At 35.6% G+C, this 144,179-nt stretch overlaps 1 protein-coding gene across 5 annotated transcripts; it reads left to right on the plus strand.

Annotated features, from left to right (window-relative positions):
• Nucleotides 1–26,538: 26,538 nt before the first annotated feature.
• Nucleotides 26,539–108,751, plus strand: RTKN2 (rhotekin 2). 5 transcript variants are annotated; one of them, XM_057737459.1, is made up of 12 exons: nt 26,539–26,782; nt 33,224–33,420; nt 47,836–47,894; nt 57,243–57,296; nt 58,547–58,664; nt 61,326–61,520; nt 70,184–70,278; nt 83,616–83,722; nt 84,671–84,802; nt 98,874–99,039; nt 103,100–103,207; nt 104,471–108,751. In XM_057737459.1, the coding sequence occupies exons 1-12, from the start codon at nt 26,723–26,725 to the stop codon at nt 105,004–105,006; spliced, it is 1,827 nt and encodes a 608-aa protein (XP_057593442.1). In that variant the 5' UTR covers nt 26,539–26,722; the 3' UTR covers nt 105,007–108,751. The 5 variants fall into 5 exon arrangements, with proteins under 5 accessions (XP_057593442.1, XP_057593443.1, XP_057593444.1 ...); XM_057737460.1 differs by having other exon boundaries at nt 26,612–26,782; nt 61,326–61,508; XM_057737461.1 differs by having other exon boundaries at nt 26,666–26,782; nt 33,232–33,420.
• Nucleotides 108,752–144,179: the final 35,428 nt, after the last annotated feature.

Here is a 144,179-nt window from a genome sequence, read left to right on the forward strand (position 1 = left end):
AAACATATGCTTAATATAAAATTCAGACAAATAATATACAAAATATAAATCTCCCCCAAACCTAGCCCCATTTCAAAGAAAACCTCTTTTCAGTTCCTTGTAAGTCCTTTCAGAAAAGCTTTATTCATTTACTCCTGTATGTGAGTACATGCATGTGTGTGTATGATGTTACAATTTATTATCCAAACCAAGACACTTTTGAGGATGAAAGTGTATTAATAATTACGCAGACAGCAAGCATAAGCTGGGAATGTCCTTAGCAAACCTTAATATGTGGTCACCCAACCTTGAAGTGTTACCCAAACCCCAGCATAGCTCCTTCTCAAGGCCTCTGTCCTTGCAGCATCCTCTGCCTTCAGATGCCAGTACGACTTACTCTCTTCTCATTTAGGCCATCTCTAATCATCCTCTGTAAACTAACAACCATCCCCCACCTCAACCCATCACTCCCTATTTCATCTTAGTTTTTCTCTCTAGCCACCACCTGCCATGTTCATTTATGAATTTAGTTATTGTCTCCTCCCACTAGAAAATAAGCTCCTTGGGGGCAGGAACTTTTTCTGTTTCTTCACTGCTGTATCCCTAATGCTTAGAACTCTGGCTGGCTCACGGTAAGTGCTCAATTAACAATGAATGAATGAATGAATGACCACACGGGTCTAGAGTCTCATGATTCACCCTTAAGCCCGAAGTAGAAACCTATCTTTCCTAAGATCAAGGGATCTCCCCTCTTTAACTGAGCAAGTCTGTCCCCTACCAAGGTGGAAAGGCTGCTGAGTGGGTAACAGAGTGCCTGCCACAATGTTCTGACATAGGAAATTGAAAAACTTCTGTTGGTTCCACTCAGTTAAAAACAAAATTGTAGTATCTAGAACCTTTCCTTGCCACCAATATTATTACATCTCTACCTTTTCATTTTTGCCCCATCCCTTCAGCAGGGCTAATGACTTCAGTCTTCTCCCCTTCTGAGTTGGACATCCCTTCCGGCTGCACCATCACTTCCTAGCTGTCCATCTTCTCTGCATTGACGCCTGAAAGCTTCCACTTCCCAGGGCTGCCCTATGGGCAGCTCCTTTTTCACACTCCAGTCCCCCTCTACTGTAGAGAATAGGACCCAAACAAATCAAACACTCTTCTATGTGTCTTAAAGGGTAAATTCCTAAGCAGAAAATCATCAGTAAATCCTAATGACTACGTCAGTCAAAACTGAAACAAAATATATTAGGTCCATTAAACAAAGTATAATAGAAAGCACATGCATTAAACATTTAATAGTGAAATAATTTCAAAATTATTTAAGTAGAATTCCTAAAAGATAAACTCTCACTGTACTGACTTGAATCAAGATTTTAGTCCTTGGTCAGCAATCAGCATTGCAAATGTAATTATATTTAAAATAACACATTCTATATTGGTCTTTTAACTCTTGCAAATTGTTTTCTGCCTCTAAGCTTTACCCCTCAGCCTCTACTTCTCCCTGGTTGTTCCAACCTTGTATCAGGAGCTCACCTCTATTATTAGCCTAAAATTGTTTTTTAGCAAAATGATGATCAAATGTCAGGAAACTGGTAGCATGCTGCCTGATTCTGTGTTGCACGGTTTGGAGAGTGGATGTGCCCACAATGTGGAGAACAGTCAGTGGGGTTGTGGGAGGGAGACAAGAGAAAGGAGGACAGAATTCCCCTGTCCCTGTCATGCACGGAACATCTGTTCCTGTATATTAAATGGAAAATCAGACTCACCACAGCACTATAAACGAACTTCTGAGGCATAATTGGGTAGTTAACGTTCAAAAGAAATAGTATGCTCTGTAAAAACAAACAATTTTCTCTTGGCAAGTGGGAAATTACTATTGAAATTTTGTATAAGATTAAATAATCTCTTGTCACCATTTCAACAGTGGATTTCAAAACAAACCTAAAAGTGTTCTGTCATTTCATTTGGTCTTACAATGATAAACAGATTGATGGTCGTCTCCTCTGCACCTCCCTGCATGTATAGATGTGTGGTGGACATACATTTATTAAACAGATAGAAGTTGACCATCTGTTATGGGCTGGACACTGTAAGTAGAGAGGATAATGTTCAAGATCAACAAAATGCTTGCTTTCAGGAGGTTACATTCTGGTGGGATGTGATTATAAATAACCATCATACGATAAATGAATAAGCTATATATATACACACAGCATTCACATATATATGGATGCTATGTACTGTATTATATATGAAAATACATGATGGATGAAATGAAAAATATGTACATATTACTATATATATTATATATAATTAAAGCAGATTTGAGAGCTACTTTAGATCGGTGGTAAGAAGCCATCTCTAAAGAGGTATCTTTTTTTTTTTAATAATTTTATTTATTTATTGGCTGTGTTGGGTCTTCATTGCTGCACACGGGCTTTCTCTGGTTGCTGTGAGTGGGGGCTACTCTTCATTGTTGTGCGCGGGCTCCTCATTGTAGTGGCTTCTCTTATTGTGGAGCACAAGCTCTATGCGCGTGGGCTTCAATAGCTGTAGCACATGGGCTCAATAGTTGTGGCTCACTGGCTCTAGAGCACAGGCTCAGTAGTTGTGGCGCACAGGCTTAGTTGCTCCGTGGCATGTGGAATCTTCCCAGAGCAGGGCTCGAACCCGTGTCCCCTACATTGGCAGGCAGATTCTTAACCACTGGGCCACCTAGGAAGTCCTAAAGAGAAATCATTTAAGATGAAATCTAAGAAGCAGCCAGCCACAGGAGATCTTCATTCCAGGAAGAGGGAACACCTAGGTCAAAGGCTCTAAGGGAGAATAAGTGACACACTTGAAGAACAGGAAGGTCAATGGCTAAAGCAAAAAGGAAGAGAGGGATGATGTTGGTGAGGTGGGCAGGACCAGGACTTTGTAAGCTGAGGTAAGGAATCTGAACTTTACTCTACTCCTTGCTCCATTTAATTGTTGATAGGCATTGACTTGTTTCCAATGCTATAATAAAGGATCTTATAATGAAAGGGTATATCTGCACCTTCCTATCTCCTTTGGAAACACATACGCCTCTAACACCTAACACATGCTTTGTTTAGATAAAAAGAAAATATATCTAGGGCTTGATAGCATGTTTATACATTTTAAAAGTAATATATGTTCTTTCTTGAAATCTAGAGGAAAAAACTATAAAAAAGAAAATCATCATCACTAGTATCTGTCACCCAGATGTGCTAGATACCCTCCCTTTGTCTCTGAAAATCCACTCTCCACCCTACTTTGAGCTCTGGAAGCCTGATCTGTATGGGCTGCATTAACCAGCCCCCTTGCCTTCTGGATGCCTATTAGATTTGGCTCATGGGAATTACCAGCTAGAGACTGGAAGGATGGAGGAGAGAGAAATTGGGATATTTATTCTCCTCGTTCACATCCTGCTAGATCTCCGTGGATTGGCTGTGTCTCTCTATAACAGGCCTCAGCTCCTGTTTAGACGGCCCTCTCCACATAGCCACTCTCTGGGTTCTAACAACTGTTCTCTTTAAATCCTTCCTAAAAACCTTGTAAATAATCCCTTTATTAAATTCTCCTCAAAATACCTCATCTGAGTATGCCAGTCTGATAGATCAGAGATAATATTTTCTATATTTATTTCCAGTATATTTCCGATAATTAACACATAGTTTGGATCATGCTTTTGTCACTTAATATTTTCCCATATTATTAACTATTATTTGAAAATATTACTTGCATGGTAATATTTTTCCGTTCATGATTCAAGCATTCAGTAATTTTTGAACACTTAAATTATCTCCAATTTCTTGATGTCATGAAATGATGAATAATATCTGTATTCCTACTTTTCTGATTAAAAAGCTCTTTCCCTACTCTGAGGTTATTAAAATATTCTCCTATATTATCATCTAAAGCTTTATTGTTTTGCCTTCATATTTATATCTACAATATAACTATAATGGAATTTTCTTTCACATGGACACCCAAGCTGTCCCAACACCACTGAATCAAGTGACCATCCTTTCTCCCTTAGATCTGCAGGGCCACTTTTTCCATAAGTTATATGTCCATATATACATAGGTGTATTTCCGAGCTTTCGTCTGTTCCATTGGTTTATTTATTCTTGTGTCAATACTATATTGTTTGAATTAACATAATTTCATAATGTCTTGATATCTAGTACAGTAAGTCCTTCTACCTAGTTCTTCTCTTTCCAAATTGTCTTGGCTATTCTTTTATTTTTTTTAGGAAGATGAGTGGTTCTGAAGGGTTTCCTGTTTTAATTTTATTTTTTAAATGAACATACAATAACATTGAATTTTTTGAGGGGTATAGTTTTATGAATGTTAACAGAACTATAGATTCATGTTATTACCACCCAAGTCCAGATATAAATGGTTTCATGACCCCAGAGCTCTCTCACCCTTTTCTTTTGCAGCCACCTTCTTTTCCACCCCAGCCCCTGGCAATCTATTCTTTATTGGTAGAGTTTTTCTTTTTTGAGAAAGTCATCTACATGAAATCATATGGTATCTAACCTTTTGAAACTGCCTTCTTTTACTCAGGGCAATGTCTTTGATATTCATCCAAGTTGTTGCATGTTCCTTTTTATTGCTGAGCAGTATTCCATTATTTGGATGCACCAAAGTTTGCTTAAATTTCACCCTTCAGAGGATATTTGCGTTGTTTCCAGTTTTTACTGATTATGAAGAAAGCTACTATAAACATTTGTGTATGGGTTTTTGTGTGAACATAGATGTTCATTTCATCAGGGTAAATACCTAGGAGTGGGATTGAGGGATAATAACTGTATGTTAAACTTTGTAAAAGACTGCCAAACTGTTTTCCAGAGTGCCTGTACCATTTTCTATTCCCATTAGCAATGTTTGATAGTTCCACTAGCAGAGCGCTTGACATTGTCTTTTTTTTTTAAAGCCATTCTAATAGTTTGAAGTAATATGTCATTGTGGTTTTAATTGGCATTTCCCAGGTGACTAATGATGTTGAATATCTTTTTATGTATATATTTGCCTTCTTCTCTTTGGAAAAGTGTCTATTCAAGTCTTATGCTTTAATTTTTTTTGATACAGAGTTTATTTTCTTATTTTGAGTTTAACAACTTCTCTCTATATATTGGATACAAGTCTTTTTTGTAGGGTATGTGATTTGAAAGTATGTTATGCTCATGTGTAACTTGTCTTTTCATCCTCTTACCCTTCACAGAGCAAAATTTTTTCATTTGAGAGAGAATTTTGATGCTGATGGTGCTGAAGCAATAGTTATGGTAAAATTCCTTGATAGCCTCAGGGCAATATGCTGCCAGGGGTGTCTGTGATACTGATTGTAAGGGTCAGAAAAGGAAGGCCTCTGTGACCTTCAGTGGTCACTGTCAAGGTCCTGCCCTCCAAGTGTAGACCATGCATGTGAATAGCAAGTAGCAGCAGTCAAGGTGGTGAGAGAAGAACAGATTAGAGCAGTACTGTCTGGGGTTTCCAGAGTGACATCTTAACAGGCTTCCCTTAACGGCATGGAATTCAGAAGGGCGGGTCCCTTTTGTGCTGAGTGGTAAATTAAGATGAGTTCTTTGATCCCAACACATACTAAATTGTAGTAATTTCTCTTTTTCCTGTGCTGGGTGTTCCACTTTACCACTGCAGCAAGTTGACTATCCTGTTAGCTTAGTACAACCTAAGAACACTGTCTTCCAAAATAATTACCTTGGGTTCATCTAACAAAAGGTTGAAACTTTCCAATGCAAGGAAGTACAAAGACGTGCTTTAAATAAGCTATGTGTGCCCTCTCGTAGATTCAGATTGCCAGAGAAAGTCCATTCTTCCTCCAAATGAGTTTTTTGATCACTTAAATAGAGCATTCCGTTCCTCTCATTATTTGTCATAGTGAATATTTTCAGACTAATGTATCACACAGTTAATATGTATGGCATTGTTGTTTTCTTATAAATTTCTTATAAATTCTTAAGGCATTGTTTGCTATCAACCTTCGAAATAAACAGGCCAGTGGCAGCAGAATACACCTATACAGTTTCAAATGTTTTCAAAGCTTATTTCTGTTCCTACCACTCTAATTTCTGAAAGAATAACAGAAGCATAATAAATTCTTCCTTTCTTGAACATAATTTTTTGAAGCTAATGAGAAATATAAGACAGTGAAATTACTAAGCCTCAACAATGAAATCTTTCAATGTTTGTCCAACAAACATTAACTTTTGTCCCACGCAATAGGCAGTGGGATTTTCCATTGCTGTTGACGTTTTAGAGTAGTGAAAAGAAGGTGGGAAAGAGATGAGAATCTTCTTTATTTCTATAGGGAAAGATGTTTTCTATGATGAAATTTAAAATGTATGTAAATATAGGTCTATTCCAAGTTAATATGAACATTAGGACACATTTTAGAATAATATAAGTTTAAAAGGGGGCCTTGGGACTTCCCTGGCGATCGGTCCAGTGGTTAAGATTGCACTTCCACTGCAGGGGGCACGGGTTCGAAGATCCCACATGTGGTGTGGTGTGGCCAAAAAACGGTGGGGCGGGGGGAGGGGTGTTATTTTGAAAAAGTCCTTTGATAACATGCCCAAAGTCAATAGTCAAGATGAAGAATAAATCAGTATTTCTTAAACAAAATGTGTTAGGAGGACTTCCCTGGTGCACAGTGGTTAAGAATCCGCCTGCCAATGCAGGGGACACGGGTTCGATTCTTGGGCCGGGAAGATCCCTCATGCAGCGGAGCAACTAAGCTTGTGCTCCACAACTCTAGAGCCTGCGTGCTGCAACTACTGAAGCCCACACACCTAGAGCCCGTGCTCTGCAACAAGAGAAGCCACTGCAATGAGAAGCCCTCACACTGCAAAACGATGAGTAGCCTGCTCGCCACGACCAGAGAAAGTCCGCACAGCAACAAAAACCCAAAGCAGCCAATAAATAAATAAATAAATTTACTTTTTAAAAAAAGGTATTAAGAGATAAAGTGATCTCTCTCTCTCTTTTCTCTCTTTCTTTTTAAAGACTAAATAAGTGCCAAGTTCAGGATGATCAGTAATCTGACTGAGGTGTTCTTAACCAGTCACCATGCAACCTGTCCTGGAAGAACTTTTCTTTCCTCAACTTTAACCTCCTTACATCATTTTGGTTCCCTTACTTTCTCCTCTTCACTTTCTGAACTTTACTGTACTATGTAGTGGGGGTGCAACAGGGGCTTAGTAATTCAGATTTCCACAGTAAGTATAGTAAACCTGTTCCATCATGTAGGTAAATGAGTGTGAATGGGTCCTTGAAGCCTAAAAGGAAGGCCAGGAGAATTTTAGCTTTAAAAAGGTGTATTATCAAAACAAAACAACTCAGGAAAACACCAAATGAACTTTAAAAAAAAAATTTATTTATTGTTTTTATTTATTGGCTGCATTGGGTCTTTGCTGCTGCGTACAGGCTTTCTCTAGTTGCGGCGAGTGGGGGATACTCTTCATTGCAGTGCGCGGGCTTCTCATTGTGGTGGCTTCTCTTGTTGCAGAGTACGGGCTCCAGGCACATGGGCTTCAGTAGTTATGGCATGTGGGCTCAATGGTTGTGGCTCATGGGCTCTAGAGCACAGGCTCAGTAGTTGTGGGGCACGGGCTTAGTTGCTCCACAGCATGTGGGATCTTCCTGGACCAGGGCTTGAACCCATGTCCCCTGACATTGGCAGGTGGATTCTTAACCACTGCGCCACCAGGGAAGTCCCTGAACTTTGACTTTAATAACATAGCTTCTTGGTGAACTCACTTGAGAGAAAAACACTAAAATGTATCCCTAGGAAATTAGTTGTTAATTATAAGGGAGTTAATTTTAGGGGAACATTTTCCAAATATGATAATTTTAATTATGTTAGTCAGCGTTTAAGTCTTTTTTTCTGGCAATAATTAGAAAACTGGGCAGTTGTCAATTCATTTCATAATTGATCAAAATTAGTAATTCTTTGTTTTTAGGTGTTTGTCCTATCAATTGGAGACATTTGTAACAAGAAGTTATAATAGAATAATCAGATTCTAAATCTGTAAAGAACCTTGGAAAAGTCCTACCCACCCTTTCCCTACTTCCCAGCCCACCCCCTGTTAACTTCCTGATGTGAATACAGAGAGGCTAGAACACTTGTCCAAGGCTACTGGCAGAGTTGGAAGTAGCCTAGAATTAGCCAAATGCATCAAGAGTTCACCTGCCCCTCTGACTTAGCCCATGGTGTTCTTATCTTCTCAACTTTTAAAAACTTGGTTTTCACCTCACCCACTCTTGGAAAGTTTTTTGGTAGAAACTGACATTCCCTTCTAAAACCGTGACAGGCAGTGCACATGGCATTTATCTGCTATGTTGTGATCATGGATTTCCCTCTATCTCCCTCATTAGCCTGGGAGGGCAGGTACTGTGTTCTGAAATTCTGTATCCTCAGCACCTATGTAATATCCCATATTGTTCCAGGAGAGGATACAGAATCCCAGTCAGATTCATCTGACTAAATCCTACGATTGCTCTCAGCACGCTTTTGAAGGAAGTTATCCTTAGGCTGAAACCATAGTAGTAAATATGATATTAGTTTGAACCTGCCTGGGGCCACAGCCTGGAGCCTGATAATGAAGCCAACACTGAGGAAAACAGAGTTATGAGAAAAACAGGTCAATATTTGTTAATATCCCTCAAGCTTCTGAACATAGTGATGCTTGAAATCAGCAGTATCAATGAGTATGCTTTGTTGTTATAAGTAATAAAGCATTCCATTAAAACAAACATTTGTTTTCCTCAAATAACAAAGAGTTCAGGGGTAGGTTGTTCTAGCAATGACTCAGTAGGTCAAATGAGGGCTCTTGGCCCACATATCTTGTCCAATCACGGCAGTGTCACATCCTCACACAACCACGTCCAAAGACAAGAAGGAAAAGTGGATTTTCCTCAAGGACTTTCTCTTTTTATAAGGAAGGAAAGTTTTTTTAAGGATCCCAAGTTGACTTCTCCTGCTTATATCTCACTGGCTAGGATTGGGTCACATGCTTATATCTAAGTCAAGGGAGGCTGAGTAGGTGCAGATGTGTCATTTTTTTTCACCTCCAAAGTGAAAAACAGGCTCTTGCAGCAAGCAAAAAAAAAAAAAAAAAAAAAAAAAGGTAGTAGGGGGAGGTAGACCACCAGCTAGCAGGGTGCACAACACTGATTTTCCATGGGTTTTTCGGGTACATGAGGAAAAACAGTTAATTTATTTAAGACTCTTTGAGTCAGTTTCTGTCCCTTACAACAAATCATGTATAAGAAAATATTTCATTTTACACATTTATCTTTTTATTATAAATTTTTTAATATTTAAGAGAAATTCTTATAAATTATATACCATTTCCAAAGAAACAAAAATTATAAAGATTATAAAGGCTATTCTTTTTATGCTGTCCATATTTTCAGATTGACCCAAACATTCCTGTATGTTAAATAGAGCATTCATGCACTTACTGAGAAGATAATTGAGCTATTAGCTCACAAATAGGGCTTTGGTACAATTTCAACATAAAATCAGTTAATATTTTATAGGGTTTTCCATTATCTTGTTTTCAATCTTTGAGATAAAAATATTTTTTAGAGTTTAAGATTAGTGTGCTCTTTTATCTACCACACATTCTGCGAATGCATGCCATTCCATTGCTCACTGTTTAAAAAAAATTCACAGAAGAACATAGAGTATAAAAACATAAAAACTGTACTCAGTTGACTGGCAGAATTGGGACTCAGAAGTTTTCTTTATTTCACAAGAAAAAAAAACTTGGCTACTTCCAGTAAAAAATGTATTTCTTTAATGCATTTTTCAGTGACTAACTTTTAAAGACTTGAACCATTTGTAAATTAGATATTCTTTCCAATTTTTTTCTTAATGATGTTGCTTTATTTTTTTTCAAAAGCCAGGACAGATGGCTTCTTTATTTTCAAATTTAATTATAGCTGTACATATGAGAAGCAAACTTGTCACTGCCTTTTGCATTAATTTTCTCAAAATTTTGCAGACCATTTTATAAATACTAAATTTTCTCAGGTTTCATAATGGGTTCAGAACATAGATGTCAGCAGGGCAGCTGGACTAATTTGGAATGAGTAGTATAAAATGTGCCTTATACCCCACTCACAATTATATCGAGATATCAAATTCTTGTGAGTATAATTATATTTTAGTGAATAAAAATATAATCTGATCAGGGAACCAAGGTGAATGCTAGTCCTAATTGCAGTTTTGAACTCTCTCTATAGTCATTCAAACATTTTTTTAAATCTATGGTATATCTCAAATCATATGTTAAAAATCATTAAAATTGATGTAAATAATGCCAACAATTACTGCCTAAAATGTGAAGATGATTAAACTATTTAGACAAACTGGAAAAGCTGGGGCAAAAATCAAGCTTGAACTTGACCATGCTGCTAGAGTTTCTCAACCTTGGCGCTACTGACACTTTGAGCCAGGTAATTCTTGTTGGGGCAGGGGCCCTTTCCCATGTATTGTAGGATAGTTAGCAGTATCCTAGGTCTCTTCCCACTAGATGCCAATAGCACTCTCCTCCACTGTGACAACCAAAAATACCTCCAGGCATTGACAAAACTACCCCCCCCCCCCCCCCACTGAGAACCAGTACTCTGGATCCAACTACCAGTTTACAAGAAATTCAGAGGACAGAGGAACAGGAGATGCAATCAACAAAATCTACTCTGTGGGAAATTCTACAGATCAAATGACCTTGTTTCTTCTACAAATAAATTGCAAGAAAGAAAAAAAAGGGATTAAAAGAGACTTAAGAGGCATCAACCAATTGCAATGTATAGAATATATTTTCACCCTGATTCGTACCAAGTATAAAAATATTATGCAACAGTAAGTGAACTATGAACACACTGAATCAATATTTGATAATAGTATGGAATCATTAGAATTACGAGATTGTAGCTATGTCCCTAAAAAAAGATTTTATCTTTTAGAGAGCCTACTGAAATATTTTCAGAAGATGTGATATAGAATTTGGGATTTGCTTCAAGGTTGATTCAGGAGGGCTGGGGCTGGGAGGAGGGGGCAACTTAATTAAAACAAGACTGGTTATGAGTTGATAGTATTGAAGTCAGGTGATGGTTCATGAGAATTCACTAAATTATTTTCTTTACTTCGGATTATGTTTAATATTTGCCATCATAAATAATTTAAAAATATTTAGACGTCTTTTCTAATTGTTTTAACCTCATACACTATCCCTATAGTAACAGCTTAATTTTTGTACTGTGTGATTTGTTATTAATTAATAAGTTAATTGCCCAGAGAAAAACACAGTGCATTTGCTTTAATCTAAATTGGTTGCTTCTATTAATCAATGTAAAACTATTACTAAATCACTATCTTATATTAAGTAGACAAAACAAAATCTGACACAATGCTCAGTATAGTAGTTTTCAGGTAGTACTCCCCCCACCCCTACCCCCACCCAACCCTGGGGTCCCACAGAAGTACTTTCAGAAATATTTGATTCAAATTTCACTTTTTAAACACTTTTTCCAATTAGTTTTTAAAACCGTCATTTAGAAAACCCAACTTGGAGATTTACCTACTTGTTAGTGTATAAGTAAAGTTAACTTGATTTTCCTAACACTAAGGAGTGAAGTTACTTCTGCCATCACTGTTTATTTGAATATAGAACATACTGCAATTGCAAGGTGAGTGGCTGAAAAGTATGTACAATTTCCATTGCTACTCATAGTTTGTGTGAATTCAAAATTTCTCAATGTTTTGTAACCCTCCCCAAATGTAAATATTTAAAGTACCTTATGACTGCAACTTGCAATCCTAATATCCAAATATTAATTTTTTGTTATCCTTGATCATTGTATAATACTCTGGAAATGTTTTCAATTATACTATAATTGTGTGCCAGTCAAATGCTATATCATTTACCTTATACATTTGAAAAAATAGTTGTGCTAGAGCAAGAAGTTTGAATATCAGTGTCCATGTGGAAAGAAAATCAGGAGACTTAGTGAGGCCTGTGCATCAGGTTTGAGCAAACATATTAGGTGCATCTGAGGCAGAACAACATTTCAGGAAATGAGGCCTTACATGTTAGAAATTTCATTCCAGTTAGAAGCCCCATAAGGTCAGGAATCACATCTGGGTTATTCACAACTGTATTCCCAAACCATTACCAAGGAGTGGCTTGTGAGAACTTTATTTCCCACCTGAATCTCCATTTGTTCCACCAAGACACTCTAAATTCCAAATTAAATAATTCCAAATTAATTAATTACTATCTGCAAAGTTTCTAATTCATACTTTATATAAGGTTCCTAAAATGATTGTTATTATCTAAGCAAACAGACTCCAATTCCATTTTTAAATATCATAAATATTTAGAAAGTGTAGAAAACACTTAGAAAAATGGCATGCTTTCCTAAGCATACCATTTATTCAGCATACTAAGGTCCATAGATACAATTTAAGAGTAGAAAAATATGCCATGAAATCAAAGCCATTAGGAAAATATGTACTACTTTTAAGTAATATAGGTGAGAAAGGAAATGACCCCAATTAAGTTAAATGATAAACTTAACATTAAGAATAACTGGCTAGTAGAATTTTCAAAAAAGAATTGTGTTTTCAGGATAATGATTCTGCTTATCTTTATTCTGCAGTCATTTTCATAATTTTTTCCATTTTATTATTCATCTGTAACTTAGCAATTGCTAAATGAAGTGGTAAATTCTATAAGTACATAAAGGGAATGAGCTTTCTCAAATATAGAAACTATAGAAGAGCTTAACCCTCTGTCAAAAGCCCAGCATCTCTTCAACGTGCCTAAGATTCAAAGATTTAATTCTTATTCGATATTTCAGATCTGTATTATTTACTATAGCTTGTTAGATAACATGACTCTTGCTAGTATTATATCCTCTACTAAAAGAAAATTCAAAGAGTTTGATTCATAATCTCTTGGACTCTAGCCTAAATTAATGACAGATTTGTGTGCCAAACATGGAGTCACAAAAATGCAAACCAGAGTACAAAATAATTTAAAAATTAAGGATGTTAATGTCCCCTTTTATAGCTTTAGCTAAACATCTTGAAACTAAGTTTCCCTAAATCAATAGTGTAATACTGAGAATGATGTTTGTACTACGAAATCAAATATGATTAATTTTAGAGTAAATCAATTTTACAAAATTTATTAGAAGTAGAACTAATAAAATTACTGTGGTATTATCATATTAGTATATGATAATTAAAGAGAAAATGAGCATATCAAATTTAAAGGCTGAAAACATGATTTATAATATCCATAAGGATTAATAACTTACAAGAGAATCACTCATTTCTTTAAACAGTTTTGGTTTATTAAAAACTAGAAGTGTGAAATGACTAGCACTCGTTTCGTATTGACCTATTTTAGAAAAAAAGCAAGTTGATTATCAGGAAAGCAAATGAGAGCCAAGAGAAATAATCTATCCTAATTGATCATTAATTAATTTTGACTGGTTATTCTTACTAGACATTTGTGTGAGATTATTAACATTGAAACTACTTCAATAATTAGCCAAGTATTTGACATAAGTTATTTTAATGATACATGAAAGACATCTTGTTAACATTCTGGAATGAATAACTTTATTCATACAATCATAAATATGATGATCATAATAATAGATTCAGGTTTGTAGTCTCATTTTTTTTAATTGATTACCATGGCATCAGACTGACATTTTATCCAGTTTTGTATAACCTTTTGATATTAACCTTGTGAATTTGAGACTTGTAGCCACAGAAATAAATAATAATGATCCTGAGGAATTATTTAATTCACCATACAGAATTTTACAATTTATATGGGAGAATTGAGGCTGAGGGTGATGGTGGCAAGGCTTTTTGTTGTATATTTCACCTGAAAAATTAAATACATAAAATTAAGCAGATAAAATCCTATGTTGGTTATACTTCTAACGGTAACCTTTCTCTAATAAAACCTGAAAATGAATTCAATAACACTCAGGCTGACTCGACTTTAGAGAGAGAGATGTGACTATTGGTCAAGAGCTGTATCTTAAAAACTAGATTTTGCTTTATTTTTGAAAAGAAAAATTGGTGCTACTGCTAGGAAGAAAAAAATTACTTTCTCAGTGGACGAATGAATATATTTGTTCTTTGGCGAGTGCAGCTGTACCATAGTGCAGTCAAGGAAGCATTGTATTCTAAAGACATTGCAACTGTCACGACCCCTGAGCTCCTGGTTGATTAATGAATCTTATACAAACTATGACAATTGGATATGGAAGGCAGCAAAACAAGTGGCACAGCAGGATCTTCAATACTAGGCATCTTTTCCTTTCCACTCTTTGCTTTCCATTTAACTGTCTACATGTCCAACAAGACTTACAACTTTTAGGCTCACAGCTGGAAAAAGAAACCATAGCAAGAGCCTTTCATAAATTTCTGTTGAAGTTGATGAACATGAGGAGATGGCCACTGGGGAAATCATGAATTGCTACCTGGGTGAAACCTTTGCCAATACTGTAAGCAGTCATTTTAAAATAATGGAAAAATATTGTGGTAGCCAACCATTAACAACCAATTCACCTCCCTCAGTAAATGTGTTCATCAGAAAGGCCACATCAGAAAACCACTTTGTGAAATGTTCTTTTATCAGATATAGGAATTGCACCTTAAGATGCCTTATAGTATATATCAATGTTTATACAAAGACATAATAAATGAAAGCTAGCAATTTATCATATTACTAAAGATCTTTAGGAAGAGATTGCCAGTATGCCTCAGTAGCATGTTAAAGGTATTTAATAAGGAGTAAATTCTTTCGTTATTTTTATAATGTTTTACATTCATTACATTGCTTCTATGCTCTTCTATAAAATTGTGGAATAGAACTAGATAGATAATCTCTAAGGCTTGTTCTAATTTTTAAAATTCTGTGATTAAATCTTCTTTGCCCTCAAAGTCCTATAATACATTTTAGCAATAGTCACAAAAATTCTGACCTGATAAGACATAAAGAATTGATATCAACCTAGATCTTTTTTTGCTGAGATTGTTACACAATAGATTTTATCCTGTACCTTAGAAAAACGTAGTATAGCATCTATCTTGTACATTTGGTGATAATTACTGAACCATTCTCATATTGAAAATATATATTATAAGAGCTTCTATTTATGTAACAAATCTAATCTGTCATTCTATTAAAATGAATTTTCTGGGACAACCTACATTTTTTCAGGGGGAAATATTTTGTTTGAATAATAAAAGGTGATTAACATGATCAGTTTGAATAAAAAAGGTGATTAACATGCGTAATCAGCAATTAGTTTGTTTCCTCTATTAATGAATTAAGACAGAAAAATAGTAAGATACACTAAAGGCTTTAAAGAATTTTGAAAATTCTTCCTACAGACATTTTCAACTTATAAAACTTATTTTTGTTAAAACTGCAGCATGTTAAAAAGTGACTTATAGTAATCCTGATTTTGTTAACCATTATTTTTTAAACATTAAAAAAAATATTTATTTATATTTGGCTGCTTTGGGTCTTCATTGCTGCACATGGGCTTTTCTCTAGTTGCACCAAATGGGGGCTACTCTTTGTTGTGGTGCACGGGCTTCTCATTGCAGTGGCGTCTCTTGTTGCGGAGCACAGGCTCTAGGCGCGCGGGCTTCAGTAGTTGTGGCACGCAGGCTCAATAGTTGTGGTTCTTGGGCTCTAGAGCACAGGCTCAGAAGTTGTGGCACACAGGCTTAGTTGCTCCACGGCATGTGGGATCTTCCAGGACCAGGGCTCGAACCCGTGTTCCCTGCATTGGCAGGTGGGTTCTTAACCACTGTGTCACCAGGGAAGTCCCTTAACCATTATTTTTATTTTTTTAATTTTATGAATTCGAAACAGTGAATAGAGGCAAATTTAGTTTCAGTAAATAAATATAATGTTCAAAAGTGGAAACTAATTTCACATTAGGTAATAAAATACATATCATTTTGTATGTAATTTCTATAATTAACTTGAATATAAGAAACTATTAAGCAAAGATGCAAAGTAGAATTCAATTAAATAAAAATTATGCATAAAAATAAGATATTAGGCATTGGGAAGAAAATTCTTTCACCAGGGAAATTACCTCATCTTTTCTATTTAATATAAATATTCTCTCTCACCACAGCAACATTTAAAATAATATTTTGGTTAGATATTTTTCGAGTATGAATCAGGTGTATGATTAGTACATAGAATTCTTCAAAGTATTTAGAGCTACATATTAAGGAAGCTACACATTAAACCTACAGGTAAAAATCTCAGGTTTTATTTATACTATGCTAGGGAGAAAGAGTGACATTGTTATACTAACATCTACAAAGCAATGAAATGAAACTCCAAAAGATGAAGATATTGTTAGGACATAAAAAATGCAATGTACATCTAATGACTACATTCTCTAGCATGCAGAGATGTCTTTTCCAGAACTCAGAGCCACATTATTTGTATTATAAGTGACAAGTTTCTTGTTGATACTATATACTATTTTATACTTTACATATTTCAACTAAAGAGTTTAGTGCATGTTTTACAAATGAATATTTTTCTGTAAGTAACAGAGAAACGATCTGAGAAAGTAACAGTGTTTCGTGCATAATTATTCATCACACATCATCATCACTACTGTGATATCACCAGTCAACACAGCACTTTATAGAATTAGCATGGAGACCCGCCCTACCTGCCTGGCCGTTTGTAACACAGCAAAGGGCAAGGCAAAAGCAACAGTCCCATAAGACCCAGAATTCTCTCTCACGGACAGCTCTAGTGACCAGTTTATGGTTGTCATTAACCAGTGCAGAACTGCTCAACAGGCTCACACACTCTGCAAAGTGGTCACGGGATTCTCCTGCCTTTAGGTTTTCAGAAAATAATAGGAAGGGCATTTTTACAGGACTCTATGATTCATTCTTTCTAATGTGAGGATCTCAGTGGAAGACAGGGGTCAAGCCCTTGGAACTCTGAATATGGGGGTGAGGGAAAAGCAGATGGAGTTTGAAAACAAAGCAGTTAAATAAGCTTGACTCTGAAATTTGTGGTCAATGCTCACCTTGATATAACACAAAACAAAAATGTAACATTTTCTAAGGCCAAAATAAACTTTTTCTTCTAAAATTACCTTTGGTTTTACTTTTGTTAGTCACAATTCTTTAACTTACAATAAAATTTCAAAAGCATTAAAGACTTTAGAGACGTTTATGGTGATAAAAGAAGGTGTGCATAGTTATTTAGCTACTTTAGATGGAAACATTACTACTTCATGCTGAAATTATCAAGTCATTCATTCCACTGTTATCTGATTTAAGTCTTGAGTTTTCATAACTTCCCTAATGTTTTCTTCTTGGGATTAGCATTACATAGGGGAGAATAAACCAATTCAGTGTTGTTAATGATATAACTGGCATATATTTGCACATGCTTTACATTTTTCAAACCCTTTCACAAATACTGGATACCAAAAAAAAAAAAAAAAAAAAAATCCAGTAACAAGGGAAGAATGATTAATTCTATATCACAAATGAGGAAACATATATACAGACATCAAATGACTTGGCACACAGATGTCAGGTGGCAGGGTTAACACTATAGTTTAAATACCGTCTCTGGGCTTCCCTGGTGGTGCAGTGGTCAAGAATCCGCCTGCCAGTGCAGGGGACACGGGTTCAAGCCCTGGGCCAGAAAGATCCCACATGCCACAGAGCAAATAAGCCTGTGAGCCACAACTACTGAGCCTGCGCTCTAGAGCCTGTGAGCCACAACTACTGAAGCCCACATGCCTAGAGCCCATGCTCCACAACAAGAGAAGCCACCGCAACGAGAAAACTGCACACCGCAACAAAGAGTAGCCCCTGCTCGCCACAACTAGAGAAGGCCTCTGTGCAGCAATGAAGACCCAACACAGCCAAAAATAAAATAAATTAAAAAATAATAAAATAAATCTTAAAAATAAATAAATAAATAAATAAATGCTGTTTCTTAGTTTGGTACTTGTATCAATCAGGATGGGCTAGGTAAGGCTGTAGTGACAATCCCCACATCCAGAGGCTCAAAACAACACAGGTATATTTCTTGCTCCTAATACATGTCCATCACTAGATGTCTGCGGGTTCTCCAGTTCTCTCACTCTGAAACCCAGGATATTGTACCACCCACTGTCTGTAAGGTTGCCTGCACTGAGACAGAGGGAAAGCAAATTATAGCAAATCACACACTTGCTCTTAAAGCTGCTGCACAGGCACTTCTGCTCATGGTTCATCAGCCAAAGCATGGCTCATGGGCACGGTTAACTGCAAACGGGTACACCTATGAGCAAGGGAACCAAACCAGAAATATTTTGCGAATGTCACTGACTACAACAGTCAGTCCTATTAGGCACTAAATATTCAATTCACTGTCCTTCCTATAGGCAATATGTAGTCACCTGTCCCTGAAGGAGGAAACCCAGAAGTGCCTTTCAATGAAAACATCAAGTTCAAAGAGCAGGATCTAGGGTGACACATTGTAGTCCCGACATCAGTCCCTACATGTGCTTCATGTCTGGGCGTGGCTCCGCTTGATCCAGAAAACCCATAAACTATAAAAAGGCAAGCCATCTGTTCCCCGAACATCCTGTATACACTGGTAAAATGTGTTCAGGGTAACCTCAATAACTATTCCCTGGAGAAAAATTGGAGACACAGCAGTTGCTGATGTGTAGCGGGTATGAAATTCCAGTAGGCAGATATTGTAAGGATCCTTTATCCCAAGAGGAGAGAAATGTTCCTTGATTAGACCCGGCAGAGGCGTTCCAGTCCATTTATTCTTCATGGCTCTCTGGTCTAACCTTTGAAAAATTCTGTCTTTTCCATTTTCCTTTTTGGGCACATTCAAAGTGAGCATCAGGGAATATGACCTTATGAGGACACTGAGCAGCTTTTTTAGGTGGCTCCATGTGCAGAAGGAGAAAAACAAAGCTTTTATATGGTGAGTTTTCCTTAAAATCCAATATGTGCAATTTAAGACTGCTTTTTATTCTGTAATTACTTAGTTCTTTTGGTGTTCAAATTCCCTTTCTTGTGGACTTCTACATCAGCAGCATGCTGGACCTCATGAATAACAGTTCCTCTCACTATTGGAGATGGTTGCATGGAACATACATTTTGCATAAAATATAACTTTTGTAGCATTTCTGAGATCTCCAGAAAGAATACAAATCTCTAAGGGAGTAAAATTAGAATAACAACAAAAATAACCAACCAAACAAAGAAACCTTGAGTTGAAACCAGAGCTGTAAGGTACACCTCCACACACATATGCACACACACACACAAAGGGCTTTGCTCTGTCAGTGGCAAGTGCAAGGACTGTACCTGAGATCCTTATACTAAACCTAAAAGTCTGGCCTAACTGGCTTTAGGTACCTAGAGCTTTTGGCTCCCTGCAGAAGCAGAAGCAAATCCTCTGTGGAAGTATGTTGAGGTTAGCTTAATTTGAACACTATAAATAAGACAATAGAATAAGATTTAACCTATGTCTAACTGTAGTCCCTGAATAACAGAATAGAGAGAACAGAGGAGAGGCAATTTTTGAAGAGTTAATGCTCAAGAGTGGAGAAAACAGATCCAAAGTATACAACAATGTATACTTACTGAGATAAAGAAATAGTTAAACGTGAGAAACAATTCCTTTAAAATCAGGAAGAAGACAAATATGCCCACTGTCACCACTTCCATTTAAAACTATAATGGCTGTCTGCTCCAGCCACTGAAGTCAGGTAAAAAGAAAAACGAGAATTAGAAAAGAAAGAAACAAAGATGTTATTATTCACACTTAGTCATTTACATAGAATACTCCCCCAACAACAACAAAAAAAACCTACAGATAATTTGTTGGAAATAATAAGAGAATTTAGCAAGGTATCTGGATATAAAATCAATTGATGAAAATCAGTTTCATTTCTATATACTAACCGCAAATAGAAGACATATTTTTAAAGCATTATTTCCAATAGCAAGAAGAGATACATGGAATCCAAAAATGGAGCAAAAGATATGCAAGGCCTGTGTGGAAAAAAAAGTAAAACTTTAGTGAAAGACAGTAAAGAATCTAAATTTGCAACATATGTGATGTCCATGCACAGGAATGCCCAATATCCTAAATATATCATTTCCTTCTAAATTCAATGCAATTCTAATAAAAATTCCAGCAGGCTGCTTTTTTATGTCTTTGGAACCTGAAAAGCTAATTCAAAATGTTATGTGAGAGAGCACAGGCCTAGTTTCTTGGCTGGATACTCTTGAGAAGGAGAAGATCCATAAACAGAACCTTTAAAGAACCAAAGCAGGAAAAGAAGGGTTTGTCTTTAGCCTAACTGATGGCATTAATGCACCTCAAGGAAAACGTTACCTAGAGAAGGAGCTGAGTTTGTCCTGGAAACTAGAGGTGCATATGAGAGACCTTGAGGTGGGGTGGGGAGTGGAAGGAGCAGAATCAGAAAAATTTGAGGAGGTGAGTCCACAGGTGTGCCTTCTGTTAAAACATAGATGTGTCTGACTATTGCAGTGTGATGCTATTAGATATGTAAAACAGTTTTCAAACATTTTTGTGCAAAACACCTAAAAGAATTTTTAAAAACTTTTTACCCCTTACATACTTTTTAAGGTGGCATCTGTCATGTTTTAGCACACATCTAAATAGTTACAAAGGATGTAATTGCTAATGTATTGAAAAAAATAATTTAAAATTTCAAACATTATATTTATTTAGTGTATCCAATGGAATCCAAAATGTCAAAGACCCAGCCACCATTTAAATATATGAACAACTTCATCTATAAGTTGGAAATTTTAGTGTTCCTTTTCCTACTTGAAATTGTATTTTTATTCCACTTCCTCCATAGTATTTTATGCTCGTATAAATTTTTTTTATGCTTCAGAGGTCTTTTTTGCTCATCCTATCATATTTCTCTGCAACAAACATATGAATGTTAACTGGAATTTCACACATTTTTACATGTAAAAATAAGATTTAATTGTCAAGAGTTTTCTTTTGGGTAGCATTATTAAAATTATTAGTAGGACACAATTGATAAAAACAAAATAAGTATATTACAAATTATAACGGATCAATATTAAACATCAAAATTAAAATTTTCCTGGAACTGAATCTCATAATGAGATGGATGAGTCTTTTCTTCCTTCCAATTAGTTTATGTATCCATGGGTGAAGATTAAATAATGCTAGAATGAGCCAGCTTTCAACATCAAGTCCACATCTGGTCTTCATTTTTTATAAAGGTAAGCCCTAGGCCTGTGGTTCATTGCTTATGGCAACATCAACACCAATAAATTTAATTGTCCCTTTGGCTCCCAGATGGTTTTTATATCCTGGGGCATGCAGTAGGAATGGGTAAAAGTGATGCCTTTCTTTTGTCAAGTGGGAAAAGGAGGCTGTGAAAAGGGGACCTATGTGAAGCTTAGAGAGCAGGCGTGTTGTTAGGATAGGGAACAGAAGTTGGAGACCATGGTGATGATTCCTTTAAAACTGCCCAAGCCTATATAAACCTTGAAAAGTCTTTGTGTGCTATAGTTTGAGGATCATTGATTCAAGTCCGAAAACTCATTCCTCTGGCTGATTTGCTTGCTCACTCTGGAGCCCTCTGATTTTAATGCCATTCACATGTCCTTAGGCCTGTGTATGATATGCAGGTCACTTAACAGTAACAACTCAAATTGCACTTAATTTCATCCCCAACTGCTGACCAAACCTCTCATCCTTTTCAAATTCCACCCACCCCACCCCTAACACAAGCTCCTAAGCAGTGGCTCTTAAGTGTTCACAGATAAATCCACATGGCCAGTTCTTGTCTCTCACTGGGCATGGGCACCAATGCATTACAGCTGTACTTATAACTTTCACATAGTATAAAAGGTATTGGAAATGAATTAAATGTAAATCAAGTTTTGTAAGCCAAAAAAAAAATATTATTATTTTGTCAAGTATCTTTTAAAATCCCATCCATTTATCACCATTGTTTAACTTGTACAAGAACATTTAAAATATTTTAGAAATATTTCTTACTATGAAATGTTTGAGACACACAAAAGAATATATGTAATATTTCGGTAAGTTACCAGGTAAACATTAGAATGGATACATATGAACCCATCACCCAACTTAAGAACCATTACTAAAGCATGCTCTGTTTCCATCCCACCCCCCTTTCTCCCAGAGATAATCTTTACCCTGAGTTTTGTTTTTAGCACTCTCTTCCTTTTTAAATATAAACTTCTACCATATGTATGTATTCCTAAACAATGTATTGTTTAGATTCTCTCATTCAGCTTTATAAAAATTATATATCTTATGTACTCCTCTTCAATTTGTTTTCTTCATTCAGTATTTCTAAGATTCAGCCATGATGTTACATGTATCTATGGTTTATTCATTTTTATTCATTTTTATTGATATATAATATTCCATTGGGTAAATCACCATGAATTTTTTATGCATTTTCCTGAAATGAGCATTTGGATTGTTTTAATATTTTTGCTATTACAAGCAATGTTGCTGGTACACATTTACAAGAATTTATCTAAGGATATATAGACCTAAGAGTGGAATTGCTGGGTATTCACATTTTCAACTTTACAAGATAGTTCTGAATTTCTTACCAAAGTGATTGAACAAGCTTACATCCCCTTTACCAGTGTATAATATCTTTTTGGTTTGCATCTTTACCAATCCTTAGTATCATTAAACTTAATATTTACCAATCTAGTGACTATAAAATATTATCTCAATTTACAGACTAAAACTAATGATAGAGTTGACTAATTTTTCACATTTTATTTGCCATTTGGATTTACTGTCCTATAATATATGCCTACCATAACTTTTGATCATTTTCCAGTAGGCCTTTCTTGATTTGTAGGAATCCTCTCTATATAATCTAGGTATTAATTATTTTTCAGTGCTGGGTAATATGTCTTGAATATATCCAACCCTGCTCACATAAGCTTTTCTCATTCAGTTCTCAGTGTTCCTGGGGTCTGTACATTTGCTCATAGATAGTGATGTTGTCTTCACAGTAGCAATGCCTCATGTTTGTGTGGGATAACCAGCTTACAAAGCCCTCTCACAAATCTTATCTCATTTGAGTCTCTCAACAACTTTTAAAAGACAAGCTGGGTATTATTATACTTGTTTTATAGATAAGGACACTGAGTGGCTTGCCCAAGGTCATAGCGCTAATAAGTCCTCAGACTCTGTATTCCACATCCTTCTTATGATTATATGATGCTTCAGCTGTTTACAGATTATGGCTTACTCATTTAAGCAAATGCCCCACCTCTGCTTAGCATCTTTACTTCAGTTCCTTCTTTTTATTTTTATAATTCAAGATACAGCTCTAGTCTGTGAAGTTCATTCTAAAGTCATTACCTACAAAATAACAGATGAGTAAAAGAATCACCAAGACAATTTTTAATGGGATTTTTAAAAAAAGAATGTCCAGGAGGATGTTAGAAACCATAACAGTTACCTGTTCTGGGGCAAATCATATTTTTGAAAGTAATGCGTCTATTATGTAAGAGAGCTGATTTCAAATTCAGTATTTTTCTTTCTTTGGCCTTTTAGAGAGTTAAAAAGAGGAATACAGAAAAATATACTTTAATATTTATTAGTATTATCTAAATTGGCTGTCCTATTTATGTCAAATACTGATTTTCTATTTATTATTAATTATTATTTGTTGTATTAGCTATAACATACTTATAATTAGTATTAAATGTTGAGCTTATAATGGGAAGTGATGTTTATAGGACAGTAATTCCATCACTCAACCTCTGGCTGAAGTTCCTACACCTGGGCAGCTGGGTGAGACTCCACCTACTGTGGGAGCCCAAGGAGGGTGGAATGTTAGCTCTTAAAAGAGATATGCCCAAGTGTTACTTCTCAAACATTTGAGATGGTGAAATGTAGTACTTCTCACTTTCTGGGAGTTGTCAAATTCGTTCATTCATTTAGGCTGATCAAACTACTGCATGTGAAATCTTTAACATCTTGGTAGTTTTCATATTATTCAATTTTTATGTATGTCACATACACCAGGGAAAACCATGTTTGATGAAATTAGCAGTAATAAGAAAGGACTAGAGTATAACTAAGGAGATAGCATTCCTACTCTGAGGTATTTTAATCACTGTATAATAGTTGTATCTTAAGCAATTCCTGGGCACATCCCTTGATGAATAATAAAGAGATAGGACCTCATTGTATCTTTTCCAAAGAGAAAGGTTTTAATAGCGACTGTCTGTTCTACAGATAATTACTAAATGTGTCCTTTCCTAGGTCTCTTTTTTCTAGTATAAATGCATCTCCAATTATACACCTAGTATTTACTCATCAAATATTCCTACATCAGTGTCCAATTTAAGATTGGTTGGCTTGCTATTTTATTTTTGATCAGTGGCATTTTGGCCACTTTAATTAGGGTATTGAATATCACTGTCAGTACTAGGGTTTTTGTTTTTCTTGGGTCTTTCTTTTTTGCATATGTGAATTTTGTTTTGTATAAAACGAAATGAGTTTCTCTTGGTCTCTGATGATGGGCTTAAAATTAAAGGAGCGTCTGGTTTTGGTGTGGGGATGATCCAGGATTACATTGTGACTGATGTATATTAGTCGCTTGTACTTTTTTTTCTTTATTTTTGCAAGGGGAAAACTACAAGTAATGAGTTTTTGTTACAGGTTTTCCATTTTTGTTACAGGTTTTCCACATTCAGGATAAACAATTTTTTAACCTTGGATGAAAACACTTGCAACAGTTTAAGGTGACTGTGTTTTACCTTAGGACACGTGTTGCACGCCAACGTGTGTGTGTGTGTGTGTGTGTGTGTGTGTGTGTAAACACCTCAAAATTGAGTTAAAAGATGTAAATTTAAAATTGGTTGTGTATCTAATCTGCCCCAGGTTCAGTAAATAAACAATTCTTAAAAAAAAAAATTGGTTGGCTTGGTCCTGTTTCCATGAAATGATGTGTTTTGATCTGAGTCTGGGAGCTGTGTATGATATGTGAGAAATAATACATGGCTGGTAATGAGTGCCCTGTGTGCATTTCTGAGTCAGGTACTATACTACACTCATAAGGCTCACCCTGAGTAGGGGATAATTATACCACAAAGTGGTAAGCATAAGGGGAGGTGTGTAAAGGGAGAAGGGTACCTAATGACTCTGGAATTCAGATCTGTGTTTGGAGAGAATGAGTTGAACTCTGTACTGGTAGTTTTGAGCTGTACGAATTTTATAGTTGTGTGTAAGGATACAGCTCATCCCTAATGACCCATACATCCCTAATGTAAGGGGAAGGCCATTCCTAGGTTGGCAGCTTCTAGTATCACCTGGTTCAGGGCCTCAAAGAGGCAAATTACCCTTTTGAGAGAAAGGGCGTTCTTTATATTTTCACAAGTTCATCTTCAAACTAATTGGTTTAAAAAAGCCTTGCGGATATAATGTGACCACATAATTTAATATCCACTTTGCTTAGGACAAGATCTGTGGGATGCTGGGACAACAGACCCAAACAAGGACTCAGACAAATAAAAAACAGTCACTTTAAATATGGAATGAAATAGTCCCCTTGGCCTTTATGAGGTGAGGGGGGAGGGTTGATTTGATAGATTCCTCCATCAGGAGAAAAAAAATGTCAGAAGCCAGAGAGGCTTCTGTTGCCTTTTCAAGGGAAGGACTATAGATTTGTAAAGAGCTTACAAGGGCCTGAAATCTTTGGCACTTCAATTTTGATTTTTAAAGATTCCATACTTTGCTATTATAATTAACTCCCAATAATTAATTTCCCAATATAATTAAAAGAGTCTTTATATTGATTGGTCTTTAGGGACAGCAAGAAATGGGACTCTGGGGAAAGAATACCTCATTCTGCTGTCACTTTGGATGTTGGTGGGGAAAGAGTAATGAAAAGTTTTTTGCAAGAAAGGCTGCTTGGCTGGGGGTAGGGACATCTGGAATTACAAAGAAACACTGGGGACAAAAGAAAAGGGCTTGTGACATGCCTGACACCGTGTCTCACCAGCCTGAGTAATAAGGTCGTGGTCTCTAAGTGACCCCGGGGTGACCGTCTGCGCTGTGTGAGGGAGTCATCGTGGAGGCCGGTGTCCCTTGGTTCTCTGCGAGTGAGACCGCGGGTTGTCCGCGGGAGTCCAGGGACTGCAGCCTTGGGTCAGCGAGCGCTTTGGAGGGCCTTCAGCGGCACGCAGGCCGGAGGCTCCCCGCGCAAAGGGCTTGCCTCGAAAACCACCAGCGCAAAGGTGCACAGGTGCGCTCGGCGACAAAAACGCAGTCCCCACGACCCCGCCCACTCCTGTCCCAGGCCCGCCCACCCCGCAACCGCTGCCTTAAGTCGGCCGGCCGCTCCCTAACCCTCCAGCCCCGCACTGAGAACGGCCTCTGCAAACGCGAGGCCCGGCCGGCGCGGAGCGCGCCCACTGCGCGTGCGCGCGGCGGCTCGCAGGCCCCCTCCCCCCGCCCCTGCCGCGGGACGTGGTACGGCCGGGGCGGCGGTTGGCGTCCTCCGCGGTTCCCAGCCGGGGGCGGGCTTTTCAAATCCTACCTTTGCAGGAGTGGCGGCGGCCCCCGGCTCGGCGCTGGAGATGGAGGGGCAGACCCTAAGGGGACGCGAGCTCCGCCCGGCGGGGCTCCCCGCCCAGCCGGTGAGTGAGGAAGGGGCCCGGCCTTCGCTCCTCAAGCGGTCGTTTTGTCCGGACGCCGGGGAAGCCCCCACTGCGCGGCTCGTATTCCTCCGGGTCCAGAAACAAAGGGAAGCACTAGGCGACTGCGCTTCGGAGGCCCCGGTGGAGCTTGGAAATGTCCCCATTCCCACCTCCCCGCCCCGCCCCCAGTTTTCTTAGGGAGGAAGCAGGCCTGGAACGGGGGGGGGCGACGCCCGAGTCTCGCGGCGCGGTTTTGGGCGCACCTGTCCGCCGCCCCTCCTCCCGGGACTGGGTCTGTTTTGCGAGTGTGGGGAGTGGGAGCCCCGGGGTCTCCCGGAAGCCCACCCGAGGCCGGTGGAGGACAGTTGGCTTAGTACTAGATTTGACGGAAAGCACAATTACTGTAGGAGCTGTGTCGACACACAGTATAAGCTTGGAGCGGGGTGGAGACGCAAACTGCTGCCTCTGACCTTGAGAAAAGGTTGGTTTGATAGTGGATTCTTTTTGAATTGGATGAGACGGAAGTTTGGTGTTTTGCTACTTAGCCATGTAAACTGTGTGTTAGGAACCTTTTTACTTAATATAGTCCAACATTATTTCTTGGCAGCTATTAAAAGGTTATACTTTCCACTCTTAACCTTTAAAGAAAACTTAAAAGAGGGACTTAAAAGAAAACTCTGATGTCTTTGAGCTGGATTTCCACCGCCAGTTTAATCTCCATCTTCTTTTACCTATTTCCGAAGTAGGTTCAACAATATGAAATTCCCAGTTTGTAGGTCAAAATTGGTAGAATAGGAGCAGTTTCTTATGGTCCAACTTATTATCTTTGCCTGGCAACCTGTTTTCTTTTCTGGAAACCTTAGAACCCACAGCAGATAGAAAATTGTTAGAAGGTCTTCATAATGCTGTGAAAAATAAAGCAAGACATTGAATCGTTATGCAAAGAGTGCGGTAACTTTATCAGTAATTTATGCTGTTTTATGCCAGCATTTTAAAAAATTTCAGATATTTTAATGCAAAGTGTTTCTTTTCTGTCCTATTCTGTTATGTACTGTTATGTACTTTTGTTACCGAAGATGGGGTCTGGCAGCTCTCTGCTCAAAGCCAATAAAGAAGCAAGATTGGTGGAAAGGAAAGTTTGCTTTATTTTGGATGCCAGCAAAGTGGGGGGAGGGTGTTGGACTCCTATGCAAAGGAGGACTCCCCTCCCCCCCCACTGACGGGGTCGCGCAGAGCTTTTATAGGCAGAGGGAGGGGGCTATATGTAGAAATAGCACAGCCAGCTCTGACCGTCATCTTGAAATTGGTCATGCAGTGATCAGCATCGTCGTGATTATTTTAAGTACAGTTAATCTTCAGTTCCAGGGTGTTTTGTTCCCATTTCTTTGAGGCCAGTTCTCAGATTGTGGCAGTTTATGTCATAGCTACAGTCTGGTCATCATGTAGTTAACGTCTTCCACCTGGTGGGGGTTTCAGTATCTATAAGACAGCTCAGGAGATATGGTTTTGAATATTATCTACAGTTCTTGAGAAGGAACTAAAGGTCCTCGACTTTGCTTACTGGCTAAATTATTATTATTTTGTCCTGTTTGACTGCTTTTCTTTGCTTCTGCATTTTCTCACTTCTCTGACTAAACTTATTGTTTGGCTAAGGTTTTTCCACAGGCAAAAAGGGAGGCTGAGGACATGGGGGGGCAAGAACCACAGGGTCCTACTCCGTTTCACTTTGATGGTACTAACTATTTTGTTAAATTTGGTTTCTAGTGAATTGGCTATTTCTTGAGGTTCTTGCACTTATTGTATAGGTGTTGGTGAGGCTGATCAAGTATATTTATTAAGCTGTGTGCAGCAGTAAATATTTTGGTATGGTACAAAAGAGACAAGAGAATAAGGTCCTAAAAGAAGTTTAGCTATGTGGAATGAAAATAAATATTTAAATATACATAACAGTTGGATTATTTATATGTGGGAAAGAACAATACTTAATGATTTCTTAGGCGGCAACAAATTAAAATAAATGAGTTGTGGAATTCCTTCTGTTTGGATCTTGCAGAAAAATTGCAAAGTAATAATAGGTTTTAACCTAACTGGAATATTGAGGGTCAGTAGGAGAATTTTATACTTGACTAACACGGATTTTTATTTGTATTTCCTTTGATATTAATGAACCTGCCAGAAGATAGGGATGGGATCAGTAATTTTGAGATGGTCACTCACTAGTGTAACACCTCTGCTCAAACCTTAGAGTTATCTGTGACTACTCACAGCGTAGAATATTGGCTTTGGAGATAGACTGAAGTAAAATCCAACTCTGCTTGTTGTGCAACCTTGAATAAGTTACCCGTCTTTCTAAGTTGCAGTTTCTGCAGTTGTAGAATGGTAAGTTGCTTATCCCAGAAAGTTGTTGGAATTTGAGAACCTCTTAAAGGAATTACTGCAGAACCCAGCACTCATACATGCTTGAGAGATGACTATTTTTGTTGTTATCTTTTGTCCCATTCATCCAAATAGTTGGGGCAGCCACCTGCCTTTTCTTACAAGTGTTTACGCTTTTGAAATCTTTATGAAAATAAAATTCACGAAATAATACTTTCTCATTGCAGAAAAGTAAACGTACAGAAACGTGAATTTAAGAATTGTTTCCAATTCCATTCCCCAGAATGAGCACTGTTAACAATTTCCAGACTTCTCTCTGTACGTAAACAATTCTTAAAATACACACAATTTCTTTTGGAAAAAAATGTATACTGTATATACTCTTCTGCAATCTTTTTCACCTTGGTCTCTTAGCTAACGTGGTTTAACTGTATCCATTAGGTGGGTGATAGTTTCTATCTGGATTACTACAGTTTTCTTACCAGTAGCCCAGCAGCCCAACTGCATTTTTTTTTTTAAGCCTGTGCTTAATTCCAACACTAAGGCCATTTTCTTTGTACTTCCTTTGTGCCATTCTAGCTCTTAAAATCTGGTATATTTCTGTTTTCTACATTATCTACATTTTCACATATAAGTCATGTCTCTGTTTCATTCTTAGCTTTGCCCTATCCATTTATTTTTACCAGCCTGACTTTAAATACCTATGAGATAAGGCTTCTGTTTGACCTGATAGCAAGCCCTTATTTAGAAAACTGAAGAAGAAATATGAAAGGATGGCTGTCTCCCCAGTCTCTGCTCTTCCGGGAGGCTTGAATTCACACATTTCTAAGAGGGATGGATACAGGGAGACATGCTTTTGTCATGGGCCCTAGTCAGTCTTGACTTTGCCATTATGGTTGAGGCAGTGATGATCTTAGCTCCCTACTCTTCCTGTTTGAGGTCAGTAAGCATCACCATTGGATCCTCACCCTCATTACATGATCATTGTTCTCACTGTGATTAGCACTAGATATCACTCCTAGCCTAGCAGCACTTTGTACCCCTTTTTAACTAAAAACAAGTCCTTTGACTCCATGAAGCTTTTCTTGGCTAGGGTAGTTTGCTTGACCAGAGATGTTTTCATGTAAAGTGTAGATTTGTACTATATATTATAGTATACCCTGTACTGAAAGAACTTGCATGGAGAACACAAAACTGGCTAACACAATGGTCCTTTTTTTCTACCCTGAACATGTTAAAAAAAGAAACTAACACAGCATTTTAAATCAACCATACTCCAATTAAAAAAAAAAAAACACACCAATACATACATTAAATGTATCCCACTTGTGTCCGCCCTCCCAAAGCCACATCCATTCCCCACAGAGCAGGGGAGGCAAGGTCATAGTTTACTATGTATGTTTAATTTGGCTGGCTTAGGGATCAGCAAACCACTTCTGTAAAAGGACAAATAGTAAATATTTTCAGCTTTGTGAGTCACACAGTCTCTTTTGAAATTATTCACTCTGCCTTTGTAGCTTGAAAGTAGCCATAGACAATACAAATGGGTGTGGCTGTGCTCCAGTATAAGTTTATTTACAAAAACAGGCACTGGCCAGGCTATAGTTTGCTGCCCCCTGCTCTAACGGATAGAATTCTAATGTAATGTCTGCTAGCTGTATCTCATTTCCTTAATGAATATTTAATCTTACAAATACTGTATTTTTTTTTCAACCCTGACGTTTTACATTTCCTTTCTCCACTATATCCCAAGCCTCTCTAATTTTATGATGTCTTTATCAATAAGTGATAAAGAGAGACAATCTTCACTTACAAGATGGAAACCTTAGAAGTCCAAACTGATTCCTTAGTGTGTCTGTGGCCACCTACTGGCTCTTTAGGGTTGTTGCAACTTTCCAGGTTGCTGGGGAATTTCAAGCAGCCCAGCCCTGGTTTTCTACCTGGGCTGTGCGCTGAAATCACCAGAGGAACTTTAAGAAAAAGCGCAGTTTCCACCTGCAGAGATCCTAGTCGTTTTGGGGTACGTCATAAGCTTACTTTTGTAAGGCCCTTCCTCTCTGCCCGTGGTGATTCTGATGTGCAGCCAGCTTTAAGAAGGACTGTGCTAGTTCAACTGGCTGCCTCACTGTAGTGTTTAAAAAGCAAACTTGAATTTAATGACACCAGATGGTATTTGTTTATATTTGAGTTGTGGGGTAAAGTTATTCATCCCAGTTTTCAGCTCCCTAAGTGCACTGTCCAATACTAACCCGCCTGTCAGAGTTTATTTCTGTAGATATATGGGTCACATAGATAATTCTTATAATTGATTACTAATTACATTAAAGAAGAATTTACTTTGGGACTGATGAGTCATAAAAGGATGAGATGGAGTTGTTTAAATTCAGTCATGTGTAAAGAAGGAAAAGCAGCAAATGACTACATTTATATAGTACATCAGTTTTGAGTTATACTACAAAAGGTTTTTATGTGGTGATTACGTGATGTAATTACAGAAGGTAATTAAACAGATCTGTTTTCTGCATGTGAATAGTACATTTGATTGATTTAGATAGTCAAGTTAAATCATCTGCAGTTTTTCTTTTTTGGGTAATCTTCACAGTCTATTGCTCTAACTTTTCAGCTTTTCTTTTTGAAAAGATTGTCTTTTCAATATCTGGAGCTTTTGTTATGAGGTTTATTCAGATTTTTGATAGAGATTTTATTTCAATTGAAAGGTAAATTGTAACTTTTTTTTTTTTAGCCACAGAAGCCAGGATTATCTCTCTATTTTTGGAAATAGACATACTGAAGCATTATTACATGTTTGTAGTATATTAAAGAGTATCTAGTGATTTATAATTTTTAAAAAGTTTTCACTGAATTAAATCAGAACAGTACATTTCAGTTTATAGCATTTTGATGTTACGTATGAAACTTGTTTATAGAACTAGGCCATTATAAGATCATTATACAGAACAAAAGACTTTCAGAACTAAAATGACTTAGTAGTTTCATGGTGACTCTTAAAACTAAAATAAATATAATTAAAACTGTGTTCTAAATCTCTGTTCCAGGTAGCTAAAAGCTCCTGACATTTTCCTAGCATAGTGCTTTCACTCTCTTGCTCCTGAGATTTTATTTATATCGCTTACCCAGCAGATAGCTGGTTAGCCCCCTGCTGTTACACCTTAGTTCCTCTATTCAACATCTGTTCTTTTTGAAAGTTTTTCCGCTGAATAATTCAGTGTCATCAGTTACCTCTTGCCATCTCACAATGTAACTTATATAGTACATGTGTGTGCTGTATTGTTCACATTGGTTATTGTATTATTGTATTAATTTTCTGAGGCTGCATTATTGTGTTAGTTTACTGAGGCTGCTGTAACAAATTACCGAAACTGAGTGGCTTAAAACAACAGAAGTTTATTCTTTCATAGTTCTGGAGCCCAGAAGCCTGAAATCACAGTATATGCAGGGCCATGTTCCAGCTGAAGGGACTAGAGGAGAATCTGACCTTGCCTTTTCCAGCTTCTGGTGGTTGCTGGCAATACTTGGTGTTCCTTGGTTTGTAAACTCATTATTCCAATCTCTGTCTCCATCTTCACATGGAGTTTTCTTTGTGTCCCCCTGTGTCTTCACGTGGCTTTCCTATGAGGCCAACAGTCATTGGATTTAGAGCCCACACTAATCCAGTATGACCTCATCTTAACTAATTACATCAGCAAAACTACGTCCAAATAAGGTCACATTCTGAGGTTCTGGGAGGACAGGAATATTTGGGGGACACTAATCAACCTTGTACATTTACAGTAAGAATATATAGTATTTCTTACCTTTGTTTCTGTTCTATTTCTCTAGTAGATTATAAAGACTTCCTAATAAAGCAAGAAATTAAGATTTTGCAAAGAGCATTTAAAAATTTTTATACTATCTTACATTAAAACTTTGTTACTTTCCCAATATGTTGTAAAATTATAATACTAGATAGTACATTTTCCATTTATTAGGGATGAAAAGAAATGTTATAATTTTGGGTTTTGCTACCTTTTAAAAATGCTTTTTTTTTTCTCTCTCTCTCTCAAGGACTGCAGCATTCAAGAAAAAATAGATTTAGAAATTCGAATACGAGAAGGGATATGGAAGCTCCTTTCTCTGAGCACTCAGAAAGACCAGATTTTGCATGCACTTAAGAATCTCATGGTGTGCAATGCTCGAATAATGGCTTACACATTGGAGCTGCAGAAATTAGAAGAGCAGATTGCAAATCAAACCGGAAGATGGTTAGTGGCATTGTTTACCTATGGCTTTTAATGTACTTAAATATTTGCATTAAAAACACCATATAATTTAACCTTAAATTTAACCTCAAATGTCAAATCAGCAAAGCTTTTAAAAAATACATTGAAGTAGCCTTTGATATCATAAACATTTTGACAGTAGGGCTCAGAGTAAACTTACTATTAAGGCAGCAAAACTGCAAAACTATGTCCTATGGGCAGTTTTGTGTTCAGTACTTCCAGATTGTCAAATGATGTGGTTAAGAAGCAAGGAGTGAGGAAATATTTTAAGAAGGGCCAAGAATGATATTTGAGTGTATAGAAATGTAAATTTACAAAGACTAATTACTTAAAAAATAAACTTATAAAAAGGTACTAGCTGAGAGTAATGAAAACTTAGGTATAGAAATTGAAATGAGTGGGCAACAAAATTAAAGATATAAGTGGAATTAAAAATATGAATAGGATTCAAAGTATGAATGGAATTAGAGATATGAATGGAAGAGAATTTAAAAATCTTCCAGCACATTCCTTTCATATGGTGAGTGTAAGTTCTAGACAGGCAAGTGGCTTACTCTAGGACACGTTCTAACTAGTGACAGAAGCTAATGAGAGGTTACTTAAGATTTGCTAGATAACTTCTGGTCCTTGTTCTATCTGTCACCCCATGCTGCCCTTTTGGATCAGGCCTAGATTTTGTGTATGAGATTTACATCCTGTCCTATTTACAATGCCGTGTCTTATTTGGACCTTAGAATTGACTCAATTTAGTGGCTAAATTTTGGTTTCCTTTTTAATATAAATGGTTTTACATTATCCATTGTTGATCAGTCTTAAAGCTGTAACACTAGTTAAAAATTTCTTTTTAGACATTAGTGGCCATTGATTGGGTTTTTCACAGTATACCTCCATGAAATTCTTGAAAAGTAAGGTAAAAACAAAGATCAGAGAAAGATTTCTGTAAAAGTAGAATATTGGTGAAATCATGTAATAAATACTCGTGTATGAACTGGCTAATATTTATTAGCTTTACTCTCTTGGGATCACTATTTAATCTCTTTGTGCCTTATTTCCTTCATTATAGTTGACATAATAGTATTTACATTTTGAAAATTAAGATGGTATATATTAAAAACCTAATAATACTTTTTATGTAATTAGTACCCAACATATGTCAAACAATTTTCACTATTATTTATCCTGAGCATTATAAAATGAAATTATTCCAGTTACATAATCTAGTAAAAATATTTTTCAGGTACACATACACTGGATTAAGTCAGTGCTTCCCAAACTGGGTCAAATTACTTAGAGTACAAGATTATGTGTCACAAGATATGCAAAGCCAAGGAGTAAATATGGCATATCTTTTCATAGTATGAATTTTTAAGATAAAGCATAGAAATTTAGAATTGTGACATAGTTTTGGATTATGCTATTCATGGGGATACGTGTTCCTTCTCCCCGTCCTGTACAATGATATTTTGTCAAGGGGGACTGTTTAAGTGGAAGAGTTTGAGAAGCACTTGTTCAAGTACAGTGTGGGACTAAACACTCAATATTATATCATCTCTCACAGTTATATGGAATGTTCCTCTGGGAATCATGTTTGCCCTTCATATTTACATTTTTTAAATATTTATAATGAATTGCAAATTGGCCATTTTCTTAATTTTACAGTAGAACTGAAGTTGCTGGATTTGGAAAAATGTTAAATAAGCTTAATCCCTGTTGGATTTATATAACAAAGATAAGAAAAAATGTCTTTTTTTCTTATCTGAAAAAAAGATAAGACTCTCAACTGAAAATGTGTACAATTAAATAGCTTTGATGCTATATTTGTTTTATATTTGAACATTTATATTTGTTTATCACTCATAGAAATGTTGCCTCCGTTAATTATTGAATTATTTCTTTAAAAAATCTGAATATTCTGTATGAATGATTTGTTTACAACTTCATTTTGTTATGTGTAGATATAACCAGAGGTCACTGATCAAATGTAGCTGGAAGTTATAGCGCTTTCCTTCTTACTACATAAAAATGATCTAAAGATAAAAGAGAATCCCATGATAGTATTTTCAGTTCCTTGAAGAAAGTTATGTAAATTTTACCATTTGACTAGTAAATCCAATATTTATCAAATATCTACAACTTGTAGATACACTTAAGTATTGTGCTAGTGTATCCAAATTCAAAGAACAGAATTTGTCAGAATGTGAGCATATTTTTATATTCAGCAAATATACCTTTAGAGACTCAGCAGTCTGTTCCTTAGCTCAGTTTTGATGGTCTTTAAGATAGAAAAGTGCTCCATTTTTACTTTAATACCAGAATTAAAATAGCATTTTAATGAGTCTACTGCCTACCACTAGTCTACCCTCTCTAAAATTTTGTGATAAAATGTCAAAAAATTAATACAGATAATATATCTAGACTTTTTCAAAGGAGAATAAAATCAATATGAAATGGTAGAATTGAGGAAGGTCTAATGGAAGAATTGGCTCTGAATCTTCTAGATCATAAAGGATGGATAGAGCTTGGTTTGTTGAGTAGGAGGAAAGCAGTATTACAAGAAAGGAAAAATAGCAAAATAAAGCTTAAGGTGAAAGATGAGCGTGAATTATTCAAGAGCAGTGGAGAGATGTGTTTGGTTGACACTGAAGATAAAGCCAGAGTTGAGAAGGAAATGGGAAAGTTTACAGTGATAGATTAACTGACAGCCTTCCAGGTGCCAGATACTGTGCTAGGGTTTCACAAATATCACATCACAGACTGAGAGAGGTATAAATTTCTTTATTAAAGATCTGGGAACAGGGGCTAAGAAATATGAGATAACTGTTTCAAAGGGCACACAGTGACTCTGTCGCTGGCACGTGAACCCAAATGACTTAAAAGCCTTAGAACACTCAGCCCTCCCCAAAGAAGCCCACGTACTTTGTACAACCCCAGGCTGCCCTGGTAAGTTATTATAGGGCTTTACATTTATTTCGTTGTTTTTAATCTTTTATCATTTTATTTTCAGCAAGAAAGTGGCATGATAAAATAGGTGTTTAGGAAGGTTATCTGGCTGTAGAGTATTGAAAAGGGCGGTGAGACAAAATAATTGAAATAATCCATTTTTAGGGAAAATATTTAAGAACAGGCAGATAGAGAAGTGATCATCAAATAAGTAACTTTTGATGAGATAAATGAGTTAAAAACTAGTGCATGAGTTTTGGGTTTTTCTAATAGATATTTACTCAAAGTCCTCTTGGTACAGAAACAACCATTCTGCCAACAGTTTCAGTTATTTCTCAATTTATTATGAATTTATTAAAGTAAGCAAATAGTCTTCATTTTATAACCTGTTTAAACTCGGGTTTCAGGAAAGAGTTAAGTCCTAATGCCCCAAGACATGCATTGTATACAAGGACTTAACTTCTGTGTATCTAGAATAGTGCTAATTTGGTACCATTCTTGGTACCAAAGAAAATTGAGAAAATTTTGAGAAAATATTGAGAAAATAGTCACTCTCTCTGGTTTAGTTGAGAAACTCCACTTGAGCAATCAGTGATACAGTCATATCATTTATTCTTTTTTTTAACCACCTATCTGAGAATATTGGTAACTGGTTAAATGTCCCATTACCATAAAGTCCTAATAACGGAACAGAAGCTTTGTTCTCCTTAATTGTATATAATTATGAAACACCTTCTGGTATACTATCTATTTTTTACATATAAATATGCAAAAGATACTCAGGTTTGTGTAAAATTCGTATTAGAGTTAGGATGACTCAAAAAAAAAAAAAAAGTGGAATATAGAAAGCTTTCTAGGTTGAGTAGACAGTAGCTAGTGAGGATGAGGAGTGGAGCCCGGACAGCTTACTGCCTTAGTTCAGAGGATCAGATTGCTTGGTTACAGCAGTCTGTCAATATGCTAGTCTTTTAACTGGTAAACAAGACTATCTCCCTACCATTTTCCTGCACGTTATAGCCATATGTATCTACTTAAAAGGCTTGCTTATATTGGTCCACTTGTTAAAAAACAGCTAATGGTCTCCATTTACTAAAATTCCTTAGGTAGGCATAGCATTTCAGGATCTTTGTGGTCTGATCTCAAACTACTTTCATACTAGTTTACAAATTAGTTTGTAACTTTCTATTTTACAAATGTATTTCATCCAAATGCTTGATCTGTGTTCCCAAAATGTTTCTTGAATTTTTCTGTGTTCAATGCTTTTGCTTATGCTGAAGTGCCCTCTTCCATTTCCATTTCAAAAGACCTCTATTGTTCTGCAGTACTCTACTTGCACCATCAAAGTTTCCTTTGTAATTGTATTCAGAAAAAGATCACTTCTTCCATTATGCTCATAGTAAGGACCCAAAAAATGATTATTTGCCTCCTCTTAGTTCTAGTTGCATCTGAACCATGAATATCTTGCTGTAATATGCTATATTCTAGTATTCTATATTCCATTTATGAACATGTATTTTCAATTAAATTATAAACTTTTGGGGGCAGGGACAACGTCTGGTTCTTACTTATTAGTGAAATAGAGATGAGGTCACCACTCATTTCATAGGGTTATTTTGAGGATTTAGTACCTGGAGCTTGGAGGCAACTCAACTAATGTTGATTCTTTTCTCTTTCTCCTTTGTATCCCCCAGAACACCTAACAGTGCTGTATCACTATTTAAGAATAATTAACTCGTGCTTCGTAATATTTTGCCTCATCCTCCCTTCTATGTGTATAATGAACAAATATGGCTCATAATTTAATAATAGTTAATTATATGGCAGTTACTCCTTTTTCTTCTTGTTACTTTCTTCCATGTGCCTGGTTTTAATTGTTTTTGTTGGCCTCTGTGCTTGCCATGTTCCAGATTGTCAATTATTATTCTCTACTTCGCTCACTTTTTTAAAACCAACTTTTTATTACGAAATTTCACATGTAAAAAGTTGTAAGAATAGTATGATACACATCATGTATATTCTCCACCTGGAAGGACCAGTCAATAGTTTGTCATATATATTTATCCACTCTCCTTCTCTATCTTTGTACTTCTACACACACAGACACATGCACACATGCGTGTTTTTCTTTTTCTGTATTGAACCGTTTGAAAATAAATTGCAAACAACATGGCGTGTATATCTCAATAGGTCAGTATCTTCTAAAAACAAGAACATTCTCCTACATAACTAAAATATGATTATCGTATGTAAAATATTGACAGTAATTCCATGATAATCAACTAATATTCAGTCCATAGTTGTCAAAAGAAAATTCTTTATAGTTGCTTTTCCAAAAGCAGAATTCAACCAGGATTCATTTGGTTATGTTTCTTTAGTTTCTTTAATCATTTTACCTTTTTCTAAAAACTCCTTGCCATTGATGCTTTGAGGAGTCTAGACTTTAAAAAATATCCTTTAAAAATATTCTGTGTTTTATATTTGTCATTTAGAGGAGGGGAAAATTTCCCCTCTATCCCTCTTGCTCCTTTTGACTGGTCTAATAATTAAATAGATACAAGACAGATTAATAGGAGAAAAACGATTTTAATTTTGTATGTGTGGTGATCCAACAGGTATAGATTCAAGTGACCAAAGCAGGTTGTTTGTATACCTTTTTAGACAAAGAATAAATTATTTGTGAAGATTTGACCAAAAAAAGGGGGTTTGGGCTTGGAACAGCAAATTAATGAAGAAGTAATGAAGTTCGGGGCAGAGGAAGCTGTGTAAACAAACTCCTTATCTCTGGTGATAAGGATGACCTCCATCCTCCAATATAGGGAGGACATCTTCCCATGGGAGCTTTGTTTCCTGCTTTCATGGGAACAAAGGAGGGTTAGGGTGTTGTTCTTGCATGGGCTGTTTCTCAAGTAACTTTAATTCAAAATAGTAAATATGCCACTTTGGCACATTTTGGGGTGGCCTTCCTGAAGCCCCATCATCTAATTGGTTCTTTATGGTACTAGTGAACCTTTCCTCATATTCCCTGTTTTTGCTGTAACTGGAAATTGGATCTCAAGACTTAATCAGACTTAGGTTAAACATTTTTTGCAAGAAGTTTTCTAAGTGAGGTTGGGTATTGTATATGCTGCCAATGTGATACAATATGATATTTGTTTTTACCACTCTAAATGATGCTGAGTTTGATCCCTTAGTTTAGATTGCAGTTGCCACATTTCTCCTCTGTGGTATAATGGTTTTCCCTTTGCTTTTCATAAGTAATCTTTTGGGCTATTACATTGGGGCTGGGAGAATATTCTGTTATCCACCAAGCTTTCACTTAATGATTGTATCCATTTACGATCCTTGCCAAAATTATTAGGGCTTTACAAGACAGTGATTATCTAATCCTATTATTTTTTCTATACTTTTCAGCTAATATTCTTCTGTAAGGAAGGGCATTCCTCTTCCTCTCTGCGTAGATTTGTGGATTTTTGTTTATTCAATATGTTATTAGCATTTATAGTCATTAATCTTTTTGATAGATTAAACTGTCCCAATTTTGTTCATTGAAAGTTCCTTCAAACTGGCTTCTTTGTTCTTTTGACTTGCCTCTCTATTAGTCTTCAAGAACTTTCTAACTTTCTGGCACAAAAGGCTTGCCTTGTATTTTCTGTGGCTTTGACCTAGAATCAGCCATTAATGAGTCCTGATTCCCTTTAATGGTGAATGGTATTTTGAATCCAAGATGTGGGCACTAGGTGTGCCATTGTTATTGAGGGTCACTACTTTTAGGCCTTGTAAAGGACATAGCTATGGGAAAGACTTTTTTAAAATTCATGAGTTTGTATTGATATTTATAGGTTTTGTTTTCTTGAATTACTTTATTTTATATTTGTATCTCTTTTTTTATTCTGAAAATCTTAATTCCTAACCAACAGTAATATATTTCCTAATTTGTTTTTACTATGATTATATAAAATAGTTTCATAATTACGATACCAATATGATTGCTAACATAAACCCACCTGGGCAAGTTCAAGATGTCCTTACAGTTCTTTTCCAACATACAGAAATTATGAAAACTTTCCAATGTACAGAAAAGTTAAAAAAATTGTACAGTGAAGACTGATATATCTACCACCTAGAGTCTACAGTTATTATTTTACTGTATTTACTTTATTCTACATCTGTCCTTCTATTCATCTCTCAATTCATCTTATTTTTTATGATGCAGTTCAGAGAAAGTTCTTTTGTGTGTGTGTATGTGTGTATACATACAAATATACATACATTCTTGTGGATAAAGGAATAGGAGACTATGTTTAAAAGTTACTTAAAATGATCTTTTTCTCTCTGTGTGGTTATGTCAGTTTCATAAACAGTCATTCATTACTTGTGTCAGTTCGGGGTCACCTTTTTTCCCTCTTTGAATAAATCATGCTTTCTGGATATGTCATGTTTCTTTTTCCCCAGTGCTGTATTAGTGGTAACTGCCTCTATCCTCTCTTCAAGAAACAACCACTGTTCTGTTCTGTTTTGTTTTGTTCTGTTTTTTTCCCACCGTAGGTTTTACATGTCCTAGAACTTCATATAAATGGAATTGTCCAGTATGCACCCTATTCTTTTCATCAGCATAATTAATACTTTTGAGATTCTTAAAGTAGCTAGCATATGTCAGTGATTTGTTCCTCTTTATTGATAAGCAGTATTTCACTGTATGAATATACCATGGTGCCACTTCCTTCCTCTGGGGTTGACTTTTCTCCAGTTTCTTCCTAGTTTTGGTTGCTTGCCAGTCCTTTCAAGTAGTTGTTTTTTAAATAGTTTTTCCATATTTTATATTGTTTTCTGTGGGAGAATTTCTCTGATATGAGCTACTCTTACTCTAACATTACCAAAAGAGAAATTCATTGTGTTGTATTGAACAAATAAATTTTTTTTTTTTTTACTTTATGAAATATTTTAAAATTTTCTTTTTGACGTATATGGTCAATTTTCATGACTGTCTTATAGGCTTTTGAAGTTATATTTCTTTTTATCAGAGGACAAATTTGATACATATGTGTTTATATATATGCAAAAGATCTATGTTATTATGTTTTTATTTTTTGACCACTTAAACTATCTTGGACTGAAAGATATAGGTTAAGATTTTTATTATTAAGGTTTTGCTGTCTTACCTTTGTATATTCTGTGCTTTCTGTTTTATGAAACATTTGGTACTTTTGTACTTGTTATATATTCATTGCCAATTGCAGCCTTTAGCATTATAAAGTGTCCTTTTGTTGTTGCTGTCCTAAAATACTTTTGGATCTGAGTTCTACAGTTTCCTGATAACAAGATCATATACCCTAATTTCTTATTGTTTGCATTTGTTTGGTGTATCCTTGTCCATCTCTTTATTAGTCTTTATGAATTGTTTTGTTGAAGGTGTTTCTTGTATTCATCCAGAGTTGGGTTTTACATTATGAGCCTATCTGAAAATTGTTTTTCTAGAGGGGTTAAGCATATTTACATATATATTATTGATATATTTGTTTCAGCTTTGTCATATTCTTTTATGTTAATTTATGTGTATTATAATTTTAGCTTGTATTTTACTGTGTGGTCTGTTTTTTTTAATTTAAGAACAGTTGTATTGGTCATAGTAGTTACTAGAACTTTATGTTTAAAAACTATATATTGATAACTTTATAATGACCTTAGTTCTTTTTTTCTTACTTAGGCGTCTCCTATTTTGTTTTTCTGCTCTAAATGATATCATTTTGTTTCCACTTACTATTTACTGTGTGGAAATCAATGAACTTATTCTATTTTCCCATTTCCTTCTTGTCTACTTTTCTATCTTCCTTTTTTTAGAGTTATATTTCTCCTTTGGTAAGTAGATAGTGTTTACATACTAATCCTGTACTTGTAGCTTCACCTTTGTTTTAGTCTTTGATCTGCAATTAAATATATATAATGTTCACCACCAGTCCTTCTGTTGTACTTTCCAAAATCATCTCTTGTTTAGAGGAAGCTCATGAGCTAGTAAATTCCTCAACATGAGTAGTTTTCTTCACATTCTTGCATGTTTTAAGTACTTTTCTTTAGTGTTGGTGCCTTAAGTGCAGTTTGGTTGGATACAAAATCCTCAGCCAACACTTTTCTTTCCTTGAGTTCCTTGAATACTGTGCTCCATTGTTGTCTTGTTACCAGCAAAATCTAATATCTAATTTTTTTTCCCCTTTGTGGGCTGATTTTCTTCCTTTGTAAATGACTTTATCTTTTATTATGGAAGCTGGAAGTTGTTTTCTTTATTGTAAAGGCCGGTAATTTTACTGGCGTATGACTAAGGCTGAGCATTTTGGCTCATTTAGTGCCCTTTAAATATATATATATTCAATTCTTTTATTTTCAGAAAGTTTCCCTGGAGTTAAAGCCTCCAGAAAAAAAGCATTAATTCTATACTATCTCATTATTTTATTTTTCTTATTTAAGGACTCCAGTTGCACACAAGTTGGATCCTCTTTGCCTGTCTTCTATGTCTATCACTTTCTCTTTGATGTTTTTAAACTCTTTATTTTGGTTCTTTTGGTTCTCATCCCCTGTGTCCCTTAGTATACTTTCAGTTTTATATTTTTGTCCTTGGGCACCTTGTATTTTGCCCTTCATTTTAGAAATGAGTTTATTTTTTTCCAATTTCTTTCCTTGTTCTCTCATTTTTGTTTCCTTTTTGCATTGTTTACGTGCTATTTATTCTTTACTAGTGTGAGGTGTTAGATTTCAGATGCCTGGTTTCTCTCATATTTGCAATAGCTTATTTAGCTACACTTAATTCATTTGGGAGTATTGTGTTACTTTTTTTGTTATTCTATATTTTTTGGAAAGTGGTTGGTGGGGTATTTTTTATCAACTGAAACATTATGATTCTTTCCACTTTCATTTTATAGTAGCTTTCTATGGGTGTTTGGATTCGTTTTTTGATCCCTAATGAAATATGTAGGATGTAGGATTTTCCTGGGCCAAGTGATGCTGGTGGGGAGGGAGGTGGGTAAAAGGGCTTACTTGGTTTCTTAGTTCAAGAGTGCTTTCTATTATTGGAACTATGAAAAGTAGTTTCTTTAATAAATGGTTCTTTTTGGGATATTGGTTGGTTGGTTTTCTGATACTTTGATACTGTTTTGTTTCTTAGGGTTTTTAACTTCAGTTGCTTTCTCCTTTGCTCCTCCTCCTCTCCCTCCCCCTTCTCCTTCCTTTATCCTCCTCCTCCTCTCCTTTTTTTTTTTTTTTCATGGCCAAGCCCTCAAAGGGTACCTCCCCTATTGTGTGTCTCTCTTCTCCACAAGACTAACAACTTCTGAACCAGAATTACTTTGCAGCCCCTACCAGTGCTGTGGCAACCATCAGGTTTTATATCCATTCTCTTTTCTTATGATCTTCTAGAGGAGATCATAAGTTGATCTTGTTTGTGTTTTGCAATACATGACTCTTTACTTGAGTAAGGCCTCCAGGAGCTGGCTTTGATGTTTTCAGTTGTTAATTTCCTCTCTTACATGTAAATCTAAGTTTGTAATAGTCTCTGTTTTCTAGTTATGCTGTCAGTATGGACTGTAGATGATTTTATTTGCTTTCCTTGTTGATGTGAAACCTTTTGTAGGATTTCCTGAAGAGATTCGAATTTAGGTGGCTACCATTATTTTATAGAAACTGGGAAATCATATTCTGATCTCTTTTAACAAATGATTTAGTGCCTCTTCCACATAAGCTCCAAGTTAATACTGAAGCAAAAAATACAAATATTCACAAAGCAATCTTAGTATTTGTGTAGCATTTCTAAGAATGATACAGAATGCATTAAAAATATTATTTCATTCAGTAGCTATGAGGTAAGTAGATACTTCCCACAGTTTACAGATAGGATACTGAGGCTAAGAGGTTAACAGCAGCTCATTAACTAGCTGTTGATGGGTAAGAGTCACAACTAAGACTGCAGTCTAAATTACTAACTCTACTGCTTGCTCCACCAAAATGACCATATCCTATTTTACTTCATTTAGTATTCACTAAATACTTATTGAGTGCCTTAGAATGTACTGGGCTGTATACCAGGCACTGATGATTGAGCAGGGAACAAAAATAGCCCCCAAAATCCCTGTTACAGAGCTTACATTTTAGCAATGACATTCTCTCCTACCCCAACCCACTAGTCTGTCTCTTGGCTTAACTTCTTAAAACCTTATTTGGCTTTGTGAAAATGCTAGTCAAAGACATTTACAGGACCTAATTTTATGTATCTTTCAATATAATTGTGATTTTAATAATGCCACAAAAACTAAATAGTTTCTTATACTACAGTTGCCTAGTTTAATTGCTTATATGCTATAACATAAACAAAAATTTTAAAAAATGTAGATTGCCAGTGAAAATTACATACAGCTGGTATTTCTGCAATAAAACATGGTATGTTAAAGACATTACTGATTTTATTTTTTGTAAACTTTATGTTGTTTGGTATCTGTTGAAAGAGGTTGTTATCTCAAAGTTTGAAGTAGAAAACTCATCTTCTCAACTTAAGATGCTTATGAAGGTATTAATTTTATACTTCGTAGTTTTAGGATGGTTTCAAATTTCATGTTAAGCATTTCTGAGTGTTTTAGTTTTCACTTATTTGCACAAGTGGTGAAGAATTTTATAACCTGCTTTCAAATAATAGAATCCTATTTACAATTCCATTGCTTTGTTAAGAAACTATAAAATACTTTCATCATTGTGTTATTTCTCATCGTATCATGTTAATTCTGGCAAAGAAATGCTATTTTAAATTCCCAAATGGAACAATATAAAATAATCTGTATTTACTCAGCCAATTTTATTACAGAGTTTTGAGCAACAAAGTAGCTGATTGGCACCCTCTGTTGGTCATTTTATTTACCTACAGGCAGAAATATAAGTTAATAAAGTTAAAAGTTTGCCTTTTTTATTTTTATCTCTGTCTTTTAAATTAGTTTTTACAAGTTTTACCAAAATAGTGCTCTAAATCAGGTTCATAAGAATAAGGTATGCTATTATTTAGCTGTGCTTTTGCTTGAATGATTTTGTGGTTGTTTGCTTTTTCCTCAGACCTGCTATCTAATTGTAGCATTTAGAATTGGCATTAACGTTGCAAATTTTAAAACAAGTATTTATTTTACTGTGGCAAACTATTAGCTACAGTATCACATTATTAAACAGATAATGTTTGACAATTTTATTGTCAATTTGGATTAATTAGAAAAACATCACATGTTAGCACCGTCAATAACAGTTGAGGAGTTATTTGAATTGAAAATAATTTGAGCTTCTGGAATATGAGGCTGGATTACTTTAGTTCATCTCTCAATTTTTTAAAGACAGACTTAATTATTCTGTAAGATTATATGGTTAATTAGATTTATATTATAGTTTGATAATATTTCTGTATAATAGGTTTGTTGACTGGTCCTGAAAATGCCTATGCAGATAATTTATAGTTATAGGGAAGAAAGCTGTACTCTGCCAGTTGATTGAATAGTTTGGAGGGGAAAAAATATTTTTGGTAAATATTTAGCAAGTTTGCTTTTGGTGATTCTAGTATTTTAGAATTTCACTTGTCTGCCAAAGCCTCAAGTTTAATCCAATTTAGTAATGCCTGATGGATTTCAGTTCTAGCATAATCTATGATGTAGTCCGTAATACTCAAGTTACTTACTGTATTAGAGCTTCCTTGTATTTTTTCACTGAAAAAAATATTTTAAGAATTTATATTATGCATTGCTCATATAGAAGGTGTTTTTAGAAATATTACTTACAAATGCCAACCAACTGTATTTATATTGTATTTCTTGTACCAATTTGAGGAAATTGAGATTCTGTGTTTGGTTTCTAGTGGGCCTTTCAGTATATTATTTTTACCACAACATAGTATACTACTCAATTGAACTTTTCACTCTGATGAACTAATAAGCCAGCTAAAATTCTCCAACATGACAAGCTGGCCTTGAGTATAAAATATTGAAGTTGACTTTTTTTTAAATTTATGATTCAACAAAACATTATTTTGAAATAGTGAGTACATTTATTTTTCACTGAGTGAATTCCCTATTTTAAGTTAAATACCAGTGTGACCATAAAGTAATTAGATAGGATCCTGAGAATTTATGGCTTTAAGTCTACTATATTACTTCAGTTATACCTAGTACTTGATTCTATAAATACCATGTAAATGTCCCATATAAGCTTATCGACTTAACGTACATCAGTAAATTATTTTTGCTCCTTTGGAATATATTTCACCTGTAATACTTTTGTGCTTAATCAACTAAAAGAGTTAAAAAAGTAGAATGATATATTTTGTTTTCAAATTTTGATGCATGTTAATGAGTATATATGCAATCTTTTTAACAAGGCTACTGAAATGCGTTAAGGTGTGTCATTACTCTTTTTAAACTTAGTGAGATATACATCAAACTCTCACCCAGTTTTTCTCCAAAAGCCCTCTTAGAATCAAAAGAGTATTCAAATGAAAAGTTTCTATCTTATCACATATTTGAAGTACCTGATTAAATTAACTAGCAGTTAATTGGATAACCAAATTAGAAACCAAAGAAGAGTGCAAAGAAGAACACTCCTGCATACATTGCTCTGTAAACAGAATGCTAATCTCTAAATACAGGTTATTAGGAAACAAGATATTGGAGAACTATTCAGAGATGGGATTGATTTCATCTAATGGAAGATAACTGTTTTGAAAAATTTTTTTATGATAATAGTATATTCTACAGTCAGGCCTGGAAGTGTCTTATATCCCAAGAATTTCCTTTGAGACATTTTCTATTGTCATGATAATATTTTCCTCTCCATATTTTATTCTCTCTAAAGGGCCACTCCCTTCCTTTGCCACCTTAATTAATTTATTGTTTCAGTGTATGCTTAGTTTTTTAGAACTTCAAGGAAATGAAATATAATATTACTGCACATGAATATGTAGCAGAGAGTAATTTTTAAAATATTTGTTAGATTTTATGAGGATAAGATACTCTTGGGCAGCAAGTTCATGGTTGGGAAGATCATTAATTTTTTCAGGCAACTATAATCTGGTATGCTAGAAATGTAATTTATGAAGTGGTGACCCAAGGTATTATACTTCTTAGGACCTGTACAGATATTGCACATCTTTTTTATAAATGTAAGAGATCACAAAAGGCTTTCACTGTAGAGTAAGCCATTATATAATCATCAAGGAATGTAAAGCTTATATGAAAAAATCAAAGAGAATGGCTCTATATATTTCTTTTAAAGCCGGCTAGCTGTTGACTACAGATCATAAAGTTTGAGTCAAATAGTTTATATTAACTGGAAGTCATTATTATTCGAGGATATGTGTTTGTTTTTGATATTTAGGCATTTGTAAAAGATTGTTAAAGCTATTGCTTATTAGAGATCTTTTTTTCATTAGGTTTGTTTTTTTTCTTTTGACAGTGATGTGAATTCTGAAAGTAAAGCACGAACAGCATGTAAGGGAAAGATTGCCATATCAGGTATGCTATAATGGATCATTTTTATATTGCTCAATAATTTCTATAAAGTAACTTCCTAGAGTTAGTGGAGTTTTTTAATTTCCTATGTCCATTTTATTTTTTCATTTTATTTTTCATACCTCTCTTAGAATATTTGTTCTAAAACACTGTTTTCATCATTATGGTCTACATTTGTGTAGAATTTTACAATTTGAGAAAACCGTTTCATGTATGTTAAATATATCACACAGTTTTCTCCTCAGTGCAACACTACAAAATAGGTAAGGTAGTTCTCTTTTTCTACAGACTTGGAGGTTCAGTGACTTCCTGTAAGTGGTTGAGCTGGGCTGCAAACTCAAGTCTTTTGACTCTCCATTCCTTTTCTGCTCAGAAGTTTCAATACTGTTTTTAATGTTTGTCTACTCCAGAATTTCCATGAGGGTTGGAACCATGTTTGCTTTGTTCATCGCTGTACACCCAGAAGTTAACACAGTACTTGTACGTGGTTATTACCCAGTGAATATTGATTGGATGGATGACTACACTCCATCGGCCATAGGATAGAGACTAGACTTCACCCCAGAGTTTTCTGTTCTGACGCAACTATTTTTTTAGTCATATTTTCCACTATTCCTATACATAAGCTGTCTGCTTCAGCCAGACATTTCTTTCTCTGTTCTGTCAACACACCCTATGTTCCTGACACCCAGTTAGCTCTTGAAATAACTGTAATATCTTCAGGATCTATTTGCTCGTCTATGAAGCCTTCCCTGTCATCATTCCAGCTAGGAATGATGTTGCCCTTCTCTGAATTCTGAATGCAGTTAGGAGACCGTTTACCACTAGATGGCACTTATGCTGTGTTGTCTCAGTTTCTCCAAAGTGTTAAGGAAGCTAAAGACAATGGCTTGGAGATGCCACAGATTGAAGTGAATAAATATATGGCTGACTTGTGTGTATGCTAGTTAGGTAATGTATCTTTTATAAATATTATATCATTGGTACATTTTGGAAACAATAGACCTCCAGCAGTCATTAAGTAATAACTAGTTCATTTCATTGGCTAAAAGCCTTGTTCTCTTGGTTCCAGGGAGCCTGCTGCTGCATTTCAGGCCCTCTCACCCAAGGAACTGTTTTTAGAAATGTCTTCATGGTAAACAAAAATTCTCCTACAGGAAGGATAGACCTGAATTTTACATATGACATAATTGTCCTAAATCAGAGGAATTACCCTCAGCAAAAATTCTTCAGAAAAATAACTGAACTATATGTAAAAAATCTGTTTCTTGTTTTATAGTTATTTGTATTTATGTTTTCATCTTTGCAATTATGAGTGGAATAAAACATGTTTTATATCTTACTTATCCTTTTGATGCCAAACATAGCACTTTTACATATTAGTTGTTCACTATGCTCAATACATTTTAATGTGAAAAAACAAAATATGGATCTTTAAAGGGGATTTTCTAAAAATACTTAAACATAATCCTCCATTCCTTTCTTCCGATAATGTGCCACCCAGTACACAAATGAAACGTGTTAAATTACAATTGAAGACTGAATGCCATGATAGAGTTAGCCTCTATTGTTATTTCATAATTGTTTATTGACTGCAGCAATTCATGAAATTAGCATTAGCTGTCCATTTAGAAGAGTGTTTAAATAAAAGCATTTAAAGTAAGAGAGAAAACTAGTCTTTTGACCACAAATACTCAATTGTAGAAATTAAACTTATTTCTGCATGTGTTCCTTCTTTTTAAAAATATAATTTTAAATTAAGGAGCTAGAAGTGTCAGAAAATGGGATAAGTATGTAATTTCTTTTCATTTTCGCTTAGACTTAATTATATCTTTGTGTATTTGTAAAAGAAAAACAAAGAACATTAAAAACTAATTCACCTTTATAAATCCATTTTCTTTTGACATGGGAATGAAAATGTGACTTTTGTTTTGATCAAAATGAAGATTTGCAACAAAATCTCATAATGTTTCTGAGGTTACATTGATTTTCAGGAGATACCTGGGTTTTCTGTTTCCAGCTTCACCTCTCACTGGCAGGATCTTTATATAAGTAAAAACAATAATTGAGGTTTATCCTGATTGTTTCTGCTAAACACCAAATAATTGTATATGGTAATTGTCTCAGCCTATTGCTAATTCAATGACTAAAGCCAAATCAGTTCACAAGGTACCTCAACTTTCACTTTGGAAAATGATAGACTTCTAGGACCTGCTAGCATCAAGTTAGCTATCCTATTACGGCTCTTTCAGTTTACCATTAAAGTGTCAGTTAAGACATTAAAAAAATGACAAAGGGACGAGTACTGTAAACTAAAACTGAGTCAACCATTTGCAGGAATCTGGAAGGAATTTCTACTCTTCGAAACTGAATTTGAAAATGTAGTTTAGTGAGTTACACATCTTTTGCCCTCTGAATAGTACATGACCACCTGGGAAATAGGTAAGAAATGTCCACTTTCTTCTCTTGAGGATCTGACGTAGCTAGGTATGGGAAAGGGCAAGACTGACCAATAGGCTGTGGTTGTACAGCAAACGAAGTAAGGGTCAATGTTCCTTCCAAGATAGTGTAAATAGTTAATACCACCCTAATAGAAAAAGAACAGCTGTGAAAAAGAACAGTTGTGAAATGTAATGAGTCAGCAACTGTGGTCAAGCAAGAAGCAGGCCTTTATGGCAGGACATCAGCCAAGTCATAATTATAAAACAAAGGTGACTCCATTAAAATCAAGAACAAAATAGCAATGTCTATTATATCAACATTATAACAGAGTTTTAGAAATTCCAGCTCAGATAGTAAGAACGAAAGATGAAACTATTGAAAAGAAATAGGTAAATTGAGTACTATTTGAAGATAATAGATTGAAGACCTAGAAAATATATGGAAATTTACTGAAACATTGTTTGAATTATTAAAGAATTCAGCAAAAGTGGCTAGATTCAAGATAAATATACAGAAAGTGGTAGCTGCTCTCAAAACCAGCAATAACTAGGTACAAAATATGATGGCAAAAAAGATCTCCTTTACAATAAAAACAGCAGAAAACAAAAACATTAAATACCCCAAGAATAACCTTAATAAAAATGTAAGGGTAACTGTATTATGCTACTCTATGTAAATAACATATTGTAAAATTAACAGTTCCCAAGTTACTTTCGATAATAGAATTCTAATAATACATTTTGGAAGGGGAGTTTTGACACAGTATTTCTAAGATTTACTTAAAGAAATTAGCAAGTGAGAATAAGATATTTTTGGAAGGATGTATTTCTGCCAGATGGTAAAGTAGATTTAAAGTTTCAATGGTTATAATGGTGTAGTATTGGTATCAGGATAGAAAGCAATTGATAAATGATAGAATTAGATCTATAAAGCATATAGCCAAGGAAAAGACACTTACTCAGAATGGCATATATGATAAAGATGGCATCATTCAATCAGTGAAGAAGAGAAGGCCTGTTAGATATATAAATGGAGCTGGAACAACTATTTTTATAAGAATATTTATATTTTTACCTCACATACTCAAAAATCTCATATAGATTAAATAATTAATTTTTAAAAGTAAAGACCATAAATAATATATTTTTCAAAAGAAAAGGAAGAATGGGCCATGGATACAAACATGTTCGCTGAACTGACCAGTAAGTTTATTGACGTTTTTCTTAATCAAGAAAATGCAAATGTAAATAATTAAGTCATGTCATTTGACTATTATGTTGGTAAATATATGTATATATATATTTTAATTGAAGTACAGTCAGTTTACAAGGTTGTGTTAGTTTCTGGCATTTAGCAAAGTGAGTCAGTTATACATATATGTGTGTATATGTATTTTTTCATATTCTTCTCCTTTATAGGTTATTACAAGATATGAATATAGTTCCCTGTGCTATACAGTAGGACCTTGTTGTTTATTTTATATGTAGTAGTTTGTATCTGCTAATCCCAAACTCCTAATTTCTCCCCCACCCCTTTTCCCCTTTGGTAACCATAAGTTTGTTTCTCTATGTCTGTGAGTCTGTTTCTGTTCTGTAAATAAGTTCATTCGTGTCATATTTTAGATCCCACACGTAAGTGATACCATATGGTGTTTGTCTTTCTCTTTCTGACTTACCTCACAGTAAGATAATGTCTGGGTCCATTCATGTTGCTGCAAATGGCATTATTTTGTTCTTTTTTATGGGTGAGTAGTATTCCATTGTACCACATCCATATGTACCACATCTTTTTTATCCATTCATCTGTTGATGGATATTTAGGTTGCTTCCATGTCTTGGTTCTTGTAAATAGTGCTGCTATGAACATTGGTGTGCACATATTTTTTCAGATTATAGTTTTGTCTGGATATATACTCAGGGATGGGATTGCTGGATCACATGACAACTCTATTTTTAGTTTTTAGAGGAGCATCCATACTGTTTTCTATAGTGGCTGCACCAATTTACATTCCCACCAACAGTGTAAGAGGGTTCCCTTTTCTCCACGCCCCTTCCAGTGTTTGTTATTTGTAGACTTTTTAATGATGGCCACCCTGACTGGTGTGAGATGGTACCTCACTGGTCTGGTAGTGATGTTGAGCATCTTTATGTGCCTGTTGGCCCTCTGTATGTCTTCTTTGGAAAAATGTCTATTTAGGTCTTCTGCCCATTTTTTGATTGAGTTGTTTGTGTTTTTTTTTTGTTGTTGTTGTTACCGAGTTGTATGAACTGTTTGTACATATTGGAAATTAAGCCCTTGTGGGTCACATCATTCACAGATACTTTCTCCCAGTCTGTAGGTTGTCTTTTTGTTTTGTTTATGATTTCCTTTGCTGTGCCAAAGCTTGTAAGTTTGATTAGGTCCCATTTGTTTATTTTTTGCTTTTATTTCTGTTGCCTTGGGAAACTGACCTAAGAAAACATTGGTATGATTTATGTCAGAGAATGTTTTGCTTATGCTCTCTTCTAAGAGTTTTATGGTATCCTGTTTTATAGTTAAGTCTTTAAGCCATTTTGAGTTTATTTTTATGTACAGTGTAAGGGAGTGACCTAACTCCAGTGGTTTACATGTGGCTGTTCAGCTTTCCCAGCATCACTAGCCAAAGAGGGTGTCTTTTCTCCATTGTATATACTCTTGCCTCCTTTGTTGAAAATTAATTGACCATAGGTTTGTGGGTTTATTTCTGGGCTCTCTTTTTTGTTCCATTGATCCATACGTCTGTTTTTGTGCCAATACCACGCTGTTTTGATTACTGTAGCTTTGAGGTGTTGTCTGAAGCCTGGGAGAGTTATGCCTCCAGCTATGTTCTTTTTCCTCAAGATTGCTTTGGCAATTCTGGATCTTTTATGGTTCTGTAGAAATTTTAGGATTATTTTAGTTTTGTATAAAATGACAGGGGTAATTTGACAGGGATTGCATTAAATCTGTAGATCACTTTGGGTAGTATGGCCATTTTAACAATATTAATTCTTACAATCCAAGAGCATGGTATATCTTTCCATTTCTTTAAATCGTCTTTAATTTTCTTTATCAGTGTTTGTATAGTTCTCAGCATATAAGTCACCTTCTTGGTCAGGTTTATTCCTAAATGTTTGATCCTTTTGATGTGATTTTTAAAAGCAATTTTTTTAACTTTCCCTTTCTTATATTTCATTATTATTGTAAAGAAATACAACAGATTTCTGTATGTTAATCTTGTATTCTCCTACCTTGCTGAATTCGATTATCAGTTCTAATAGTTTTTGTGTGGAGTCATTAGGAGTCTCTCTATGTAGTATCATGTCATCTGCATATAATGACAGTTTTACCTCTTTCCTTCCAATTTGAATACCTTTTATTTCTTTTTGCCTTGTCTGATTGCTGTGGGTAGGACTTCCTATGCTATGTTGAATAGAAGTGGTGAGGGAATTCCCTGGCAGTCCAGTGGTTAAGACTCAATGCTTTCACTGCCATGGGCCCGGGTTCAGTCCCTGGTCAGGGAAGTAAGATCCTACAAGTCATGAGGTGCAGCCAAAAAAACAAAAAAAAGTAAAAAAGAAACAAGAAAAAAGGAAGTGGTGAGAGTGGGAATCCTTGTCTTGTTCCAGAATTTAGTGGGAAGGCTTTCAGCTTTTCACCATTGAGTATTATGTTGGCTATAGGTTTGTCATAAATAGCTTTTATTATGTTGAGATATGTTCCCTCTGTACTCACTTTGGTAAGAGTTTTTATCATGAATGGATGTTGAATTTTATCAAGTGCTTTTTCTGCATCTATTGAGATGATCATGTGGTTTTTGTCCTTTGATGTTGATGTGGTGTATCACACTGATTGATTTGCATATGTTGAACCATCCTTGTGATCCTGAGATAAATACAGCTTGATCATGGTGTATGATCTTTTTTATGTATTGCTAGATTTGGTTTGCTAATATTTTGTTGAGAACTTTTGCATCTGTATTCATAAAAGATATTGGCTTGTAATTTTGTTTTTTGGTAGTGTCTTTGGTTTTGGTATTGGGGTGATGGTGGCTTCATAGAATGACTCTGGGAGTGTTCCCTCCTCTTCAGTCTTTTGATAGAGTTTGAGAAGGATTGGTATTAGTTCTTCTTTGTATGTTTGGTAGAATTCCCCAGTGAAGTCATCCAAGCCTGGAATTTTTTTTGCAGGGAGTTCTTTTGTTTTTTGTTTTTTTTTAATTACAGATTTTATTTCATTTCTAGTGACTGGTCTGTTCAAATTATCCATTTCTTCTTGATTCAACTTTGGTGGTCTGTATGTGTTTAGAAACTTTTCAATTTCTTCTATGTTGTCCAATTTGTTGGCATACAATTGTTCATAGTGTTCTCTTATGGTTTTTTTGTATTTCTGCAGTATCTGTTGTTATTTCTCCTCTTTCATTTCTTATTCTATTTGGGTCCTCTTTCTTCTTAGTGAGCCTCACCAGAGGTTTGTCCATTTTGTTTACCCTTTCAGAAACCCAGCTCTTGGTTTCATTGATTTTTTTTTTTCTAAAGTTTTTTTAATCTCTATTTATTTCCTCTTTGATCTTTATTATTTTCTTCTGCTGACTTTAGGTTTTGTTTGTTCTTTTTCTTTTTTCTAATTCTTTCAGGTGGTAGGTTGGGTTGTTTGAGATTTTTTTTGTTTTTTGAGGAAGGCCTGTGTTGCTGTGAACTTCCCTCTTAGGATTGTCTTTGCCGCATCCCATAAATTTTGTATGGTTGTGCTTTCACAAGAGTTAAACTTAATTGATATTTTCAGGACATTATATCCAAAAAATCCAAACATACATGCTTTTTAAGTGCACATGGAATATTCTGTAGGATAGACCTACACACTAGGACACAAAACAAGCCTCAACAAATATAAGAAGATAGAAATTTTTTCAAGCACCTTTTCTGTGCACAATGGCATGAAACTGGAAATAAACCACAGAAAGAGAAACAAGAAAAAATAATTACATGGAGACTAAACCTTATGCTACTAAAAGACCAATGGGTTGGTGATGAAATCAAAGAGTAAATTAAAAAAACTTTGAGACAAATAACAATGAAAACACAACTGTAGGGCTTCCCTGGTGGCTCAGTGGTTAAGAATCACCTGCCAATGTAGGTGACACGAGTTCAATCCCCGGGCTGGGAAGATTCCCACATGCTGCAGAGCAATTAAGCCTGTGTGCCACAACTACTGAACCTTGCTCTAGAGCCCACAAGCCACAACTACTGAGTCCATGTGCCGCAACTGCTGAAGCCTGCATGCCTGGAGGCTGTGCTCTGCAACAAGAGAAACCACTGCAATGAGAAGCCCACGCACCACAATGAAGAGTAGTCCCCGCTCACCACAACTAGAGAAAGCCCATGAGCAGCAACAAAGACCCAATGCAGCCAAAATAAATAAATAAAATAATACATCTTTAAAAAAAAAATGCAACCATAAATTGGTAAATATATTTTAAAAATTACTGTTGGATGAGATGTATGTAAAGTGTTTAGCTTGGCACATGGGAGAGCTCAGTAAGTCATATTTTTATCAGGAGTGCTAAGGCAGCAGTGTAAAAAACACTCATACATTTCTACCTGGTTGGGCAGGGTAGAGATGGAGTAATATAAAGCTGTTCTAGAAAGGAAATTGAAAATAGGCACTAAGAACCTTAGAAAAAATTCTAAATAAATAAAAATGTAGACAGAAGATCATGGGATCTAAAAGTAAAGCACAACATAAAGGTAGCCAAATAGCTTATGTTCATAAAGATTTATAATTATTTAAAAGTGACATAATTAATAAGTATGAAAAATATGTACATAAACTTCCTAAGTGTAATAGGGAAATGTCTTAAACAGAAATTTTCTGCAAAGGTTCAATATAGTTTTTGTACTCTCTGAGTACAAAATTCAAAATTAAAACTAACTTCACTTTACCATTGAGATTTCTACTGTGCTGTTATGCTATAATCACACATCTTAATCTATTTGGTAAAACCTTAATCCTCTAACTTTGAAAATATGCAGGTAGCATAAGAATGTCAGAGGAAAATTGTTACTACATAATGTTAACCTTGTATTAAAAGTAAAAAGATGAATGGAGGAAACTAGGAAGGCAAAATTTTGACTATGTCAAACTCAAGATTATTTTCTGGAATAAAGATCATTAGCACAGTCACTTTAGAGTTTGAAGAATGTGTGAATGAGAGAAATATGTTTAGATCACTTTTAGAACGTATGCCCTTTTCTTGTCCTGAAAGAAGTAATACATTCCTCTTTTTAGTTTTATTTCTTGAGGAAAATGCTGCAGTTTGTAACATGAATATACAAAGATCTGCAAATTCTTTTGTTGACAAGTTGTCTTCCTAATGGACAGGTCTTGGATTTATTTGTCAGGAGTTGGGTCTCTCCCAGAAATGGGTGATCTTAGACAAGTCACTTAATTTTCTTCATCTTTAAAGTTTGCATAGTGGATAAAGTTCTAAAGTCATTTCTACCTCTACTATTCTATGATTTTGAAATGTATTTAACTACATTTGCTGCTACTGATTACCCAAAATAAAAATTTAACACTAGGTTACTCAAATTTCACCTATTTCAAAAACATAAATCACAAAAAGAAAATATGTGGTGTAAGCTTATTACAGACCTTACTTAATAAATTAATTTCTTGAGTAATAGTCGGTGGGGTTTTTTCAGTAAATTATTTAAGTAAGTATCACAGAGCTATGTTCCTCGTCTAAGCTATTTGTAAGAGAAAATATTACTGTGTTAGAATATTTAAATACTAAATAAATATGGGCTTTAATGATCAGAATTCATTATGGAATTCAGAGGTTTATTTCACTCTAAGAAATGAAATTTACCAAAATTATTACTTGTCATTTCTTTTTCCACTCCTTTATAGGTATTCGTATACCACTAATGTGGAAAGACTCTGATCACTTCAGCAGCAAAGAGCGTATGTATGATTTTAATTGTAATTGAAATATTTTCTTTAATATTAGTATAAATTTGAGATTATTGGGAGAAGAAACTGCTTCCACACTGAAATAAATTTATGTCATTTGACAGAATAAGCAGAATCTTGCTGATAGGAACCTGTGCAAGGATAGTGAGTAACAGTTAATAGAGAAGGGAATTGTGAAACAAAGGGAAATGTTTAAGGAGTTAAAGGTAAAGGCAGCATTATTTGACCAGAAATCTTGGAGATCTTTTCTGCCTTGTTTTCTTATTTCAGATTTTTAACAGGATATAAGAGGAAAAGATTTTTAGCTTGATCTGATTTTTTTTTCCCTGTCAGCATTTTATGGCTCTCTATAGTCTTAACAAGTCCATGCATTGCTTGGGTCATGGAAATTAACCTCAAATGATTTCTAGCTGTTAGAGGCAAAGCAGAAAAGATAGGATAATCCTTTATCTTTCTTGTCTGTTGTGATAGCTTTGTTCCTCATACTTTAAAAACTGAATCACATTGAGCATAATTAGTTTTATATGAAAAATCCAAAATCAGGTTAGTATATTTGCTATTCAATTAGGAAATATAAATTACTTTACAAAGGAATACATGTGGGAATTAAGTACATCTTTCTGATTACTATAGAGAATTAGGTTTTTCTGAAGAATTACATTTTCTCAGTAATGAGGATTTAGTCCTTTAATCACCTAATACTTTTTAAAAACATCATCAAATTGGAAGGCCCAGCAGCTATGGTTTTTGTGCTCACATGTCTACTTTTTATTGTTTTTGTGGTTTCCTCCCTCTCTGTTAGTTTGGTGGAAAATGTTTTGCTGTTAACGTGCCTGCTCCTAACCTCTTATAATAGAAAACTTATTTTTCTTAAATATACTTGGAAACCAAAATGACAGGGGTAATAGTATGTATATAATAATAAATTTGCTATTAATTAAAGCTTAAAGAGTTTTCTAGGAATAAAATTTGTTTTGTGGTTACTTTAAGCTGTTGAGAAGTCTATATTTTTTACTTTATTTTTTGATACTCCCTACTTTGTTGTGTTTTAGTTGAGCAAGCTATTAATATATACTGACAAAACAGTCTCTATAAAAAGTTAAAGGATTACAGCGTACAATGTATGAAAGTAAGAATCTATTAACAAATATTTAGGCTAATTTTTTTCAAGTAGATTTTGACATAATATAGGCATGATTCATCACATGAATCATTGTGTGAATGTTGTTTTTCTTCTCTAGGATCACAGCGCTATGCCATTTTTTGTTTATTCAAAATGGGAGCTGAAGTTTTTGATACTGAAATGGTGATTGTGGATAAAACAATCACAGATATATGTTTTGAAAATGTGACCGTATTGTAAGTATTTTTTAATCTTCATTGAATGAAAAATCTAAAATTCTGCCTTTTTCTGGAGAACTCGAGGTATGGGAGGGGGTGGGGGGTGAAGGGGAAACTGAGAAGAAGCGGGAGAGTAGTACAGACATATATATACTACCAACTGTAAAATAGTCAGTGGGAAGTTGTTGTATAACAAAGGGAGTCCAACTCGAGGATGGAAGATGCCTTAGAGGACTGGGGCAGGGAGGGTGGGGGGAATCGAGGGGGGGCATCAAGGAAGGGAGGGAATATGGGGATATGTGTATAAAAACAGTTGATTGAACCTGGTGTACCCCCAAAAAAAATAAAATAAAATAATAAAATTCTGCCTTTTTCAAAGGAAGGCAGAATTACTGAATTATTTTTTAAGCATTAAAATCTTTAAATGTTTAAATTTATTTTGAACATTGTATTATTCAAAAGAAGCCCATTTCTGCATTTGAAATTTTTGCAATGTAAAATAAAGTGGAAATCATGTAATATTACATGTAAATATTCAGAGTAAAACTGAGTACAATGGAATTTCATTATAACATTTTATATAGAGTGAATTTGGGCATAATACAGACTCTTACATCTCATATAGGAGATTTAGTTACAGAGATACTAAAATAGTAAAACAACTTCATAAGATAGTTCTGAAATATGTACCGTAGGGAAGGCATTTTAGTAAAATTTCAAGATGTTCTTTTTCTTATGGTGCACTTCTTTCATGTACTCCAAAACAATAAAAAATTGGGTGATCCTCAGGGCTGTTTTTATTGCCCCTGCTCTTTTACAGGCTCATTTTATTGTGGTCATAATATAGAACCAGAAAGAACTCCTCAGGTAGCCATAGAAATCATTTTTAACTAACGTAAGTTTTTCCTGGCCTTTTTTTCTGTTGGCCTAAATCAGTATGTGATTTGTATTTCTTACAGGGTTTCGAAGACAGTATCTTTGTATCTAAATATTCATAACTACTTAACTATTAAAATCAATATATATTTTTTTCCCATCTTTAGCTATGGAGCTATACACACTTGAGAATGAAAGTACTAGTTTTGCCACTCATGTAGCATTAAAAAAACTATTGCAAGCCATGTTTTGTGGTTTTGGTCCAGTGTCCCATAAGTAATTGTACAGCACAGGAAAATAAAATACATTTTTCTGAGTTATTAGCAGTAGTGCAGGCCATCTTATAAGCTCTGTTGAACCAAAGGAATTTATTTAGGATCCACCAAATATTGCCAAATGTTTACATAATTGAGACTAAAAAATTAACTTTTATTATTTAATTAAATATACTTATTTCCATTATCAGCTATTACTAGTACATTTTTTCCTGCCAGAGTCATCCTGTTAATGGACTCTTTTCTTTACATCATGTTGCTATTGTTTCTTTTTAACCACAAAGACAAAAATCATAATTTTTTTCACAGAAAGAACAATGCAGTTTACTTGGGAAGATAACCCATGATTTATAATTTTTAAAAAATTCTGTAAATATTTTAAATTGTTCTAAGAATAACTGCTAACAAATGTTCTAAATATTATTTTTAAATGTGCTTTTTGTTATGATTGCTTTTAATAAGTATTCAATATTTATGAATCTCTGATTTTTCTCTAAATATTGACATTTGTTAGTCATTACCAGGAATACTGTATGTTTAAAAGTTGCCAAATAATAAACTATAAAAATCTTTGGAAATTATTCCTTGGATTTATTCAAACTATAGATTGGCTATTTAAATCTTAAAAAGTCTGTGCAGCATTTTTAAAATCTCTGAGGCTGATGAATCTTCCTCTACAGACAACATCTACTGCTGATGGACCTCCGTTGCAAGTATAATTTATTGTTGGTAACATCACCACAATCTTTTATAGTAGAGATAGTTCATTGTGTCTGAGAAAGAGCAAAGCCAATCTTGGCATTGCAGATTTTCTGCATATTGGTTTAATAAATACATACTCAATATCTTTTATGCTAGATTAAGAATACAAAGATTACCAAGACGTCACTCCTCCTCAAGGAGTTCATGCCTTGAAGTATATCTCTTTATATTTGTTTGTTTGTTTTCTCCTGTATAACCAAATAGTGAAATGTTGTTTTAGAATTATTAAGTTCAAAGGTGGAGCAGGGAGGAGTGGCATGGTGTTGAGTGGACTGTAAATGACTTTATGAAAAAGACATGAAAACTAAAGGTTTCAGCAGAAGCAACCTCTTGTTTCTTTTAATTTTCTTTCCTTTTTTTGTTTTCAAATCTTTTTCCTTTGGAGGAATGATGATTTCAGGAAATCACACATATGCTGTAAATACCTTAAAAATAGTTTTAATATAGGAATGAAAAGGAGAAATAGCATTGGCAACAAAATGATAAGGGCATTTTATTCTTTTTCTTTAAGTAATTTGCCTGTATATATTGGTTAAATTGAGTTAAGATTGCCCTACTTTAGAAGCTGGTAGCTCTAAAAGTTGCATTGACTCTCTCAGGTCATTGAGATACTAAATAAACACAGGGAGATTCTATCTCATTAACATATATTAACATAAACCTGTTCCAAATGCTGATTTTAAGTGTTATGAAAACATCAAAGGATGTTATAATTTTATTTTCTACTGAGTTAAATTTCTAACACTATGATTGTCCTTGTTTTTAGTAATGAAGCAGGGCCAGACTTTCAGATAAAGGTAGAAGTATACAGTTGCTGTACAGAAGACTCTTCTATAACCAACACATCAAAAAAATTAGCTAAGAAACTGAAGACATCTATAAGCAAAGCTGCAGGGAAGAAAATAAGTTCAGTGCTTCAAGAAGATCATGAAATGTGCTTGTCCTTCAGGTCTGCTATTTAGTAAGTTTTCTAATACAATATTTATAATGACATAGTATAATTATGTATTTGTGACATTTTAAAGTATTGTGTGTGGAGAATATGTTTATATTTTAAACGGGAAAAAACATCCTGAAGCAGGAACAAAACTTTGTTGTCTGACATTTACCAAGCTGAGGTATCCTTAATACCTTACTTTGAAAGTAGAAAGTTGGGTGACAATGTGTTTTTAGTGATTTGGAATTCCAGTATCTAACAGAAAAATGAAATACTTTTCTTGAAGGGGGACTATCTGTATGTCAGGCTGTTTGTTACACATCACCCTACTAATTGGGTTTCAGTCTTAAAATATTTTTAGCAATCTATATTTCTTTGTAACAAAACCACATTACTATTGTCACACCTAACAAAATAAAAGTCCTGAGTATCATCTGATATCCAGTCTGTGTTCAAATTACCCCAATTCTGAACGTGTTCTCTTGTGATTTGTGCAAGTCAGGATCCAAACAAGGTCTACAACGTTGCATTTAGGTGAGTCTTTTAAGTTTCTTTTAATCTTTAACAATTTCCTGTCTGCTTTTTTCCTTGCCATTATTTATTGAAGAAGCCAGCTTTTGTAGATTTGCCATATTTTGAATTTATCTGATTATATCTTTGTGGTCTTTTTAAACATCTTTTTATATCCCCTGTGTTTCCTACAACTTGTAGTCAGATATAGAGGATTGATTAATTTCAGGTTCTCTTTTAGGGCAGTACTACATCATATTGATTATATGTACTTTCTAGTGTATCCGATTTGGAGGTTTTGTCTCACTTTTAGTCATGTTAAAACTGATCAGTGGGTTCAGGTTTTGTCAACGTGATCCATCCATTATAAAGTTCCCTATCGATCTTTTATCTAATGGTTTTAGCAGCTGTTGCTGATCATTCATTATTTCATTAGGGATTATAATTTGGTGACTTTCTAAATTTGTCCTGGGTTTACTTTAAACATGGAATTCTCTCAGAAAATAACTGTCTTTCATTAACTCTCAGATTTAAATGCAAAAAAGTTGGTGGAGGAGGAGTAAAAAAATACTTCGTTCTTTTATTTACCCAGTTTTAGAATAATAAGTTGATATACTAGCATGGAGGTGATCGATATTTTGTTTTATTTGAACTCTTGAATTTTTATATATTTGTATTCAGTCTATTACAGTTATTATTCTGTTTGAAGCCAAATTGTCCCATCTTTGATCAGTGGGAAACCTTTAAGCTGACTCTGCAGCTTTTTGACACAACCTAATCTCTGATTAGCTTCTTTGCTTTCTGACCAGGGAACATGTTCCATGTTCATCTTTTATTTTTCTGCCCGCACTTGGAATCACCATCTCTTCAAGCAGCCCTGGTTTCTTTCAGATACTTCCTTTAATAAACATTGCGTTTGTTGCTTTACAAGTAGTTTTATCTTCATGTTTCTTGAGAAAACTGTTGTACAGGCTGCATTCCTAGAATTTCTTTGCATGTCTTGGTAGGGTTGGCTCTTCAGCATGTTAGTAATTTTACTGTAATTACAAAAAGCAAAATATTTTAGATGTAGATCCTGGAAATCTCAATCATCAAAGTGTAACTAAATAACTTTTCATATCAGATATATTACATGTGAAAAATGCCTTGAGACTCTAGCATTGTGACTTTCAGTTTATTTTGATTAAGACCCACAGTAATAAATACATTTTACCTCATTGCTGAATGCCCAGCAACATAAGCAGACAGATTTCGTGAAGTAGTACTTAATCCTTGCTATTTGTAGTATAGTCACTAGACTTTTTTATTCTAGTTATTTTCAGTTTTTAAAATTCCGTTTATGAATCATGAAATTGATTTTGTGATTCTTGAATGGGTCCCATCCACTGAAAAAGTCATAGAAGATGTAAGTCTTTTTTAATATAAATGTCATTAAAAAAGAGGAAGAGGGACCCCTTTAATTTTCTTCCTTTAGAATTAAGGCCATCTTAAAACTTTTCTAAATTAAGATTATGTCATGTATTTGCTAGAAAATGCTTTAATTCAACTATAAGGTAATGGAACTATATCTTTTTGATGATTAAATGAACAATTATATTTCAAGTTTGAAACAGATTTTAAAACTGAAAGAGATCTTAGAGATAATCACGAAGTTCAGTAGTTTTAAGATGCTTTTAAGCAGCAAAATTCTTTATTTAAAAAATAACAGGACCAGTAGTGTCCTGAACAAGTTACATTACTTCCTGGGCCTCAAGCTTCCTCATATGAATGGTAAGGATGCTTAGACATAATCATGATTAGACATAATCATTTATTTTTAGAAATCTCCTTAGGAACATTTTAAGGTTTCATATACCTTTCAAGCATGTAAAAACAATGAGTGGGCTTCTCAAACATTTTAAAACTTCATTGTTTGGCAGGGAATACCTGATTTTGTTATCCTGTCATTTATTATTTGTGTGACCCAGGAAAAATTTTTTTCATATTCATGCTAAAGCACCGCAGTGTAGAAACCTTCATAGGATTATAAAATGTAGACATATTTTAAAATTTAAAACCAATGTTTATAATTTCATAGAAGATAATCTAAGTGATGTTAGAATTTGTATTTAACCTATACTCCTCTTCAAAGCCTAGAGTTGTTTTTGAAAATAACATTATTGGTATTAAGTTCTTTATAATATGGACTGACATATTTGTCTTGAAGTGTTCATTCTCCTCTTCAGATTCGTCATTCTGTTTGGTTTATACCTGAATCCAAACAGCAATTTCCCTTATCAACATTTCCCATGAAACTTGGATGCCATATACTTATTTACACCATTAAAGCTGATCAAAAGATAAGGTAAAACCTTTTATAACATTTCACCAAATTATATTCTTCTAATACCAGCATTCTTTGGAGCTTCTGGTGTAAATGCCGAGTGCTCTAGGTTAAACTCATAGCCCAGGCCTATTCTTACCTGATTGCTTAACTGAACACTTCAGCACCCTGCTAGGAGTTTGAGAATAGCATTAGTAATCAGAATGCTTAAGAGGATCAGTTTTTATTTCTTTAATAGTGACCTAGCTCAATGAGACGATTCCTAATATAGCTTTTAATTTTTAACCAAAATGGGCAAAATATACTTCTCTAGTAATATGGCATGTGACCAAATATAGTTGTTCTTCCTGACAAAAGAGTGCGTTTTTTTCAGACTACCATTTAAGGTAAGTCATTTATTTTTTCATAACATTTTTGGAACCCCTGCTCCATCAAATGTTACAACAATTGGCCTATTTCTTTAAAAAAATGTAGCTGATTAAACTTTTGGGAACTCAGTATTAGGGTTGGCTAAAAGGAATGAGTGTAATGTTTTAGTAAGAAAATGTTATCCTGACAAGAATGTTTTAAAAGTGAGATCATTGTTGATTTTGGAAGCATTGTCATTGTAATTAGTCATGGTTTAAAAATGAAGTAACTTGAAATATCATCATAAAGTATTGTTTGATCTGAAAGAAGACAGTGAACATTTTTGGTAATTTTTAGCATGCTCCCTGGTGTGATTCATTTATTCATTTTATTTGTGGAATTTAGCTTACCGAAATTCCTGTAAGCTAGATTTTCCCAGTGTTTCTAATAGCTGAATTAACTATTTAATGCTCCTTGAGAACCATTTAGTATTGATACATTATTCTTCATGGTATAAATAAACATAATTTTAAACAATTACCTTATGAAAACTAGTAAAATTGAGAGTGATCATTAACTTGACAAAAAGGGGTATTAACTTAAAAAAGAAAAAGCCACTGTAATACATTTTAAATTAGATTGAAGTTACAAAACAAATATCCTTGTGTAGAATAAGTGGGTTATTTATGTTTTGAGGAACAGTGGTGTTAATGGTTCAGTAGTATGCAAGGTGATGCAGTGTTCTAAAATAACTAAGAAATTACTCAGCTATTGGGTATAATTTCATTTATTCATTCATTTAATCATCTTAGAAATGATTACTCAGCAGTTTTATCATGTGGTACTTTGGATTTAAAGGTTAGTAAGTCATGTTTACTGCACTCAGAGTTCTTGCAGTAGTAAAATATAGTCATCATATCTGTTTTAACAGATGAAGTACCTTAATTAAACTGTTTCTTAATGAAGTATAAAAGTAGTAAGTATAACGGGGTTCTGTTCCCAGTGTACTACTTGCTAACTCCAGACAAATCAGTTATGTTCTCTGAACTTCAGTTTCATCATTTGAAAATATGGACCAAAACATCTGCCCTGCCTACCTCAAGTAGTTATTGTGAACCATTAAAGCTGTTGCTTGTCAAAGTGCCTTAACCTGCTCATAGGTAGATGTAGTATTATAATGCTTTGCATGTCTCCAATTATTAGGGGATGTTTTCGTCCTGCTACCACTTCACAAATCCTATAACATTTATTATTTCATTACAAAAGTAATATAAACTTGAGAAATAGAATCTAGAAGAGAAAAAAATTTATTGATAATTCACCCTAAATCAAATACTTTTTATAATTTTGAACTGATATTGTTCCTCCAGGTTTTAAAATACCTAGCTTTGGGAGGCAGTTATTCATAATTATACTATACATTCATATACATATACATATATACATACACATTTTTTTCTTGAGTTATTACAGAGTATTCACATGATCATTTAAATGATGACATTATCAATCAATTGACTATCATAGTTTATTTTTAGGGGAGGTTATCAATAACTTTTTTTGTATTGTTATTTTAAGATGTGTAATTCATTGGAAATAGAGGCAAATGTATAACATGTTTACCTTAAAGAAATTGAGGAAAAGATGTCTTAGTCACAATGATTTTTTAAGACCTGAGAAAAAAATTAAACACATTCTTGGGTCATCACATAATTTTAGTCTGTTCTGCCACACAGGTTGCTACCTCTCCAATGCACGCAATGCAAATGCACAGCCTGTAACATAGCTACCTCCTGTGCACACTAAAAGCAGAATTTCATACTCCACTGTGTATGAAAATGATGCTATTCCTGAAGTGAAGCATACTCTGTTGCTAATTGTCAGTGAGAATAAATTACATCACTCCTAAAAATAACACAAAAGTATCTTCATCCTCTTTCTCTCCCAGTCTCTGCCTCTCACCATTTCAGATATTTTTCTTGATGGATTTAAAATACATGTAGACTATCCATCTAATACCTTGACCTCTAAGTTTCATGATCTCCTTGCCTCCAGTGATCTTGTTCTCATGCCTGTTTTAGCCATCCACCCCACAACTGTGCCCTAGATCTTGTCATTACTAATAATTGCACATGGTCTCTGTAGTAGTATCCCACACTACCACCTCCCACGTTTCCAGCTTTCTCTGTTCAATACTCTGACTCCAACTTAGCTTAAGTTCCATCCTTTACCATTTTACTCTTTCTTAGCATTTCTCTCCTTTTGTCATATTTACCTTGGAAAAATTTCAACCTTGGTTAAATCCTGCCTTTAGCTTCTCTGCAGCCTGCACTCATGAGGAATAGATGGGGAACCTGGAGAGGAACACTCATACTGACTGGTCTCATTTCAGAGTGATCACTAACCTTAAGTGAATTCCAATATGAGCAGTCTTACTACGTGTCCATAGCCTTCCACTTTTACTCTCATCAGAGTATTTCACATCATGGTGCTCTCTTATGAAACCTCCAATACCCACTCCTCTCCACTCCTTTTTCAAAGCTGATGACTTCGTTTCATAAATCATTGATGCTGCTGAAGTAATCAGAAGAGAACTTGTGTTATCCTCCATCAACCAAATCTATCAGCCCACCTGCATCTGTATCTTTATTTGCTGCTCTCCTTCCTTGTGAACTGCCTTTGCTCCATCTAAGGCTACCTACCTGTGCACTAGATCTCATCATGCCCTGCCCCCGCCCCCCACTCCATCATCCGTTTTTCTTCTACTGCATCATTTCTGAAAACATAAACATGCTGAAATACCTCACATTTCTCCTGCTCCCTTTCACAGCTTTCCTTTACCGAAAAGTCTTTTATATTCTGTATCTCCACTTCTTGTCCTCCCATTCTCTCTTGAACCATTTCGGTCAGGTTTCATCATGTTACCTCTATCCCATCCTACACCAACTGCTCTTGCAAGGTCAACAGTGATCTACATGTTGCCAGATACCATGGTCATTTATCAGTATCCCTCCTGGACCTTTCAGTATTATTCAACACAATTGATCACTCTCCTTGAAACACTTTTTTAAACTTGGCTTCCAGAATACCACTTTCGTGGTTTCTCTTCTGCTTCAGTAACTATTCCTTGCCTGTCTCATTTGTTCATTGCTCTTCAACTTAATCTGAAATGATGGAGTACTTGTGTCCCAATATTGACTTCTCACATTTTATTTAACTGTATAAATTTAATTAAATTTCATCTGTACACTAGTAACTCACAAATTTAATTCTTCAATACTTTTTTCTCTCCTAACTCCAGATTCATATATCCACTTGCCTACTCTACAACCCAATCTCAGAACTTAATCTGTTCAAACTAAATTCTTACTTCTCATATCCATTCTTCTCTCAGCCAGCCTCCTTGCAGTTAATAACAATTCCCTTTTTTCTAGTTGTTCAGGCCAGAGGCCTTGGAGTTGTCCTTGACTCTTTCCTTTCTTTTACATCACATGTCCACATTGGGTCAACTTTAAGAATATATCAGGAATCTTACCACTTCTCACCACTGCATCAACTACTACCCTATTCTAGGCTTGCATCAGCTCTTGACTGGTGAGGTGCAGTAGCTTCTAGTTGGCATCTCCATTTTCACTCTTGGCCTCTGTGGTCTGTTCTCTGCATGGCAGCCAGAGAGATCATTTAAAAATACAAGTCAGATCATAGCATATGCCTCTGCTCAAAACCTACCACTTGCTTCCCATCTCACTCAGGATAAAATCCAGGGTCCTTATCATGCCCTACACGGCATGCCCTACTGCAGTGTAGAGTGTCTGCCCCTGCTTACCTTTTAGACATCTTGTCTCCCTTTCCCTCACTGTACTCCAGCCACTCTGGCCACCTTGCTGTTTGTCAGATACACCTAGCATCACATTTCTTGCATCACTTATCCACTTCCTGTCAGTAATCTGTTCCTGAAAATAACATATTTTGCACTAAAATGCTAATAGGGAGTCTGTTTACCGTTATTTTAAGTGGGAAAATTGTAGTTGCATAAAACCTATATATCAGTGACAAATTATCATGTTGAGATAATGCTTAACGCATTGTGCCCTGATGACCAAACAACTCATATGATCATTAATAGGCAGTTTGGTGAGTACTAATATTTGCTCTCCCGCTATAATTGCTGTTCTCAGTTGCTCTTACTCTTTCTCCACAGTTTTTTAAAAATGTTTCCTCAGTTTTTGGGGAGCACTTATTATGTAATAGTAGGGAAAAATAAGAACTAAGTATGAAAGGCACTGTAGAAATTTGTTCAGGATAAGTGAAAATAGCAGAGAATGGCCCACACTGAGAATGAAGTTAGTCCATCTTGTCTCTAGCAACAGTGGCGATTTGTTGATACTTAGTGAGCTTTCCCAATAATCTACATAGGAGTCTGAATTATACCAATCATATTCAGAATGTAACTTAAAATTTTACTCATGCATTGTTAAAATTTTTTTGTCGAGTTTTGGAGACAGAAGCATAAATTTTCCTGTGTGAACACTTGACAAAAAACATTGGCTAGCGAGAGATATCTGTGGTCTATGATGGTTGTGTATTAAAAGCCAAGATAAATCAAACCAGTAATTCAAATGCTATAAGCCTTAAACTTATACAGTAATGTATGGCAATTATTTCTCAGTAAAACTGAAAAAACCAAAACAAAACCAAGAGGCATTCTCCCAGGGAAAAACATTTTGTGGGGGTATGCCATTATTTGTTAAAGAAGTACATGCATGCATTGCATTCTTGCTACATATATATATTTTTTTTTGGTAATAGAAATTTTATTATATGTTTAGTAAGAGACAAAGAAGGCTTATGAAACATATCACCTGGCTCAGTTAATAAAAATTCTAATCACACTTTACATAGTAATTCTATTTTTAATTTTTTGGAGAATGACCATACTGTTTTCCATAATGGTTGTACCATTTTACGTTTCTGTCAGCAATACACAGTGGTTCCAATTTGTCCACATCCTGGCCAACACTTGTTACTTACTTACTTTCTTTTTCTTTCTTTCTTTCTTTCTTTCTTTCTTTCTTTCTTTCTTTCTTTCTTTCTTTCTTTCTTTCTTTCTTTCTTTCTTTTTCTTTCTCTTTCTTTCTTTCTTTCTTTCTTTCTTTCTTTCTTTCTTTCTTTCTTTCTTCCTCTCTCTCTCTCTCTTTCTTTCTTTCTTTCTTTCTTTCTTTCTTTCTTTTTCTTTCTTTTTCTTTTTAAATAATGGCCATCCTAATGAGTGTGAAGTGGTTTCTCGTTATGGTTTTGATTTGTGTTTTCCTAAGGATTAATGATCTTGAGTATCTCTTCATGTTTTTATTGGCCATTTGTCTATTTTCTTTGGAGAAATGTCTATTCAAGACCTTTGCCCATTTTTTAAATCAGGTTGTTTGTTTTGTTGTTGTTGAACACCTAAATATTTCATGTAGTGGAAAATATACTGAAATACTTAAAACATCTTTTTTCTCACTGTTAGTGGTGCAAAGTACAATTTGCTAGCTCATACCGTGCTGAGCTTGGAAAGTGCTGAGGATAGCTTCAAGACCCATATTCTCTCTATTAATGGGGATGGTAAGTACAGTCTATATTTTACTTATTATGCAGGTTATGTCAATATATGTGTGGTGACAGTAATAACTTCTAATTTTAATATGTTCTCCTAAAGTATTTGTTGGCTTTAATAACGTAGGCATGAATGATTCTGTGGATTCTTTCAGATGTGTCTGTCCCTTTTCCTCAAAAGTGAAAAGTTTATTTTTTTTTCTCTCTACTGTTTGCTAGAGATTTGTTTGTGAGGCTTGCTTGGTGAGAACAGAAGGATTTGGCATATTCTGAATGCTTGTCTTTGACTTGAAATTGGTGACTTTACTACTCTTCTAGTTGTCAGACCTATTGTTTTTAAATTTGAAATTGAGGAAGCCAACCCTTCTGTTGGTAGGAAGCAGAGGATGTAAGGGAAGGTAGGGCTAAATTAATCTTAAGCCTTTTTTCTCTAGATGATAATTGGTAGTTATAGTTTATTAAAAAGAAATATATAGCAAGGTGAAAAAGGGAGGTAAGTGATTAGGAAGATTTGTGAAACTAAGCCTGAGCACTCTCCATGCTCCAAGATTGTTTTTACCTATGATGAAAAATATAGACTAATGTTGGTAAAGTAGTTTGGAAATATGATTTGAGTTCTTTATTCTTTTTCATTTTTTGAAGTATAATATATAAAATTATGTACTACCTTACCTATACTTTTTTGTTGTAAAGGTAGATGGCTCTGTACATTTTTTAAGTTTCACAATAAAGAATTAAATTAAAGACAGAAAAGTTTATAACATGTAAATGTACAGTTTAACAAATAATTGTGAGATGAATATGTGCACAGCCACCTCCGTGTCAAGAAATAAAGCACTGGCAACACGACTTCTCCTCAGTTACCTAGGTGTGAATATGACCCAACTTGTATGGTATTCACTTCCTGCATTTCTTCATGGTTTTACCACCTATGTATGCTTCCCTAAAAAATATAATTTAGCTTTTACTGGTTTGAACTTTATACAGATGGAATCATATTATGTCTTATCAGTGACTTGCTTTTTACTTGTCATCCATTATGTATGCATTTCCTTGTTTATAGTATTTCATCGTATGATTATAATAACTGTGTTCTTATCTTATTCAGTTATTTTTAATAGTTATAGGGTTCTTCAGGTTTACTGTTTCTTGAGTCAGTTTTAGTAAGTTATATTTTTATATATATGTATCTATTTGATCTAAAATTTGAGGTTTATAAGCATTAACTTTTTCATGATAGTTTTATTGCAACATCTGTAGCAATGTCCCTCCTCTCCATTCTTAATACTATTTTTCTAATGTACCTTCTCTCTTCTTTTTTTTTATTAATCTTGTAGTAGGTTTGCCAGTTTTTTATTTAGTGGTTTATTCTATATATGCTAATTATTTGTTAGAAATAATTATTGTAGTCTCCATATTCATTATTAGTGTGAGAGGTGTGATAAAATCTGTTATGATTGTGGATTTTTCTAGTTCTCATAGTTATGTCTATTTTTGCTTTATATAACTGGAGCCTTTACTATTTGATGCACATAATTTTTTAAAATTAATTTTTTTTTGGCTACATCGGCTCTTAGTTATAGCACGTGGGATCTTTCATTGTGGTGCTCGGGCTCTTCATTGCCGTGATCAGGCTTCTCTCTAGTTGTAGCATGTGGGTTTTCTCTTCTCTAGTTGTGGCACTCAGGCTCCAGGGTGCATGGGCTCTGTAGTTGTGGTGTGTAAGCTCTCTAGTTGTGGTGCATGGGCTCAGTAGTTGCAGTGTGTGGGCTTAGTTGCCCTGTGGCATGTGGGATCTTAGTTCCCCAGCCAAGGATCAAACCCATGTCACCTGCATTGGAAGACAGATTCTTAATCACTGGACCACCAGGGAAGTCCTTTGATGCACAGAATTTTTAAATTGTTTTTTCTTTCATTCTCTTACCTCAAGCTGTACTTATTTTTACATTGTAGATATGCCTCTTCAAACAGGGTTAATATTGAATTTAAATTTTTATCCAATTTGAAAATCTTTTTTTTTTTTTTGCTTGAGTATTCAGTTATTTTACATTCAATATCAAATAGTTTATAACCCATATTATATGATATTAAGTATTTGGGTTTAAATCTACAATCATATTCTGTGTTGTCTATTTGTCTTACTTATTCCATGGTGGTTTTTCTCTTTCTTGCCTAATTAAAGTTATAATTCTTTCTCTCATCTTTTAGACATTACCTCTAGAAATTTTATTTAATCATACTTAAGTCTAAAATTAAAAGATAATTTTACCTTTTTTCTCATATTCTGCAAGCACTTTAGAATAAACTCCATTTCTCTGACCTATGTGCTGTTGTTATGTATTATAATTCTGTTTGGTTTTTAAATTTCACAAGATGTTTTATACACTTAATATTTATTTAGATTTACCTGCATGTTTCCATGTACTACTTGTGTCTTATACCGTACATCTGGGATCATTTTACTGCTCCTTGAAGTATAATCCTTAGAATTTATTTTAGTATGTTCTGCTAATATACTTCTTGAATCTTTGTGTTTGTCTGAAGATGACTTTGTTTAGCTTCGTTCTTGGAAGATGTTTTTTACATGATGTAGGAGTTTGGCACTTTGATATTTTTCTTTTTGAATATTAAAGATATAATTCCACTACCTTCTGGCGTCTTGTACTGTCTGTTGAAAATCATTTGTCAGTGTGTCGCTTCTGTGAAGGTAACTTTTAATTTTCTCTTTGTCTTTGATTTTCTGAAGCTTTACCATGCTATAGGTGTAGAATTTAATTTTATTTATGCTGCTTTTGGAAATCCTTGAACTTATTTAAATTATTGATGCCTTTCAGTATTTCTGGCCAAAATCTTACTTGTCTGTTCAGAGAGCCTCTGGGCCATTCTCTTACCTTTCTCCCTCTAGCATTCGAATTAAACCTATGTTAGTCTTTCTGACCGTGTCCTCTGTTTATTACCCTTTATGACGTATTCCTCATCTTTTTGTCTGTCTTTGCTGCTTTTCTGGATTTTTTAATGCACTATTTTCTATTTCCTTTATTCTCTTTGCAGCTCTGTCTGATCTGCTGTTAAATCTGTATACCAAGTTCTTCATTTCACTTATTATACTTCTTATTTCTAGAAGTTCTGTTTGACTTTTTTGAATCTGCTATGCTACTTTGTATGCCCTGCATACATTGTTAATATTATCTTTTAGGTTTTTATTCAGAGAGTAAGCATAGCTGTTTTATAGTCTATGGCTAGTAATTCAGGTATATAAAATCTTTCTTGGTCAGTTTCTTTTTTTTTTTAACTAGTTCTCACTCATAAGGTCTCAGTTCCTTGCATGTCTGGTATCTTGTGCTTGTCATTATAATTGAAAGTTTACATAGAAGAATAAATTAATGCTTAGTGTCTCTGTTTGCTTCTGGCAGGCACCTGGGGAGACTATGAGTCTAGACTCATGATATCCAAAGACCATGTCTGAACTTCTCTGGATCCCTTCATCCCCACCTGCAGGCAGTGGGAATCCTGGGCAGTTAGATTGGTTTCCTTATGGTTTACCACTACCCTGTTGGTGATTCCTTTGAGGTATCAGCTTAATATGGGGAGAATCCTCCCATTAATCTGCCTACATTGTTCAGGTCCTAGACTGTGATTTCTTTTCTCCTTCCCTCATCTTGCAGGATCACTAAATCATAAATTGAGATTTGCTGGGATTGGCAAATGCTGTCAGGACAAACAGTTTCTTTGCTCATTTAACTCACTGGTTCTCGTTTATCAGATTTATACTGGTAGTTTCTTATAGTTTTGTTACCTCTTTGTTGCTCTGGGGAAAAGTTTTTAAATATATTTGGTTCAGCATTTTTAGTAGTTTTCAGTGGGAGGATTGGTCTGAACAAGCTAATCGAGGCTTCTATCACTCAAAACTTGGAGTTTGCAATAGTATTACCATTATCAATTTTATCAGAAAACTTGGCAAATTGTTTAATTCCATTTGTGTTCTCTAGAATTATTGATATTACACCATATGTTGAGTGCCTATTATGTGCCAGGCATTGTTAAATGAAATATTATTGAGCCTTGAAAAAGGAAATTCTGCAGTCTGTGACAACATGAATGATCCTTGAGGACATTATGCTAACTGAAACCACCAGTCACAGAAGGGCAAATATACTATCTGATTCCACTTATATGAGGTACCTAAAATAGACAAACTATTAGAAGCAGAGAGTAGAATGGCAGTTACTAGGTGCTTGGAGGAGGAGAAAGGGGGAGCTGCTAATAAACAGGTATAAAGCTTCAGTTATACAAGATGAATAAGTTCTAGAGATCTTCTGTACAACACATGACACTTGTTAACAATACTGTATTGTACACTAAAAATCTGTTGAGAGTAGACCTTCTATTATCTGTTCTTGCCATAATAAAATATAAATGGACACTGTTAAAACAATTTTTATTCTTAGTCTCTGTGAGATGTAGTTATAAGGGAGCGTTACAGTGAAGTGATTAATAGTGGAGACTCTGAATTCATCAGCCTTGGATTCGTATTCTACTTCTACCACTAGCTAGCTCTGTGACCTTCACAGGTTTCTCATTTTGGTATCATTTACATTTTACAGAGGAGCGAAATACAGTTTAGAGAATGTAACATGCTAGATTATTTAGCTAGCCAGTGGTCGAGCCAGACTTAAGTAATCCAGGTCAGGCTGGGCTCTCTCTGCCATGCATTCTGGTTGGCATAATTACTGATAAAGCACCTAAAAACTCAGAATACTATTGATGTGTGAATAATGGAATTGATGATGAAAGGTTCCATTCTTTCAAACAAGTCATCTGTTAGGTTGTGGAAAGGAATAAAGTTCACAAAGAAATCACTGATTTTAGCAGTGTCACTTGTCTTCAGTGTTCTGTAAGATATTACTAGATCCTCCTTTAATAAAATGCTCATGAGCAAGTAAGCATGGGAGCTATGTGGTATACTTCTTTCTTTGAGAAACACAATAAGGACTAGTATGTTAAATGACTGTGAAAAAACCTGTGCTTACAGCAATAACACCCAAAAACTGTTGACATTGAAACTTGTAGATTCTACAGAAAAAATTTTTAAGAACGCTAACCTAATAAACAACCTAACCTAACCTTACACCTAAAACAACTAGAGAAAGAAGAACAAAGAAACCCTAAAGTGAGCAGAAGAAAAGAAATCATAAAGATCAGAGCAGAAATAAATGAAAAAGAAAGGAAAGAAACCATAAGAAAAATAAATAAAACTAAAAGCTGGTTCTTTGAGAAGATTAACAAAATTGATAAACCATTAGCCAGACTCATTAAGAAAAAAAGGGAGAAGATGCAAATCAACAGAATTAGAAATGAAAAAGGAGAAGTAACAACGGACACCTCAGAAATACAAAAGATCGTGAGAGACTACTACAAGCAACTATATGCCAATCAACTGGATAACCTGGAAGAAATGGATACATTCTTAGAAAAATACAATCTTCCAAGACTGAACCAGGAAGAAATAGAAACCATGAACAGACCAATCACAAGTACGGAAATTGAGGCAGTGATTAAAAATCTCCCAACACACAAAAGCCCAGGACCAGATGGGTTCACAGGCGAATTCTATCAAACATTTCGAGAAGAGTTAACACCTATCCTTCTCAAACTCTTCCAAAATATTGCAGAAGGCGGAGCACTCCCAAACTCATTCTACGAGGCTACCATCACCCTGATACCAAAACCAGGCAAAGATGTCACAAAAAAAGAAAACTACAGACCAATATCACTGATGAATATAGATGCAAAAATCCTCAACAAAATACTAGCTAACAGACTGCAACAGCACATTAAAAAAATCATACACCATGATCAAGTGGGCTTTATCCCTGGGATGCAAGGATTCTTCAATATACGCAAATCAATCAACGTGATACATCATATCAACAAATTGAAGGATAAAAACCATATGATCATTTCAATAGATGCAGAAAAAGCTTTTGACAAAGTTCAACATCCATTTATGATAAAAGCTCTCCAGAAAATGGGCATAGAAGGAAAGTACCTCAACATAATAAAAGCCATATATGAAAAACCAAAAGCCAACATCGTTCTCAATGGAGAAAAACTGGAAGAATTCCCTCTAAGAACAGGAACAAGACAAGGGTGTCCACTCTCACCACTATTATTCAACATAGTTTTGGAAGTTTTAGCCACAGCCATCAGAGAAGAAAAAGAAATAAAAGGAATCCAAATTGGAAAAGAAGAAGTCAAAGTGTCACTCTTTGCAGATGACATGATATTATATATAGAAAACCCTAAAGACTCTACCAGAAAACTGCTAGCACTAATTGATGAGTTTAGTAAAGTAACAGGATACAAAATTAATGCACAGAAATCTCTTGCATTCCTATACACTAACAATGGAAGAGCAGAAAGAGAAATTAAGGAAACTCTCCCATTCACCATTGCAACCAAAAGAATCAAATACCTAGGAATAAACCTGGCTAAGGAGGCAAAAGATCTGTATGCAGAAAACTTTAAGACATTGATGAAAGAAATCAAAGACGACACAAACAGATGGAGGGACATACCATGTTCCTGGATTGGAAGAATCAACATTGTGAAAATGTCTGTACTACCCAAAGCAATTTACAGATTCAATGCAATCCCGATCAAATTACCAATGGCATTTTTCACAGAACTAGAGCAAGAAATCTTACGATTTGTATGGAAACGCAAAAGACCCCGAATAGCCAAAGCAATCTTGAGAAGGAAAAATGGAGTTGGTGGAATCAGGCTTCCTGACTTCAAACTATACTACAAGGCCATAGTGATCAAGACAGTATGGTACTGGCACAAAAATAGAAAGGACGATCAATGGAATAGAATAGAGAACTCAGAAGTAAGCCCAAACACATATGGGCACCTTATCTTTGACAAAGGAGGCAAGAATATACAATGGAAAAAAGACAGCCTCTTCCATAAGTGGTGCTGGGAGAACTGGGCAGCAACATGCAAAAGAATGAAATTAGAACACTTCCTAACACCATACACAAAAGTAAACTCCAAATGGATTAAAGACCTACATGTAAGGCCAGACACTATCAAACTCCTAGAGGAAAACATAGGCAGAACACTATATTACATCCATCAAAGCGCCATCCTTTTTGACCCACCTCCTAGAATCATGGAAATAAAATCAAGAATAAATGAATGGGACCTCATGAAACTTAAAAGCTTTTGCACAGCAAAAGAAACCATAAACAAGACTAAAAGGCAACCCTCAGAGTGGGAAAAAATAATTGCCTATGAAACAACGGACAAAGGATTAACCTCCAAAATATACAAGCAGCTCATGAAGCTTAATACCAAAAAAGCAAATAACCCAATCCACAAATGGGCAGAAGACCTAAATAGACATTTCTCCAAAGAAGACATACAGATGGCCAACAAACACATGAAAAGATGCTCCACATCACTAATCATCAGAGAAATGCAAGTCAAAGCCACAATGAGGTATCACCTCACACCAATCAGAATGGCCATCATCACAAAGTCTGGAAACAACAAATGTTGGAGAGGGTGTGGAGAAAAAGGAACTCTCCTGCACTGTTGGTGGGACTGTAAATTGGTACAGCCACTATGGAAAACAATTTGGAGGTTCCTTAAAAAACTACAAATAGAACTACCATATGATCCAGTAATCCCACTACTGGGCATATACCCAAAGAAAACCATAATCCCAAAAGAAACTTGTACCATAATGTTTATTGCAGCACTCTTTACAATAGCCAGGACATGGAAGCAACCTAAATGCCCATCAACAAATGAATGGATACAGAAGATGTGGCATATATATACCATGGAATATTACTCAGCTATAAAAAGGGATGAGATGGAGCTATATGTAATGAGGTGGATAGAACTACAGTCTGTCATACAGAGTGAAGTAAGTCAGAAAGAGAAGGACAAATATTGTATGCTAACTCACATATACGGAATCTAAAAATGGTACTGTTGGACTCAGTGACCAGAACAAGGATGCAGATACAGAGAATGGACTGGAGAACTCGAGGTATGGGAGGGGGCGGGGGGTGAAGGGGAAACTGAGACGAAGCGAGAGAGTAACACAGACATATATATACTACCAACTGTAAAATAGTCAGTGGGAAGTTGTTGTATAACAAAGGGAGTCCAACTCGAGGATGGAAGATGCCTTAGAGGACTGGGGTGGGGAGGGTGGGGGGGGCTTGGGGGGGGGCGTCAAGGAAGGGAGGGAAGATGGGGATATGTGTATAAAAACGGATGATTGAACCTGGTGTACCCCCCAAAAAAATAAATAAATAAATAAATAAATAAATAAACTGCATTCTAATGGGAAAAAAAAAAAAAAAAGAACGCTAACCTATATGCCTAACTCTTTTGATGTGATAGGTATATCCCTAGAAATGTGTGTAAATTAAAATCTTGTAAATCAATTATATTTTGAAAAAAAAAAAAGAAAGCTTATAATTAAAAAGAAACAGTGAGAGAGTGGCATTGACATATACACTACCAAATGTAAAGCAGATGGTTGGTGGGAGGCTGCTGCATAGCACAGGGAGATCAACTTGATGATTGGTGATGACCTAGAGGGGTGAGATAGGGAGGATGGGTGGCAGGCTCAAGAGGGAGAGGATATGGGGATATGTATATAAATACAGCTAACTCACTCTGTTGTACAGCGGAAACGGGCACAACAGTGTAGAGCAATTATACTCCAATAAAGACCTGAAAAAGAAAAAAACAAAATTTTATATACAGAAAAGCCACCCTCTGATTTATTCATTAATCTATGTTTAATAGGGTTTTCTGAAATAAAGTTGTCAGTGTCTACCAAATACTGTAAAATAAAGAGAAAATACAAAATTTATGACGTTTATAACTCAACTTTATTACTCTTACTAGTTGAAGGAAAAAGCCAAAATGGTGTCTTAAGGCTTATATTTGTCATCAAGAAATTTTTATACTTTTTATAAAACAATGAAACCACATTATAAAGACTGACTCACACGAAAGGGAGATGTTATCTGGATTCTTTCTCTTGCCTGTGTTTTTTTTTTTTGTTGCTGTCATTTTTAAACTCCATTTTATTAAACTACAGATGAATTAGATAAAATCTTTACGTAAAGTCAAACTGCTCTTTCACTTCCTGTTTCATTTCATCTTGTCCTAATACCACCTTTGAATGGGAAGAATTTAGTATTTTGAGTCAATGTGTTGCACAAGGGCCGAAAGATAGCATTGAGCAATGGGAAGGATATGGTTTGGGGAGTGAGAGTGCCCTGGATATGAATTATGAGAAGCATCTGTTACATGCCAGCCACAGTGATATCATGTTTACATTATCTTATTTGATTTCATGACACCCCTAGTACTTAATAGGTAGTATTTTTAAGAATGAGAAATTCAGGGCTTCCCTGGTGGTGCAGTGGTTAAGAATCTGCCTGCCAATGCAGGGGACACGGGTTCAATCCCTGGGCTGGGAGGATCCCACATGCCGTGGAACAACTAAGCCCACGCGCCACAACTACTGAGCCTGCGCTCTAGAGCCCACGAGTCGCAACTACTGAAGCTCGTGAGCCTAGAGCCCATGATCTGCAACAAGAGAAGCCACTGCAATGAGAAGCCCACGCACCACAATGAAAAGTAGCCCTGCTCACCACAACTAGAGAAAGCCTGTGTGCAGCAGTGAAGACCCTATGCAGCCAAGATAAATAAGTGAATAATAAAAAAATGAAAAAAATTATTTAAAAAAATGAGAAATTGATACTTGGGCAAGTTAAGTGACTAGCCCAGATGCTGTATTTCTTGTCAGAATTAGAAGAAGCTGTGACTATGTGCTTTATTCCACAGTGGTCATGAGCTGTGGAGAATCCTATGTGGGAAGTAACAGATGATTGCAGCGTATCTGCCACATGCTCTGTAGAGTAAAGAATTTTATATCCAATATCCTTTTTCAAGGACTGCAATCAGGAAGGAATTATTTTTCTTGGTGTGCCATGAAATCTGAACTTATTTTACTAGAGAAGCACACTGTTACATGTGGTATTTAGGTTCCAGATACATTATCGATTGAACAAACTTTATGAACTGGTCTGAAAAACTTATTTATGATTCTATTTCTCTAGGAGGTGGATCCTGACTTAAAAAACAAGCCATTCATAAATCTGGGATTGCTATGTCAAGAAATTCGCTTTTAAACTTTAAACTCATAAATCCAAGAGTTGATTTCAGTTGCATTACTTAGATGTACGCTTTCATAGAATTTTTATTTCACTTCCTGCCTTATTTTAGAAAAGGAGATTCTCATTTATTTATTTAGGTCTGCATCTTTAAATCATTGCCTGTGTTGTATTTATGCATTTATTTCTCTTAGGTCAAATTCTTTTTGAAATATAGCAGCTTTAACAAAGAATTGAATAGTCCCAGACAATTTGTTGTGTGCTATTCTTTAGTAGAATATTGAGCAGGTAAACTGATAAAAACTACTTTGTTTTACTTTGTGCTCTTCATTTAGGCTGGTCTTTTTCATTTAACTGATGTACCAAGCCTTGGCTACACTGCATCTGCATATTAAATAATTGTATTTTTACCAAAAATGTTTTATTTTCCAGACTTACTAAGACTTTTTGGTCAATAGTAGTAATATCCAATGGTTAGTCATTTAATCGGCACTTATCAACAGGGGTGCAGTGAAAACTTTACACATCTTTTTTGTGTGGTCCATTGTGAAACATAGGGCCGTATGTTGTGTTTTTATTTATACCTGATACACTGAATAAATTATGTAATGTTTTCCTTCCATACAGTGATAAAGGCTGAATACTTACCTGCACACTACATTAAAGGGCTATCTTAATGTTTTTTGAACGAACTTTTTAAACAATTGCAAACTTATAGAACAGTTAAAAGTTGAATATCAAGATTTTTTTTCCCCCAAAAAATATATAACAAGTTGCTTACCTGTTGCTTCATTACTCCCAAATATGTTAATATCAGTTTTCTACTAAAAGGTATCAGCTGTATCACTACAGCTATCCAAGTCAGGAAATGAATATTAATAAATTACTATTATTTCTGTTAATACAGACACCATTCAAATGTTACTCCAATAATGTCCCTTATGACCAAAGGATCCAGTGCAGATTCACACATTGCGTGTAATCATCATGCCTCTTTAGTTTCTTTCAACATGGATCCGTTCTCCAGTCATTCCTTGGCTTTCATAACCTTGACACTTGTAAACATCAGTTATTTTGTAGAGGTCCCCTCAGTTTCCCCCCCTGATATTTTCTTGGGCTAAGGCTCATGATATGCATCTTTGTCAAAAATATCATAGAAGTGATACTGCGTTCTTATTGCATTCTAGCAGGTGGCGTATTTTGATTTATCCCATTACTGATGATGTTCACTTTGATCACTTGATTAGGGTGGTGTCTGTCAAGCTTCTCTGCTGTAAAGTTACTCTTTTTGTTTTCCCCTTTGTGATTAATACATATTTTGTGTGTGGTGGGGGGATATTTTGAAACTACCTAAGTATAATATTTATTAGACTTTCAGCTTACTGATTTATTTATACAACATGGGCTCATTTTACAGTTTTATTCAGTACATTATAATCTGTTAACATCCTATTTAAGATTCAAATTGTCTCCATTTTGGCCAATGGGATCACATTCAAGATGGCTCTGTGCCTTTTTACATGTTCTCTTCATTCATTGAGTACTTCTTGCTTAAAGCATAACAAGATATTTCAGGCTTATCATGTACTTTCCCTGCCCCAGTCCTGGAGTCAGCCATTTCTCCAAGGAAGACTGGTTCTTTTTAATAGAAATCATATTTAGAAGACATGATCTGAGCTGTGGGTATATTCATTGCTATTAGACTGTCACTATTAGGTGTCATTTTTCCTAGACCCCCTCAGTGGACATATGTGTGTGTGTGGTCATGCATTTCTTAATCTCTTTATGTTGAAAACCATTAGTTCATACCAGTATGTCTAGTTCTAATCCAATACCAAAGAGTTCATTCTGCACATTTGTAATTCCTTTCTCTGACAGTGAGAAACCTGTCTTTTGTTATGTTTAATGCCTTTTATTCTTTGTTCAGTCTTCTTAAAAGCAACCATTTTTCCATCTTTCTCACATAACTGCTTTCTTCTTCTTGCTGGGGCTCTGACTTCCCATTCTGGGCTGTCCCTTGCCCCATGTGGATACGCCTTACCTTGCTCAGGCTGCTACAGCCCACAGAGGCTGCCCTCCTCACCCCACTCAGGCTTCAGCTCCCCACGTCTGGCTACCCTCATCACCCCATGGATGCCCTCCTCAGCCTGCCTGTGCTCTGGCACCCCATACCCAGCTGTCCCTCTGCTTGGATTTCCGTATCCCTGGGCTCTGACACACTATCTGGGTTACCAAATGTGTGAATGGTTTCCTTGCTGCTCTCAAACTGACTCCCATGGCTGGACACCCCCAAATATGCACACTTTTCTTAATTTCCTTGGGTTCTGACAGCTCACGTGGGCAGCCACTGCACATAGATACTCTCCTTACTCTGCCTGAGCCCCGATTCCCCACACCAGGCCAACCACTGAGCGGAGATCGAGATCCTCTTTGGGTTCTAGATTCCCCGTGTGATCCATCCTCCTCAGCCCATTCAGGCTCTGATACCTCATGCCAGGCAGCTCTCCCACTCACGTGACCTCCTTATCCTGCCTGGCTCCAGCACCAGCTCTGGCACACTACTGCTCCCCGCCAACTCCTGACACTGATGCCCGTCTTGATGGACTCCACATAATGGCTTAAAACTGAATTGTTCAGTAAGAGAAAGGAGAAGGGGAAAGGCCAAAAGGTTTATTATTAAATTATTATCTTAAAGTTGTGCTCTGAAGTGTTTTATTCAGAGGATCACTTTGCTAATTATTATAATGAAAATCAGAGCAAAAAGTAGAATTTGACATACCAAAAATCACTTTATTAGGAGGTTTTTAAAATTACATGAGTTTACTTATATGCCCTGAACTACTACCTCCATTGATTTAAGATCAAATGAGATCAAGAGACTAAAAGTTCCATGTCTATTCCAGGTGATAGCATGCTATAAACTATCAGTTTAGTATCTTCCTGTCTTAGTATCATCCTGTCCTGACTGCTTTCTTTTATTTGATTTTGTTATTGAATATGGTAATTTGAGTAGGATGAACCTTTACATACATTCTTATATAAAGCAAAAAAAAATTGTAAAAATAATCAAAATGTATAATGACCTTAAATAAGCATATATTTATAACTTGATTTTTTTTTCTCTCATTTAAATAGAAGAGTCTTCATTTTGGCTTCCCTTATATGGTAACATGTGCTGCCGATTAGTCGCCCAACCAGCTTGTATGGCTGAGGGTGTGTTTGCAGGATTTCTTAATCAGCAGGTTAGAGGACTTTAAATATCCTACAGCAATTATAGCTCTCATTTAGATCTTAATACACTGGCAGTTGTTTGGCATTCTGATATTAAGAAGTTTGTTTTTTTTTATAAAGTCTTCTATTAAATGACAGTTTTCTCATTGTTAGACATAGAATGTGGAAGGAGGGTGCAGCTGGGAGCGAGAAGGTGGGAAGAGGAAGGGTCTAATGCAGTTTTGATGGCTAAGGAGCAACCTCTCCAGGTTCCTCTGCTTCATTAATAGCAGTAACAGGATAATCAGTAACAGAGGACTCCTTGTAGAAACTGATGAGGACTGCTCAACACCTTTCCCATAACAGCCTTTCTGGCACACAGCTTTTGGCACAGTTTAGGCCTCTGGGCTTCCAAAGCTGCCTCTGTGCCACCTACTTCTGATTTATGTATAACCATAGTTATTTATATTCTGTAAATAATTAATTTTGGGCTTCAATGAATCAATAGCTTTTAAAAAAGATTCCATTAAGGGAAAGAAAATTTGCATTCTTACAGGGAAGTCAACATTTTCCAGTGTCCTGAGAACAGTAAGGGAAAGTTATAGTTTAAATATGAGTTATTTTTATGATTTTCCTGAGTCATTAGGTGGATTGCTATGGAATTCCAAGCACTAGTTTTTAATAGACTAGCTTTTCTAAAACTGTGTTGATTTATGATTTTAGGTATATAAAAGTTATGTGATAAAATTATTACCTCCTTTTTGCTTAATGCTTTTGAGAATTCCAAACCTTTCTTCTCTGACACTAACTTACTTTTTGACTTTGGGCTATTGAATTATTGTATAGTAAATTAATGGGTAACTATCACATTAAAACATTTCAAAATACTAACTTTGATAATTCAAGTATTTTGTTGAATTTAGAGTCAAGATGATAAATAATGATTTAAAGTTGAAAGTTTCTTGATTTTTCTTTTTCAGCAAATGGTAGAAGGTCTGATCAGTTGGAGAAGGTTGTATTGTGTTTTAAGAGGGGGTAAACTCTATTGTTTTTACACTCCAGAAGAAATTGAAGCTAAAGTGGAACCAGCTTTGGTAGTGTCCATTAACAAGGTAAATGAAATGTTATTTTGAAAATAAAGGTATAACATTCTATGAAGTTTGTTTTTTTCTGTTACAGTTCACAGTGTTGTCATCTTTTTTACAAAAAGGGAAGGGCTGCTAAAAATAAGTTAGTTCATAAAGATAATTTAATCTTATTTTTCTTTCCATTTATAGAGCTTATCTGGTAAAGAGCTTATCTGTGTATTTCCTAAGAAAACATAGTAATTGGAAATCTGTACCAGCAAATAGGTTTTATTTCTTTCTTTATTGGCTGCTTTAGGTCTTCATTGCTTGTGCACAGGCTTTCTCTAGTTGCGGAGAGCAGGGCTTCTCTTGTTGCGGAGCACGGGCTTTAGGTGCACAGGCTTCAGTAGTTGTGGCACTCAGGCTCAGTAGTTGTGGCTCACGGGCTCCAGAGCACAGGCTCAGTAGTTGTGGCACATGGGCTTAGTTGCTTTGTGGCATGTAGGATCTTCCTGGGCTTGAACCCATGTCCCCTGCGTTGGCAGGCAGATTCTTAGCCACTTGGCCACCAAAGAAGTCCCGCAAATAACTTTTAAAGAAGAGAATGTGACTCCACATTAATAGGGTATTTAAATTTTTTACGAATTTAGTTAGGAGATTATAAAAACATAAATTGTTAGCTCATGTTACCGTGATGCTCTTTCTAGTTAATACTTAAATGAACCCATAAAAGGAGATTCCTGAGTATACTTTCTGATTTCTTATGGAATTGATGGGCAGTTGTTTAACCTTCTGCCAGAACAAGAAAGCTTCACATTGTTTAGAATACCACATATGCATAAATATACTGTTTGATACAAAGGAGGTTATAAAATTTTAGTTAGAAAGTTTTCACCCAAAAATCTGTAGGAAAACTTTTCAGTCTAAGGCAGACTTATTTTCTTTATTTCATAATCTTAAATTTGTCTTTGTCTATCATCCAAGTGTAGTGTTTATTAGAGGGTTTTTCCCCTCTTTTTATAGTGTTCCTACTCTAGAATTAAAATAGCATTTCTGGAATGGAATATCATGTTTTCTGCGTATGGACAGCAATTAATTGTTTCTAGTTGTTTTACTTTGCTTGCCTTCAGAGTGGTTGAATTGAAGTATATGATAAAATATGAGCCATCACATCTGTTAACTGTAATATACATGTTCTCCTTGCCTTTAAGTTATCTTTTGAGGAAAAATATAAAGTGATATGTCCTGAAAAAACATATACATACTGGTCTGCTAATGTATAAGGATTTAGTTAATTTCTGTGATCTTTCCAATAATAACATTTGATCTGTTTCTGTCCTGCTTTTAGAAATGACACTACTTTTTACTTAAAGGAAATCCTTCAGTGAGACCTTTTATTATGTAATTAAGTCCACTTAATTTATCTGTTTTGTGTATTAGAAAGATTAATGTTGCTCTTAAATAATATACCTCAGTATTATAATATAGTGAATTTATTTTCATTTAGAAAATTAAGTTAATGAAAGTATAATTTTGTTATTGGAAAATTGATATAATTTTTTCATTACTTGCCAACTTTTTGTTTTCTTTTGTTTATGCAGTGTTCACTCCCCTGGTAGTCTTTTGAAAATTTCAAATGTACAGAAGAGTTGAAAGAATAGAAAATAAAACCTGATACCTGTCACCTAGATTCTTCAGCTGTTGTTAACATTTTGCCACATTTGTTTTCTCTCTAGACAGTTAAAAAAAATTTTTTTCTGAACCACTTGAAAGTAAGCAGCAAACAGCATAACATTTCTTTCCTATAATATGTCAACACATTTCTCCTGAAAACAAGGATATTTCTTTCATAACCATAATATTATTATCACACTCAATAAATTTGTTGTTGATAAAATAATCTAATATACAGAGCAGATTGCCCCGGTTATTCCCAAAATGTTCTTTCTGATTTTTTTTTTGTCCAAGACCCCATCAAGGGTCACAGATTGTATCTGATCACCATGTCTTTTGTTTCCTTTTTATCAAAATTGTGTCCTTCACTTGCCTTTTTTCTTTTCTTTTCTTTTTTTTTTTTTTTTTTTTGGTTTTCATTACATTGACATTTTCGAAAAGTCCAGGTAAGTCCCCAGATCTGCTTTTGACTAATTGTTTTGCTAGATTCATGTTAAATATTTTTGGCTAGAGTTCTACATAGATGATTTTGTCTAACCTGATTTTCACTAGGTAATTAGGTAGTGAAAATGGAATTCTACCAGTTTTTTTCTTGCATGTTGTACAATGGAATATGGATATTTATAAACCAAATTAAACCGGAATCTAAACTAATGATATTTTAAAGTTAGATTTGAAAGCAGTCTTCAAGGTATTCATTTTACCTATCTCAGCCCTCAAAGCAAGGCAGAGCATGTGGGTCAGCCCTGTTTTACAGGTGTCTTATTTCTGTTTTATAAGTGAAAAAACATACTCAGAGATAGATAGAATTTGTCTAGCTAGTAAGCAAAATTACACGGCTCACTCTTTTTGTAATGGGTAGAAAAAAATAGATTAAAATTCATGGGTCATTTTCTGTTTCTTCATAGACACACTGCAAGACTGTTTCAGAGGGCAAAATTAGACTTTTTCCTATCTCTTATTCACTCTGAATCAGTTATGAAAGTAAAAAGTAGCTCTGAAATGAGGTTCTGAGTCCAAAGCCATGTTACCTGTAGGCAGTGACATAGGCATGTATTGAATCTTTACCATTGAAATTTAAGACTACAGTTATAATAGAACTCCTCTGTTATTATAGTCAGTGCATCTGTATTTTCTTGTCTGATGACAAGAGTCTAATTCCAGAAAAGTGGTTAACAGTATTTACATGGCCTGACTAAACTGACCTTTTTTCAATTGACTCATTTTTTCCTTGTGGTAATAAAGGCTGATGGCCTGGCAACTGGTGGAATTCTGTAGTCAATCAACTCCATTATTCAGATGACTGAAATCAGCATACTTAGAAATCCCAGTGGTGGCTCCACAATTGAGAATTACAAATTCACAGGGAAATGATTTATCTAGTAATTTGTATAGAGTTGACCTTAGACTTGGGGACAACGTGGGCTGTATTTGACCCTGAGGATTGATGACATAAATATCTCTTCCATTGAATGTGACTTTTGTCTAAACTACCAAAAAGGATTTTAATACTAAACCATGAGGTAAGGGTAAGGTTGTGAAGACTAATATAATTTAGTTGCTCATTTCAAAGATTAAACTGATGACAAAGTGTTACATTCTCTAGCTTTGTAATATTTCCATCTTAATTTTCTCCAGTGCCAGTTCCAGCACTGATTTCTGACCTTTCTCTTTAGAAATTTTTCCCTTTGCATTTCCTAATTCTTTTTTTTAATTTTTATTGGAATATAATTGATTTACAGTGTTGTGTTAGTTTCTGTTGTACAGCAAAGTGAGTCAGTTATATATACTCATATATCCACTGCTTTTTAGATTTTAAGATTTATTTTATTATTTATTTATTTATTCACTGCATTGGGTCTTCGTTACCGCGCACAGGCTTTCTCTAGTTGTGCCAAGTGGGGGCTACTCTTTGTTGCGGTGCAAGGGTCTCTCATTGTGGTGACTTCTCTTGTTGCGGAGCACAGGCTCTAGGCCTGTGGGCTTCAGTAGTTGCGGCACCTGGGTTCAGTAGTTGCGGCTCACAGGCTCAGTAGCTGTGGCACACTGGCTTAGTTGCTCTGCGGCATGTGGGATCTTCCCACCCCAGGGATTGAATCTGTGTCCCCTGCATTGGCAGGCAGATTCTTAACCACGGTGCCACCAGGGAAGCCCCATTACAGAGTATTGAGTAGAGTTCCCTGTGCTATACAGTAGGTCCTTTTAATTATCTATTTTATATATAATAGTGTATATATGTCAACCCCAGTCTCCCAATTTATCCCTCACCTCTTTTCCCCCTTGGTAACTGTAAGATTGTTTTCTACATCTGTGACTCTATTTCTGTTTTGTAAATAAGTTCATTTGTACCATTTTTAAAGATTCCACATATAAGCGATATCGTATGATAATTTGTCTCTCTCTTTCTGACTGACTTCACTCAGTATGACAATTTCTAGATCCATTCATAATGCTGCACATGGCATTATTTCATTCTTTTTTATGGTTGAGTAATATTCCACAATGGACATTTGGGTTGCTTCCATGTCCTGGCTGTTGTAAATAATGCTGCAGTGAACACTGGGGTGCATATACCTTTTCGAATAATGGTTTTCTCTGGGTATATGCCCAGGAATGGGATTGCTAGATCATATGGTAGCTCTATTTTTAGTTTTTTAAGGAACCTGCATACTCTTCTGCAGAGTGGTTGTACCAATTTACATTCCCACCAACAGTGTAGAAGGTTTCCCTTTTCTCCATATCCTCTTAAGCATTTATTGTTTGTAGATTATTTGATGGTGACCATTGTGACCAGTGTGAGGTGATACCTCATTGTAGTTTTGATTTGCATTTCTCTAATAATTAGTGATGTTGAACATCTTTTCATGTGCTTTTTGGCCATCTATATGTCTTTGGAGAAATGGCTATTTAGATCTTCTGCCCATTTTTTGATTGGGTTGTTTGGTTTTTTGTTGTTTGCATGAGCTACTTGTATGTTTTGGAGGTTGATCCTTTGTTGGTCACGTTTGCGAATATTTTCTCCCATTTTGTGGGTTGTCTTTTTGCTTATGGTTTCCTTTGCTGTGCAAAAGCTTTTAAGTTTAATTAGGTCCCATTTGTTTATTTTTGCTTTTATTTCCATTATTCTAGGAGGTTGTTCAAAAAAGATTTTGCTTTGATTTATGTCAGAGTGTTTTGCTTATGTTTTCCTCTAACAGTTTTATAGTATCTAGCCTTACATTTAGGTTTTTAATCCATTTTGAGTTTATTTTTGTGTATAGTTCTAATTTCATTCTTTTAAATGTGGCTCCCAGTTTTCCCAGCATCACTTATTGAAGAGACTGTCTTTTCTCCATTGTATAGTCTTGCCTTCTTTGTCATAGATTAGTTGACCATAGGTGCATGGGTTTATCTCTGAACTTTCTATCCTGTTCCATTGATGTATATGTCTGTTTTTGTGCCAGTACCATGCTATTTTGATGACTGTAGCTTTGTAGTATAGTCTGAAATCAAGGATACTGATTCTTCCAGCTCCATTTTTCTTTCTCAAGATTGCTTTGGCTAGTCAGGGTCTTTTGTGTTTCTATACACTGTAAAATTTTTTGTTCTAATTCTGAGAAGAATGCCATTGGTAATTCAGTAGGGATTACATTGAATCTATAGATTGCTTTGGGTACTTTAGTCATTTTAATAATGTTGATTCTTCCAGTCCAAGAACATGGTATAGCTCTCCATCTGTTTGTGTCATCTTTGATTTCTCTCATCAGTATCTTATAGTTTTCTGAGTATAGGTGTTTTGCCTCCTTAGGTAGGTTTATTCCTAGGTATTTTATTCTTTTTGCAATGATAAATGTGATTGTTTCCTTATTTCTCTTTCTGGTCTTTCGTTGTTAGTGTATAGGAATGCAAGATATTTCTGTATATTAATTTTGTATTCTGCGACTTTGCTGTATTCACTAATGAGCTCTAGTAGTTTTTTTGTAGGATCTTTAGGATTTTCTATGTATAGTATCATGTCATCTTCAAACAGTGACAGTTTAACTTCTTTTCCAATTTGGGTTCCTTTTATTTCTTCTTTTATTGCCATGGCTAGGACTTCCAAAACTATATTAAATAAAAGTGGCAAGAATGGACATCCTTGTCTTGTTCCTGATCTTAGAGGAAATGCTTTCAGTTTTTCACTATTGAGAATGATGTTTGCTGTGGGTTTATCATATATGGCTCTTATCATGTTGAGGTAGGTTCCCTCTATGCCCACTCTGGAGAGTTTTTGTCATAAATGGGTGTTGACTTTTGTCAGAAGCTTTTTCCGCATCTAGTGAGATGATCATATGGTTTTTACTCTTCAATTTGTTAATGTGGTGTATCACATTGACTGATTTGTGTATATTGAAGAATCCTTGTATCCCTGGGATAAATCCCACTCAGTCATGGTGTATGATCCTTTTAATGTGTTGTTGGAGCATTTCATACTTCTGCCTCATTTCCTTTGAGCCCTTCCATTCACCTGAAAACTTCACTGTTAATAGTAAGTGTCACTAGTTTTGATACTTAAATATGTCAAACACCATGTCAGTGAAGAAATCTATTTGTTACTTCTGAAAACACGACTGTTATCTAATTATATCATCTATTAAAGAAATTTTTACTTATTTTTCTCAGCTTATAAAATTATTGAAATTCATAGAAAAGTTTATAACAGTACTACAGGGAACACTTGTATACCACCTAGATTCAACCATTAACATTTTGTCATATTTGCTTTATCTCTCTATTTTTCTTTTTTGGGGAGGAGTTTAAACACTTTATATTTTATTTAGTTTTTTAATCAACTTTATGGTGGTGTAGTTTAAATAAAGTAAAATTCACCAGTTTTAAGGGTACAGTTTGATAACTTTGATAAATAATATACAGTTGTGTAATCATTACTACAGTCATTATTAGATCATAATTTTTTAAATCTTTTTTATGAGAACATTGTCTACTCTCTCTTTGGATTTTACTTATTCAATAGTGTTATCAACTATAGTCACCATGTTTTACATTAGATATTTGGACCTTATTTATCTTACAGCTCAAAGTTTATAAAGCCTCTTATCTGTATTTTTTGTTGACCCATTTGGACATAAGTCACCAACATTGATAATTCACCTCTGAGTACTTCAACATGCACCTTTTAAAAATAGGAGCCTCTCAAATTATATGTTTATATATATATATTGAATTATGTATATATGTGTATATATGTGTATGTATATATATAATTACAATACCATTATCACAGCTAAGCAAATTAACAGTAATTCTCTTATATCATCTAATATCCATTCCTAGTCAAGTTTCCCCATTGTCTCCAAAATGTCCTTTTAGCTTTTGCTTTCAATCTAGGACTGTTCAAAAACTGTGCATCCTTTTGCTTCTTCTAAACTGTAAATTAGGTCTAGAGGTTTGATTAAGTTCATTTTAAACCTTTTTTATGAGACTATTTCATGGATAATAACAAATACTTTGTAGAGTATTATGTTCAGAGGCTCATGATGTCAGGTTTTCTCACTATTGGCAATGCCAAATTTAATGACTTGGTTAACGTGGTGACCACTAGCTCTCTAGAATAAAGGTAAACTTTTGTCTTTACAGTTAGCAAGTAGTCAGTGAAGTGATGCTTAGACACAATGTGAATATCTTTATTGTCAAACAATCTTTCACATAATGGTTTTATGAACTGAGTGCCCTTACCTGAATTGGTTACTACATTGGAAATTGCACGTTTTCCCCTGTCCTTCCTTCTATATGTGTTAGCTGGCATTCTTTTGTAAAGGACCTTTTCTTATCAACTAGTAATGAATTACAGTCTCTCCTGGAAAGGCTGGATAAATGTTTAATGTTAATGACCAATTTTCAGAGTAAGGAGTTGTTCGTACATGTTGACATTGTATTTTTATTGGCAATATGTATTGGAGTGGAGTTACCCACTCCAGAAGTAGCACATGAGTGTCATTTCTGTTGTCCCACCCCACCTCCAATATTATGATAAACTCATAGATTTTAATCCTATTCAATCTATTCAGTGTTTTAAATTACTTGGTTTTTAAATATAAGGTAGATGTTTTAATTATTTTGCTTACTTTGTAAGTTTTTAAGGGACACATGCTATTAGTGTATTCTTAAATAAATAGGGTCACTGATAAATGCCAGCTTGGTATTTCAGACTTGTAGAGCAGGTAAGCACCAAATAAAGCTTTTAAGGATAGTGTTTTTCTTTCAGTTTTTAGTGTATTTCCAGTGCTGGGTCTCTTAAAAGCTTTTTATGCTTAATGATGTTAAATATTAAATACAAAGCAAAGTTCCTTTCTTTTGGTTGTCTTTCTTCTCTCATGATTTAGAAAACAATAATTTTACTTGATGCTACTTTAAAAATTATGTGAAAACATAAATTTTACAGTTGCTGAGGTATATAAATAATAGTTCTGCTATTTTGATCACAAGATCTGTTCTCTGACTATAATTCTTGTCCTTCTAGATGGCATTTCCTGTAAGGCTAAGTCAGTTCATTAATTTTCAGAGGGAGCCATCTGTGGAAATAGTCACATTAAGGAAAGAAAAGCCTAAAAGCTATTCCCCTCCTCTTTTCAATCCAAATTTGAAAGGATGATTTACTTCAAAGTGATTACTTCAACTTCAAAAAACTTCCCTATGAATGTTGTTGAGCTAGACATTCTCAATAAGGGGTACTTAACTGGAGCCACTGAATCTCCTATACATTGTAGAAAGCATTTTATTAGCCAAAGTTTTATCCATTGCCAGTGGGGTGGGGAGTTAAATAGAAAAGAAGTGTGTGGGTCTTTGAGATCAGTAGTCTTTTCTTGATTTAAATACTGTGCATCACTTCATTTTAGTGAATAATAAAATCTGTACCAAACAAGTCAATAACACTAGTTGGTGTAATAGTCCTTTGTTAAATTGTCTTGAACTTGCTTTTAACCATTATATTTATCATGGACCCTAGCAAGTAAAATTACCATGAACACATGGTATTTTCTTCTGATTATGTTAGTCCTCTTAATGTATGAACCCTATCAACTAGTTGGATTCTCCTTTGCTAAATACAGCAAATATAATTTTTTAAGCAGCCTTTTCCTTTACAGGTTTACATCTGATTTCATTGACATAAATTGAAAATAATTATATCACACTAATACTAATCAGACCTAATGCTTGGTTTAATTTATGGCTATGCTTTATATGTTTCAAACATTCCTTGCCATATATGGTATGCTTTCTTTTTGTCATTTAGAGTATATATAAGATGTAAAGCTTGTTTTTAGCCATTAACAATTTTGTCTTCATCCCTGATTAACAAGACTTTAGACCAGACACTTTCAAAGAACTCATTTATCTTTACAGCATGTTTGTGAGGAAGGTGTGAGTGAAATACTATCTCTGCCTTATAGATAAGAAAGCAGGCACTTAGTGTTTTGTACTTGTATTTTATTTTTTAATTTTTTTTTAATTTCAAGATAATCTGTAGAAAGCATAGTATTATAAACGAACCCATCTGTACCCCCACACATTACCTCCATCATGGGATTATTTTGAAGCAAATACTAACAATCATTTTACTTGTAAATATTACAGCTGCCATACTTAAGAAAATTTATGGCCATACATAAAGTCACTATATCATCAGAAATCCAGACAGTGTTCAAATATCTCAGTCTTGTAATTTTTTAAACAACTTTTTGAATCAGAATCTGAATAAGGGCCATACATTGCAGTTGATTGATTAGTTCTTTTAAATCTCTTAATCTATTGGCTTTCATTCCCCTCCCCCCCTTCTCTCTCTCTCTCTCCTACACATACACACACACAATTACACACAATTTGTTTGTTGAAGAAATTTGGTGATTTATCCTACAGAGTTTTTCATTGTCTACAATTTGCTGATTACATTTTCAAGTTGTCTTTCTCCTTCTATTTTTGAATCAGATGTAGGTTTGTTTGTTGGTTAGTTAGTAAGAATATGTTTTAGTACTTTTATCAGGAGGCGTATAATAATGTCTGGGTCTTCCACTCATGTTAACATCTGCTGATGACCATTGCTTAGATTTTTTATTTCGTTAGGGATTGCAAACTGGTGCTATTGTAACATTCTTTCTTCATTTATTAGCTGGGATACCTCTACTTCATCAGCTATAAGGTTGAAGGACAATTTTTACAGGAAAGGTAGGATAAAGGCTTGATTTTTTGCATTTGTATACTAGTTACCAAAACTTTAAGGTGGTTCCCTAGCATCTTTCAGAGGTGACCAATGATTTAGTTTTTAAATATCATTATGAATTTGTGGATTTAAAGACTTTTCATGCATTAATCCATTACCATTGTAATTCTTATTGATGTTCAGATTGTCCCATCTATGGCCCCTGCAAGCCTCCCCGAGTTTACTTTTGAGCCCTTTTGATATAACCCTAGTAATCCTTGATTTCTGGTAGGACAAGATGTTCTAGGCTCATCCTATGTATTTCCTGACCCAGGCTGGGAATAAGCCATTTCTTTAAAGAGCTCTGATTCCTTTTAGTAGGAAAGAATATTTAGAAACCATAATCTGGATATATAGTAGACATTTTAAAAGTCGTATAGTCAGGGACTTCTCCGGTGGCGTAGTGGATAAGACTCCTCACTCCCAATCCAGGGGGCCCGGGTTCAATCCCTGGTCAGGGAACTAGATCCCACATGCTTGCCACAACTAAGAGTTTGCAGGCCACAGCTAATGAGCCAGTGAGCCCCCAAAAAAAATAATAATAAAATAAATAAATAAAGTCATATAGTCAAAAGTAAGGTAAGAAACAATTTATAAATCTAGTTCTGATCTGGTAATTTTCCATTACCACAGAAATGGAGAGGTTGAAGTGCATAATTTAAAATAATGAAAAATGTAAAAAAACTTTCCTTTGACTTCAAAATTAATTACATTTTGTTACAAAATTGATTTCTCATATTATATTTTTATTGACTTCACTTGGCATTCTTGGGGTAAGCACTGTCTCATGCAGTGGAAGGTTATAGTTCAATATGTGCTGATTGACAAAAGTAGAGCCAGTGAAGGATGAAAATTTTGTAGTGAATAATCTCAAAATTATCTACAAATCAATAGGAGTTGATTCTAAAGTCTTCTAAATCAACTAAAAAAGTCTGGAAGTAGCAAAAGCAAAACAAGAAACTGACCTTGGAGAGAATGCTTATCTCAGAACATGTCTCCTCACCTATAAATTAAAGAGTGGACTACAGATTATCTCTAGAATGTGAGTCTATCAATGTAAAACTTTTTATCATTAACTCAGAAAACTGAGTTATTCTTTTGTTATTCATTTTTCAATCAGTGGGTACCAGGCAATATTTTAAAATTATTTATTTATTTATTTATTTATTTATTGGCTGCACTGGGTCTTCGTTGCTGTGCACAGGCTTTCTCTTGTTGCAGCAAGCAGGGGCTACTCTTCATTGTGATGCTCGGGCTTCTCAGTGCAGTGACTTCTCTTGTTTGGGAGGTGACGTCCTGAGTACTATTATTTATACTCTGCCCACAGTGAAAAACAGATTGCATGAACTTTCTGACATTATCAGGAACTTTGTTTACTCACTTTTTCTTTAACATGCAGTTTTTTTGTTGAAAAAATTTCCCATTACTTAAACTATTTTCAGTGATAAAATATAGAAGTTAATTCAGATGATCTATTCTGTGTTCCATTTGCACCTTTTTAAAAAATTTCTATTTATTTATTTTTGGCTGCATTGGATCTTTGTTGCTGCATGCGGGCTTCCTCTAGTTGCTGCTAGCGGGGGTTACTCTTCATTGCGGTGCTTGGGCTTCTCAGTGCAGTGGCTTCTCTTGTTGTGGAGCACAGGCTCTAGACCCACGGGCTTCAGTAGTTGTGGCTCTCGGGCCTTAGAGTACAGACTCAGTAGTTATGGCGCACAGGCTTAGTTGCTCCAGGTTTAGTTGCTCCGCAGCATGTGGGATCTTCCCGGACCACGACTCGAACCCACGTCCCCTGCATTGGCAGGCGGATTCTTTAACCACTGCACCACCAGGGAAGTCCCTCATTTACACCTTTTAAAAACCTCTTGTGTTGTAAAATTTAGCAGTATTTATGGTTACCAGACTTATTGGAATGTACAGTATTTATAGATTATTGTATTATTTTCTCTTAGAAGGATAGAAATGACACATTTTGTCAGATTTTCTACATAGCTATTTTTGTTTGAAATGGTATCCTAGTATTATTAAAAAGTGTACCTATCCATCTACAAAAAAGGTTACTTAGAAGTTGAATCCATTTTAATTCTGTATACAGAAATTTGTATTAAAATGGATTTGGGTGGAGGGAATCACAATTTCAGCAACAAGATCACTTCATATTTTATTGCTCAGGTTTTTTTTTTTGTTGTTTTCAATACTAACAGCAGTAGGTGGTTGTCCCCTCAGCCCTCTGTCTCTGAGTCAGCCTTCATTTAATCTGAAAGAAGTATATGAAAGATTCTTCTGAGAGCCGAAGTCACTCTCTGCTAGTGAGAATAAGCTTAATATTTAAAGAGGTTGATTGCATGTGTTATCAGGCTGCAAAGATGCCATTTAGGGCAGCATTTTTAAATACTGTATAAGTAATTACTTTAAAAAGTTAATTCACAAAGTTTATTACCAAGGCATAGCAGTGTAAAAAGACCCTATTATGATAAAATTACAGTGTTAGCCATAAGTATTAACAATTCTGTGAAGATACTCACATTCCTACTTTTTAAAAAATGACAGGATAGACTTTCTCTTAGTTACCAATCCTTATATTTTGGGATACTTGAAAATTTCAAAGTTATGTTGTTACTTTATATAGTATACATTTTTTCTCATGTGCTTTTTGAATAGGAGTTCCTTCCTTCAGAAAAGAACTTCTTATGTAGTCTATATGGTGTTCACCTGCCCATGTTTACCTGTTTTTCAGGGAATGGATAGCTTTTCTTCCAAACTCTTTGCTACTTCTGTAATGTCTACATAGACATCATTAAATATCTTTTAATTTTGGTGTATAATTCTACACACAGACTCTCTTCACTCTGTACTCAATGAAGTGAAGAATTTCTCCCCACTCTGAATCACCTTTTGTAACTGCCAGTGAAGTATTCTGCATGCATTACAGTAGCCTTAACCATACTGCTCTAGAACTGCTCTACCTAATACAGTGGCTACTAGCCACCAGTAGCTGTTAGGAACTTAAGATGTGGCCAGTCCAAGTTAAGATATCTTGTAAGTATAAAATACAGACTGGATTTTGGAGACTTAGTGTGAAAAGAGAATGTAAAAATCTCAATTTTTTTTATCAGTTGTGTGTTAAAATAATATTTTAAACATATAGGTTACAAAAATTACATTATTTTAAAATAACATATTAATTATTACATAATTATTTTCACCAGTTTCAATTTTACCTTTTTTAATGTGGTCACTAGAAAATCTTAAGTTACTTACGTGGTTCACATTATATTTCTAATGAACAGCATTGCTGTAGAAAAGTGTAATGTCAGTCATTATCCAGGCAGCCAAATCACTATCTTTGCTTAATAGATAGGTCTAGTCCAGACTTTTCTTCCACGATTCCTTGGAAACCACATGTTGTTGCTAGCTTATCACATGACATAGCTCTGCCTGTGTGTGACTTGGGAACAGTCTCTTCTACACATAGGCACAAGAAGGATCACACAATGTCATACCTAGTACCACTCAGGAAAAAGGTTTAGACTATCAGCAGGTACAAAACCATTGCTTCTGTTGTAGAGTGTTGCATTAATCATTTTAAGTAATAATTTTAACTGTTATAAAAGTTATGCTACTTTACGGATCTTTAGCTGTGAGCTTTGCAAGTGGATGTTACATGGGAGATAAATGTTAATGATGAAAGCCTAACTGTTTGCTGTAGTAAACATTAAGTTATGGTTTCACTGCTTTCACTGATAACTCTGTATACTATCATGAGTATTAGAATAAGAAACATACTTTACTGATTCTTCCATTTTATTACTGTGGAAAATATAGTTAACATAACTCATAGTTATAACATGCTGTACTTGCTTTATTGCAAATTTTAAGACATAGATAAAAGACAGCAAACTCCTACTTAAACTGAGAGATCAACACAGAGGTTATGTTTTAATCTCATGTAATTTAACATAAGTGCTATATGTAGTATACTTTGAAACATTACTCAGTATTTTTAACATAAAGCATTTTTAAATAACCTTCTAGATTTGAGTTTGAATATTGCAAATTTCAAAATTACATATTTTAAATTGCAAATGATCAGCAATAAGATTGTAATTGCATGTGGTATAAATATGGTAGCTAAGCAGTAAAACATTTATTTGATCATTACAGAAATAGTCTCTTGTAAAACACCAATTTTGTCTTAATTTTTAGGAAACCAGAATTCGGGCAATGGATAAGGATAAGAAGACAAGAATCTATAATTTCTCCGTCATCAACCCTGTTGCTGGACAGGCTGTAACTCATATTTTTGCAGCTGACAGCAGAGAAGATATTCAGAAGTGGATGGAAGCCTTCTGGCAGCATTTCTTTGATCTTAGTAAGTTGACATTCATATTTTCTAGTGGTGTATTCATGTAGCATGGAAGGATATACATAGCAATCTAAATATTATAATTATATAGTTTGTATCAAGAATTTTTTATGCTCTTGAATAAAATGGTAGTATATCATCAGTGCATTGATGGTTTTTTCTCTCAGCCTTTCCCCAGTGCATGACTGGTTATAGTGTAGTATACCTTTGAATTCGTTGTATCCTTACCTGTTACTTTTAAGTTCTTCTGGTCCCTAAAACAACTAGACCACATTTTCTCAAAATATTAGGTCAAATTACTTAAGGCAATGTGTTTGAACAAAGGGATAATAAGCTATATGGGGAGTAAAATACTTCTCTCGGGTAGTGATGATCATAAAGTACTGAAATGTTCAGAAGGAGATTCATTTTTATGTGGCCTCTGTTAACTCTCAATTCATTATTATATCATTTTGAACATCATCCAAAGAGATTTTTTTAACTGCACATATGGTTTTTCATTTTCAGTAATACAGTTCAGTGGCGTGAATTATAAAAACAATGTGAGGGTAACATAATAGAATTCTAGTATGTAAAATATGTGAAGTTCTAATCTCAATTTAAGGAGGAATTTTATCAACAGGAAAATATTGAGGTTGTATATTGAAGATGTAGACTATTGATAATGGCTGTTTCTAAGCAAACTAAGCCTACTGTTAAATTCAACTAGAATTTTTATGTCTTTAGAATACTTTTCTATAAAATTGCAAAGTAGAGCCATTTCCAAACAATAGAAAGTTATTTCTGCAACTCCTGGAAATAATCCTAGAGATATTTTAGGACATCTTAGGAGCTGTTATCAAGAATTCTATAAAATAGTTAACATCTGCAGTCCTCAGATTAATTTTTATAAGCCTCTTTGATCCATGGCCTGGTCAGTTATTACATTGATGGTTGGGGAGCGGGAAGAAAAGGGAGCTAACTTTATTGATTACCTTCCACATACCATATGGTTTCATTTATTTTTCATAACAACCCAGTGGGTAGAAGTTATTTCCCACTGTTCTAAAGATGAGAAAATTGAGGCCTGAAGAGTTTTCAAGTTTACTGCAGGGAACCAAAGGACTCCCTCCGTGGCTTTCTTGGATTCTTTAGAACTTGTTTTCCTTAAGTACTGTCCTTTGGTACTTAGTAGATAAAATATTTGTTTCAGGCTTATCAACATGTACTACATTTCTTTATTTTAAAATTTCAGCTGTTCTTAGGTATGTAACTTAAAAGACAACAACTTCCTTTCATTTGCTGATCACAGCTAAAATTTTAACTGCTTTCCTAAATGCTCTAATTTGGAGAGACTGTCTTATAAAAGACAATGTTACTTTTAGAAATGATTCTGGCATTTTAAAATTTTTATGTAGAGCAGGAAGGAGGGGTAAAAGAAGGTAAAAATGCAAGAATATTATAATCTGGATATCAACTACAACTACTAATTAGATGATCTCATGTTTTCATTCCCCAAATTATGTAAAATAATTTATCATGCTAAAAGAGGGAGTTAGAGGGATAAGAATCTCATGACATTTTTGTACTGTTGAAATAATAAGAAAGTGATGATGAATAGGTTCTCAGGTTTGGGTACTTTTTTAGTATTTAATGCTTTGGGGATAAAATCTGCCAATCTATCTGATTTTTAAAGTATAAATTCTATTACATTTGCTGTTTAGAATTCATTGTATAAGGTATGAAGGTATGAAGCAAAGATGGAAGGGTTTATACTACCCTAAAAATTGACTTGTACTTTATAATTTTTACCCTCAGTGATAAGTGTAGCCTTTTGTGATCTTAGGTGAAATATGATGTGAACAAAGTAGAGGATAGATATCCAGGGCAGAATAAAGTAACAGTATTTTAATATTTAGAACAAATTTCAATTACTTGACTTAGCTTAAGAGTAGAAAATCATGAGGGTGAGATAACTGTAAATCATGAGTAAACACTAATGGAAGTAGGGGTATTTAGCCTGTGGAAGAACAGCCTGAGGAGTGGAGGTCGGGAGGCAAGGGGGAGGTAATAGTTAATTTTTAATATTTGAGAACTAACACGCATGTAAAAGAGGAACAACACTTGTTTTGGATGATCAGATAGGGTAGAGCTAGGAATGGGGAATCAAAAATAAATTTTTTTCATATATTTAATAATATAAATACTGAGTTAAATAAGCAATTTAACATAACAGATCATTTTGACTGGGAACATTGTAACAGTAAATATGGTGGAAAAATCTTCAATATACAGATTTTATGTGAACAAAATGTATCCATTTAGTATTTCATATTGGGCCTTTATTTTTATGTTAGTATATTAGTATTACATGTACGGATGCATACTAATTTATTTACTGGTAAAATAAATGTTTAATTGTAACATCTTGACCAGTGAACGTACCGCATTTATACCTCTGACTTCTGTAACACATGGGATAATGTGGCTTTATATTCCAGTTTTCAACATGATTAGTTTTCTGCTATCAGTTTAACAATGAAAAGGTTTCATCTATCAATATAGAAAAAATACTGCACTATATAACTTGTCTAAGATTTGACAAAGAATTGTTTGCTGGTTTAAAGTGTTTTGTTACTTTCCCATTAGATAAGGCCTTTTTTCCCTGCCCCCAGGAAGGAAAGGCTGGCTTTTATATATTTATCTAAAAAAGGAAGTAGAAAGGAGGAATAAGTTATCAGATCTCAGATCCTACTAGATTTAAATTCTACAGAGCAACCTTTGAACGCTCAAACTCAAGATTTTATTCCCTTTATAAATTGCTGTGTGAGTTATTTTGAAATTTTTACCATATTCTATACTTAGCATTGTAATAAAACATACTGAAAGGTTTTTTTATGTTTCTTAACTATTTAAGGTGGTGGATTTAAAATTTATGCATATATTACCATACTAACATGACAATAAATTAGACTTAAAACAGCAAAAATAGATAATTTGACTAAACATGAAGCGTCTTTAATTTTTAGGCCGTAGAAAATAAGTTGGATATTGAATGTGGAGGTTGAGTATATAATAAAAGAGAAATAGAGATTATAAATCAGTATAAAAAGGCATGTGTATATTATTTACTTTTCTGCAAATGTAAGATAGAATATACGAATGGCAAACCTCCATAACTTAATTTTATAATGAATATATAAATACATAGTTTCTAGCACAGTTGTTATCCAGCATGCGGCTCCACAATAAACAGGGAAAGGTTAATTTTTTTTTACATCCACTCAGGAGAAATAAATCTGAAAATTTTATTTTGAGATGAACATAGTAAAACATAATTAAGAAAAATTGATGTCTACTCTTTCAAATTTTAACTTAATAATTGAAACAATTTATTTGAGTATTTTTATTATTATTCTGAATGCCTAATGGCTTTATTTTAAATGTTCTTCCTAAAATAGATTAGCTCCAGTTAGAATTTTGCGTAATCTGTCTTTATAGTAATAGGTTTTTACATACCCTAACTAAAATGAAAATATAGCATTTTTCTAGTATTCTGATTTTTGAAAGGGCATGATAATCGTCTTAAGAGATAATTGTTATGTAAGCAGTTCTTATTTCTTAATTAAAATTTTCAAAGTTAAAATCATTTTTGAGAACCACTACTCCTTACGTGTTTTTCTGCTGCCTTCTTGGTAACTGTATTTCAGCTAATTTTTACCTTTCAACTGTCTTAAATACTGGATGTTTTTATTTAATATTTAAAATAAGAGAACTTATACAAACCTTTGCCATAAACAGAGGTTGTAGTTATTGACCATCTAGAGAAGTAGTATAGTTTTAATAGCCTACAGATCTTAGCTTAATATCTGTTCATAGAGGTTTATATTTAAAATAGAGTACTTTTATGCCTAGGCTTAGACTTTGAAATTATGGGTAGTACTAGGTTTTTATAGCTTCTTTAAGATAATGCTTTATAGATTCACTTATTTTTCAAAGCAAAAAATGTGTTGATATCTGTTGATAATTAAATATACGTCTTCACATTTATGTTTTAAACTAGCCTGCCTTTTTCTGTCTTTCTTAGGCCAATGGAAGCATTGTTGTGAAGAACTTATGAAAATTGAGATTATGTCACCACGGAAACCACCTTTGTTCTTGACAAAAGAGGCAACCTCAGTCTACCATGATATGAGTAAGTGGGGTTTGTCTTTTCTAAGCTGCAGGGTAACAAAAACAACATTGTCCTTATTCAAGCAGCTTATTCTGTTGACATTAAAATGCTAAAATTTTCAGGGCACAGTCAGAATGAATGAAAAAAAGACCATGATTGTAGACTAAGGAACTCATGTTTAATAGATGAATTAATACAAAATTAATGAATACACATTTTTCATAGTTTGAATGCTGTAAGATCAAAAAAAATGTTAAGGCTTCAAAATGAATAGGGTGCACTGAAAATAAATATTAGCTAAGTAGATGATGAAAATTCTGAAAATGTAAACTTGCGTTCTAAAATATAATTGTGTTCAGTAAGTTTTTCCATATTTTATTAAATTTGTTTTAAAGTAGTGTTGATAAATGAATATTAATAAACGGATGCTTTCATCTCAGGGCAAAAAATTGGTTAAGTTTAATACTTTGGAAAATTTTAAATTTCTAGACTCCTTAATATTCCATTTTCCCACACTTTGAAGGGTATTTATTTATCTTTGTGGGATTGCCTCCGTGAACAGTGTTGTGAAGAAGCACAAGTCAGTGCTAAATTCTAGTGTATTTTGCCACCAATATCCCTGTACTTACACATACCTTAAAATGTTGGATTTAAATTGAAACATTTGAGTGTACACATTTGAATATATCAGGTAATAGACATTTATCTTTGTTCTCCTATTTTTCCCAAGGAATATCACTAAAGTGGTATTAGGGCTTCACTCTGTTTCCATGGGTTTTTTGTTTTGGATTTTTTCCTATTACAGAGACTTTCCTGGTCTACAAGAAAGAATACTAATCCAGTTACATTTTCCCAGTTTACATATCAGGGTTTTATAAAAGGGAATCCACTCTTACCTAGAGATCAGAATAGATTTTCAATCTAACAAAAGTTATTTTATAAATACTTAACCTGTAGAATTCAAAAAATTCTGATAATAGCTCCATTCCTTTGAAAGCTGGATTTTACACATTTGTTTAGGAATATACGTGTGTGTGTGTGTGTGTGCGCGCGTGTGCATGCGCGCGCAGTGTGTGGTGTGTGGTGCATGATCTCCTTATTTTTTGGTTCTATTAGTAGGGTTATTTTCACAAGCGAACACATCAAAAAAACAAAACAAAGCACTTGCTTATCCTGCTCTGTTTTGGTAACTGTTATAGATAACACATTGTAAAAACTTACTTGAGTAAAGTATATACTGCTTTTGAATTTTTTTCTGTGTATTTTTTCTTAAAATTATTACAGGCATTGATTCACCTATAAAACTTGAAAGTTTAACTGATATAATACAAAAAAAAATTGAAGAAACAAATGGAGAGTTCCTTATTGGTCAGCATGAAGAATCCTCACCACCTCCTTGGGCCACACTCTTTGATGGTAATCACCAAGTTGTCATCAAGAAAAAGGTATTATCTCCTGCAAGCAAGCAGTTACATGATGGGAAAGGGAAAAAGAGACGAGCTCCCCTTCCTCCTTCTGATAAAGCTCCATTCAGCTTAAAAACACTGAGCGACACAGATCAATTTGGTAAGGACAACTGGGAAAAAACAAGTGTATCTCAAACCTCGCCTTTGGATACCAAATTATCAACCCTAATGCATCACTTACAGAAACCAGTGGCTGCTCCTCGAAAACTTCTTCCTGCCAGGAAAAATAGTTTAACTGATGGTGAACACACAGACACCAAAACCAATTTTGAAGCCAAGCCAGTGCCAGCTCCACGGCAGAAATCTATCAAAGACATTTTGGACCCTAGATCATGGTTACAGGCACAAGTATAGAAAACCCTTAATGTATAAAACATTTAACAAAATTTATAACTGTGAAGCTTAATTCAGAAGCACTATGGATGTAGTAATATGTAATTATGTAGGTAAATATAGTGATGTACATCAATAATTATAAGCTATTAGGTGTAAAAGATGTTTTATAATGAAGAAATGGATTTCTCTTTTACTTATGATTTTCAGAATATAAGTGATTTCTCTAGTAGAGTGCAAGAGGCAGTTTCTAGACAATATCCCAATTGTTGGAAGGGTTAATTTATTCCTAAATTAGTACCAGGCAGTGAACAAGCACTAGGCAGAAGAAAGCATTAAAATTTCTTTGGGGAGAGATTGTCTAGTAATTTAAAATGTGTTAAATAAGAGCCATATTCTTATTGTGTGGATTTTAATACTAATGGAATGTTTCAAAAGTTTTATTCAAACCACAAATTATAGAATCCACCCAAGAAAATTTCTTCTTAGCATTCTGGAATTCTCATCTAATGGCCCACTGGCTCTCATCTATTGTTTAACTCACTGGTTAACTCACTGACCTTTCAGATTTCTGGGATAAATATTAAATTGGAATATTAAGTTCTTCATCTTTAAAGGGAATGTGTAATATGCTACTCAAAGTTGTTTCCTTTTTGAGCCCTGAAATCCTGTTGACATTAACTCTCATAACTAAAGCAAAACATTGTTTAGTTTCAGGACCAGGTAGATGAAATGTTCTTACTTCCACTTTTCTATGCCTGGTACTAATTTCCATTGTGACACTGGCATTTGGGGAAGTCCGTAGCTGATTAACACCTTAAGATTCATTTAATACTTATTTAAGAAGCAGATGGCTGGTTCAAAAATATCAGAAAAGTTGGCCATGATAATAATTTTCAGAATTAATCCATCTAGAAAATTTTAATTAGATTTCCTTTTTCTAGTAAGGGTTCATGTCTGCTATTGATATTTGTCATTAAAAGTCAGATCCTTACAATAATGACATCAGAATCATTTCCATAGGAGGTAGTTTCCATAGCAACTAATCATAGTGACACAAACAAGATTATGAAATCAAGTGAGGAATAAATAGCAAGAGAATAAATACCTTAAAGGAAAAAAAATCCATTTTCTTAATAATTATGCTGCTTATAAATAAGAGCTGGACAGTTTTAAAAATCTAATTAGAATTTCCAAATAAAACAGTTTCCATAAGGTGTCAGCAACAGCATTAAAAATCTCAAATCACACTGAACCCTAAATGTCATTGCAACAAATGAAAATATAAGAATTAAATTACTGCCTTGTGTACAATCTCTAGAGATCCTTTTAAAACTCATAAGAACTCTATTTGGATCAGAACTACATTATTACAAACTAAAATGAACACTTGACACAAAATAACATTAATTTAAATGGAGCCTTTCATTATTTTGAGATAGCAGAGTCTTTTTTTCATTTATGTAGAATGATGTAACTGCCAGGTTACTTTTGTGTTTGCGCAGGACTCCTAGTAAGAATTGGGACTCAAGGGAGTAGGTACAAAAGGTCTCTTGTGACTGGCGACACCAGGATAGACATAGCATTTGATGAGAAGGAAATCCTATATGCTTGCCTGATAGAATTTAGAGACAATCAAGTGTATGAAAACCTAAAAAGGTAGGATTAATTTGTTTTTTCAAATTAGAAAGCTCTCGTAAATCTCAGTTGTGATTGCCAGTTCAGTAAATGACATGTTAGAAATCTAAAGGATATTATTGTTTGAATTTTTGTTTATTTTTTAAACCTCACTGCTGTTTTTGACAGCATTTGTGACTGTTGCCACTAAATTATTGAGCTACAAGATGCTGCAGGAAAAACTGTTTCTGAAACTGGCACCTAAGCATTCTCTTTTTAAGTTAAAGCTTTCCTTAGAACAAACCAGTGTTAAAACTTCCAAATTTTATTCTTGTCATTTTTCCTTATGCATATTATATCAAGCAGGATTTAAGTTGTACAGGAAACAGAATTTGTTCTTAGAGAAATTACCTACCAGTTGTGTCCTCATTGAACACTTTGAAAGTAGGCTGAAGCCCATCTTCCTAGAACCATTTAGGTAAAGCCTGACCAAGAACCACATCCCCCCAAAATTATTCAGGCTGTTTCTGGGGTCCCATCTTACTGTATGTTACAAAGCCTTTAAAATTGGACTGAAGTCTGCAGCTGTACTTCTTTGGACTTGGAGCTCATTAAATGTTAGTTCTCCCCACTCTCTACTCCCGCCAAATGGTATAATATGAAGTTGGGGCTCCTTTCCTCCTTCCCTCTCTCCCTCCCTTCCTTCCTTCCACAGTTACACTAAAATCTAAAAATACTGAATTAAACACTTTGTCAAGGAGTTTGTCAAAAGAACTATTTGTTTCCTCATTTCCTAAACCGGAAGTTTATAACAGAGAAAACTATGCCGTGTAATAAAAGACATTTCAGCTTTTATGAGCTGGCTTTTCACATTCCTTGTTTGTCCTTTTAATTTGTTTCTTGATATATGAAGACTATAAACTTTAAACAAGGAGTTAGCTGTTAGATCTTGATAATAATGTTATAATTGGAGATACATAATAGAAAGAATAGGTATTTTATACTATAATTCAGGTGATCTGATAATAGTATCTTAGAAAATTACGTTTCAAGCTTTGGAATATGAATTACTTAAAAAAGCATTAAGATAGTATTTTAATTGCCAAAGTAGTGAGCTTTTTATTTAAACATCTTGCAAGGACAAAGAAGGCATTTTGTTAATATAAATGCACACCTCCTAAGGTTAACAGTCTTTCAAAATATCAGGCATGCCAGCTCTTGGTTAGTTTTGTTAAATCCTCCCTGTCAGCAGTGCCCCCGACTTCTCTTAAAATGGACATGTATGTATGTGGAAAACTAAAGCCATTTATTATAAATGCCTTATCTTTACCCTTTAGGTTCCTACTAAATGTGTTTTACCTGGTACTGTTTATTAAAATGGAAGCTGCCTTGATTTAGAGACAATTCAATATAAGGTAGGTTAAGCAGTCAAGTATTTCTTTAGGCTTATGTTCAGTACCTCAGCCACCTACTGGGAAGTTAATTAATTCAGTCCAAAACGAAATTATAGGGCAGTTTGGTGCAGTTTATGTTAAATGCCATTTGAATGTAATCTTCCGTGTTACCATGAATGAGGAACAACCATACTAGATAGAGATTGAAAGCTGTACGTGAACAGGAGGAGTGCTTGGGCAGGAAAAATATCTGTCCCTGTAGTTAGGATTGATCAAAACTCGTCTTTTTGAAGAATGAATTATTGAACAGTAACTTTAACTGATGACTATTTATATTCTCATAGTTGTCTTCAGAGTTCTGTTAGTCTTAAACTATAATGTAGATAGAGTTGATTTTGCATTTACATTTCAGAGACTCTACACTATTTTTAAATGTTTGCATGTTTATGCTTCATTGCTGATAATAGTTATAATGAAAATGGTTTATTCTGTATCATGCATATTCTTAGTTAACACTAGAAAATTGTTACCTTTGAATTTTTAAGAGACAAGATTTCATTTGAAAATATGGTAGGATATGTTATTTTCTATGACATAGTTGTATAATTGGCATTGTTTGTAATTTTTATTTTTTAATTAAGTGTGGGTCCAGCTTCTGGGTTAAAAAGTATTATATCATGGAGATATATATATATATATTTTAAAGTATTAGAGATTGATAAGGAAGCCAAGGTCATGTGATTAAAGCTTCTATATTTTAAAAGAAGTGATTTATGAAAATATTTTCTAGATTTTTTCTTTAGGTATGTCCTCTGGGCTAGACTGATAAAAGTAAACAGTGTTGTGAATTCAGGTTAAACAGAGAAAGGCATACCCAGCAGTTGGTGCTAATTATTGTAAGACTAATATTCAGTAACCTTGGTATAACTTACATTTATTGAAATGTTTGTATATAATCCTCTTGCAATGTACTCTTTTAAAAAATCCATTGATGTAACTTTAATTTTTAGGTTAGTGATGCATAGTTTCCCCAGAGCTTAAGTTACTCTGATAATAAATTAGGGACCTAGGATACTCAGTTGCTGTTAGCCACAAGGAGACTCCTTATTTTAATGCACTTCCCTTAATACTTAATTTATTCTCATGGAGCACCTCAGGGAAGAGGGAGAGAAATGAGCAATACTGGCTCAAATATATTATTTCAACACTTTCTTTCTAAATCTGTAGAGTGACCAGAAATATTTAACATTCCTCTTTAGAAGAAATTTCCCTTTCTCTAAGGAGAGAGGTCTGCTAATCAGTGTGCTCAGATAAACAAAGTTCCTTAAGGTTCAAGTAACGTAAACTTAACTATTAAAGAAATATTAGCAAACATTTTTATCTATCTCAAGATAGGAGAAAATACCAATCCTGGCATGTTTGATGGACAATATCATCCCAAATCTTGCTAAAATTTAAATGGCAGCACTTTGCTTTGAGAAATGTGGTAATCTCTTAATGTAACTGCTAAAGGCGAGATAGATTGAAAAGATCTTATACATACATAATTATGCTGTATCAGAAACATGTTTCAAGATATCAAAATAGATAATTTTGCTGAAAATGGATACTTATCTGAGTGTTGTATCAAGATAATTTTATTTTTGTTTACTCGAGAAAACAAATTTTGTTTTTGTGAATGGATATATTTTTGTTGAATTTAGCCAACCTAGAAACATATTTTCAACTTAGTTGTAGTGATTTTAATTCTATCTTAAAGGGGAGAAAAAGAATTGAGTTATCCCTCTATTCACCTTAAGTATTAAAACATGTTTTTATGTTTATTACATATAAAAGTAGAAATATATACATACATATACATACATGTACCCTGTCAAGTCTTCGATCCAGATATTTTCAATTAATTTTAAAAGATTCTTTTAAAATGTGTTGCCAGTGCCAGCAGAGTGAAAGTCCAAACCTCTTTCCACAGTTTCCGGGAAGCATCACAACCCAGCCCTGGCCGCCATACCCTACTAGGTGCTTTCCTCTTGCACCTCTCATCTTTTGGACATTGACTCAACAATCTGTGCTGTTTCTGCTTGCTCACCATTTCTTATGCTGCCCTCTTTTTGCCTAGAATATCTTTCCTGCTCCTCTTCTTCATGCATTCTCCTCTCAACCCACAGTCAGCAAATTTTATTCATTCTTCAAAATGGTAGCACCATTAAATTCACAAAGACTTTGTACCCTCTTCAACCTCTCCATCTAGGTGTAGTACACTCCTTCCTTTGTGTTTTATATATACCTCTATTTATAGCCTAAGCCCTTGTTCATATTTTTGTATTTCCCTACATATTAAGTTCATGAATTTGTTTCCCTTGCATAACAAATTACCATCAACCTGTAACAACACCCTTTCATTATCTCACGTTTCTTTAGATTAGAAGTCTGGATGAGCTTCAGTGGGTTCTCTGCTTAGGATCCTACAAGGCTCATATCAAGGTGTCAGCTGGGCTGTGCTCTAATCTGGAGGCTTTGGGGAAAATCTGCTTCCAGTCTCTTTCAGGTTGTTAGCAAAATTCAGTTCCTCATGCTTGTTGATTGAGCAAGGGTCACTCACCTAGAGACCACTCTCCAGTCCTTGTATGTGGCCCCCTCAATCTTCAAAGCCAGCAACAGCTTATTAAACCTGACAAATCCAAATTCTCCTTGAGGAGGATTTGAAGCTGTCTGACTTTCCCATCCACAATCAGCTGGAGAAAACTGCTTTTTAAGGGCTCATGTGATTAGATGTAGCCCACCGGGATAATCTCCCTTTTGATTAATTCAGGGTTCACTGATTAGTAACTCTAATTGCATCTGGAAAAATCTCTGACTATAATGTGACATAGTCGTAGGCATGATGTCATATTCATAGGGCAGGTAATCTTAGGGGCCACTTTAAAATTCTGCCTGCTGCAAGTTAGATTTTTCAAGGGTAGGGAGCATGTCTTATTTGACTTTTAACCTTCTCATAATAATAATGAGGGAGAATTATTGGGTATTTATTATGTGTAAGGTACTGTGCTAAATAAATAAGCACATGAATTAACTCATTTAATCTTTACAGTAGTCCTCCTAGTAACCCCACTAAACAATTGTAAAGTAGGAGACTTGCCCTGGGTCACACTGCATGGTAGTTAAGAGTATGAATTCCGGAATTAGACCTGGATTAAATTCTAGCTCTGCCATAACCTAGCTGTGTGATGAAGCTGGTTTATTTTAACGTCCTCTAAGTTTGGGTTTTTTGGTTTTGGTTTTTTTTTGGTTTTTTTGTTTTTAATCTTTGAGGTAGAAATAGTACTTACCTCATAGGGTAGTTGTGATTACTAAATAAGAAAATGCATGTAGCACATAGCCCAGGGCCTGGCGTATAAGTTCTTCCATTGTTTTTACAACCTGACATGTAGCATGAATCAAATGTAGAAAGAGAGAAATGAGAAGATACAGCTGATATGTATGTGTGTGATGTGTCTATACATACATATATATATATTCTTAAAAGAAATTATAACCCGTCCCATTTTCATTTTTTGCTTGACGAGCACATACTGGAATTACAGTGCATAAAAATTTAAGAGATACCTAAAACATGTCCATATACTCATCATCCTTATGTTAGGACCCTATGTTAGGCACTCTTGGGGTTTATAAGATTAAAAAGAATACTTATTCTTGAGAAATTCACATTTTAGTTGGTGGGATCAACTATATTAGAGAATATTAATGTGGATTCCTGCTTAAATTTACCTCCTGTATATATAACACAAATATACCTGTATGAAGCCATTTAAAACCATCCCTACCTACCATCCTTGAACTTGAAAAATTAGTTGAAAAGATTAAATAATACATAAAACAACAGTGGACAATATAAAAGAACAGTCAGTGTCACACAATTAAGCATCTGATTTTAAGTGCTGTGAGAGACCCGTGAGGGGTATGGGAACTTTTACAGAGCAGTTTTTCAACAAGTGTAAAAGGCCTTGTATCTTTTTACTACTAAAATGATGAATTAAGCAGTGCAAAATTATATACTATGAATATCTTTGCTGTGAGAACAAGTCATGATAGGAAGATTTTTCAAATTTAGGAGAAATAAGTGAAATAGAAGTCAATTTCTCCAACAGCCTCCTGGAGGAGTTTAATTTTATACCATTCAAATTTAAGGGAGGCTGGTTGTCGTGGAAGTTTATGGAAAGGAATGGATTGGATAGGCAGTTAACCTCTTGTTAAGGTAAGAATCAACAAGCAGATTGGCATGGCTGAAGTGAAAGTGGCAGTAGGGGAAAGATAGGATATGTTGTAGCACTTGCAGGACCTTAATGCCAGCTCAAGAAAGTAAGTTAAATTAAGTAGGACTAGTTGACATCAGGACTGGAGTTGGCAGAGTTAGTGGAAGGAGCAGTCAGCTTATGAATTGGGGGAATTGGATTCTAGTCCCTGGTTTACAGTTAACTAGCATGTTGGCTTGGGCAAGCTATTATTTACTAGTTCAGCTTCATTATCAGGAGAACCACTGAAATGGCTGTTGGTGTTTGTCTCAAGCTAATCTAAAGAGCCCTAGGTTCCTGAGTTGATGCCCTTAGAGGCTGCAGCCAGTGGGGATGATGCCAAGTGGTGAGCCTCTGGTTCTCCTTCTCCTACATCATCTGGAGCAGCTCCAAGTTGATCCGTTTTATACTTAAACCCCATGAGGTAGTATTATAACAGTCACCATTTTACAGATGAGCAATTTAAGGCACAGAGCAATGAAGTAACCTGCCCAAGGTCTCATGGTGAATGAGACAGGATTTGAAAGTAATCAGTCATCATCCAAAGTGAGTGACCAACCTCCTCATTGCACTATAACCTCTAATAAATGTGAAATAGCAAAAAAGCATTGAGAGCAAGTTTTGCCAGACTACCCTCCAAACTCTTTTTCCCCAGTCATGTGATCACTTGGAATATCTCTTTGTAATAAGGTCCCCAATGAAAATCAATTTCATTCACAGTTACATCCAGCCTTTACTATTCTGGGCATCATGTCTGGCCCTGGGAGGCATTTGGGAGGGAAGGTTTGTGTATATGTGAACCTGACTCTGCTAGCAGACTGTAGAGAGCATTATAATAGAAATATGAGAGGGAGGAAAAGATAAATTCCATCCAAGAACATCTGGGAGAATGGGTATTTGAACCAGGCTTGAAGTATGAGTTGGTTTTCATTAATTACATTTCTTTTTTTTTTGTAAAAAAAGCAACAGATGATAACTTAGGCAAAAACAATAAAAACAAACAAAAAACTGGTGGGGGACTTTATTGAACGGCTATTAGAATCATCCAGAGGAGTGAAGGGAGCCTAAGGAAGGTTGGACAGGACAAATCAGGGTCCTCAGCAACATAAAGATTGAAAGAATAAAGTTTTGTTCTCCTAGAGTAGTGACTGCATGAACATATTAAAACTTTTAAATATTGGGGTGAAAAAATGAATCACAGAACTTAACATCTAGAACTGTGGAATTTGTGTTGAGCATGGAATATTTGGCAGTGTCTGGAGACATTTTTGATTGCCCTGACGGGGGATTTGGGATGCTGCTTGAATCTGATAGGAAGAGACCAGGGGTGCTGCTAAATGGATATATAAAGTCTTGTAGGATTGGGCTCTGCAGATATGGGGAAGGGCATTCTGAGCAGGGGAACAGAATGAACAGTGGGGCAGGTGCATTATGGTGGTTTATGATAGGTCCACAGATTCTTTCACATTTTGCAAAGGTAGAGCCTAATTCTCCCCTTGAATATGGACTTAAGGATTCACTTCTAATGAACAGAATGTGGTGGAAGTGACGCTGTGTGACTTGGGAGGCTAGGATATGAAGGATAGCTTACACCCTAAGCACTGTTTCTTGGATCACTCACTTTGAGGGAAGCCAGCAACTACACTCCAGCAGTCCTGGAAGAGACCCATGTGGAGAGAAACTGAGATCTCCCCCAACAACCAGCACCAACGTTTTTTTTCCTTTGGCCGCACCATGCGGCCTGTGGGATCTTAGTTCCCTGACCAGGGATCAAACCCTCACCCCCTATGCTGGAAGCTCGGAGTCTTAACCACTGGACTGCCAGGGAAGTCCCACACCAACTTTTTTTTTTTTTTTTTTTTAATTTTATTTATTTATTTTTTTGGGGGGTACACCAAGTTCAGTCAACTGTTTTTATACACATATCCCCGTATTCCCTCTCTTCCTTGACTCCCCCCACCTCGAGTCCCCCCCACCCTCCCCGCCCCAGTCCGCTAAGGCATCTTCCATCCTCGAGTTGGACTCCCTTCCACACCAACTTTTGAATGGGAACTCAGAAGCAGATCCACAAGCCTAAGCATGATGGCAGCCTCCTGAGAAATTCCAAGCCAGAACCTCCCAGCTAAACACCTCCTAAATTCTTGACCTAGAGAAACTGATAATAAGATAATAAATGTTTATTATTTTAACCAGTAGATTTTGGGATATTTGTTTCCACGGCAGGATGTATTTTTAAAAAGCATAAAAAACATAGCATAGGCCGAGGATTTGAAATGGTTTGTGTGTGGTTGGGAATTAGTGAGAAATAAGATTGACTAGGGCAGGTGGAGTCAGGTCATGGAAGGCCTTGAATGTCAGGCTAAAGCATTTACATTTTATTTGGTAGCTGAAGAAATCTGCCATATGGACTAGTATATCCAGGTCACATCTGGCTTATTCTCTGTTAGAGTAGCAAGGGCAGAAGTAGCTACAATTAGTATTGGGGACCATGCTTATCATTAAATTGTCCATAGAAAAAGAAAAACAACCTATAAATGTCACCACTACATGTTAAGTTCATGGAGGGCAGGGGCTGTTTTATTAGTCATGTTTTGTCAATATAAAGGTGCTGGGAAGATCAGGCCTCCCCTGGCTTTATAAAAAAATTTTTGAAGAAGACAAAAATTTCTCACATATCCAGGTCACTAATATGACACCACTGACTTGATTTTTCTTACCTGCCAGCCTTTTCTCAAGGGGAGGATGACATTAAATTGCTTCCACCTGCAGCATCTTAGCATGACTGAGTTTATCAGATTCTCTTTTCATTAGGCAGGAGGGAAGGAGAGGCCTGAAGGGCTATGAAGAGTGACACAGAGGGGTGAACAGATTGAAGGGAGGAAACATTCAGGGGCCCAGGGCAAACCTCATTTATATGTGTCCACACCAAGGGCTTTGAATGGACTCCATGATTCCTGCTCCCCTCTGGGGGAAATTCAACTGTGGATTTTCTTTGGTTTGGGTGGGTTTTTGTTTGCTTGTTTTTATAATTTGTAGTACTGAAAGTGTTTTTGAAGTAGTCAATTATGAGAGCAGAGCTGCTATCATCCCAAAATCAGTCACTCAGTTTCTCAGGGAAATTAGAATAGCATGCTCGGTATACTTCAGCACCTTTACTATGTCATGCAGCAAACATCCCAAGAAATTAAATTCAATAAAAATGTGGAGATATGATTACACTTGAGATTGATTTCAACCCAAATTAGTTACTAAAATAAAAAACTTAGTCTGGAGAACCCAGAAAGTATTGGACTAAATGTACCATGAGTCTTATCAACTTCAGTGTAAATAGTCTGTTTAATTTTCTGCCATGAACTTCCTGGGAAGCAGTTGATAACTTGTACTATTTATATATTATTTTGGGGAAAAAAACAAGATGTGTTCAGCCAACAATTTGCTAGTCCCCATCATAGGTAGGACTCTGCTAGCTGCCTGGGTGTATGAAGATGAGGATGAAGGCTAGTCTCTGTCCTCACAGAGTTTGTAGATTAGTTGGATTATTCATGGGGTTTAGTTCCAGTGTCAGAAAAAAACAAGTATTTTTCTGACCAATAACCAGCCTAGAAATGACAATTGTACTATGGAATACTTTTGTTTCAGCATCAGAGCCCCATTTCCAAATAAAATCTTAGGTAGGCCTTTGAATACATAAAACAGATCCACGTGAAACTACTCTGGAGTGGGAAGGGAGTGAGGAGCCCTTAGCTTCCTATCGTACTTTGTCACCCATCTCACTTGCTAAGCAGTCCCAGAATCTTCTCTGTAGGACCTTGGAGTTTCCCAGAACAGTTTGAAAACTGCTGATCTAGTGCATTGCTTGAGTCTTGGTGAAGTATTTCTAGACATTCAGTTTAGAAGCCGACGAGCTTTAGATTAACTTTTCTTTCTGCAATTAATTGGCCTTCTAGAACCTTACATTTTGACTGCTCAGTACTGGATTACTCAGTAGGCAAAAGTAAGCAATGCTCAATCCAACAAAACACACACACACGGAAGAAAGAGACCAGATTTTTTAATAAGAGAAAAAGAAAGTCTATTAGTTACATCACTTGTGTAATATTTATATTTTATGGGTTGGTATAGTATTGTTTTTGAATTATATAGAGTGGAGGGAAGAGGGCACCAAAATTTTCAGTGCCTGAAGTCTTCCAAAGGCTTCCTTCCCCACTAATTAGCCCTCAGCTGATTCCTGGGGCCATGAATCAAGAAGAGAATGTATCTCCTTAAACCACACATCTCCTTCTCTGATGGGACTGGTAGCCATAATCCCTGTTGTACCAGTGATGCAAAGATACTCACTATGCTCTGTCTGCCTCCATGGTTGCAAAGTCTCCATATTTGTCCCCTTCGAGTCAAGAGCAGTTTTCCTCATCAATTCTGTTTCTAGTAAATCACTCATTTAATTTGTCCTTTAGCGAAACTTTACATGGGTGTGTAGAGAGGAAGCTTTTGGGGAACTTCTCAATATCTAGATGCATTAAATAGAAACTTCAACTGAGTAATAGGATATTTCCCCAATGTAAAATAAAACAAGTACAAAATAAAAGTTTATATGTTAAGAATAGGTGAGAATGAGATCCCCTAGGCAGGGCAGTCAGGCATGGAGTAGAGAAAAGCAAAGGTGTGATGTCCCAGCTCCGTCCCGTGGCTAGTCATATTTTACAGTCTGCTTCCACTGCAGTGCTAAAAGCACAGCACCCTGAGTTCCAGTCCCAAGGGTGCTGCCTTCACTGACTGGCTTTAGGCCAGTACCTAACTCTGCTAAGCCTCAGATCCTGTAAAATGGTAATAATAGAACCTTCCTCAGGGTGGTGTTGTAAGGAGTCAATGAGAAACTGTATATAAAGCTATCTGTAAAGTTGCAAGAAAGCAGTTAAGTGTCCAATAAATGTTAGCTACTAAGGCTTGTTATTAGTTTGCCCGCCACAGGTTGTTCTGAGCACAAGAAATATCTGATGTACTATTTAGGAAACAACCCAGCTTGGGGTGGCTGCAAGTGAGGAGCCACTGGTCACGTACCATGGCTTCCGATGTTTGGTTAACCTGGACTCTTCCCTACAGACCAACCCAAGAGCTCCTCCTTTGGTGTCTCACTACAGTTTGAAAGTGAGGCAAGTCTTTACAAAAGCATTTTTTTAAGTTGAACTATAGTTGATTTACAATGTTGTATTCATTTCTGCTATACAGCAAAGTGATTGTTATACATACATATAAATTACTTCTTATATTCTTTTCCATTATGGTTTATCACAGAATATTGAATATAGTTCCCTGTGCTATACGCTAGGGCCTTGTTGTTTATTCTATGTGTAATAGTTTGCATCTGCTAATCCCAAACTCCCAACCCCTCCCTCCTCCACCCTCCCTCCGTCTGCCTTGCCAACTACAAGTCTGCTCTCTGTGTCTGGGAGTCTGTTTCTGTTTCGTAGATAGGTTCATTTGTGTCATATTTTAGATTCCACATATAGGTGATATCATATGGCATTTGTCTCTCTCTTTCTGACTTATTTCACTTAGTATGATAATCTCTGGGTCCGTCTATGTTGCTGCAAATGGCATTATTTTGTTCTTTTTTATGGCTGAGTAGTGTTCCATTGTATATATGTACCACATCTTCTTTATCCATTCATCCATTGTTGGACATTTAGGTTGTTTCCATGTCTTGGCTATTGTGAATAGTGCTGCTGTGAACATAGATGTGCATGTATCTTATTGAATTATAGTTTTGCTTGGAGATATGCCTAGGAGTGGGACTGCTGGATCACATGGCAACTCTACTTTTAGTTTCTTCTTACGTTTTCCATAATGGCTGCACCAGTTTATATTCCCACCAATAGTGTAGGAGGGTTCCCTTTTCTTCACACCCTCTCCAGCATTTGTTATTTGTAGATTTTTTTAACGGTGGCCATTCTGACCAGTGTGAGTTGGTACCTCATTGTCGTTTTGATTTGCATTTCTCTAATAATTGGAGATTTTGAGCATCTTTTCACATGCCTGTTGGCCATCTGTATGTCTTCTTTGGAGAAATGTCTATGTAGGTCTTCTGCGCATTTTTTAATTGGGTTGTTTGTTTTTTTGTGGTTGAGTTGTATGAGCTGTTTTTATATTTTGGAAATTAAGCCCTTATTGGTTGCATCATTTGCAAATATTTTCTCGGGCTTCCTAGGTGGCGCAGTGGTTAAGAATCCGCCTGCTAATGCAGAGGTCACGGGTTCGATCCCAGCTCTAGGAAGATCCCACATGCCGCGGAGCAACCAAGCCCGTGTGCCAAAAAAAAAAAAAAAAAAGTAATTCTGCAAATATTTTCTCCAAGTCCATAGGTTGTCTTTTCGTTTGGTTTATGTTATGTTTGCTGTACAAAAGCTTGTAAGTTTGATTAGGTCCCATTCTTTAATTTTTGCTTCAAAAGCCATTTTTGAATCAGAGGTGAAGAAACTGATGCAATCAAATGCTTATTAGCTTAGGACTCAGTGCCTAAGTGCCAGTCAGCTTGGAGAAGCTGCCAATGAAAAATGTGAGTTTTTATTCTTACTGTGGAGGTCATATTTATGATAAATTATAGAAGCAAGAAGTGGCAACTTAAATTATCATCTGACGTTGGCACTTAAATCAGATATGTGGGTGGCAAAATTAATTAGAACATGGAGGCAAAAGCAATGGGCAAGATTTTAGCAAGATTTTCTGAGGAGTTGGGGATGGTGATGGTGGGGGCCCTGGACTAACCATTGACCAATTAGTGGTTTACCTCTTAAATCTGACAGGCGTTTGACCAGTGAATGGTAAGACTTCTAATGAGGCGAGAGAATATCTGGTAAAAGCTGTATTTTTAGTCTCTCTCCAGTAATTAACAAGGCCTCTTTGTTTTCTTTACTCCTCTCTGGTTTGAGATTGTTGTTAAATAATTATGAAATATAAATAGAATATTAGCATCTTGGGTGTATTTGGTTGTTGAGCAATCTTTCTCTAGAGAATATATAACTTCACAATTGCTGTACTTATTTTAAGTTCCTTAGGCTAGAAAGGAGCCTCAAAGGCAATCTGCTTCAACCTCCTTCCCAAGGGAGAAACACTCCCCCAACCCATAATATTCGTGTATTCCAGCTTCTGTTTAACACAATTTTTTGTCTGGGTTTTAATTTTTAGATTGTTTGTGTTTAGAACATTCAGCCTGTTTTCTTGTAAGTTCCAGTTCTAAGAAAGGTCATCTTACATACCGAGATGGTGCATCTTTCTTGAAACCTGCACCCTTTCCTCTGACTACCCTTTGTGATTCTGACTGGCAGTGACTTTCTGGTTTTCTCCTCATCTTTGTGGAAGTATTTTTCAAAACAATAATAATCAACTACATAGTCTCCAGAAATGTATACTGCCAGCAATGTCCAAATTCCTCTTCACATAATATCTCAAATACTACATTAGAACCGTTACACAAAATTTAAAATACAATATGGCATTTCTCTGGCAGAGTATAAGCTTCATGAGGGAAAAGACATGTGTTTTCTTCTTGTATCTTTAGCACCTAATACAGTACCCAGTACATAATAAATGGCTTTAGAAGAATTCTTAAGAGGCATTGAATGAACATTTTGTAGAGCTGTCGCTGTTTATTATTTTCCATTCAGCATTTACCAGTAACTCTCTTTTAAAGATGTCTGTTATTTAGACAGTCACTTCATTGTTCATTAGTACATGACTTTGGTAAGTGTATCTCCTGTGAAGAGAAATATTATAACAAACTATTATGGCATTCAACACTGGTATTTCAGTTACTCAACTAATCCACCCACTGATAGAGTGAACTTTGAATTAAACGCTTTGAAGAATAAAGTCAAGTAAATCTTGATAAAAATCAAAGGCTGAGGAAATCTTGTTTGACAGAAGGCATGAACAAAAATGCTAAAATGAATATTGTTGGAGAAACACTCATTCTATGGCAGACTAAATGAAGAGTAATAGTTCAAGAGTATCAGAATGCCTATGTGATCAAAAGGCAGAACAGCTTCTTTTTACTATGTCTTTTAATATTCCAGGATTCATAATATGCTGCTTACATGAGCACCTGTCTTTGTGGTAACGCAAAGTATTTGAACACGTTATCTAATCCAACCTCAAATTTCCTGTGAGGTAGGTAAGCGCTAAGAGCTCTTGGTACTGTTTTCAAGATGAAGCAAGTGAATTAGAGAGAATGTTTACACACTCCAAATTTCACAGAAACCTAAGGAGGAAGTGAGGGTAAGAATTAGCAGTTAATTCCCAGTCATAGAAATCAATATCAGAGCTTGAAAGGACATTGTTAATAACCTGGTCCAACCTGGGCTTTCCTGATGAGACCTACTTGTGGTGACTTGATTCATTTCACCAACCACACAAATTTTATGTAATTTTTAAATCATAAAAATAATATAGGACATAGTTTTGTGTGTGTGTGTGTGTGTGTGTATATAAATACATGGTATAGAAGGGCATTAAACTTTAAAAACAGAGGATATGTATTACTCCCTTCTCTCACATCCCTGTGCCACTTTTGAAGATTCTCATTACCCAGACATAGCCATTAACTGTTTTTAATATATATTTCCAAAAATGTTTCTATGCATTTTAAAGTAGGTGTGTGTATACATGTACACACACACACACATGCAACTATATGTTTCACTTCCTATTAAATAGCTACACTTGAAAGTGTAATAGTCATTCCAAACTTAACATGACCTTCTCCTATTCTCTCCCAATCCTGATCTTCTCTGTTTTCTCCATCTGGTAGATACCAACTTCATCTTTCTAGTTGCCCAGGTCAAAAATCTTGAAGTCATCTTCAGCTTCTCTCTTTCCTCCCTACTCTATGTCCAGTCGATCAGGAAATCTTGTTGGGTCTATGTTAAAAATATATCCAGAATCCAAACAGTTATCACCATCCCTGTTGCTTCCACCCCAGTTTGAAGCATCATCGTCCGTTGCCTGAATTGTTGCAATAGTCTTCTAACTGTTCTCCCCACTTATCTTTAGCTTCCTGTTGTCTATACTCAGAATAGCAGACAGGGATCCTATGAAAACACAAGTCAGTTGTATCTCTTCCGTACTCAAAAACCATCCAAAGGCTCCCCATTCAATTCAGAGTAAAAGCCAAATGACCTGTAAGATCCTATGTGATAATACTGACCCCTTACCTCTCTTACTTTATCTCCCGTTCTTCTTGAGATGCCTCACTCTCTTTGCTTTAGACATACTGGATTTTTTGCTATCTTGAACATGCCTGGGTCTTTGCACTTGCTGTTTTTTCTGCCTGGAATGTTCTTACCCCAGTTATCCTCCTTTCCTTCAAATCTTAATTTAAATGTAACTTTCTTAATGAGTCCTTCTGTGGCCACCCTACCTAAAATTGTAACTCTATTTCAAACTCATACTTTCTACACCCTTCCTTGCTTTAGTTTTCTCCTTAAAATTCATTTTTACTTATTTGTCTTACCAGTTATCAATCTCTCTGAGATAGGTGATTTCCAAATATAACCACGTTAACTTCCATCCCACATACTCTTTTCTAATGTGGCATTGCTCCTCCCCCTAACCCTTCAAGAAATGGAGTCTGTCTCCCCTCCACTTGAACCTGGGCTCCCATCTTCCATGTTTGGAATGATTCCTCTTGGAGGCCAATAGCCACGTAAGAAAAGCAGCTACCCTGAGACCACCAAGCGGTAAGGAAGGCCACGCTAGCCAAGTGGAGAGGGGCCACATATGGATGAGTACCCCAAGGCTGCAGACTTGATAAAGTCTTACTCCGGACTGAGCAAAGACGTCTTAAGCGTTCTAGCCCGTCATAGCCATCCGCTGAATGGAGTCAAGTGAATGACCCAGCATCCGACACTGTATGGAACAGAGCCGTCAAGTGGGGCCCTGAATTCCTAAATCATAGAATTGCGAGGAAATAAAAGAATTTGAAGCTCCTGTATTTGGGGGTAGTTTATTAAGCAGCAATATATCCATGAAACATTCCCATAGTAATGTAAGCTCCATGAGGACAAGCATTTTTATTGGTTTTGTTGACAGCTGTATCCCCCATGTCTCCAGTAGTGCTTGGAACAAGTTAGGCGCTCAATAAGCATCTGTTGCATGAATGAATGAACAAATCAAAGAGAGAGAGAACATAATGAAGGGAACATTACTAAGAGATCAGTATTTCTTTCTAATGCCATGTGGGCCCTGACTGTGGTCTTGATGCTGCCTGCAGGGCCCACTTCCCAGGCTGGCCAGGACACAGAGGGTGCTCAGCACTGCATCTCAGGAAGACCAGGTTCACAGACATTGTCTTCAAACTTTCTATTTCAGATATTAAATCAAACTTTTAAGTAACCAAATAACCTTTTAAGATGAAGTTTGTCTTTCTAAACATAAAAGTAACACAGATACATGGCAAAATTTTTAAACAGCACAGGAAGTTGTACCATGGAAAGTGAGTCTCATTTTTATCACTCTGTTAACAGTTCCTTTGGTAATAGTCTAGAAAACATCTAGGCCCAAGTGAGGCCTTGAGAGTGTCCTATTCTGTTCCTCGCTTTTCTTCACTCTACATAGTATATTAAAGAGAGTTCCCTAAAGGTACCAAAGACAGCATTTAGCCCTCATTTATTGAATACCTATTATAGCCACCACACAGTGGCCCGTTTAATCCTCACAATGACCCAATAAGGCAGCTAATATCATTTTATAGACAAAGAAATTGAGGCTTGAATAAGTGACATAACGTGTCCAGAGTTGAACACTTTGGAAATGATAGATTCGAGGTCTAACTCCAGAGCTCAGCTTACCTTCTCTCTTCCACTGCCTCTGTTACAGAGACTGAGCTCACTATCGAGCGCTGCATAGTTATATTCCATTGAAGCAGTCTTCTGTGCATTTTAGGCTTGAGCAAATGAGCAAGTATATTGAAGACAATGGAAACCAGGTTTCCCACTATAGAGAAAGGGAGTTACAAGTGTGGAAAGGGAAAGAGTAGACTATACCCTGTCACGTTGGATTGGAATTGGAAGTATCACTATGAACTCATTGTTATTACATATCTATCTGCATCTTAGCTCTGTCCACTGAGAAGGCCTAGATATAAAGACGTACCAGTAGCAATGAATGTGTTCAGATCTTGCTGCTGAATACTCTTCTCCATTAAAATGAACCAGAGCTCCTTGTAGAAATGACTGAGTCTGTTGCTGGCACAGGGACAGCACAAGATAAGTCTGGAACATCTTATTGCCCCACAAAGTAAGCAAGTGCTCCCAGTAGCCAAAGCTGGGACCATTTGAGCAACAAAATAAAGTAGTCCAGGATTATAACACAGAATATAAAATAACTATTCATGAAATCATACTGATGTAAATAAATGAATGAGTAAATAGCAAAGGAGAAGAATCCTAATATACCTTTATGTATGTTGTATTTATACATTTATAATTTATGTAGAAACCCCTCTTTCAAGGAGGTGGAGCATGACTTCCCAATCCATGAACTGGGGCCACACACAGTGACCTCCTTCCAAAGAGTACAGTATGGAAAGAAGGAAGAAAAGAGCGGTGAGATGTGATAAGCGCTACCTCATCTAGGTGCGCTCTTTCAGTTGGCCCCTGTATTCCTTTGACATACCTCATACATTGTGTTTTTGTTTGAGCACTTCCTCAGTTTCTGGTACTACAAAATTTTCCAGGTTCATCTGTGTATTTCCTGCCCCAATCCTAGAATCAGCCATTTCTCCAAGGAGCTCTGGTTCCTTTTATTAGGGGAGGGTTTTAGAAACCAAGATCTGATAGCTCACTATGCTCATTGTTAGCTGAGGTATCCTTGCTTCTAGCTCTCTCTGCTGACAGAATGAGAAAATATATGTGTATATACTAACATGTATGTTTTTCAAAGAATTTATGCACTTCATCTGAGTGATCAAGTTTATTGACATAACACTGATAATTTTTTCTTTTTTTATTTTTTCTGATCAGTCTGCCCAGAAATTTATTAATTCTTTTGATCTAAAAAAAATCAGCTTTTATTGAATTTTTTAATTGCTTCTTTGTTTTCAGGGTCTTCAATTTCCATTTAATTCTGTATTATTTTTCTTCCTCTCCTTACATTGAATTTCATTTGCTCTTCATTTTCTAGTTTCATAAAGTGGAAGCCAAGGTCACTAATTTGAGACTGCTCTTCTTTTTTTTGGCTACAGGCACTTAGTGCACGAATTCCTCTCTAAGTACAGCTTTAACAGCATCTTACAAATTTTAATAATGCTGTGTTTTCATTTCATTCAGTTTAAAATACTTTTAATTTTCCTTTTGTATTTCTTTTTTGATCGTAGGTTATTTAGAAGAGTATTATTTAGTTTCTAAACATCTTAAGAATTTTTACAGATCTCTCTGGTATTGATTTCTAATTTAATACCGCTGTGCCAGAGAACATGCTTTGTATAGCCTGAATTCTTTGAAACATGTTGAGTTTTGTTTTATGGCTCAGAATGTGATGTCTTTTGATGTGTTCCATGTACATGCACTTAAAAAGAATATATATTCTACCATCATTGGGTGGAGTGTTCTATAAATGTCAATTAAGTCCAGTTGTGTTGTTCAGCTCTTCTATGCACCTGCTATCCACCTTTTGTCTACCTGTTTATTCAGTTACTGAGAGAGGGATATTGAAATCCCTAAGTGTAATTGTGCATGTATTTATTTCTCCTTGCAGTTTTATCAGTTTTTACTCATGTATTTTAAAAATCTGTCATTGGTTTCAAGTTTAGGATTTTCATGTCCTCATAATGAACTGATCCCTTTATCTTTGTGAAATGACTTTCTTCTTGTCGCTATCTTTGCTCTGTAACCTACTTCATCTGATATTAACATAGCCACTCTTACTTTCTTTTGATTATGTTAGCTTGGTACCTCTCATTTTAGCCTTTTACATCTTTTTACATTTAACCCCATTTGTTCTTTATATGTTAAGTGAGTTTCTTGTAGGATTAGTTAAGATCTTGCTTTTTAAAACAGTCTGACAATCTCTGCTTTTTAATTAGGATGTTTATTTAGATCATTTACATTTCAGGTGATTATTTATATGATAAAGTTTAAATTTTTCATTGTGCTGTTGTTTTCTATTTAAGCCATCGGTTCATTGTTCTCTTCTTCCTCTTCTTTTTTTTTTTTTTTTTTTTTTGCCTTCTTTTAGATTAATGGAGTATTATTATTATTGTTATTATTACATTTTATCACCTTTGTTGGCTTACTAACTCTTAGTAACTCTTATTGTTTTAATGGTTCTTTTAGAGTGTATAATAAAGACCAACTTGTTAGATTAGTAGTTGGATTTCTCTGCGATATCACTGCCTACATTTTAAAACAGAAATAACATTTTTGAGTATCTACTGTGTGCCAGGTACTGTTCGGCAGTTGTGATAGCTTGTAATTAGCTCATGTAATACAACAAGATTGGGAGGTACGGACGGTTGCTTTCATTTCATACATGTAAAAACAGGTCTGAGAGGTTCACTTGCTCAAGGTTACACAGCTAGTAAACTGTGGAGTCTGGATTAACCTACCCTTTCCTTAGCCCTGTATCTCTGAGTCTTAGTAAATCCACAGTGGTGATTGCAAATCAATATTATATGTGGTAACTGCTTCCTTTGAAAATTTAGTTTTATATGATTGTTTTTATTTTTTATTATTTTAACTCAAAAATCTATTTGTGGTAGCTTAAGAATTAAGGATTTCCTTGCATTTTTAATTTTATGTGATTTGGGAAATTGCTATACCACGTGGCTCCATCCATGGCCTTCTCAGTTCCTGCAAAGTAATCCATCAAACAGAAACCATAGCATTTATTGTTCTAAATATTCTTCTGCTGGAGGTTATATTGAACTCTGTAATGTCTGAGGTTGTTTACCAACTTTACCAGTCTGAGTTTTAAAATTCTCCCAAGAACTAATTACATAAAAGTTATAATTTGTTTATAATTTTTTTAATTTGATGTTTTCCTATTTAATATGGATGTACATTTTCTTGTTGTCAAGAATATAGCAGAAGAATAAGATTCAATTACTGAATGATTTCAGCTAATATGAATGTATGTTTAGCAGGTTGGTATATATAACTGGTTGTCAAAGTATGGTCCACAGATCCTTGGCAGTAGTGGTAATGGGGGATATATCTCCGAGACCCTTTCAGCAATATGAGAAAACAAAACTACTTTAATAATAACACTAAAAGGATAATTTGCCTTGTTGACTATGTTGACATTTACAGTGATGGTAAAAAAAGCACTAATGGACGAAGCTGCTGGCGCCTTAGCAGGAACACCAGACTGTGCTTCACAGTCACGGTATTCTTCACCACCACGTGGGAGAAGAGAGACAGTTCTGTTAAATGTCCTTGATGGATCAGCTAAAAATTATTAATTTTCTGAAACACTGACGCTTGGTTACATGTGTTTTTAGTATTCTGTCTGATTAAATAGGAATTATGAATATTCTTATGTTTCATAATTAGGAGTGTGAATAAAGCACTTCTCTGTACCGAAGTATGACAGTTGTCTCGAGGAAAAGCACTTCTATGGTTGCTTGGGTTGTGAGCTCAACTAGATTTTTTTCACGGAACATTTTTACTTAGAACAACTAACAGGCAAATTATGGTTATTTACACTTGGTTATTCGGCAGACATTTTCTCAAAAATGGATAAAGTCAGTCTGTCTCTACAAGACATGCAATTGACAGTATTTGTTTCCAATGCTGAAATGTAAGCTTTCAAGTGGAAATTAGAATTTTGGAAAACTGGTATCTGTTACCATGAATGTGACAGTTTCCTAATACTTAAAAAGCTTTCTGAAGAGATTGGTTGTGATATTAGAAGCTGTGATTTTTGTATATTGTATAATGAAATTCATCAACATTTGAAAAATCTACATAACTCAGTCAACTAATATTTTCCAAATGACCAATGCATGAAGTTACAAAATCCTGCACAGGTAAAATTGCAAGATAAACCAATGGATAATATTGTAAGAGAGTACAAAATTTTCATTGATATGACTTCAGATTCTAGATTGCATATATATGATTATATTAAAAGGCTACTAAAATACTCCTTTCTTTACCAAATACATATGTATGTGAGGCCAATTTTCTACATATACTTTAGCCAAAATAACATAGATTAAATGCAAAAGCAGATATGAGAATCAGGCTGTTTTCTCTTATCAAGCCAGACAGCAAAGAGATTTGTAAAAATGTAAAATAATGCTACTTTTCTCACTAATTTTTAGTTTTGTAAAATATAGTTATCTTTCAGAAAAATTTTAATGATGTTAACATATAATGGGTTTTGTTAATGAATTAGAAATTGAATATTTTTATATTTCTCAGTTTTAATTTCTAATAGTAAATATGGATAGCTATAATGCACATAAACACTGTTGGGGTCTTGAATAATGTTTAAGACTATAAAGGGATTCTGAGACCAAAGCATTTGAGAACTGATGGTGCAGGTCTTCCAGCTCACACTGAGACTGCCTCTCTGGTAATTGACCCTCCCTCTATCCACAGCGGTTGTTTATTTACCTAAGCTGCGATTCTTCCCCTCCATCCCCTCCTCTCTAGTGTATTGGCGGACAGAAGGAGATGGGGAGACTGAATGGATGGATGCCTGACTCCAGCAAGACCTGTCTTGTTCTCTTATAGTTAGTTCACCTGGGGCCGAAAGAGTGTTGGTGTCTCTCCAATGCCTGGTCCCATAATATGTGATGTCAGTTACCACACAGGGCCCAGCTTTCCACCTAGTGGAGGGAATAAGAACAGAGTTGGTGTACAGACTGAGAAGTGAATGAAGCAGACAGACAGAGAAGTAGAGATGAGAGGCAGAGCGAAAACAAAAATTCCTCGGGTTTCCCGCAGACCTCCAGCTTGGTTCCAGTTTATGCCTGAGCACTGACTTGGGTTCTATGAAAGAGCCCAGTATCATAATAATAAATAATATCTTTTTCTTTAGTTAGCTTGAGTGGGTTTCTCTTGCTTGAAGCCACATGAATCATTTATGGCTAATAAAGTAGGACACACGTGATCCGTTATCAAACTTTATAAAGTTTATGATGTGCTATACATTTCAGAGTATGTTTAAGCTGGAAACACAAAGCCAGTTTCCTGGAAATGCAAATATACTATTTATATTGAAGTTAAAAAGAAGAAGAATTACCATAGGCTACATATGGATTAATTATTATCTTCAAAGAATGAGAACTCTATCAAACACTCTTACCACAAAATTATGGTGAACAAAATTTAATCTTTCTATGATTCAAAAGAATTTAGAATCTTTTAATGCTCCAGGGACATTACCATTTTATAAATTGTACAAAAAATTCTCCTTATTTCAGCTTTCTGGTAGTTTGGATTCAGAATAAATGGGAATTTGCGGTAATACTTTGAGTTATTAAGTTCTGAGGAGCTCAGAGTACTTCAGATTCACATGAATTATATCACTTATCTTTCTCAACAGGCGAATGAAATTTACAAATGGGAACAGCAATGGGTGGATTCAGGATACAAAGTCCTGTTTCTCAGTGTTCACATGAATATTTATTCTATCAGGCTATTCTGAATGGATACTGGCTTCTTTTTCTACTTCAAAATATGATTTTTTTTTCAGCTAATGATCAAATAGGACTAAAGCCAGCAGCAAAGGATTTGGGCTATAATTTTATTTTATTGTTAAGTACATAGTGATTTGATTATGGGTATCGGCCCATAAATTTTCTGATGAACCTGGATCCTGCAGTTTATTTTCATGAAAAAGAAAAACTCAAACATAATGGTGAGAAATCAAATGCATCTACATATACTCCTGGCTTTCACCAGAGCTGAAAATACGCTTTAAGAAGTACAGGAAATAAAATGTTTTAATTAAAAATTCTTTTGCTGTAGTGTACAGCCTCGCCTTAGTAAACTAAAGTTTGATTTTCTATTTATGGATTACCTGTGACCAAATATGATATTTAATATATAAATGACCTTCTTGCCATTCAAGCTCCTTTCTGAACACCTCTCTCCCTTAAAATGTAATTAGTTTCTTTCTGCTGCTAAAAAATGTAATACTTTCTGAAGCCACCGCTTATTTCTGTATCGCCTGCTGTTTTGGAGTATCTGTACCTTTCCTCCTGCCAGCTAGCATGGATAATCAAAAGTGAATTGTAAGGAGAGATCCTCCATTTAGGACACATCGATTTGTACTAAGTCTAATCTCAAAGATTAATATGGAGCATGTGGTACATTCAACAGGAAAATGGCATTTAAATATTAATACTAGATAAATACATTCTTGCTGCTGTCTTTGATAATTTATAAGTCATACACTTCTAGAAGGAAGTAAATCACTTGTTTCTTTTATGCTGTTGCTCAGTAACATTTTACAGCAACATGTAAAACAAGGCACCATTTTCCTAGTCAGATCTGACAAGGGAAAGTGAAAAATTTGGGTCCAATTTCAACCTCATTTCCTTACAGCCTAGATTCGTGTCACGTGCTTGATCCTAACTGGTGCTTTCCAAATTAAATGTATATTTCTCAAACCAATATCTTAAGTGGTAATGTTCCAACAGTCCAAATGTCGATTACCAAAACAAACATTTGTTTCTCTAGCAAGTGTTTTCACACAAAAGCATTTGATTCACGTACTGCAGCAAACAAACATTTGCTTTAGGCGCTTAAGGCAGCCAAAAGTTCTTACAGAAACATTTCACAGGCTGGCTGGCATCCCTCCCTGGAGCAGGGCTTGCTGATGTCCGAGAATGCTTGTGCAGCCAGTTGCTGACCAAGAGAATCCCTTGGAAGACATTTAGGCCATGAAGAGGCACAAGCATTTTCAAAACAAATCTTATGAGAAAATGTGCTTCTAATTATGATGTTTCTATTAGAAAATGTCTACATGTCTTCACAGAGCTACATTTGCTAATATAAATTCAGCCTTTGATGTAATCACAAAACCAAATTCTTATGAAAGTTCACAAAGGCAGATTTCACATAAAAACTCATACAGTTCAGGAATCGTTATTTATGCAAGAGACCATGAGAGCTTCATTACATAAATAGTCCTATTACCACGTTAAAGCCTATTTTCTCTCCGAACAAGATGTAGGTTATATGTGTAAATATGTTTTTCTTAAGTGTGTGTCTACTTCTCTGTCAAGATGCAGCTTCCACATTAAAAAACTTGTTTTCCATGTCATTTAAATGCTTTTGGAATGAATCAATATTTCTGAGGAAGTCATTTACTTAAAAATATGTTCTTTAATGCATGGGGAAATTGATTCTTAACTTGAGCTCCAAAGACTGAGTTTCCTAGCAACTGGGTCAAGATGGATTCTTTGACTAGTTTTAAACTGAGCATAATTACTAACTGGCTTAAAAGCAAACTACAAGGGGTTATTCTTAGATGAATGAATGAATGAATACACACACACAAAGCGTCACTTGGAGTATATTTGATAGAACACATGACAATTTGGATCGCTCAGCTAATCAGCTTGCAAGAAGAGTTTCCTGACTACTTTCTATGGATTTGATTCTGTTTTGACATTGATGGGATGGGGTAGATGTGTTGCAGAGAGCAGGTATGCAACCATAACCATTATAGTAACAATTGATTTAGCATGTATTATGGGCCAGTGCATACAGGTGAAATAACTTAAAACATAGGTAGAGAGTGGCTGATCAAAGTCCAACCGGGATCTGTCTGATATGAAAACCCTGTAAACTCTAGTGCCTTTACATGGGAAGCCCAGAGTATTTTTATCTTCAAGAAACTTTGAAGCTCATTGTAAAGAAAACACACCAAAAGATTTCAGGAGTCACCTGAGAGAGTAGATGTTTAAGGCTTAATAATGTTAAAGCAACAAAAGCTTGCATTTATTGAGCCTTACTTGGTGTCAGGGACTGTGCTAAGGACCTGATATCATTAAGGAGATGGAGCTTGGGCTTGGCCTTGAAACAGATTGGGAGAGATAGAAGCAAGGTCCCATGAGAGGATGAAACAGCATGGGCAAAGGCATGGGGGAGGGGGTGCTGTTTGGCACCTGTCAGGCTTGGGGTGACAGGTTGGTGTGAGGGAGTAGCACTGAATGAATGAGTGAGCCCAGATTATGGAGGGCCTTGCAAACCAGACTCTGATGCATAAATTTGACCCAGGAGGTAAATGTGGACTCATTCTATTTTCCTGAACATTGGAGACATGATAATTCCCCCCTGTAATTACTAGGACAAAGGGAATACAGTTATCTCCCGCTTTTGAAAAGTGCACTTTACATCACTTTGCTTTAACAAAACACCTCCAGTAACACCTGTTTCTGATAGCCAGAAGAAATCCAAAGAGTATTTTCACTTTTACAAAAAAAGGGGGAAAGTGCAAATAACATTCAGTGTGTGTTTTGCAGTGAGCCATTATAGAGGGTGCTCACAGCGCACCCCAAGTGGTGAGAATAGCAGGGGGAACAGCACCGCCAGGCTCCTTCCCGGGGACTACACTCAGCATCTCAGCATCAAGCTGGCATAGCTTGAACTGAGTCCATGAGCGTCTGTGCTGTATCTCAGTTTATTTTGTGCATTTGTTAGCAGGATGTACGCTAAGGTAAATTTCTTCTGTACTCTACGCCATTTCTGCTTATGAAAGGTTTCATAGGAACACGCTACTTTTGGATAGTGGGGGAAACCTGTATGGATTTTCTGTTGAAATAGCTACTGCCAATGTTCTCTCTGAAAGGCTTGCCAATTACTCTAATGCCAATATGCCAACAGGATTTTAGAGCTTTCCGTCTGCCATGTTTTCAAACACTTCGATGTTTGCTAATTTTTTCTTTAAAAATGATATCCCGTATTTTTTGTTTTGCATATTTTTGGCTTTTGATGTGATTGTGCACCTATTTGTATATAAAGTTAATTTATAGTAACTAGCCATTTACATTTTTCAGTTAATTCACATTTGTATTTCTTTTCTTATCCTAGTGGGTAGTTTGGGAGTTTTGTTGTTGTTGATTTGTGGAAACTCTTTATATATTATGTTTTCTGTCTCTTTGTTTATCATATATGTGCAATATTCTCTCAGAGTATTGTTTTTCTTCCAACTTGGATTATAGTGTATTTTTTCCATATACATTACTATTTATATAGCTAAAGGTAAAAGTCTTTTAAATATAGATACTGGGCTTCATATGCCTAGAAGGAAATGCCAACATTATAAAAATATTCCAGTATTTTCTCCTAGAACTTAAAATTTTTGATACATTTACATTTCTATACATTTGATACATTTGATCCATCTGGAATATAATTTGGTTTAGGTGTGAAGTAGAAATTTATTTTCATTTTTGCTACTGATTTGAAATGTCTAATTATCATATGTTAATTTTCTATACATGGGTCTGTTTCAGATTTCTATTCTATTTCCTTACTCTATGATGAAATGGCACCATATTGGTTTAATTACTATCATTTTATAAAAATGTCCTGATACAGCATAGCACAGTGGTTAAGAGCTTAGTGGATAAGAGCACAGACTCTGGCACTGAGACAAGTTGCTCAGTCTCTCTGTTCCTCAGTTCCCTATCTTTAAAACAAGGATAATAGGGTTGTTATGAAGATTTTATGAGTGCCTATATATAAACTACTTAAAACAGTGCCCGGCACACAGTAAGTTGGCTGTTGTTATTTATCATAATTTTTCACCAAAATTTTCTTGCTTGTCTTAAGCATCTTCTGGGTGATTTTTAGAATCAGTCCTTAAGAGGGCTTATCAAAAGATTCTCAAAAGACAGTTCACAGGCTTTCCTGGTGGCACAGTGGTTAAGAATCTGCCTGTCAGTGTAGGGGACATGGGTTTGAGCCCTGGTCCAGGAAGATCCCACATGCTGCAGAGCAACTAAGCCCGTGCACCACAACTACTGAGCCTGCGTGCCGCAACTACTGAAGCCTGTGCGCCTATTGCCTGTGCTCCACAACAAGAGAAGCCACCACAATAAGAAGCCTGAGCCCTACAATGAAAAGTAGCCACCACTCACCACAACTACAGAAAGCCTGCACGCAGCAACAAAGACCCAACGCAGCCAATTTAAAAAAAAAAAAAGTAAAAAAAAAAAAAAAGACAATTCCCTTCTTACAGGAATTCTGATGCCAGCTGTTAAGGTAATTCATTTTCCCCTTGGCACATAATAAGCATGTAATAAGTGGCAATCATTGTTACAGTTATTATTTTGGAAGGAACAGCAGTTGTGCAAAAGTTAATACATTTTCCTCAGATGTCTCATTGTCCTCCACCTGCTAGTAATGGAATCTATGGAGAGAGGGAAAGAAAGCTGGGAGCGGGGGATGGAGGAAGGGTGCCCAATGAGCGGCTTCTCTTAAATTCCTTTGGGGGATTTTGTAAGTAGGTCCCTCTTGCCCCCTCAGAGCATTCTTCTGTGGCCCTTGTCTTTAAGAAGTTTTGTGGAAATCAGAAGGGGCTGTATCTCAGCCCCTTCCTCCCCAGCAAGTGTGTTGGATCCTCAGAGATCTGGGGGAGATAATGCTCCCAGAAACTGCTCTTAGGGATTAACAGGCTTTTAGCAGAGAGATACTCCGTTGTTTTGCTAAAGCAGGAGTCATACTGAAATGCCTACAGGTGCCAACAGGCAATGCAAATCAGAGGTAGTCAAACTTTTCACTCATAAACCTCCTAAAATTTTTTTGGAAAACCATGTACCCTTTATCAGATTTTTAGGTTAACATCTAAAATTTTTAATAGTGAGCTTAATTGTTCTTTTTAAAAGGTAATTAGTGGTGTTCTGTAAATGGTGACATTGTAAAATAAAAGTTTTACATCACTCTGATAGAATTTAAACCCCACTGCAATTTGATAACCATTGTCAACCATAAAAAGATAACACAAACAAGTTTTTATTTGACAAACTTTTACTTCCCTTTTTCTCCTTGAACTTATTTTTTAACTTCTCTTCTCCCAGAGAATTTTATTTGAATATAAGGTTTGATTTAAAGTGTTTTATTCATCCCACTTTCAGACTTCCCCGCAACATAAATTAAAATACAAATTGAACGTTTATTTCCTGTGACCAGAAGACCATATGTGTTAACATTTTTCCTTCTGGAAAAGTTGATTAAAACAACCTAAATATACCTGTAAATTTGTTATGCGTAATTATTAAACATAAAATTTTATTTTAAATGCATACCAATATGGGATAGATGGGGTTTTATTTTTTCCAATCAGTTCACATATGCATGGATGAATATTACTTAATGCGAAAATGAGATAGGGTTGAGCACCAAATCTGTTCCTGCGTTTGGTGTTTTTCGATATAAAGGCTGAGAAACCTGGTTTATAAAAACAAGTAAATGGGAATAGGAACAATTTTGTTGCAGCACCATCAAGATCAATATTTTGCATTGTGTTCTTGTCACCCATAAAGTTGTAAGCCCTGGAGGCAGGGTAAAGGTATGCATTTATTTTGCGTGGCAGGTTGGGTTCTCTGGAGGCAGATGCTGAGACAGAATGTGAGGGCACGACGTTCGCTAGGGATCAGCACCCGTGACGAGGAGGAGGCGGAAGCAAGCCTGGCCTGGGAAGAACCTGCTGAAGACTTGGCCAACCCGGGCGGCGGCTCTGAAGCCATTATTTCCCATCGAAGTTGTGCTGGGGACAGGCCGAGATGGCAGGCCTTTCCGCCCCCACGTGCGCGGTCACCCAGGCAGGCTGGGCCGTTGCAGGTGAGGCCCACCCTGAAGGAGCTCTCCAAGAGGGCCAGTATGTTCATTTCCTAGGGTTGCTATCACCAGTTGCCACAGACTTGGTGGCTTAAAAGTAACACGTTTATTCTCACACAGTTCTGGAGGCCAGAGGACCAAAAGCAAGGTGTTGACAGGGATGGTTCCTCGTGGAGGCTGGAGGAGACTGTGGCGTGCTTCTCTCCCAGCTTCTGCGAGCTCCCGGCGCTCCTTGGCGTTCCTCGGCTCATAGAGGCGTGGCTCAGGCCTCTGTCTTCACATGGGCTTCTCCTCTGTGTTTCTGTGGTGTTCTACTTTTCAGCCCCTTATAAAAACACTCCTCATTGGATTTAGGGCCCCCCATAACGTAGGGTGATCTTGTCTCAAGATCCTTACCTTCAGTATATCCACAAAGACCTTTATTCCGCGTAAAGTAACGTTCTGAGGTTCCAGATGGACGTACCTTGTGGAGGTCACCATTCGAGCCCCTACGGGCAGCTAGTCCTTTGTTGAAGGGGGAGCTGGGCCGCTTATCTCAGTATCTACCACATTTTGCAGTGTTTGGAAAAGGGTGATTGTGAAGGGGAGCTGAGAAAAAGGACAACTGTGAGGCTCAGAAGGCAAGCAGGCTGCCAAGCAGATCGGCTTGAGAAATGAGAGCACATGGAATCTGTCTGGAAACTGATACTCCTTGGAAAGCTTTTGTGTACCCCAGGGTGACAAGTAACCCAATTTGATGATTTAGTTCAAGCTGAGTATTTTCTTGTAGGAATACAGGCCTCAGATTCTTAAATCTCCACTTATTTAAGAGAATGAGAAATGCATACTTTAAAGGGTATCTCCTTGTTTTTAAATGTTGTCAACTAATTAAAAACAAACAAATAAAACCTGTATAGGCCCAAGAAAAAAATGTTGTGCTGAATATAGCCACTGAGATAACCTGTGCTCTATGTTTCTATCTCTACTCTTGCCATAGTAAGTAGAAAAATATCAGTGCATCTTCTTTGATGGCCACCAATTTACCATCTCACCTGGAAAGCTGTATCAGTCAGGATTCTTCAGAGAAACAGAACCAATAATGTGTGTGTGTGTGTGTGTGTGTGTGTGTGTGGAGAGAGAGAGGGAGAGAGCGAGATTTTAAGAAACTGGTTCATACGATTGTGGGGGCTGGCAAGTCTGAAATCCATAGGGCAGTCTGGCAAGCTGGAAACTCAGGCAGGAATGCTGAGTTTCAATGCTGAATGCTGTGGTCTTGAGGCAGAATGTTTTCCTCCCTAGGAAAGCTCAGTTTTTGCTCTTAAGAACTTCCAGTTGATTGGGTGAGGCCTGCTCACATTATTGAGGGTAATTTCATTCACTTAAAGTCCACTAGTTTTATTTTATTTTTTTTTAATTTTTATTTTATATTGGAGTATAGTTGATTCACAATGTTGTGTTAGTTTCAGTTGTACTGCAGAGCGATTCAGTTATACATGTATCTATTCTTTTTCAAATTCTTTTCCCATTTAGCTTATTACAGAGTATTGAGCAGAGTTCCTTGTGCTATACAGTAGGTCTTTGTTGGTTATCTGTTTTAAATATAGCAGTGTGTACATGTCAATCCCAAACTCCCAATCTATCCCTGCCCTGCCCTTAACTCCTGGTAACCATAAGTTTGTTTCCTAAGTCTGTGAGTCTTTTTGTAAATAAGTTCATTTGCATCCTTTTTTTTAAGATTCCACATATAGGCAATATCATATGATATTTGTCTTTCTCTGTCTGACTTATTTCACTTAATGTTATAATCTCCAGGTCCATCCGTGTTGCTGCAAATGGCATTATTTCATTCTTTTTCATGGCTGGGTAATATTCCATTGTATATATGTACCACGTCTTCTTTATCCATTTGTCTGTCAGTGGACATTTAGATTGCCTTCATGTCTTGGCTATTGTAAACAATGCTGCAATGAACACTGACGTGCATGTCTTTTTGAATTATGGTTCTCTCTCAGGGTATATGCCCAGTAGTGGGATTGTTGGGTCATATGGTAGTTCTATTTTATTTTTTTTTAGAAGTTTGTTTGTTTGTTTGTTTGTTTTTGGCTTCATTGGGTCTTTGTTGCTGCACGTGGGCTTTCTCTAGTTGCAGCAAGTGGGGGCTACTCTTTGTTGTGGTACTCAGGCTTCTCTTGTTGCAGAGCACGAGCTCGAGGCGTGCAGGCTTCAGTAGTTGCAGCACGCAGACTCAGTAGTTTTGTCATACAGGCTTAGCTGCTCCACAGCATGTGGGATCTTCCCAGACCAGGGATCAAACCCGTGTCCCTTGCATTGGCAGGCGGATTCTTAAACACTGCACCACCAGGGAAGTCCCTCTATTTTTAGTTTTTTAAGGAACCTCCATACTGTTTTCCGTAGTGACTGTATCAATTTACATTCCCACCAACAGTGTATGAGGATTCCCTTTTCTCCACACCCTCTCCAGTATTTGTTTTTTGTAGATGCAAAAATCCTCAACAATATACTAGCAAACCAAACCCAACAATACATTAAAAGGGTCATACACCATGATCAAGTGGGATTTATTCCAGGGATGCAAGGATTTTTCAATATCCACAAATCAATCAGTGTGATACACCACATCAACAAATTGAAGAAAAAAAATCATATGATCATCTCAATAGATGCAGATAAAGCTTTTGACAAACTTCAACACCAATTTATGATAAAAGCTCTCCAGAAAGGGGGCATGGGGGAACATACTTCAGTATAATAAAGGCCAAATAAGAACTAATAAGAGTTCAGGGGGAGATAGGATTAAGATGGCGGAGTAGGAGGACGTGCACTCACTCCCTCTTGCAAGAGCACCGGAATAACAACTAACTACTGAACAACCATCGACAGAAAGACACTGGAACTCACCAAAAAAGACACCCCACATCCAGAGACAAAGGAAAAGCCGCAATGAAATGGTAGGAGGGGCGCAATCGCATTAAAATCAAATCCCATAAATGCTGGGTGGGTGACAAAAACTGGAGAACAGTTATACTGCAGAAATCCACCTGCTAAACTGAGGATTCTGAGCCCCACATCAGGCTTCCCAACCTGGGAGTCCAGCAACAGGAGGTGGAATCCCCAGAGAATCAGACTTTGAAAGCCAGCAGGATTTGATTGCAGGACCTCCACAGGACTGGGGAAAACAGAGACTCCACTCTTGGAGGGCACACAGAAAAATGTGCTCACCAGGACCCAGGAGGAAGGAGCAGTGACCCCATAGGAGACTGAACCAGACCTACCTGCTGGTGTTGGAGGGTTGTCTGCAGAGGTGGGGGGGCAGCTGTGGCTCACCGAGGAGGCAGGGGCACGGGCAGCAGGGGTTTTGGGAAGTGCTTATGGGTGTGAGCCCTCCCAGAGTCCGCCATTAGCCCCACCAAAGAGCCTGTGGGCTCCAGCACTAGGTGGCCCCAGGCCAAACAACCAACAAGGTGTGAACACAGCCCCACCCATTAGCAGACAAGCAGATTAAAGTCTTACTGAGCTCCGCCCACCAAATCAGATTAAAGCTTTACTGAGCTCCACCCACCCAGCCCTACCCACCATCCGTCCCTCCCATCAGGAAGCAAGCACAAGCCTCCTAGATAGCTTCCTCCACAAGAGGCAGACAGCAGTATCAAGCAGTATCAGCAGTATTCTGTCTTGTGGAACTGAAAACCACAGCCACAGAAAGACAGAGAAAATGAAAAAGCAGAGGACTTTGTATAGATGAAGGGACAGGATAAAACCCCAGAAAAACAACTAAATGAAGAGGAGATAGGCACCCTTCCAGAAAAAGAATTCAGAATAATGATAGTGAAGATGATCCAGGACTTTGAAAACAGACTGGATGCAAAGATCGAAAAGTTTACCAAAGACCTAGAAGAAGTAAAGAGCAAACAAACAGAGATATGCAACACAATAACTGAAATGAAAAATACACTAGAAGGAACCAATAGCAGATTAACTGAGGCAGAAGGGCAAATAAGTGACCTGGAAGACAGAATGGTGATCATCACTGATGCAGAAAAGAATAAAGAAAAAAGAATGAAAAGAACTGAAGACAGCCTAAGAGACCTCTGGGACAATGTGAAATGCACCAACATTCGCATTATAGGGGTCCCAGAAGGAGATGAGAGAAAGGACCTGAGAAAATACTGGAAGAGACTATAGTTGAAAACTTCCCTAACATGGGAAAGGAAATAGCTACCCAAGTCCAGGAAGCACAGAGAGTCCCAGGCAGGATAAACCCAAGGAGAAACATGCCAAGACATATAGTAGTCAAGTTGACAAAAATTAAAGACAGAGAAATGTTATTAAAAGCAACAAGGGAAAAACAACGAATAACATACAAGGGAACTCCCATCAGGTTAACAGCTGATTTCTCAGTAGAAACTCTGCAAGCCAGAAGGGAGTGGCATGATATAATTCAAGTGATGAAAGGGAAGAACCTACAACCAAGAATACTCTACCCAGCAAGGATCTCATTCAGATTCGATGCAGAAATCAAAAGCTTTCCAGACAAGCAACAGCTAAGAGAATTCAGCACCACCAAACCAGCCCTACAACAAATGCTAAAGGAACTTCTCTAAGCAGGAAACATAAGAGAAGAAAAGGACCTACAAAAACAACAACAAAACAATTAAGAAAATGGTAATAGGAACATACATATCGACAATTACCTTGAATGTAAATGGACTAAATGCACTAACCAGAAGACACAGACTGGCTGAATGGATACAAAAACAAGACCTTTCTATATGCTGTCTACAAGAGACCCACTTCAGACCTAGGGACACATACAGACGGAAAGTGAGGGGATGGAAAAAGATATTCCATGCAAATGGAAATCAAAAGAAAGCTGGAGTAGCGATACTCATATCGGATAAAATAGACTTTAAAATAAAAAATGTTACAAGAGACAAGAAAGGACACTACATAAAGATCATAGGATCAATTCAAGAAGAAGAGATAACAATTATAAATATATATGCACCCAATATAGGAGCACCTCAATACATAAGGCAAATGCTAACAACTATGAAAGAGGAAATGCAAGGCAGAAATAGAGACACAGGTGTAGAGAACAAACACATGGACACCAAGTGGGGAAAGCGGGGAGGGTTGGGGGAGAATGAATTGGGAGATTGGGATACCAAATTGTACACTCTAAATATATGCTGTTTGTCTGTTAACTGTATCTCAATAAAAGTTCTTAAAAAAAAATAAAATAAAATAAAGGCCAAATATGACAAACCTACAGCTAATATCATACTCAACAGTGAAAAGCTTAAAGCATTTCCTCTAAGATCAGGAACAAGACAAAGATGTCCACTCTTGCTACTTTTATTCAAGATAGTTTTGGAAGTCCTAGCCATGGCAATCAGAGAAGATAAAGTCAACTGATTTTAGATGTTAGCCATATCTGGAAAATCACTGTCACAGCAACACCTGGGTTAGTGTTTAATTAAATAAGTGGGTACTGTAGCTTTGTCAAGTCTACTCATAGAGGTAATTATAAGAGCCATTACTTACTGTGTTGAATTGAACCTGAGATGTAGAAGGGATAGTACAGGTTACCTGGTTCAATAGCACCTCATGGTATAGACGAGGAAAATGAGGCCCAGGAAGGTGAAGCGACTTGTCCAAGGTCACAGCTGGCTGAGGTAATGAAAACTCAAAGCAATGCTCTGGCCTCCAAGCACAGTGCTCTTCCCACTATTTTACCTTCATGGACCTCAGTGTCTCAAGGCCAAAATCATGGCACTTCAAAGGGACAGAAAGTCCCTCAGAGGTTATATGGGCCAAACCTCTCATTTTATAATGCGGTCTATAGACATTATGCTTATGGTCTCAGTATAAAATGAGAATTTTGATTGTTAGTGAAAGGCATTTTATACTACACTGCATAGCCCTTCACACTAGACAGAGATGATTGTACTTAAACTTGTCTCTGCTGATTTTTTTCTTTCAAAACATCCTCTCTGATAGAAGCTAGTTTTCTTGTCATTGACTTTCCATGACTGCATAATGGTCAACAAAAACAGAACAAAAGTGCACCACTCTGATTAATTTAAAAGTTGTATTTGTTGCATGCCAATCAGTATTTTTCCTGAAATGTTCTTGGATATTCACTGTATATTTCCACAGCAGTAAGACCAAGAATTGAGCAGTTGCTTTATGGATAATACCCCCCCCCCCGCCCCCGCCGCCTTTCTGCTGTGCCAGTTGTTTTCCCAAAACACCACAGGACTGGCTCCATTTCATTAGCTCATAACAAAATACATTTAACTCTAATCAATTTTATAGCACATAACAGTCATTGCTCTGGTTTAGAAAGATGTCATAAGTCATATTTTTGAATCACCTTTGAGGGGGATCAGAATTTTCCACCCCCAAAATATGCCACTTTTGGTATAAAGATTCTTTTGAGCTGAAGGCATTGAGAAAAATGGCAAGACACATTAGGAGCCCTCTGCCCTCCCCGATCTGCCTAAGAGTGGGGCATACATTTTCCTTTGTGAAGGTGTACCCCTCCCATATCCCATACCAAGAAGGAGAGAACAGACCTTGTCACTGGAAACAGAGATGACACTGTCATGAGTCTGCATAAGGAAGCCTTACTAAATAACCCTTATCTACCATTAGTTTTCCTCATATATTTACTGTCTCACGATTTACCACCCTTAGAAACCCAAACCCCTCTTTCCTTTGTTTAGTCACTTCTCCACAATCTATTACCCTTTGTTAAAATGGTATGTCAGTTCCCAAGTCTAGTCACTTCTTTGGGAATTCACTTCTTTTCTGTGAAGATTCCACACACGTACAATTTTCTCTTGTTAATCTGTTCTTTGTTAGTTTAATTCACAGGCCCCTGTGACTGAACATAAGAGGATGAAGGAAAAATGTTTTTCCTCCCCTACATCTTCTTTATTATATGACACAAATTCAGAGCTGGTCCCAGCCATAGATTAGAAAGCATGGCCTCTATGATTACGTTTTCCCATTTTCCAAGTATGGTTGTGATTCAGCCTAACATGCACATTTGTAATCCCAGCATGGTTAGCGAAGGTCAAGAGCACCTTAGGTGATAAAGGGAGGCCAGCGTGAGGCTTTCTAAGAGCCAAAAGCAAGAGTCATTTCTGATTTCTGAGGTCTGGCTGTGAGAGTGAGGTGACATCTAAGTGAGTGCTGGTGAGCAAGCGCTTTCTTTTCTTAACAGCTCCTGCATGAGAAAGCTCTGACTTTCATTTCCAGCAGGGTCGTTTTTGTTTGTTTGTTTGTTTGTTGACGTGTAATTGACCTATAACGTGTTAGTTCCAGGCACACAACATAGTGATTCGATATTTCTATACATTGTAAAATGATCAGCACAATAAGTCTAGTTACCATCTGTCACCATACAGAGATACTACATTATCAACTACATTCCCCATGCTGTACATTTCATCCCTGTGATTCATTTATTTTTTTAACTGGAAGTTTGTACCTCTTAATCTCCCTCAACTATTTCACTCATCCCCCCTCTCCTCTGGAAACCCACCTGTTTGATCTATAATTGTGCTTCTGTTTTGTTGTGTGTGCTCTTTTTTGTTGTTGTTTGTTAGATTCTACATATAAGTGAAATCATTTGGTATTTGTCTTTCTCTGTCTGACTTATTTCACTTAATACCCTCTAAGTCCAACCATGTTGTTGCAAATGGCAAGATTTCATTCTTTTTATGGTTAAGTAATATTCCATCATCTCTATACCTTCCATCATCTCACACCTTCTTTATCCATTCATGTGTCAATGGATACTAAGAGAGCTTCCATATCTTGGCTATTATAAATAATTCTGCAGTGAATAGGGGTGCATATATCTTTTTGAAATACTGTTTTTGTTTTCTTTGGAAAAATATCCAGTGGAATAGCTGGATTGTATGGTAGTTCTATTTTTAATTTTTTGAGGAAACTCCATACTGTTTTCCATAGGGCCTACATGAATGTACATCCCCACCAGCAGTACACAAGTGTTCCCTCTTCTGCACATCTTTGCCAACACTTGTTATATGTTGTCTTTTTGATAAAGCCATTCTGGCAGGTGTGAGCTGACATTTCCCTGTAATTTTTGATTTGCCTTTCCCTGACAGTTAGTGATGTTGAACATCTTTTCATGTGCCCGTTGGCCATCTGTATGTCTTCTTTGGAAAAATGTCTATTTAGGCACTCTGCCCATTTTTTATTTGGGTTGTTTGTTTTTCTGATCTTGAGTTGTAGGAGTTCTTTGTATATTGGGGAAATTAACCTCCTATCAGATACAGTGTTTGGACATATCTTCCACCATTCAGTATCTGGATTTTTGTCCAACAGGGCCTTGATAGTTCTAATATACCTTGCTTATTATTTTAAGGTTTGAAATCAGAGATTTTGTTTGTATGTTTGAGAGAGGGGCAAAAAAAAAAATCTATTTACAAGGCTTAGCTGAAGAAAATGAAAATTCCTAAGACTACATAATTTCTTCTATGTCGATGTCTCTTCCCCACCCTTCATTTAAAAAAAGAAAGGAAGGAAGATGGAAGAATGAATATAATTTTACAGTAGCGTGGATTTCACTGTTTCTCTAGGCAGTGAGGGAAAGAATCGCGCCTCTGGATACCACATGTCCTCTGAAATAACAGTGAAGGAAAAATAATTCAGCAAATTCTATTTATTTTCACAGCCAAAGTCACAATTCTCTTCCCAGAGAACCGAGGTCTAGAATCCTGTTATCAAATTTAACGGTACTGAATTCTTTGTTTTCCAGGATAAACAGGCTTGAGAAGTGGCCAGTGGAATTTTCCAGTTCAGTTAGCCACAGTGGGGAGTTTATATTGTTACACAATTGCAGTGAAGTTTAGTAATGAGCATCACGATGGAAAATTAATAAAAGCTCAGTGTAGCCCAGCCCATTCAAGTAATTGTCAATTAAGGCTACAATCAATATCGAGGTAATAGCTCATGAACAAGGATAGCTGGGTACTTACTTCATTAACATTGCAAATCGATGTCGACCATTTGGGAGTAAGTGCAGAGAAATGAGCTCATATATTGGAGGTAATCATAGC

Source organism: Hippopotamus amphibius, chromosome 5 (genome assembly GCF_030028045.1).
Source record: "Hippopotamus amphibius kiboko isolate mHipAmp2 chromosome 5, mHipAmp2.hap2, whole genome shotgun sequence".
Lineage (NCBI taxonomy): Eukaryota > Metazoa > Chordata > Mammalia > Artiodactyla > Hippopotamidae > Hippopotamus > Hippopotamus amphibius.

Bases quoted from the DNA above. Each gene is read 5' to 3' on its own strand.
- RTKN2 (XM_057737459.1), top strand. From the start codon at position 26,723: ATGGAGGGGCAGACCCTAAGGGGACGCGAGCTCCGCCCGGCGGGGCTC. The intron at 47,895-57,242 runs GTATGCTATAAT...ACTCCTTTATAG, and splicing joins GGGAAAGATTGCCATATCAG to GTATTCGTATACCACTAATG. The intron at 70,279-83,615 runs GTAAGTACAGTC...TCATTTAAATAG, and splicing joins TCTCTCTATTAATGGGGATG to AAGAGTCTTCATTTTGGCTT.